Here is a 127,700-nt window from a genome sequence, read left to right as displayed (position 1 = left end):
AGTTTTCCAGCTCCTACTAATACAGTAAACTCTCCATTTAATGGACTAATGGGGGGAAGGGCTGTCCCTTCTTCCTGATAGTTCATTAAACATGAGGGTTTACTCCCCCAGCCCCACCCCAACTTCCCCCAAAAAACAACCTCCTGAAAACAGCCCCCTCCAAAAAAACACCCAAAACCACTCCCCCACAAAAAAACCCTCTAAAAAATAAAGAAAAAAGAAAAAACAACCAACCCCCTGCCATTCACCAGCTCCAGTTGAAGAGCCACTCAAGTCTGCTAACTGGGGGCACCTGGTCACAGGTGGCCATGGGGGTCTGCCCATGGGTGTCTGGCCCTGCACAGCAGGACTCACCTGGCCGCAGGGTGCCTGGCCCCATGTTGCTGGAGCTGCCTGGCCTTGGGGTGCCTGGTCCTGTGCAGCAGGAGTGCTGCAGCTTTGGTTAGATTTCTGGCTCCCACTAGTAGCAGAGTGCTGGGAGCCAGGTGCAGCACATAGCTTTGTGGGTTACACAGGGGACCTTTGTGGAGGCTAATAAATACAAATTAAAGACATGGAACTTCCACACTGGCCTTTACTTGACATTTTAAACTTGAGATTGACACTATACTTGTCCGTTAATATCAACATTTTGTTATCGATATTAGGGCAGACTATACTGAGCTAATGACATTTACAGTGAAGACAGTATTTTAATGTTGAGCTATCTCCTTTAAAATTGATTTTATCTTGTAATATAGACACAGCCTTAGTATCTGGTCTGTTTTACTTAAATTGTCACATCATCCACAGCAGCAAGAGCTGTTGCAAGCAGTACCATTGTCTGATAACTTGTCACCAACAGCCTATCCTGCCAGGGTTTAGCATAGCTGAATCTTCCCCCTACAAAACAATGGCACATTGTACCAAAGTCTGGTCTAAGAAGTTGTAGAAAATAATTAGAAATGATGCTAGAGAAGGTGGGCAAATGTGTCAGCACTATAATTACATTAATGTGCTGTCAGAGGCAATAGAGCATGTCAGCTATGCCATGCATACATGGACTCCAACTGCTGGTTCTGCTGTTTTGAATGTAGGGCTCCTGATGGCCATGTTCTTGCAATTTGTGTGGTCACTTGTTCCTGTTTAGTACAGTTTTTACTCATGAAAGTTTATGCCGCATATCTGACAGGAGTGAACAGATGAACCCCTGCTATGATTTAACATAGCTGAATTTTATGTCCAAATAAATCTTTTAGGCTAGGGCTACACTGTAGCCATAACTTGAAATAACTCACGCAATTTGCATTGCACAGACTGCATAATTTATTTCACATTAACTTATTTTGAAATTTGGTGCCATTCGCGTGACACTGAAGTTCAAAATAAGCAGCTATTTCAAAGTTTCTGCTATCCCTTGTATAATGAGGGGTACTGAAACTGGAATACGGTGCTCAAAATAGTGCTGCTATTTTAAGTGCAGTGTTCATCCATGGAGTTGCTATTGTGGGATACATATGTATCCCAAAATAGCAAGTATAGTGTAGCCATAGCCTTAGTCTTTAAAGTGCCACAGGATTCCTCATTGCTTTTGCAAATGCATACTAACACGGCTAACTCTCTGAGTCTAGTCTTCAAAGTAACAACCTTAATGGTGACTTGTGGTATGATAGGATTCTTAGGGGATGCATCTGCATTTCCAGTTTTGTATGGCTTTGATTTTGTACAGTTTATCCTTTGGAACTGTAACTATTTTCAGCCATGCTAAATTTTCATGCATGCCTGTTCACTCCTGTCAGATATGTGTCTTCACTGATATTGGTTATAATGTAATTGTATATTGTTTAAAATGTAATTGATTTGGATAACCCAAAGAAAATGTAGCAGTTCCTTAATAGGGAAGGATGTTGAGTCTTTCCAGTCTTTTTCAAAAGTTCCTCTACATCTGGTATTACTACTAGTGTGTTCTGTTCCACTTTTGGAAGTGACATTGAACAGTGGGTGAAATTGGCTATGGTTTTCTCATCAGCAATTTAGGTTTAGATTTTGAACTGGGGTAAATCATTGACATCATTGGAGGAATGCTAATTTACACTACCAGTGATTCTGGCCCTTGATAGTTACAGGATATGTCATTGTCTGGGTCAAGGGTGAGTCTTTTTCTCTTTTGGTTTCTTTAGCTACTGCTGTCTCTGTTGAGCAACCAACCCTCATGAAATTCTTGTTCCCTTCCCACCCCTCTTCCCCAGAATAATGGGGTAGAATAGAAAATTCAGAAGTCTTAAGTCTAGGTTAGTATATCAGGCTGCATGGTGCATATAAATATTGTCAACCTAGCTTTGGCTGAGTCATATGTATTTTCATTGCACAACTGTATAGAGCTACTGAGCACTGTGATGTAAGTCACTTGTACCATCTTGGGGTAGAGACAAAACAATCAGATGAGTTGGAGGGCAGTGAAGTTCCAGCTGTATTTATGTGAGAAGTTCTTGAATGAAAGCAATGCATTTTACTATATGCTTGTAAAAAACCATGTACATTCACAGTACTATGTATGTGATAATTGAAATAATATAATTGGTATCACCACTCATGGTATAGTATACCTGGGGATAGAGAATGCTAAGTACAGGGGTAGAAGATGGAGAACATTGGTAGCTTTCCATCATATTTCCTCCTTCTCAATCTTGGAGACAGATGTAAGCCATACTGACTTCCACACAAGTTACAGCAGCCCTAGGGTGGCTCTAACTGATGCTAATGAACCATGAGTCTCAAGAAGCCACTCCCCCTTCCATCCTGGCATGCTCTTTCTTGTCGTTGCAATACTTCCGATACTAGTTAGAGAGGCAGGAGCAGAGTGACTGATGTAGGGCTGGTACTTGAAGATTCTCTTACTAGGAAAACTCTCTGCTGATGCTTTAAGGCAGTTTTAAGTCTTCCAATGGTGCAACATGGATTTACTTGTGTGTCTACATTTGTGCCCTCTTAAAAAAATCTCAACTATAATGTATGCTCAAAGCCAACTAGGATATTTAGTCTCAACACACAACTTCTATTAATTTCAGTAGGTGTTGAACAGCTAAATTACCTAGTTGGTTTGGAAATCTCAAATTTCAGAACTAAATTTTGGAAGAGAACTTACAAGTTAACTTGCAAGGCTGTTGGAAGGAAATTGCAGGAACATAGTACCTGAAATGGTAATACAGTGGCCAAATTGTGCAACTCCACTGATGTCACAACAGCTCTATAACTAAAAGCAGATTTTGGCTTGATGCTACTTAAAATCAATACTTTTAAGCTATATGCACACACTCTTATTGGCTGAACAGCTTATAAAGAGAAGTTCTGTATTCTAAGTGCTCTCCTGCTGTTGAGTTTTCTAATAATATCCAGGGATTAAGATAAATGACCTGCAGTGAGACTGATATTTTTTCTATTTTAAATTAGATATCATTCTGTCCCTCAAAAACCAGTAGGTTTATATGTGACTGTTGCAGTACATTCTGTATTTTAGGTAATGTGAAATGATTCTCGTATGTGTAATGAAGCAAAGAATGAATTGTAGTTGGACTTGGACCACTGTCAATAGTTATGGTTGTCCAACACGTCCCAGTATAAGAATCTGTTTTAGTTGCTTAGAACTTGCCAAATCTCAGTTAAAATGGTTAATTTGTTTTTAGAGAACAAGGTTAAGATCATCTCTGGCACAAAGTCTGCACCTGGCAATGCATGGAAGTGCTAGAACTTCTCAAAGTAAAGGTGGCTGGGTTGGGTTCCCAGCTATACCACACATTCACTGTGGTGACTTTGAGAAAGTCATTTAATCTGTCTGTGCCTTATCCCCTTCTATAAAATCACAGTAATCTGTCTCCCAGGAATATTGAAAGGATGAAACAATGTATGTTTGTGAGATACTGAAGGTGCACATAAATGAATCATAAAAGCTATGATTCTGCATCTTCTCTTTCCAACGGAGTAAAAATGCTTTTAGACATCGTAAATATATTGTTCCATCACTTCCTCATCTCCAGGATTGAAGGACTTGTTGAGAAACCTCAAAGGGAGAGAGCTGCAAGGCTGCATATTCCTGATCTAGTTGCTTCGACACGTTGTTTAGCAGCACCATCCCAACAAAGGCCTATTCTGGGTCAGAAATAATCTCCTAGATTATTTTGAAGCCTCAGATCCTTATTCTGTGTCCTGAAATATCTATTTTTGTCTATTAAAATTTACAAACATGTTCCCTCATTTAATTGCTATCCCCAAATACTTATTCAGGAAAAAAAATTATATCATTCTTTTAATTGTAGTCAAACTATATTAACGCCAGAAGACAACTAAATAATAAACAATGCCATAAATCATAGTATACTGTACAAATAGCTACATCACTGGCCAGATTCATCCTTGGTATGTTTCCACTGAGTTCAGTGGAATGACGTTAGGGTTGAACTTGGTCTCACATGTCTGTAATAATAGTATATTATGTATAGTATATATATGAAATTATATTATGAAATTGTCTGTGTGATTTAATGCTATCGGTGATAAGTTCAAAAATGAGCCTAACATCATGGAAGTAAACTGCATAGGAAGTACTGGACTTGTTTAAAAGATATGATAAGCCTTTATTATACACTATCTTGCACTGCCTGAATCATCTATAAATTCTCAGTGTAATGCATGGGGTTCATCAGAGATGGCTTATCCTATGCAGATGATAAATAGCAAAGCTGGGGAGTACCGTACTTTGAACTTTATCCTGGCATAGACAGCAGGTCTCTCATGTCTTTCAATTAGCAGCAACCTTGACATTTTAATGTTTTACTAGTTACCTGCTATTATCAAAAGCAGAGAGTATTACAAAGTATAGTTTATCAAGTCCCCAAACTCACCCTGTCTAGCCACATGCCTACCTGCTCTGTGGGTCTTTGACAACCTTTGCTGTCCAGTCTTTCAGAAGACTCAACAGGTAAGCATTGACATTTCTGCAGTGATTGTCCATACAGCAATGGTATATGCTATAGTGTTATATTTCAAGTAGCATGTTTAAAGCAATAGTTTATTAGATAGGCTTTAATTTGCATCTACCTCTAATCTGACTAGATTATCTATAATTTGGCACATTAAAAACATTCGCCTCTTGTACACAAAAGCTGTTCCCAAAGTGACGGCAATGTTGACATTATCTTTCTTTTGAAAGAGCTATTAAAAAAACAGAATGTTGTCACAAAGGTGAAGATATGTTTCTATGAAATGAACACACAAAGACTCAAAATGTGAGATGTCATTCCCTATACCTTAGATGAATAGGTTTGATTCAACCTCAAAAATACCAGTTTGGCTTTTTTGTTTTCTAAACATATGGTTAATTTTAATATGATAGCTTGTGCTATTAATCCCCAAACTTCACCAGCAAGAGAGGTGGGTCCTACCTGAAAGCTGGTAAGCAAAACAACAGGTGTGTTCACACTTGGTGGTACCAGGTAAAGATCATACTGCATCTGACTCCAAAGTTTGTAGGTAAGTCTTATCTTACTAGGTTTAAGGTCTCATCTGAGCTATAGCAAGTGTAGGTGAGTTTTATGAAGGCTGAATCACATGCTGCCTCATTCAATGCATTTCTGTCCTGACTTCAAGACCACCTTTTACTACAGTTCTATGCCTCTGCTGAAAACATAGAATCTCTGCGGTTAGACTGCTATGTAATTTTGTGATATGGAAAATTACCCCTGGCCACCAGAATGAGGTCATCAAACTCGTTTCACTTGTAGCCCAAGCCAGTTTCATACCAGGTTATTATGGTAAAAAAACAAGTGCATTTAATGTACTTTGTTACCTAGCCCCCAATCAGTTGTCTTGTTGGAAAAGGGATGTGGATGGACAGTTCATTATCTACTGTTCTATTGTGCTATATTGGAGACCTGTTTTTAACTTCCAGTCCTAACCATAGTCATTTAAATGGCAAAACTCCCATTGATTTCAACAGGATCAGGATTCCACTTTGTCTTTAATTCGCTGTCCAGTTGGGGTACATCTACATGGCAAGCAGAATCCACCTAGGGTAAGTCACAGTGTGGTCTACACACACAGGCTGGTGCTACAGCTCTAAAACAGTGTAGATATTTGTACTCAGGCTGGCATTCAGGCTCTGAAGCTCATGCCCTCTCTCCTTATGCTTCAAAACCCAAGCTTCAGCCATAGCTTAAATGTCTACACAGCTATTTCTAATGCTATAGTCATTGAGCTTAGGTCCATAGACTGCACTCTGATACTTTGAGTTTTGCTTGTTGTGTAGATGAATCCTTAAAGCTTTGGAGTCGAGGGATGAGTGCACTTTTTATATCAGGCCTCACTTTTTGTCCCTGCAATTAGCAGTGTGCCCAGCCCTCTGGGACGGCCTTGGAAGTGAGTGGTGGTCTCCCGGAAGTGACACACTGTGCTCCCTCAGCAACCAGGGCAGCAGAGGCCCTGGAGCCAAGAGCAGACAGTGGATAAATCAGCTTTCTGGATGCCACTTTTTCTTTTGAAAAGTTTGACTTTTAATTTTAGTTAATTCAAAAAGAGAGCAGAACAAAAAATTAGACATTTTTTTTTGACTCACGGGATCATTTCTCTGACCATGGCACTAAATAGAAAGAAGTAATTGTGCTAGTTTTATAATGTACACTGCTTCTTACTAGAAGGGATTCCCAGCAGCAACGAAACTTTAAACAAAGTATGTTTCTCTCTCTTTATATCAGAGTCTCAGAAGCTTTGAAGCAAGCCCAGCCCAGGGTGCCTCAAGGAATTAAGTCTGAAGACAATTTAAAGCCTTTTGTAAGGTGTGGGGCAGGCTGTGTGCATTGGGAAACTTGGTACAAGTTTCCCTGAACACTCCATCACTGCTCACTTCCCTGCAGGAGGGTCATTACTCAAGCTGCTCTCCTGCAGCAAGCGTCACCCCCCTCCCCCCACGGTACTGCCTGGGGGGGGTGGGTAACCAGGAGATACCTCTTGGCAGAACTCAGCATAACAGGAGCAGAGTGGCTGTGTAGGAGGGGAAAGGGTGAAGAGGCAGCCCAATCACACTGCACCCTTTTACAAAACATCATGTGCCCCCCTCCCACACACACACTTTGTGCACCACTGCCTTGGAGTGCTGCTCAGACCTTGGAGCAGTAGGACTGTCTCATGTCACTTAAAAGACAAGTGACTCAATCCTCAGTTGTTCTTGTTTGGTGCACCCGGGAAATAGGACTACTCATATAAATGAAATTAGATACATTATTATTGCAGAATTGGGGTTTTAGTCTGTAAAATCACTCATGTCAGATTCAATAGAATCCCTGATACTTAGTTTTCTTCTAAAAAAAAAGCCACACACGCACTTCAGAAAGGTGTCTGTCTACAGGTTCAGTTCCTGGCAGATCCAAGTGCAGAAGTCAATTCAAATGCTAGAGGAGACTTAAGTGTCATATATATGACACACTTAATTCTAGAGAGGTGGTCATCTCAGTTTGTATCACTGCAGTACCTCCTGCAGCCAGTTCCTGGAGCAGAATTTACAAGAAGGTCTTTGTCCTGTAGCACAGCTTTGTCAGCTTTCTAACATCTAGTGCATAGCTGTGTAGTGAGTATGATAACAAGAGATGAAGTGTTTTAAGTAATCTATATAACATCAAAGGATGCAGTATGCCAGGTCTTGATCCCGTTCCTATTGATGTCACTCCTCTACTTGGGTGTGCCACTGACAAACCATCTAGGCAGCGAGCTCTTACATATTACTACTGACATGCCTCAAGTGCCTTGTGAGACCTGAGGCGTAAGCTCAAAGGCCATTGACTTTCCACTGACTTCACTGAGGTAAGATCAGGCCCTTTAACAGTTAAAACTTTTATAGTTTTTATAGATACCTCATACCTAAATCAGCATTATCAAAACAAAAAGCAGTCAAGTAGCACTTTAAAGACTAGCAAAATAATTTATTAGGTGAGCTTTTGTGGGACAGACCCACTTCTTCAAACCAGAACAGACTTAATATTTAAGGCACAGAGAAGCAGCCGAGCTGGCTTTTATATACAAATTCGGGATGTGAACTTTGAGTCACTACGGGGCTCGTCTGCATACTTCGCTTAATCTAATTCTTGACCTTCCTCCTCCACCCCTCTAGTCTCTGATTTGCTCACCTTGATTTTTTTTCTGATTTGTCCTCCTTGCTTACTGTTTTTGGTTCTCTGTGCCTTAAATATTGAGTCTGTTCTGGTCTGCCTATGGTCAGAAGAAGTGGGTCTGTCCAACAAAAGCTCACCTAATAAATTATTTTGCTAGTCTTTAAAGTGCTACTTGACTACTTTTTGTTTTGATAGTGTATAGACTAGCACGGCTCCCTCTCTGTTTCTAAATCAGCACTGCATTTCTCCAGTGGTCAGCTGGTGTAGGGATTTCCACCAGCATAAATTTGCAGTAGCATAATGCTAAGTCACAGCCTCTATATTTAATAATGGCTATTTTCTTGCTTTTATAAAATAACATTGAAGCAGAGCTGATTAGAAACATACCTATGGAAATATAAATGATTGTTAGAATTCTGTTTGAGCTAGTACTTTAAACTGCCTTATTGTGTACTTTAAAATGTCATTACTCCATGCAGCTGACAGGGTAAAACAGGATCCTGCGGGGTGGGGCGGAATTTTGGAGGTTAACTTTCAGACCAGCACAACCACCAGGTTAGCAAATAGATATTTACAGTACAGAAAGGGGTGTGTTTACCTCACACGTTTAAGAACTTGTCTCCATTTACAGGGCTACAGCTGCATACTGCACTGCTTAGTAAAGGTGCTACTTATGCTTGAAAAGAGAGCTTTCCCCCAGCATGGATATCCCGCCCTCCCCAAGAGGCGGAAGCTTTGTCAATGGTAGTAGCCCTCTGTTAGCCGGTGGCGCCTGGCTACACCCTCCCATCAGCACACCTGTCTAATCCAGAGCTAGAGCACTGAGGCGTGTGGATTTTGCATTAAGTGAGATTGACACTACAACCAGAGCCCGGTATAAGTGCATCGTTCAGACGTAGGCAAACCCCCCGCTCCTGGGCTAGGCAAGCAGTTCTACCGCCGATGCAGACGGTACTAGGTCGCTGGGAGAGTTTCTCCTTCCTACGGCTTCTCTGGAGGTGCCCACGGGCACAGTCCTGGCCGCACTGGACCTGCGCGGCTGCACTGCTGCAGCTTTCCGCGTAGCTCTGCCCGCCGGTGTGGGCCGGAGAGTGGCAGCGGGGGCTCAGCCCAGGTGCACGGACGTAATTTTGCGGCGTGGCACTTGCTGTCAGGAGTGGGGGGGGTGCTCGGGACCCCTGACCGCGGCCCGTGGAGCGGACGGGGTAGCCTGGTTGTTCGGCTGAATGCCGCAGCCGAGCCCGCCCACGCTACTTCCCAACTGTTCGGTTCAGCGCGTGGCCCCGAGGCGAGGGGGCGGGGCTTGTTGGGTGCCGCGTGGACTAATCAGCGTGTGACTTGGGATGTCCCTCTCCGTTTCCCGTCGCCCCTCCCTCTGCCAGATGCTCCCGGAGGATTTCCCCCTCCCCCGGAAAAAGAGTCGGGGAAGAGCCCTGGAGCCGGCTCGTTGTTACGTGTGCGCGTCACGTGCCGGATCCCCGCGGGGCCGGGGTGGGGGGGACGAATGACGCACGCGGAAGCGCTGCGATCGCTGAGCCGCTAGCGAACGGCAGCGAGGCTGTGACTCGCGCCGGACCCGGCTGAGGGAGGCGGCGCTGCCCGCGCGCATGTGGCTCGGAGATGGAGCTGTGAGTGGGGGGGCGCGAGGGGGGCGGATTCCTGGGCTCCAAGCTGTGCCCGGGGCGGGGCGCTCCCCGTCGCCTTCCCCCCCCCCCCAACCTGGCCCTTACCCTAGGTGCTGGGTCCCGGCGCCGCTCGGCAGCGCTCCCGGACCTGCGCCGAGCCCCCCACGCTTCCCGGGCGCGTAGGGGGTGGGAAGGGCCCTCGGGCTGGACCGTCGGGGCGCAGGGGCGCTGTTGCTCGCGCTCCCGCTTGGCCATAGTGCCGGCGGTCCCCTCTGAAGTGATCGTCCAGGGAAAGCCCCGCCCCCGGCTCCTGGGGGAAAGTAGCGGGCAAAGGGGGTGACCAGGCGGCTGCCCCGGTGCCACAGGGCAGCTGCTCGGAGCTGGGGGGCGCTTGTCGGTGGGGGGAGGGTGCGAAGCAGTTTTAGCTCCTCTTGGCCTGCTTGCCTGGCAGCTAGAGAGGACGTGAGCAGTGGGAGGAGGAGCAAAGCTGATGCTTTGGCCGGTTCAGTTGTAGCGGGCGCTTTAGCATTGTGTTTTAAGTGCCCTGTGACCCCTTATAGACTGACAGATATTTTGGGCATAAGCTCTGGGAGCAAAGACCCGCTTAGTCAGATGCGTGAGTGGCAGTTCCAGAGGAGGGTCTAAATCTATAGGCTTGTGAAAAGGAGGGAGTTCCAGTCAAGCGGAGGGCCAGAGTTAATGTGGAGCTGTGAACATCAAGAGAGGAGCAATCAGGTCAATTCAGTCAGGAAGGATGTGGCCCATTATCAGTAGCCAATGTGGAAGTGTGAACATCAAGAGAGGAGAAACTATATTTCTAATTAGCCAACCACTTTCAGTCTCTGTTCAATCCTTGGTTGATGGTGTCAAATTTGTGAATGAATTACAGCTCTGAAATTTCCCTTTGAAGTCTCTCTCCTTTTCATGAGTGTATATATTTAGACCCTCCTCTGGAACCCCCATCATGCATCTGATGAAGAGGGTCTTTGCCCACAAAAGCTTATGCTCCAAAATATCTGTTAGTCTGTGAAGTGCCACGGGACTCCTTGTTGTTTATGAAGGTACGGACTAACTTGGCTACCCTCTGATACTAGTTTTAAGTGTGTGTCAAAGGTGGCCAGAACCTTGGGTGGGTGTCTTTGTCTGTGAAGCTGTTTTTACATAGAAATTAAAGGTGTGGGAGTCATAGGAGTGTTTAGAGTCTTTCTTTTGCTGAAGGATTTTACCTAACCTTCAGTTAACTAATAACTTGACCCTGTAGGTCAATTTCTTAATCTTTTTGATACCACCAGTACTGGCTTGCTGCCCTCCTATACTGTGTCAGGAAGCACTCAGGGACTGGCTTTGGAAGGCAGTTTTTTGTTTGAAGGGCCTGTTAGGCTGTTTGAAAATGCATTAGATGTTCAGTTACAAGTTGAACCTCTGGCACTGCCTGGTCTGACAACATCCATGGTCCAGCATGATTTTAGTTAGCCAGATGATCACTTATCATGGGTGTGGCCAACTTTCCTGTAGTCTCATGAAATTTGTTTACAGCCACCAGTCCCAGCTCTCAGTGATCTGTGCTGTTATTTAGCTGTAATTTAGCCCTAAATATCTTCTAAGAGCCCAATAAGCAGTGTGAGTGTTAATAATGCTACTAGATAATACTGACCACCTATGGTTTTCAAATTCTCTCGTTTGGCACCGGTCAGGTCCCAAAAGTGCCGGATGAGAGAGGTTCAAACTGTACGGTGTATTTAGCTGTTGAATTCTCCAGGGAAGTTCTAACTTTTGTGTTTACCTGCATGCTGTTTTCTGCATGCAGAATTTATTTAGGAAGTATGGGATAGAATGTTTGCTACTCTAGGCAAACTTGGAATGTCACAATTATAAATTGCTAAATGTTTTACTGCCTGTAATACATACCTGGCAATAGTCAGTCATCCAGAGACAGGTCTTTATTTTAACTGTCATTTAACATAAACATAATTTTTAGAGTTTCTTTCTTTTGTTGAAGGATTTTACATTATGGCTGCATCTACACAACAGCAATCTGTCAACAGAAGTTACAGTAGAAAGAGATCTTCTGGCCAAACTTCTGTCAGCAGATCACATCCATGCACAAAAGTGTATTGAAAGAGCAATCTACTCTGTCAACAAAGAGTGGCCAGACTGCCTGGCTGCTCTCTTGACAGAATAGCTAACTGGAAGCTCTGCAAACAGGGCTGCCTGGTGAACCAGAAGGTCCTTTGTCAACAGAAGGTCCTCTGGAGTGGGATGTGCTGGGTTTTGTCGACAATCTGTTTACAAAGCACATTTTGTGTGTGGACGCTCTGTGGGTTTTTCTGCCAAAAGCCCGGTTTTGTTGGGAAAATCCCTCTTGAGCTTTTGGTGGAAAATCCCTCTCTTGTAGATGTAGCTGAAGTGTTTCAGGCCACGTTTGTGCTATAAACTTACATCAGAATAACTGTATTGTTTGGGGGGTGACATATCCATACCTCTGAGTGAGGCAGATGTAATGACTGAATCTTCTCCCACATTATGTCTCTTGGTCACTTAATAACGAGTAAGGTGTCTTCATGTCACCCTCCTATTTATGAGTCAATTGATAGCTGATCAGCCCAATTCTGAAGCCACGCTTTTTCTCACAGAAGGGGCAGGTGTTCCACCCTCACATAGGCAGCACTATCTTGACTGGAGAGCTTCTCCTCTTGGCATAGCTGTTGCCTCTTGTAGCTCCCCAGTTGGCCCAGGAGTGTCCCCACTAAAGTGGTGCATCTGTAGCATTTTAAATGTAGATGTGCCCCCATTGGGACTCTTAAATCTTTTGAAAATCAGAGCAAACTTGTGAGTGACCAAACTACTTAACCTCTTTCATTTTACAGAAAAGTGGGAGAATACGTGTCCGCCATCTCAAAAATTTTGTTTTTTGTATTGAAGTCATGTGAATGCAGAATTCTGTTGCTGTCATTTACAGAATCACAGATGTTCACAACTTTGCCTCAGGTGACTTTAGCCATGACTAACTCTTCAGACCTTAACAGATAAAATAAACGTAAGGAAGTTTTTAAAAATCACTAGAATATTAAATAGATATGGGTAGCAGTCGTTTATGGTTGTATAACAGCAGTGGTATAAAACACATTGGTAGCAATTGCAAATTTTTTGCATAGTCGTACCTCCCTTCGGTAGCTATTCAACGCAGTAGACTGGAGGTACAATAGTAAACACACAAACTTCAAATGTCTTGGTAGACAGAGGAGCAAGTGTCTTTTGAAAAAGGAAAAACCATGTAGAAAGAAGGTAGAAGTGAATGAGGTGCTACAAACGTAACTAAAACACTTCACCACAGTACAAACAAGGTGTCAGCAACCTTTCCCAGGCAGAGTGCCAAATTTTGACCTTTTAACCTCTGTATGTGGTCCGAGTGCTGGTGATACTTTTAAAAGTCTGGTGGGGGCCCTGCATTTCAGCTACTGCTCCATCTCATGGTGGGGACTCCATAGCAGGGGCTCTGTGCCCTGGCAGGGGCCTCAGGTTCAGCCCCAGGCCCTGGTGGGGGCCAGGCCCCATGGGCCTCGGCCCCGTGCTGAGGCAGGACAGGGACGCTGGAACAGGGCCTCCGCGGCAAGGGCCCCATGCTCCAGGCCCAGCTCTGGCTTCAGCCCTGTGCTGTGGGAGGCTCCTGTCCCAGTCCTGTGCTTCCACCCCCACTCCTATGCTGCATGGGAGAGGAGGAGTGGAGCCAGAGCTCCCCCTGCTTGCCGCTCTAAATTGGTTTGGGTGCCAAAAGTGGCACACGTGCTGTGGTTGCCATCCCCGGTATAAACCAAAGTGGTCCTAGTCAGGCCTGCTTCAGCAGTGATCCTAAAATGGAAATGAACAGTTGAGGACGATAGAAAGCATGTAACTGCATACGGAATAGTTTGTCTCACACCAAGATACTAAAGTCAATGGAGGCAGATGACCTGGGTCCTAGGTAGCTCTTTGAAACTAACTTATTGTGCTACGTTGGCACAATTTCCCCGTCTGTAAAATAGAATATTTTCAGCATATACCTATGAACTTTGAACGAAAAACGCTGTGTGCAGTACTTGACTTTATGGTAAAGTTATGAAGACCAAGCTGTGCATGGAAGAGGATAAGTTGAGCAGAATCATATTCAGAATAGCATTGCTGATTTCTCATTGTGGATTAGAGACACTTGACTTGCAGCTTCCACTATTGCAGCCATTGTCTGTAAAGTGAAGCTAAGATGAGACAACGAACAGTTCGTAGCATGAGACAGGATTTCACTCATGATCTTGAAAGGAGGTGAAGTTCCTTATAAGAAGGTGAGAGAAATATTGCAATTCAAATAGTCACTTAACTTGCAGAACGAAGCTGGGCAGTCAAAAGCAGTGTTTCTTAAATTATGTTGCATATAACATTGATGTTCCATGAAGAACTCACATGTGTGCTGTGAGCAAGTGGAAAATACACTGATGGCTCTGTATTTTGTTGTTAAAACCAGATACAAAGTGACTTCTTCATTGCTATGGTACCTGATTAGATGACTTTATTTTGTTTTTTGCTGTATATGTTGATCTTTGGGTTTTGCATTTGGTCTGACAGCACTTCTTTTAAGAAAATTTTCATTGGTGTTCTGCATAAAAAATATTATTGGCCACATATACAGTAGAGTGACCTTCTGGAAGGTAGTCTTTAGAAGTATCGCATCCACACATAAAAGGCAGATAGAAAGAGCATGTGCATACAGCCGCGGCTGCTCTTTTGAAAGATTGGGGCTGGAAACACTGGACAGGGTGGTATGGCTGGCAAGTCCTTCCAGGAGCTCTGGCCAGTGCCTACCCCCAGCAGCCCTGGCCCATGTGACCTTACGCAGGCCACCCAGACCCCACTGAGGAGCCATTTGACAGCCACCCAAGGGCAGCACTTTGCAACCACAAATATAAGCACAACTATATATCGGGGGACCTGGGATGAGGTGGAGGCACCTGAACTTGGATGGGGAGACATGGGACAGGGAGTGGTGGCCCTCACCCCTACAAGGGGCCTCTGGCCTGTGTATACCCCTGCTGCAGTTCTTTCATCTTGGAACACACCTGCTCCAAGGTGTGGCTGGGGTGTCTGTGGGCTGACAGGCTAGTGGCCAGCCAGCCATGGGCAGCAGTGTTCTGCCTCCTCCCCACCGCCACCCACAGGATGCCATCATCCTTCCATAGAGTGAGGAGGTCCCACAGCTCCGCCTTGCTCTATGAGGGCGCCCTCTACCTGGCAGCCAGGACGGACTCTTGGGGCCCATCTGAGGGCCCTGTGGGGGATCCCTGTGGGTTGCGTGATAGCTGGCCCTTAGTCATGATGCATTCAGTCTCTTCGGGGGGAGGTGTGAGGGTGTGCAGTACGGGGCTGGTGTGCTCCCTGACAGCCCACTCTCAGCTTCCTGCTATGGGGTTTCTAGGGCTCCCTGTGCCTTTATGGGAGCCAGATGCAGGGAGCCTAGATCTCCGCTAGTGCTGGCCAGGGTTTGTCTGGCTCCCAGCTGCCTGGCGCCATGGAGGACCGTCCACATACTCCTTTTTTAAAAAAAAAAAAAAAAAGTCTTCTGAAAGAGGGCGCTCTTCCTTTTCCGGGAGAGAAAGATGTCTTCCATAAGAAGTGCCACGTTCTTTACAAGGGAATTTGAAAGAACATATTTTGTGTCTAGATGCTCCGTGTGTTCTTTTGGAAAAGGGCCTGCTTTTGTGAAAGAACTTGCTAGTGTAGGCATAGCCATTGTTTGGTGGTTTGTGGTCTCAAAACACTGGTCTGTAGCATCTGTAGGTTATGCTAATACTGATTACCTTAGTACAGAGTTTCTGGAAGTCCCAAGTCTTTTCACGAGAGGGTTAATTCAAAACCTTGTTTCTTATTTTTGTGCTCTTCACTGTATGTTAGTGTGTGCATTTGTCTTTAACTTTTCTAGTGGAAACCATCACAAAAATTAATGAGCCATTTAAACAAATGCTTGCAGATCAAAGTAACTTGCATAGTCAAGGATTCACCTTTGTCTTTCTTCAAGGGCTTCCATATTCTCTGGAAAGCCTTTTTAAATTGCATGTTGAAGTGGATAGCTTTTATGAGAAGGCTGTTGTCTTAAATTTATGTGTTTAATGCCTTTCATCCCAAAGTCTCTTACAGACTTAGCAATAAATATAGGGATCACTTTGTCTTCGTTCAGCCACCTCTACATAAGATCGTGTCAATTTAAACTGTGAAGAGAGAGGACACAGTGGTTCAGGGGGAAAGTGAAGAACATTGTACCCAGTTGAAGTTCTACAAATTATTGTAGAATGTACCTATCTTATTTTAAGTTTGGCTGAGGAGTTATTATTTCTACTGTTTTGAAAAGTGCCAAAGAATGCTACTTATTAGCAAGTAGCTGAGGATGTCTGCGTTTTACCCCTTAATGGAAAAATGGTACCACTAAAGCCAGAACCTGCTAGTACTATGCTGAGCTGTAAGTTCAACCTTAATTTAAATTGTACAACGTAGATTTGTGAATTGTCAGTTCCATTTCCTGTCAGCATTTAGCTATTGTTCATTGAGTTACTGTTCGGCTACTAGCATAGCCAGACTGTACTTGACGTCCAGCAAGTCCACAGCAAATGCTTTCAGAGCTAGTTGATAGTGTTTATTATTAGCAAATACATATTTAAAGGTGCTGCATCACCAAAGGCTTTCCTTGTCCAAAAGTACTGTAGCCATTGTTCATCATGCAAGGCTCGCATGACTGTGTGATCCCACCATTGAGTGCTTGATTTCCCAAGCCCAAAAGTAGCATTCCGCTGTAGTTATCACCTCCTAATGCCACAAAAAATCTCATGTCATGTGCAGTGTGTGGCAAGATCAAAGTCTGACTCCTCATTATCACTTAAGGAGTAATTCTACTGCCATTCGTTACAAGGTAGTGAGACTTACCAGCATTTCAGGATCCTTTTCCACAGACCAAGTCGGCAGAGCACACAGCACAAAAGCTGCCGAAAGATGGCACCAAATGTGGATGGAAGCACAGGGGGTGCTGGGATGCAAACCGATGGCACTACATGGCATTGGAATAGAACCCAGGATGCCCTGAGACCTCATCCCCACCCTGCCTTCCCACAAGCCTCAGCAGCAGAACAGGAAGTGGTGCTCTGCAGGATAGCTGTCCAGAGTGTATTGCTCCACATACCCCTGCAAGTGTCACAGGTGTGGTCGCAGTACTGCACTGGCAGCTGACAGTGAACACACAACAGTTGCTCTCTGTGAATAGTGCTGTAACTGACAACACGTTACATCTACCAGTGTAGACAAACCCTTACAGTGTAGCAACTGTAGAGTTAGTGCACACTAGGTGCCTTGCTGGTGTGGACAGCTCCAGAGTTACAAGATTGGGAGCTGATGTATTGTGCTGTAATTTGCCAGTGTAGACAAGGTCTAAATGAGAAACCTAAATAATTCTAAATTAAAGTGGCATTATCAAGTTAAAAACCACCCTTGTCTAAGAAAGTTGTGCCTCCTGTTGCAAGTGAGGATTTATGTGTTTGAAAGGTCAGGTAAATATTTTGTGTGCATTTGACAACTTTCTGTGGATGGTTAGTTTCACTCTTTACCATATATAGACAGTTGATTAGTCAGTTTTTCCCATCTGCAGACCTTTTGCACAGCAACAAAAGAGACAGAAACACTTAATGTGTCTTGAACTGTCAGGGGAGGGTGCTATTACATGAGTCCCGTAAAGCCAGTTTACTCAGACTTGCAGTGTGGATAGTGAGTCACGTATATCCCTCCTTACATCTACATTTTTGTTGTAAATCTGACTAATGCTGGGCTTTCCCCATGAGTGAACAGATACATTTCAGCTGTTTAAAATATCCCACTTCAGAAAGATACATTTTAATTAAATTTCTGCATTCTGATTGGAATTGCCAGAATTAAGACATCTTTTCTAGGAAGTTCTTTGTGGACTGGTGGCCGTCCACAGAACAGAGTTTGAGAGCCTCTGCCTTAATATGTTTTTATAGTGTATTTCACTTCTTAAAGTACCTTAATATTCCTAAAGTCTTGTAAGCGAAAATCTCTGGTTCATGTTTCCTTGGCATGAGCACTTAAATAACATTTTTATTCAAATATCGTCTTAGCATATTGGATCAAATTGTAGAAGTGATTGCTGGTGCACATACACTATACATGAAACAGAGCATTGTTAAGCAGGATGCAGCTCTATCTGGGCCTGACCCAAAATCCACATTTGAATTGCAGACTGAAGCCATCGTACCAATGGGTTGAATGCCCCAAACTTTAGGAAAGATCATATTTGGATTCAGAGTCTGAACCTGCACATCTAGTAGCATCCAGGACTGGGGTTTGTCTCGTCCTGTTATATAAATAAAGTTCCAGGACTATATTTATGCAGAGAGGTGAAAAGGTGACTGTATACATATATCTCAGGTGATACTGATCATCAGCATCAGATAGAAATATGGTATCCTCACAGTTTCATGTGTATCAGATCACTTAGATCCTAGAACAGCAGAAAATAACTTTTGGCATGAAAGGAATGGTAACTGCTGTTTAAAGTACTGGGACAAGAAGAACTTCACATTCTGTAGTGTGTACCATTTTCAACTTATAACAAGCAAAAATTAGGAATTTGACCCCATCAATCATGAGCTTTCTAAAAGATAGAGCAAAATCCCACAGTATAGTTTTTTTTTATTTTTATTTTAATTTTTTTATAATTCCCTGATCACCAATGTTGCCTGAAAGCTGAGCACTTGGGCAGCCACTCAGGAAAGATTCACCCACCTGATTAACAGAGCACCCATAGGCAGCAGCATGTTTCTACTGGTGTTGCGCAACCACACATGACTTGGCGCATGAAAATATGGGAGGAAACACTGCTGACCACCCCAGTGTGTGAGACAATGTTGCCTAATATTCCAAATTTTGGTGTGAAATGATTTTTGGCCTCTGCTTCAGGAGCTCTAAGTACCACATCTGCCTGTCCCCTCTTCTTCCAGGAATTAATTCTTATCCCAGCCACCACCACCAGTTCAGCCCCACTTCGTCTGTGCTCTTCCTAGGATACGTCACCGTGCTCTTCCAAGCCTGGGGAAGCTGTAGCAGGATTCCCTTTTACCCCTTCCCAGGCTGGCTCTGGCAGGGAATGGAGCATGGCCCTATCCTTTCTCTGTTACTAGCAGGAGAGGTTTCCCTTTCAAAAACAAAGGAGAGAAGAGACCGCCTACTTCTGGCGTGACTGAACTTTTCTTGATTGGGCTGGAGCTTCTTGCTTCATTGCAAGATGGTCCCAAAAACACTCTGAAACAGCCCCCCCCCGCCTTAAAAAAAAAAAAAAAGACACCTGTTGAGATTTGGGCAATGTTGAGTGTGCCTGGCTGGAAGGAAACTTATACTTACTGTGTTAAACTGCATCAGTGATGCATTCTTCTTGGTATCCTGCATTGCCACAGATTATCATCATCAAAGGCTGTCTGAAGCAGTCTCTTTTTACAAGTGCCGTGACTGAGTGCTAATTTTGTGCTTTTCTGTTTCTTCCTGCAGGTTAGCACCAATGCGTTTGTATACACTGTCCAAGCGACACTTTGTCCTGGTCTTTGTTGTATTCTTCATTTGTTTTGGTTTGACGGTCTTTATAGGAGTTGCGGGTAAGATTCTCTCTTTTTTTTTAAGCTTTGGTTGTTTCCATACTTCAACTTGTGTGAATAACTTTTTCTCCACAGGTTAGCTTCCGTGTTAGTCAGGCTACTATCTTGAGATCCATGGAGATGTACATAGGTGCAAGTCTGCATCTGGTTTGTTTGCAGTTTTTTTCTTATATCTATTAACTAGATTTCTTTGCTTAGCCAAGGTTCTGTACTGGGGTAGATTTTAATTATCTAAAAGGAAGGCCAATGTGTCTAAGAAACCTGGGTCTGCTGATTATGTAGGGCTAATACAATACCAGTATAAATTTGGCATAGAAAAGCATCTTATTGGCTACGTCTACACTAGCCCCAAACTTCAAAATGGCCATTTCGAAGTTTACTAATGAAGCGCTGAAATACATATTCAGCACCTCATCAGCATGCGGGCGGCTGCGGCACTTTGAAATTGGCGCGGCTCGTTCAGATGGGACTCCTTTTCGAAAGGACCCTGCCTACTTCAAAGTCCCCTTATTCCTAAGAGCAGATAGGAATTAGGGGACTTCGAAGTAGGCGGGGTCCTTTCGAAAAGGAGCCCCATCTGAATGAGCTGTGTGGTGGTGAGCTGAGTCAATTTTGAAGTGCCGCAGCTGCCCGCATGCTAATGAGGCGCTGAATATGTATTTCAGCACTTCATTAGTAAACTTCGAAATGGCCATTTCGAAGTTTGAGGCTAGTGTAGACACGGCCATTGAGTGTTATAGTCTGGTGATTAAGGCGCAGGACTAGATGTTAGAAATGTGGCCGCTATTTGTGGCTGTGGTGGTACTCAAAATGTCTCTGTGAAGTATGGTATTGTGTGGGGTTCTACCTCCTGTCCCAATGATTCCATCTTAAATGCATTTAGTTTACAAGTAAAAGGTAAAGCTTATTAGTGTCTGTAACTGTCAGCTCTGCAACTGCAAATTCATCTTGAGATCAAACTACATGTTTTATACTTGTGACACTTCAACAGCACAATTTACCAGTCATTTCTGCTAATGAAGCCCTGTTTTGTCTCTGATTGTGGCCTTAGTTATATCTGTACAATCTTACTACCTTCAGTTAGATTTCCCACAATTGTGCAGTGGAAATGGCTGACTGTGCAGAGGCCAGAAAATAATCCAGATTATTTTTCCACAGGTGCGTGGCTTTGTAATATTATGGGGGGTTCTGGGCACAACTGAGGGAACTAGTCCTGGGCAAATTGCTTAAAACTGGGCCACTTACCGCCCAGGCTGTGATTTCATTCTCAACGAGGCAAATCAAGCCAGCCACAGAAAATACCTCTGCCAGCCCTACTTATCAGCCAGAAGCTATACAAGCAAACCCACGCATCTCCAGATGCTCCTAATGCCCAAACCAGCAATCCTCCTACTCAGTGAGAGGCTGTGAAAGCCTATTTTATCAACTCTACACAGATTCTTCCAGACCCCAAAGAATCTGGTCACATTCCCAGCTCAATACATACTGAGGTCTTACCCAAACATCACACCGTGCCAATCCTTAAAAATCTAAATTCTAAGGCTATATCTATAGTAGAGAGTTTTGTAGACAAAACTGGGTGTTTTTAGATAAAACTCATGGAGTGTCCACACGCAAAATGAATTATGTCAACAAAAACTGTGTAGATGCTCAGGGGGAGGCCTTTTGTCAACAGAGAGGATCAAAAGATCAATCCAATTTTATGTGTAGATGTGATCTTTCAGAAAATCTCTTCCGACAGTAGCTTCGATAGACAGATGCTTCTAGCGACGATATAGTCTTAAGGTTTATCAAGAAAGAAGGAAAGAATAGGGTGAGAGAGAAAATTTGTTAAAGTGGTACACTACATACAGCAATTAAAGCTATTGATGCAGGTCAGCGTTGTTACATGCTGATTTCTTGAAAGTCTCTGAAAATACAGCCTGTAAAGGATGGGTTCCAGTCCACCTAGGTTTAGTTTGTGAGCACAGAGAACCAGGATTGTCACTGCCAGGGCTATCTTATAGCTTGCCATGTGAAGGGAAAAATTACTTGCTTCTTCCCTAGGCAGTTGTGGGGGGGTCACCTGTCCAGGCAGGCTGTTGTGGCACATTGCCATTGGTCTCTGTGTTAGCCTATTAGTCTTTAAATGAAACACATGAGATCTTTTAGAGGGGAAAAGGCAGTATGCCCCATTCATTGAGAATATAACAGTAGCATGTGCTTTTCAATCTCACACACATACACACACCATTCACACAGTCCTGCCAAGCAATGTTATGGTTACCAATCCAGAGCCTGGATCAATCTAGTGGCCAGATTGATCACAGAGGGGAAGCAGGGCCTTGTCGGTCACGATCCGATGCTCTCCTGGAGTTGGTGGCAAGACGAACCCAAAGCCCCCTGGCAAAGCACCCTGCTTTTATAATCCTTTTCTCTGTTGAAGTTTGCTGGGTCAGTCTGTGACTGGTGTGTTATCTTTTCAATACCAGTCGTTCTCAAAACATCTCCAAAATGCTCATCCTGTAATCAGTTGTCCTTAGGGGTGCCTGCTCCATGCTTTAGAGTCATCAATCTGCCAATCCAATCACTTCTTGACTTGGGGTACACACTGATGGTCCTCCTCCGACACCGTGAAGTCTGTCTTCACCTATGCTTTGCCCCTCCTTTCTTGGCCATCTGGCTCTGGGGATAACGTTTGCACCTTTATCTCAATACAGACAAACCACTTTCTCATGTAAACAATTCTTACAAGGGCTCTCAGAGAAAAGCAGAGTAAAAGACATTGTAAATCAAACAGTTAAGGCTTCAGTCTTCAACATAACCCTGTAATCATATTCACGTAGACATAATACCAAAGCTCTGTCTCTTTACTTACTAAACTCTAAAACAAACTGATATTCAATTAAAGAACTTAATCAATAAAATCAATGAACTGTTGTTACATGTGTTAATGTACTACCTTATGTTGCTACATTGTTAAGCCTAAAATTCAAAGTTTAAAGAGAATAAAAGAGAACAAAACTTTCAACTCCAACAAGCCAGCACATTCCAGACCATTTCCATAAAATGTGGAATCAGTGTCTGGGTATCTGGTCTCTTTCTTTAGCCCATGCCACATGACTGGGGAGGTGATCACACTTCCCATTGTGCATCTCAGCACCAAAACATTTATAGTTCAGGTATAAAGTCAGTATCTATAACTTTACATACAAACATGGCACAGATATACAGATCCAGGGTGTTACCAGCTTTCCATTACCAGCTTACCATTACCTCAGTTGGCTCACCTGGCACAAGATTTGGTGCAACCTAATACAATAATCACAGAAATGGTTTCATATTTCATTTAAAAATCCAGTAATGTCACAGGCTTCTGCCGAGCTTTCTGCATTAGTTTGCAGTAGTGAGGGAATATACATGAGCAGCTCTTTTGAATGAGAAGGTGCTGTGTTTACCCAGCACCAAAGTTAATCCTTTCTGTGCCTCAGTCTTTCCATCTGAAAGGTGGTGGGGCTTCCTCCTGAGGGTGCTGAGGATGAATTGTAATGCCTTGGCTGGAAGGTACCATAAAAATCTGAAATATTTTTGGTAATACTGTAAAGTGGGCACACAACTTTTCATTAGTTGTAATTGGCTACGTCTACACGTGCCCCAAACTTCGAAATGGCCACGCAAATGGCCATTTCGAAGCTTACTAATGAAGCGCTGAAATGCATATTCAGCGCTTCATTAGCATGCGGGCGGCCGCGGCACTTCGAAATTGACGCGCCTCGCCGCCGCGCGGCTCGTCCAGACGGGGCTCCTTTTCGAAAGGACCCCGCCTACTTCGAAGTCCCCTTATTCCCATGAAGTTGTGTGCCCATGAATAAGGGGACTTCGAAGTAGGCGGGGTCCTTTCGAAAAGGAGCCCCGTCTGGACGAGCCGCGCGGCGGCGAGGCGCGTCAATTTCGAAGTGCCGCGGCCGCCCGCATGCTAATGAAGCGCTGAATATGCATTTCAGCGCTTCATTAGTAAGCTTCGAAATGGCCATTTGCGTGGCCATTTCGAAGTTTGGGGCACGTGTAGACATGGCCATTGAGTGTACAATTTAAATGTGGCATGAGGCTTAAGTTACTCTGTGTGGGTCATGTTATTTCCAGAAAAAAAATCTGTCAGGGATGGTGATAGGTCCTGCTGTGAGGGAAGGGGAGTGGATTTGATGACCTCTCAAGGTCCCTTCCATTTCTTTGAGGTATGTATATCTCCATGTTTCAAGGATCTTGGAGGGTGAGGTTGCTAGTATAGTGCACGTCCTGGTGGTCTTGAGAGTAGGGTCAGGTGTATCTATGTTGTATTTTGGTAACATACTAGACAAGAATTCTAAGTTTGTTCTAACCATTCTACAACTGAAGAGCACAGAATCACTTTTCTATTAAATTGGGCTGAACTTTGCCACACTGAAAAGCTGCTTTAAAAATTAACAAAAATAACAATGGTGTAAAATAGCAAAAATCAGCCACAAAATAGAACTGTCTTGGTGCTGTTAGTTTTGTACAGTAAACTTTCATTTCTTCTTCAAGTGGTCCCCGTGGGTGCTCCACAGGAGGTGTCGGGCTCGCCCTGGCGCCACAGATTGGAGATTTCCAAGCCGTTTCTTGTCGGATCGCACATGCACCGAAGCGCGCCGTTCCTTCGCATGCTTTCAGTTATGTGCGCAATCCGGTCCACGCCAGTTCCTCTCAGCCACCAGCAACTGCAGATGTACTTCACTTTGGCTCCAACGCCTAAGAAAGATAAAACGTTATTCATTACTATTGCTAGTTCCCGTTTGTTTAAAACCATGCTCTTAGAAACTGTTCTTAAAAATTGTTCCTGTATATAGTTTACCAAAAAAAAAAAAAAGAGGAGAAGGAGGAGAGAGAGAAGAGCAGCCACTTCTGCGGCCTGTTTATCTCTGCAATAGACTGTGGTTGAATCTTATCTGTTGTTTAGTAGCTGTTAAGTACCCTCCTTAAAGTTACACCGTTGTTAAGTGCTTTTAACAAGAAGATGTCTCTGGTGGGATTCAAAAAATGTGAGTCGTGCCGTGAAGCTATGCCTGCCTCCGAAGGCCATAGCAAATGTATTTGTTGTCTGGGTGAGACCCATGTCCTGCAGAAATGTCCTCACTGCTCTAAGCTGAGGGCTAGAGCAAGGAAGGACAGGGAAATGAGATTCAAAATGATTTTATTTGACAAGGCTCTTCAGCCTGAGCCGTCTGAGAGATCCCAGGTGGAAGAGCCCTCAGGGCTACACAAGCAGAAGGCAACCTCTTTGACCTCCTCGGCTCATAAGTGGAAGAAAATGTCCCTTACTCAATCCTTGCCGGTACTGCTTACGAGCAGGACGAGTGAGGCACAGAACTGGGAAGTGCTTGCTAAGGGGAGTGCAAAAACCGGAGAACACAATACAGTGCCTGGGGCTCAAACTCTTAAAGAGGCAGCACTGGAGATCCCGCAGGTGCCAAAACGACAGGCACCGGAATCCATGGCACTGAGATTCCTGGCACCGAGAGCATCAGACCCGGGCACACCAGCATGGGGCCTGACAGTGCCAGAGACTGCCGTGTGTGCAGAACCGCAGGCAGAGGCACTGGGCACAGCACCTCTGGCACTGATACCCGCACCAAGATCTCAGGCACCGGACATAATACCTGCATCAGCACTGACTAAACAATTTTACAAACCAGGAAAGGCGAGGTCTGAGGCTTGGCACCGAAGTCCATCGCCGGATCTTCTCATTGTGCCTCTCTCTCCCAGTTCTCCTCCTGAAATGTGCGTGCTGTAATGGCTGTTAACACCACCTTCACCCTTTCTGAGACCACCATCTCCACTTCTACGGCCACCTTCTCCCTGCCTTAGGCTTCCTTCACCTGTTGCCTCACATGAGCTGCATAGATATTCCTACAGAGTCTCTCCACCTATGTCCACATCATCCCAGAGATCACACTTCTCTCATCATTACAGATACAGACAACACTCACGTTCTAGATCCTCATCACCAGGTCCATGTCCTTGCTATTACAGTTGTCCATATCATTGCGAAGACTATTGGCACTGTGGCTACTGAAGGTCTAGGGATAGATCCCCGCACCAATGTTCTTCATACAGACAGTTTTCAACCCCTCCTACAAAGCGGGGGGGCATGTTTCCCCACCAAGAGTGGGTCCAGAGTCGATTATCGACCTTCTCCTGGAATCTTTAGGGGAACGGGCACAGGAAGTGTCCGAGGAACAGATAGAGGTATATGAGACTGATGCCTCTTCGTCCTCTCCAGACAAGGCGGTAGTCCCAGGACATATATCTCCCCCAGACGATCATGAACAATTTCAGAAACTCTTCTAAAGGATGGCACAGTCCCAGGACATACAGGTGGTGGAGGTACAGGAGAAGCAGCATAAGCTCCTCAAGAATCTGAGACCTTCCACGTCATCAAAGATATTCATCCCCCTCTAGATGAGGCCATCATGGAGGCTGCCACAAACATCTGGCAGACCCCAGCTTCTATCCCGCCTACTAATAAATGAGGGGACAAAAAATACTTTGTCCCATCAAGGAGAATGGAGTTTTTTATTTAACCACCCACAGCCAAACTCCCTTGTGGTGGAGTCCTCTTGACAGAGATTGAAGACTCCGCAGTACAAATCCACGGGGTCTGACAAGGATGCAAAGAAACTGGACTTATTTGGGAGGAAGGTATATTCATCCTCCACTCTACTGTTACACATGGCCAACTATGCTGCACATCTACCCAACCATAATTTCGACAACTATAGAAGACTTACTTCACTCATGGACTTTCTTGCGGATGACAAGAAGCCTGTTCTGAAGGCAGTAGTTCAAGAAGGGTACGCAGCTTTGCGTACAGGTATCCAAATTGCATTAGATGTGGTGGACACAGCAGCACGCTCTACGGCCACCGCAGTGGTGATGCGGCGAGTGTCGTGGCTTCAGACATCCAGCATCCCTAAAGATCTGCAAATGAAAGTCGAAGACCTTCCCTTTGATAGGGCGAAGCTGTTTGCCAAATCCACAGACTCGGTCCTCCACTCCAGCCAGGACTCGAGAACTACGCTCAGAACGCTGGGCATGTACAACCCTCCTTACAGGAGGAAGAGATTCTACTCATACCAACGATGTTATACCTATCAATCTCAGCACCCGCAATAGCAGCAACGCTGTGATCAAGGACGCCACCAATAACAACGACGACAAAGGCCACCTAGGCGACATTCCCAGCAAGGCTATACCTCTGCATCACAGGCAGCCAGGCAGCAAGTTTGCTTTGTCAAGGACTGCAACATCACAACCATCATTCAGTGCCAGCAGCAACATATGTTCCACCATCGCCTCAGACCATTCTACCATCAGTGGAAAAGTGTCACTGTGGACAAATGGGTACTGGAAATTATTGCTGTGGGGTATGCCATCCCATTCTGCTCCATGCCTCCACCAAAACCCTCTACCCAGTCCCTTCTCGGGGACCCCTCTCACAAGATGCTGTTGAAATGAGGTGGACCACCTCATATCTGTAAGAGCGGTAGAGAGCGTCCCGGACGAGTTTCAGAGGAATGGATTTCATCCGATATTTCCTCACAGAGAAGAAACAGGAGGCTGGAGACCAATCCTAGACTTACAGGCTCTCAATCGTTATCTCCACAAGCAGAGTTTCAAGATGACCACAGCTGCTTCTATAGTCACAGCACTGGACGATGGAGATTGGTTCGCAGCTCGCAACTTGCAAGACGCGTATTTTCACATAACCTGCACACAGGTGCTTCCTCTGCTTTACCATGGGTATGGAACATTTCCAGTACAGAGTCCTGGCCTTTGGCCTGTCTTCAGCACCCAGGATTTTTACAGACACTCTCTGTAGGGTTTGCTTACCTGCATTGGCAAGACGTGTTCATCTTCCCATATCTGGATGATTGTCTCTTGAAGGGTGCCTCATGGGCAGATGTATTACGCATGGTAGACATTACTATGAAGACATTCCTCTCACTGAGCCTAGTCATCAACTTCCAAAAATTTACGATGGAGCCCATGCAGGACATAGAATTCATAGGAGCACACCTAGACTCTGTCACGGCGAGGGTGTATCTGCCCACCGCATGTTTTCATGCCATCCGATCTCTGATACAGGTGCTGATGTACAGCCCCACAATACGAGTATTAACTTGCTTGCAGGTCCTGGGACACGTGGCTGCCACCACATTTGTGGTGCAGAATGCCAGATTGCATCTTTGCTGCCTCCAGCACTGGTTGGCGACTGTGTATGTGCCAATGATATATGCCACTCACTAAAAGGTGTCGCCCCCCAGAAGAGGTGCGAAAATCTCTGACATGGTGGATGGACCCCAAGAATTTGCTGTCAGGGGTGCCCTTTCACCAACCGCAAATCACGGTTTTCCTCACGTCAAATGCTTCCCACATAGGCTGAGGGGCACACATGGGAAGCAGATCAGCGCAAGGGTGATGGTCCCTTACAGAGATGGCAACGCATATAAACATACTGGAGCTGCGAGTGGTATTCAATGCATGCAATCACTTCCGCCAATACCTGTGACACAAGGTAGTTGGGGTCAATACCGACAAAATTTCCACAATGTATTATATCAACTGTCAGGGCAGGGCCAGATCCCACGCATTATGTGCAGAGGCAGTCCGCCTGTGGAATTGGTGCATTGCAAACAACATAACCTTAAAAGCCTCATACTTACCAGGTGTCAGCAATGCAAGGGCAGATCAGTTGAGCAGGCACTTCGCTCTTACACAAGAATGGGAGATCCGCTCCGATCTGCTCTGCAGTATATTCAACACATGGGGGTTCCCTCAGATCAACTTATTTGCCACCTACATCAACAAGAAATGCCCTCAATACTGCTCCAGAGCGGGCATCGGCCTGGGCTCATTAAGGGATGCCTTCCTGCTTTCATGGAAGGGCCCCTTGCCATATGCATTCACCCCTACGGTACTTATCCACAAGGTCTTGCAGAAGGCAGGGAGGGAGAAGGCATGCTTGATACTTATAGCCCCAGCATGGGACCGCCAGCACTGGTTTCCTCTGCTGCAACGCATGTCGTGCTGCCCACCACTCTCCCTCCTGATCATACCGGACCTCATCACACAGAACTGGGGGATCGTGAGACATCCTCAGCCTCAAACCCTTCGCCTCAAGGCATGGCTAATCCCTGGCTCAGTGCCCAAGAGGGAGCATGTTCAGAAGGAGTGAAAGAGGTCTTGGAATGCAGTTGCCAGGCCTCTACCAGGAAAGCTTACGTATACAAGTGGAAGCACTTTATGTCCTGTTGTTTGTTCAAACAGTTGACCCTCCTGCAGGTCCTGGTCTCCACAATTTTGGATTATCTATTCGACCTAAAACAAGAGGGACTCTCTCTTTCATCACTAAAGGTCCACCTTGCAGCTATATCAGCATTCCGCCACACAGTGGATGGGTCAACTGTCTTTGCACATCCCATTACAGCACGGTTCCTGAAGAGCCTTGTGAACTTATATCCCCCGCAGAAACCATTATCACCGTCATGGAACTTTAGATCTGGTCCTTGACATGCTGTCTAGACCACCCTTCGAACCTTCAGCCACCATCTCCCACTGTCTACTTACCATGAAAACGGTCTTTCTTCTCGTGATCCCATCAGCTCGCGGGGTGAGTGAGCTGGCGGTGATAATGGCGGTTCCGCCTATACAACTTTCTCCAAAGAAGTGGTGGTTCTACATCTACACGCAGCGTTCCTTCCAAAGATCTCTTCAGAGTTCCATATCAACAAGCCAATAATTCTACCATCCTTCTACCCGAGACTGCACACCTGGAGTAGGGAAGTACGGCTGCATTCACTCGATGTGAGAAGGGCGCTGGCCTTCTGTGTAGACAGAACTAAACCCTTCCGAAAGACAGACAGACTCTTGGTGTCTCTTGCACCCAGATCAAAAGGGGAAGGACTATCATCACAAAGAATTTCAAATAACATTGTATCCTGCATAAAGATGTGCTATGCACTACATAAGACCCCTCTGCTAGTTCGGCCCAGGGCTCACTCCACCAGCGATGGTGGCCTCGACAGCTTTCTTAAAAGGAGTCTCTCTAAAGGACATCTGCAGAGTGGCGACATGGTCATCCTATGACACCTTCGCCAGACGCTACGCTATTCACCGGGTGTTGGAAGAGGAGACACGCCTATTGACAGCAGTCCTTTCAAGGGCAAGCTGCACATAATTTGGTACCCACCTCCATTTTTCTGGGGCCACTGCTGGGTAGTCACCTACTGTGGAGCACCCACGGGGACCACTCGAAGAAGAAAGAAGTTATTCACTTGTGTAGTAACAATGGTTCTTCGAGATGAGTCCCCTTGAGTGTTCCACTACCCACCCGTTCGTCCCTGCTTCGGAGTTCTGCTTTATGTTTTTCAGGAGCACCCGGGGCAGTTGGTCAAGGAACTGGCCTGGACCGGATTGCGCACGTGACCGAAAGCGACCGAAAGCACGTGAAGGACTGGCGCACTTCGGCGCATGCATGAGCCGACCAGATACAGCTTGGAAATCTCTGATCTGCGGCGCGGAGACGAGCCCAACACCTACTGTGGAGCACCCACGGGGACACATCTTGAAGAACCATCGTTACTACACAAGTGAGTAACTTCTCTATCTGGCATTCTATCACCTGAAACCCTCAAATAACTAGCAATTTAACCATAAGTAAATATTAGTTATGTTTTCCATAAGTACAGTGTAGTGAAAGTAAATACAAATAAATACAGCAAATACACTGTAAGTTTACAGCAAATACTGCTGTTGTTTGCACATAAAGTACTCTGAGTACATTTTTGTTTGTTCCTTAGTATCTAACCTTGTTTTTTGTAGTGTTATGCATTGTTAGTTATACCTCTCTATTATCCAGATTATTTGAATATTTGGCAACCTCCTAGTCCAAGGTTGCTGGATCTGGAAGAGTTTACTTTATCTTAAAATGTCAGGACCAAACTAACTGCTGTCATCTTCATATGCAAGAGTGATATTGCTGGCAAGTGCCACAGGGCACCCGAGGGCAATACGTTGTCCATAACATGATTTTATGTAATATGATTTTATGTAAATACAGTTTTCAGCTTACCTCTCTTATGAATTATTTAGCAAAAAAAGGGGAATAGATTCCTGGAGCTGTTTGACTCAGCTAAATAATTGGGCCATATTTTTCAGTTATACACATTTATCTCTAATTGCTTGATTGGGATGTAGGGTCATGTGACAGTCGGCTTTGACTAATAAGCAAAGTGACGCTCCCATAAAGGTAAAAAATTGAGCTGTTCACTCCTAATGAATGACTGTTCTGAGTATGGTGTTTTGTTTCGTGGCGTTGTGTTGCATGCATCTATTAGCATGTAGTTTAGATGATGCAGATGCCCCTGTCCTTTGCAACGCTGCTGTTGTAAGGAATTTGTGGTTCTTTGTACCCTTCTAGAAGTGTGTTACGACCTTTGATTTCCTTCAGGAATTGGCTGTGCTATGAGATTCTTATCTCATGAGATTGCTTTGGCAGCCAGGTGTGTTGACAGGGCATAGACCCAACTCATTATTATACTGATTTTTTTCTTACAAAAAAACTTCCTCAACCTTGTGAGCAAAAACATTATTTGATTTACCTTTTTGTTTATGCTCACTTGCAGAGTTCATATTGTTCTTTTTAAAAGTGCTTTCTCTGTGTGGTTTGATTTTAAAAACCAAATGCCTAGCGGCACATTCCTAAGCAACCCTGCGAAGAACAGTGGGTATGATTGTAAGAGGCTTTTTTTGGTTTGGTTTGGTTTTTTCTTTTAAGCAAGAAGACATTTAAATTTTCATTTAAGGGAAACTGGACAGAATATTTGAGGGGGAAAAATTGTGAATTCTTAGTGAGCCCACAACTATTTTTCAAAGTGTACCAGGAGAATATTCCGCTTTATGATAAGATCCATAGTTCGCATGCTGGTTATAACAACTATTGAAGTTTTATCTGTGCTTGCAGGGTGCTTTAACCTCCTGACGCCGGGAGCCTGTCTACACTGGCAAGTTACTGCCCTAAAACTTGCTGTGCTCAGGATGGGGGTGATGGTGATTTTTTTTTTCCACACTCCAAGCAAGAAAGCATCAATGCAGTCACTTGCCCGTGAAGACAAACCCTTAGACCTTGTCTATATTACAAAGTTTTGTCAGCAAAGGTTATGCCATTTTAATTAAAATCACTGTTGCATGTTTACACTACGCTCCTTGTGCCAGCAGACTGCATGCACACTAGTAGCTCTTCGATAAAAAGAGCAGTGCAGCATTGTAGCTATCCCACTGTGCACTTGGCAGCAGGGTGCTTTGGGAAAAGATTGTGATACCTCATGGGTCATGTACAGTGTCACCTGGTGCAGCTTTCCCAATGGCATACTAGTAGATTGCCGGCCACTTTTCAACGGAAGGTAGGGGCAGAGAGGGAGAAGAGAGTGGTGTATCTGGGGTGAGGGTGACGACAGGCTGACCGACCCATCCTGGGGGACTGGGACTCTCCCTGAGCATCAGTCCCCAGCTCTTGCCCCCATTTCTCTCCCCTAGTCTGCATAGCAGCAGTCTGTCTGTCTGGCTTACGAGGGGGCTGAGCTTGTTTTCTCTTATTTTTCTGTGCTCACCTAAGTACTCCTTAATTTTTAATTTTCATTTTTTATATGAGGCTGTGTGTCATAGTTTGTGCATTATCTTTTAGTTCCATGAGTAGAATAATCATTCATCCTGCTGTTTTAATAATTCAGTTTGTGTCACTTGTTAAAACAACATCCATATTTCCAGTAGAACCAGAGTGAAAGGATAAATATTTTGTTTGTTCATAAGGATCAGTTAAACGTAACCTGGATGTACCAACATATGTAATTCCCTCGAATGGCCAAAGATGGTCAAAATCCAGCACTCTTCCCCCAAAACACTTTTAGGCTACATCTAAACTATGAGATAAATACAATTTTATTAAAATTGCTTCCATAACGCTGGATTTTATAAATTTGAATTTGAGTTTCCTGTCCTGCCCACAAAGTCTCAACAAAGTTGAGTTAGTGCTGCCTTTCTAAATCACCAACCATCGACTATGGCAGTAGAGCATTGTGGGAACCTATCCCACAGTTCCCTCAGCCCCATAGCTTTCTGGGTTTTTTCACTGGTGCAGTATAGCAGGGGGAAATGCCCCGCAAGTGGTTGTGGGTATATGATATCTTCCCACCTTACATTGCCCTCATTCCCCTCCCATGGAAAGCAAATGGCTTTTTTTTTCCCCAGAAAGAGACTTCCCCCTGGTGATAGCCAGCCTCTGAAATTTTAAATTCATGGGCTTCCTGTTATCTTACTTCTTGCGCACCTGGAGAGCATTGGAGATATGACTAGCCAGAACAGACAACTGGGGGGCATTGTGGGATACATGGGGTTCTCATCTGGTGGCCAATAAAACTGATTTAAATGGAGGCTGTTTCCACACTACCATTAATCCAAACACTTACATTTGAACTCTCGGTTAATCCCACTGGGGACTTCAGAGTAAGAATGTTGGCCCATGGTGCCCCTTAAATTTGAAAGAATGGTATTGTGTTAACAGTCACAATTTAAAATTGAGCTAAGTGCCTTAGATTCGAATTTATGCTGTAGTGCAGATAAAGCCTTACTTTGATCATAGGGTATGCAAACTGGCAATGAGTGCTCAAATGCTATAGGGCAAATTAAATAGATCTCTTCTGTAATAATGTCAGCTCAGTTCTACCTCTAGACAAAAGTAGCAACCACAGCACCAGTCTTTATTAGGCAGGAACACATGATTTATTAATTACAAGCATACTGAGTTTAACTTATTAGCTTGGGGTGGGCTGTGAATCTGACTTCTCATCCTGTTCTGCTACTTAATAGTTGAATGGTCTCGCATGAATATCAAGGGACTTGACAGTCAGTTTGCACATGGTGTAATATTGGCCTGCTTCATTCAAGTGTTGTGTAACTATTATTGGCAAGGTTCTTTGAATTCTGGAGATTAAAAGTAATTTACGAGCCTGAAGTATCATATTATGATGTCACTATTTATGGATTAACTTAATGGATTTATTGTCTTCTCTTCTCCTTTTGACTATCACATAGGTCCTAGTGTAATTGAATCCATTTCTGTACCAGTCAAATTGAATAACAGCATAAAGGTAAGACCTATATTATGTTCTTACATGTCAGGCACTGACGGCTTGCTACACATTTTATTAATTTACACATTAACTTAAGAAGTTGTGTTTTAAATAGAAAATTATATTTTGGTGTATTTACAAGGCATTGTGCTTTCCAGCTTGCAAGAGAATTAAAAATGTACTGGTTAAGAGGGCTTGGAGGGATGGGGGAAGGAATGAAAGAGAATTAAAAAAGCCCTTAATGAAGACTAACACCCCCACATCCATTTTCAATTCTGTCACCTGGAAGTAATGTTTTTTTCTTGACAGTTGTTCACTGGCAAGTGACAGATAGAAAACAAACAGCAGAGATTTGGATTTTTCTAAAAGCAACCATCATATCTTCCCTTTCAGGGGTCTGCACATATTCCCCACCCCCTGCGCACACACAGAACTTAGCTCTTTTTCCCTGTGCAGACTAGAGGGCAGTACTTGAATTGCTTAGAAAAAATAATGTTGTGGTTTTCTATTTTTCTAAATGTTGTACCTTGGGTATCTGTTTTTAATTTGCTACCCAAGTTTATTTGTTTTCGAGAACAGAGACCGTTCTTACACATTTATTGTACCCAAGCGAACATAAGGATGGCAAGGAAAAGCCAAGTCTTTTACCTCTACTCCTTATAATCTATGAACCTAGACCGGAGGGGACAATTACGATCATCTAGTCTGATCACCTATAAAACACACAGGCAATAAGTTGGTGAATTAATTCCTGTTTGGAAGACATCCATTCAGAATTTGGCTTACTTCTGCCTGCCTCTCATACCTGTCCATTTCTCCCTTCATAGTTCTAAAATGACCATAAAAGTTTTAGAACATCCCAGGGGAAATGGCTGCCTTTTTGATACACGAAGTTGAGTAAGCTTGACATATAGCAACTTGATAATCAAAAGTCTTACTCTTGAAGTGTAGAGCTAGAAATAAACCACAGTTGGTACTAGATTAAAAAAATATAAAACCATATTTCCATTCTGTAATTGCATTCTCTTTAACTGTTGGTACTTTAATTTTCTTTACATTCTTCTTTTGTTCATTCAAAGCTATGCTGTATTCTGGTCAAAATTAAATGTGTTCAAGAATAGTGTTCACACCACCAGCACTGTACTCAAATCTGATCATTTAATGGACTAAACTCCTCCCCCTTTCTCTCTCTCGGAAGTATAGAAAAGTAACAGAAGTCTTTTTGTTGCATGTACAAATGACTAGTGCAGTAGGACAAATGTGAATTCACCTAAAATGTGTGTTGCTTTTTTTCCAGATGAAGCCATTTAGATTACGTTCAAACCCCTTGTCTACTTATAATCAGCAGCTGTGGCTGACATGTGTAGTTCAGCCTGATGGTAAGCATCTTGTTCAGTTTATTATTTCAGAAAACTGACATTATGCTGCAATTTTATTTCAATAGGTACAATAAGTCGTTTATGGTTACGGTAGTTGACCTGTATTTCACTTAGTCTCATGTAGTTTTACCTGGATCCAAATGCATGGGGAAAAAAACCCTACCTATCTCAATAAATGTGAATATGCAGAACTTCATTTGTGTTAACCAAGAATCTAAGAGAATGACAGCAGGTGTCAGAGGGATAGCTGTGTTAATCTGTATCCACAAAAACAACAAGAAGTCCTGTGGCACCTTTATAGACTAACAGATATATCGGAGCATAAGCTTTCGTTGGCAAAGACCCACTGCATTTGACGAAGTGGGTCTTTGCCCACAAAAGCTTATGCTCCGATATATATGTTAGTGTGTAAAACTACTGCAGGGAAATGTCAAAGTTGTTTGTTTTTTATACCTTATGCCAAAGCAGTAATGTGTGTGGCTGCATGTCTCTTTAGCTTCCTTTTATTGGTATTAGACTAGTCAATGTTGCAAGATAGTGACTATATAGCAATGCTCAAATTGTCAGATCACATTATTGAGTGTTTCTTACTGTTCTGAATACAGCACTGATCTCAGTGGGAGTTCTTATCCAAGTCAGTAATGTACCTGAATCTGCTCTAGTAAGCTAGTAACTCTGTGTGAGATTTTAGTTCTGCATTTCTTTTGGTCAGCAGCTTAATATTTTCCTCTTTAGTTACAGAATCCAGCTTCAAAATAAATGTTACTATGACAGTTAAAATACGTGGTGTAGAAGAAAATGGAAGCTCATCATTCATTAATAATCAAGTTCACAATCGGACAAGAACACTAAACTGTGCACAAGTAAGTATTTTTTGGAAACAACACTGATTGTAAAGGTTTTTTTTATAAAACTACTTGTGCATTGTAGACGTGGACTAGTATCTGATTAGAGAGCCATATGGGAAAGAGTTTGCCTCCATTACGGCTGCAGTTGAGCTAGTAATACTGTGTTTGAATAGGGATTTTGCTAGCAAACTTGTAACATGGCTTCCTACAGCTGTGTGGCATGACTTCTTTTGAGCAGCGCAGTAACCAAACAATAATAAAGAATGCTGCTCAGATTGTCAGTAGGAAGAATGTAATTGAATTACAGACAAAACAATTCTCATCCACACTGGGCAAATGGTAAACCTGCATCAGTCACACAAGAATTTAAATGCAGTTGCTGCTGTCATTTTTGTAGTGTTAATGGGGACAGATCCTAAATGAAAGAATCTGAATGGGGTAGTATAGTCACTGTTTTGAGTCTGCAGCGAAGTATTATTTGTGTGTTAATTCAAGATTTTAAAGTTCTCACATCACTTATCTTCAGCATCTAAGACTTGAGTTAATTTAAGTTGAAAAGCCATCAGACAGTGGTCTGATTACAAATATTTGCAACAATTGTTAAGAGATGCTTTTTCTCCGCTTGGTCACTTTTTCTCACTCCTTGGGCATTCTGAATGTTTTGAATGTCTTAAGTCAGTCTAGATGCTGCTTCTCGTTTTCTGGCTTCTGTTCCCCTCTACAAGAGGTAAAAAAGGAAATAGGTAAAATGTTCGAAAGTGCCTGAGTGATTTAAGCATCCAAGTCCAATTCACATTCAGTGGGTTGTAAGCACTTAAATAAGTAGAAGCCTATGAAAATTTCATTCATTATCACAACAGCATTGTTCATCTTTTGGTTTCTCTTAGTTCTGTTGACTCACTCACACAGCAAGAGAAGCTAGATGACAGGGCATCTTTCATAGATTCGGTGGCCAGAAGGGACCACTGTGATCACCTAACATAACACAGGTGATGGAACGTCCCCAAAATAATTCCTGTTTGAACTAGAGCATATCTTTTAGAATAATATCAATCTTGATTTAAAAATTGCCAGTGATGAAGACTCTAGCAAAATCACTGGTAAACATTGTTCCAGAGATCTAATACCCTCCGTCTTTCCTCCAGTCTCTGTTAGACATAGGAGTCATGCAGGCATTTTTTAACATTCTACCTAACCTTTTTGTTGTTTTCTTTTTTTACATCTTGTAACAGGGGACACTAGCCTCTTCCTAAAAACCTGTAAAGTGTCTGTACTTTTACAGGTGTTGAAAGTTAGATTGACTTTGGGTCTTACAGTAACACTGAAATCTGGATGTCCAGTGGGAAGAGTAGGAAATGTCACTTGGCCAGGGTCTGGAAAATAGTTTCTTTCTGCCTAGACTTCCAGTCCTTAGTTGTAAAAGGAATTGAAGTACCAAAGTGTACCTTTTCCCCCTGCATTCTTCCAGTCCCAGCACTGTCCTAGGAGATAGCTGTTGAAGTGTCATCACTGTTGGAGTTTAAAACCCGAGCAGGGTACAAAGGTGTATTTGTACTGTAATCTTGGTTGAAATGGAGACTGCTTACACATGGGTAAACTTAAGAACATAAGCCATGTCCCTTTGTTACTAGGTATAGATAGGGTCCTACCAAATACATGGCCATGAAAAATGTCATGGAACATGAAATCTGATCTCTCCACCACCACCAGCACACCGTGAAATATGATCTGTGTGCTTTCACCCCACACCATATAGAGTCCACAGGGAATCCAGTCTTTCAAAGTGGGGGTTCTGAACAATAAAACGAGTTACAGGGGAACTGCAAGGTTATTTTAGAAGGGTTACAGTATTGCTATCCTTTCTTCTATACTACCTTCAGAGCTGGGCAGACAGAGAAGGGCAGCAGTTGGCTGGTTGCCCAGCTCTGAAGGCAGCACTCTGCCAGCAGCAGTGCAGAAAAAAAGATGACAATACCATACCATGCCACCCCTATTCCTGTGCTGCTGGTGACAGCAGAGCAGACGTAAGGATAGCACTGTTGCACTCCCCTCCCCCAATCTTGTGCCCCCCAGCTCCTTTTTGGGTGAAGATCCTTACAGTTACCACACTCTGAAATTTGAGATTCAAATAGGTAAAATCATGACATTTTTGTTTTATAAATTTCTCTGACTGTGAAACTGACCAAAGTGGACTGTGAATTCGGTAGGGCCTTAAGTGTTGATTGAAATAAACAAACAGAAATCAGGCAGTTACTTGAAAATTACTTCAATATGGTGAATTAACGTTCTAGACCTTTTAGCGGGCTGGGGGTGGGGGAGGGAAATAATGGATTGAGCATAGAAAGCCTAGGGCTGCCGAACTGTTGGAGCATTTAGTTGGTTATGTGTTTACAATTTTTGGTTTCCTAGGCACAAAATTCAACCTGTATCAGGAGATCTTAAACTTACAAACTTTTTTTGAGAACTATAGTTTGTATTTTGACTGGCAGGCAGTTGACACCCATTGAGCTTTTACATTGTCTGGGTGCCTTAAATATGTTCCTTTGTAATCTCACTCAAATTTCCTAATTTGTTTTTCCATTATAACTTTACTGTGTCAATCCTTTGTTTGTAAGTGAATTGTACTGAAGTGTAAGCCCTTAATTACAAATTACAGTATAAAGCTGTTTAGAGATATTCTAACTTTACTGAATGTATTCGTAGAAATGTGCCGAAATCATTGTGGTTCACCTTGGCTACCTGAACTACACTCAGTATGAAGTCACCGTTGATTTTGAGGGTCTGAACAAGCTGCTGTTCCCCATCAAGAATGTGACTTTCACAGTAAGTGAACAGTATCATCTTAGGCCCCAACCCCCCCCCCCCCCCCCAAAAAAAAAATCTTTGGTTTTAATGATTGTTGCAGAAGGCTACTTTAACAACTGTAAAAAAAAAAACAAAAAAAACCCTATGCCATTTTCCTTTTGAAGGTGAAATACCTTCATAGAAAAGTGTGGAAGCTATGGCCCTGTTCTTATTGAGCTCATCAACATACTTTATTTTATGTTGTCAAGATTCTAGCACAATTTCCCTAACTCGTGTGAAGAAAGACTGTTTTCTGCCACAACTGTTAAAAAAAAATTATGCTTACTCAGAGGAGTACTCTGTACTGTACTCAAGATGAAAGTCCTTGTCAACAGCGTGGTCAGGAAAGCCTGTTCAGAAAGCTATTCTGTGTTTCCTACAAAGCAGACCATTGAGAAGAATTTGAATGCACATGCAAAATCCTTCTCTTGTTCTTACAGCTCTGAACTCAAGAACTGCTAAGAAATAACTGTAAAATGGATAAGTTTGCTGGCTATTAACACACAGATATGCAATTTTTGGATTGCCTTTCTGTCAGTCCCGTGTTTGGGGGCTGACAGAACTGCAGGGCCCCTGGGCCAGGGATGCGTGGAGGGGATCTGGCTTTGTGCTTCTGGAAAGGGTATGGTGTCAGGTGAAAGGGCAGGGCCAGGTAAGCCAGCCCTCAGCACCACCCACCATATATGCCCCCTCCCCACAACACCAGATAGCCCTCAGAGCTGCCCAGAATGAAGCAGTTAGACACAGAAATTTTGTTTCCTGTAGTTAGTTGCACATGTTTAGAACTTACTTTTCCGGAGGCAAAAACAAGATGAAGGATAAATAATCACAAATCTCCTCTTAATTAGGCAAGACTTGAAAGCCAGTGGATTCAGCTGTAGAGACTTTTAGGCAACGTTGTGTGTGCAAGTACTAGTAATTTTTTCATGTCATGCAGATTGTATCAGGTTCCTCTTAAAATGCTAATTTTATCTTTTATCATCTTACAGTGGAAAACCTACCGCCCATCTTTTTCACAAGTGGAAATCTGGTTCCGATTTGTCTTTGTAGTTCTTACTTTCATGGTCACTGTGAGTACAATCCCTAAACTTTTTTTAGAGGTCTGGGGATAGGTGGGTAGGGCGGCTAATGCGTCTATGACATAGTCCTGTGTTTGGCATCATAGGACTCAACATCAGCAAAGTTTCCTACTGTGGAAGTGCAAAACCATTTTTAAAAAGACTTTTAACTCAGTTTATGCTTTATAATTTCTGCCAACAATGTAAGAGTTTAGTTCAATTTGAATTTTAAAGTTCAGTCATTTCTTTGAGTAATTTTTTTTTTATTGGGTGGGGGAAGCATTGCAAATAAGAAAAATGATGATTTTGTACAACTCAAAATGGCTGAAAAAAATTCACTGAGACTTTCAAGAAAAAATTTTACCTGGGTTCAGAGACCAGGTAATGAAATACAGTAGACCCTTGACTTATGCGAGGGTTCTGTTCCCATGCAACCTCGCGTACCCTGAATTTCACGTAAGTCAGTTCGGCTTTTTCCCCAGTGGAACGCCCATGGCTGCCGCTTCCCTGGAGCTCCAGTGCCCGGAGCGCCTACGGCCACTGCTTCGATGGAGCTCTGGGGCTGGGAGTGCCCGCATCCACCACTCCCTCAGGACTCTGGGCAGGGAGGGAGGGGGTGCCAGCTGCCCAGAGCTTGGTACAGCCAGGAGGTGCTGCCCCTCCCCCACCATATCTCTCTCTTCCATATTTGGGAAGGGGAGATATGGTCACCCTAGCCATGGGAGGGGGCAGTAGAGTTAAGCCTGGGGTGGGTTAGGGCTACAGGGGAGATTGGGAGTGGAGGTGAGCTGGGGCCGTGTGGGGGTGGGGGTGGAGGGGCGTTTGAGCCAGAGCCACACGCAGGGTGGTGAGCCGGAGCTGGGCATGGGGGTGGGGGGGTGAGCTGGAGCCATGTGTGGGTGGAGAGCAGGGTAGTGGGGGTTGAACCAGGGCCACGTGGGACCTGCGGGGGTGGGGTTGAGCCAGGGTGGAGCGGGGAGCGAGATTTTGAGTTGCATTTACCTCGTAATCATGCATTTCGAGGGTTTATTGTATTTCTTAAAAATTGGAGTGCAAAACTTCTGACTTGATGGATGAAAACACTGGGTTAGAATGAAAGTCGTAATGTAATGTTAAATGCATTGGGTGCTGTTATGTGCACACACACAACTTTTGTTAAATAACAATGACTGTGGTACAGTAAAAGCTGTGTATCTGGAACTCCGATAACCTTTACATTCTCTTAACCAGCACTTGGGGCACCTATCCTGGCACCAACCCCCTCACACCTACCTGGCCAGGACCAGCTGCTGTGGACCCACTTCCCCTGCTGGGGCCATATTCCCAGCTGGGGCTGGATGCCGCGGTGTGGCCCTCCTGGCTGGGGCTGGCTTCTCCAAGTTTGGGCTGGCTACCGTGGGGCCGGCTACCCAGTGTGGGTCGGCTGAGCAGGGCAGCTTGCCTAGTTGTGGCTGGCTGCTGTGGGGCCAGCGGCCGTGGTGTGCCCTCAACCCCGGCCAAGGGTGGCACCCCCCAAGTCCTCAGGAGTAGTGCTCCCTCCCTGCAATCCCCATTGGTCCCACTCAACTCGCTGGCAAATTTGATTATCCAGCAATCCTTGTTCCCCAGGAGTGCCAGATAATCAAGCTTTTACTGTACATGCCCTGTCCTGTCAATGAAGTTTGTTGGCTATCTTAGGCAGATATTGTCATATTGAGATGGTATATACAGTAATTGGCAATATCACACACTTGATGCTGATTGGTGCAGTAGCGGCTGGTTTCCATGTCAGGCTGTTCCACAGGTTAAGTGACTTGCTCAAGGTCACACAACATATGAGACGCAGAACTATATCCTTGGAAACCTGATTCTCAGTGATACAATGTACTCAGCAGGACATGCTTCCTTTCAGTAATGTTATCAGTGTGTTACACTCTGTAAGGTCTGGTAAGGCTAAGAAGGACAAGATAGAGGGAGGCTGATGTATGTAATATAGTTATTGACAGTTCCCTATATATATATATTTTATATATATATTTTTTTTGCAGTGTCTCTTTGCACATTCTCTCCGGAAATTCTCCATGAGGGACTGGGGAATCGAACAGAAATGGATGTCCATTCTTCTTCCCCTCTTGCTGCTTTACAATGGTAAGTGCGTGTGTGTGTGCATATAATGTCGTTTTTGTAAGGTTCTCCTTACAATCAGCTTGGCCCTTTAAAATATATGACTGCTTAGAAGAATTCATCCACATAGTCAATTAATTTGTTTAAAAATACGCAAGTATATCCTTTCTTGCAGTAAGTCAGATGCCATGATAATCAGATGCATTTAACTTCTTTTAAGTTCTTCAAATAAATGTCATTCCCCTTTAAAATTCTGAGTCGGATAAATGTTGTCTTACCTGTTTTAAAGGTGGTAGTGTTGTTCAGCCTGTGTATTTATCTGAGCATCTCCCTGGAGGCACTGAGATACAGTGGCTGCTCAATTAAGCAAGGTGGCTGCTTTTAGTCTTTAGCTTGAAAACCAAGACAAATTCTAGAGAGAGCCAGTAGACAGCAAAATAGCATTTTTCTCCATAATGAAGTGCACTGACCCTTTTATGAGAGGGAGTAAGACTCTGTTATAAGGAATTTGAACTAAGGTCCAAATTTGAACCAAGCCCTGGTGGCGGAAGAGAAGGACCAGTCCCAGGGAATTAGGGGTTGGTTGGGAGGGAAAACAGGACACAATTCCTTTAATTGCCTGGGATCAGGAGCCTTTTATTGTAGGGTGGGACAGGACTCCCCTCACTTCCAGGCAATTAGGAGGAGCTCTCTGAGCTGGAGGCCAGTATATAGACTGTCTTCTCCATCAGAACAGGGGAGACATTCACAGGAGGAGGAAACCAGAGTTGGTAAGCTAAAATCTAGATCTTTGGGAAGTAACCTGATGAAAAGTGGGGTATGGATAGTGGAGGAACCAGAGAGAAGTGTGAACCTTTTGGATTGCAGTGATGGACTTCATTGACAGGACTGTTTGTGGGCATTAAATCAGTCCCAGCTGGGGCCTGGGGGAATCTGCAAGGGTGCATCTACACTTTCATTCCTCTTTTGAAAGAGGCATGCAAATGAGGGAAATTGAAAATGCGAATGAGGTGCAGATTTACATATCTGTCACCTCATTTGCATATTTCTCTTTCAAAAGACGAAAAGCAGTGTATAAGTGGAGATACACATCTCCTAGAACTGGAAGGGACCTCAGGAGGTCATCTAGTCCAGGCCCCTGCCCTCTTGGCAGGACCAAGCACCACCCCAACTACTATTTTCCCCAGTCCCTAAAAAGCCTCCACAAGGATTGAACTCACAACGCTGGGTTTAGCAGACCAATGCTCAAACCATTGAGTTATCCCTTCTCCCAAGGCGATACTCTGGCGTCTTCATTCACAAGCTGTGGCCTGTCAATTACATGTTGTTTGCAGCATGACTGCTTTTACTAGAGCTACACTAATTCCAGAGAAGTCAGGTTCAGTTATCTGTATCCAAGTTAACGCTGTAGTGCAGACAAGCTCTTAACGCTTGTTCCTGGCAACCAAAATAGGGCTTACACCACTAAAAATTTCACGCACAGAATCTTATGGAGTCTAAGTAGGTACAATTCACAGAAAAGCTGGGATACAGCACAGCAAGAACAAAACAAGAAGGTATAAAGAAGATGGAAGTTAAATTATACCCCTCTAGTTCCTCTGTGCTGTTACAGCAGTTTATACTGTTTCCCATTGTTGGCCCAAAACTGTGTTCCATGTGGCCGGAGTCTGTTTTGCACATGAGCAATGATCACGTTAGCCAGACTGATACATTAGCTAGCTCTCCAGCTTCATGAAATTCAGGGCCTGTATTCCCACAGAATCCCCACAAAGGTGAAGGGCAGTCTCTTGTAGCAAAGCTCCCATGGAAATCCACTGCCAGGGAGTCGGAGCCAGTACAGAGTACTGAGCAGGGTCTCTGTACAGACAGCTCTGGCCTCCTGCAGATCCCAGATTTAAGGCTTGCTCAATGGCCTAACTCCACAGGGAACTGAGGGAAAACCTCTCTCCACAGCTGAACAAGAAGGAGAATTACGTGGAAGTTTTCTGCCCCAAAAATCTGAGTTTTCCTGTGGATGGAACAATGTGGCCCGGGGAGACTTAAAGCATCTTACAATACCCTCAGGATCTGATCATATATGGAGAAAATAATTTATCCCTGGGTGAAACAACCAAAAACACCACTCTAAAATTCCCAAATGACATTTCAGCCCTTAAACATACAGAATAAACACGAATACAGTCTTCTCCTGCCTTACGAGGGTAATTCGTTCCTGAAAAATCTCCTCTTACGGCGAATTCTTGTAAGTCGAAAATGTAATTACCATTAATTTCACTGGGAAAAAATTTTATGCGCTCCTGAGCCCCAAAATTTACACCCATTTATGCTTACCTGGCAGAGGGCACAGCTGCGCAGAGCAGGTGGCAGCGGCCCCCTAGCTGCCCAGGGAGTGAGTGGCAGGGGCGGGGCCAGGATGGACTGTGCACCCAGCAGCCACATCTCCCAGGAGCGCCTGGGAGCAGCTGCCAGCTGCTGCAGTGCCAAGGTGGACACCAGACCAGCCCCAGGTAAAGGCTGGGCTGGGGACTCCGGGAAACTGCCACCAGGTGGCAAGCGGCGCCCGAGGCACAGCTGTGCAGGGTGGAGGGAGATGAACCCCTAGCTGCCTGAGGAGGAAGTGGCAGGGGTGGGGCCAGGATGGGCTGACTTTCTCCAGCCTCAGGGTGTCTGCGTCCTGCTGAGGCACTTGTAAACTCCAGTAAATGCCTCAAGGCGAAGTAGTGGTCCTTAATCAAGCTGCTCGTAAACATGAATTCTCGTAGCTCGAATGGGCATATCTCGGGGCATGACTGTACAGAGAACAGTAGCGCGCTCTCTGTCTGTCACACACACACACACTCTCTCTCTCTCTCTCTCTCTCACGGCAAACCTGGAGAAAAATGAAAGTCCTTTATTACACAAAATAAGCCCTTCTTCCCTTTTTAATGGGAGGAAGGATTCTTTCAAAGATGGGTTTACTTTCAAAAGAGCAGTGTCTACACTGCTTTTCTTATTTCAAAAGAAGCTTTTTTGAAAGAGGAATATGCAAATGTGATGTCAGATGTAAATCTGCATCTTATTTCCATTTTCAATTTCCCTCATTTGCATTCCTTTTTTGAAAGAGGAATGCAAGTTTAGATGCATCCTAAGTGTTCCTGAGGGTGAAAAACAGGAGTTTTGCTGCAAAGGGACCTCAGGCCATGAGGAACCACTTGAAACATCAGCAGCCCGGTTACATGCTCCTAGTAACTCTAACATAGAACTATATTCAGAACCAACTTTAGGCAGCCAGCAAGAAACAGTTGTGTCGTAGGTGCCTTCCAAGTGACACTCTACTGGAAATCTTGCAGCAAATCTTAAAGTGATTGCTTAGCACAGGGAGGAGCATCAGTTGGAAATGCTTTGTTTTGTATTTGTTATTAACTTTTAGATTTAACTATCCACTGCGCCACTTAATGGTTAAGGTTTTGAAAAATCTTCATATTAGTTCTCTAAAGCCCATTTGGGGTTCCCCCCCTCTTTTATTAACAATGGGTAGCATTGTCTCCTGCTTAATATTTTTCTTCCCTTCTGTTACAGATCCATTTTTCCCCCTCTCATTTTTGGTGAACAGTTGGTTTCCTGGAATGCTTGATGACCTCTTTCAGTCAGTGTTTCTGTGTGCATTGCTGCTGTTCTGGCTCTGTGTCTACCATGGGATACGAGTGCAGGTAAGCAGAGGACAATTACTTAGTACTTGCCGCACAGAGAGAAGCATTAATTCAGCTTTGTGTACTGTAGTTTAAATTTTTCTCCTTGATATAATACCCTTTTTTTCCAAAATGTTGACAAAATGAAATCATACCTAATGTGCAAGTGTTCACAAAGCTCGTTTTGTAAACCATGTAATGTGACTTTTTATTCTGTCTTCATGCTAAACTCATTCTTCCATAATATTTCCAATCAGCTGTTTTTGTGTATTCTTAGTTCATCATTTAGTGGATTGACAGGCTGACAATATAGTTGTGAAAGCCTGATGTAGGGTTGTATTATGACTTGACTACGTCATTAGCCATTTGGGTGCTTTGTCCCTCATGCTAGGGAGGAGACAGGTCTCAGTTGCAGAGCACAATTTCTCGGCTTTTTGGACATCAAGATCAGTTTGCAGCCTTCCTTAAACTCTGATCTCGGGGACCAGCACAGAGAGTGCTGTCGTGTGACTTGGAAGCTAAAATGATTAACAGTGAAATAGTGAGCTGTTCTGATGCTGCCTCGTTGGGGGTGGCTCACATCCCTGAGCTGTTATCCTAAACTACAGGTCATACCTCTGAAAACTGGCACTCTCTGGTCCGGCAGTATTCTTGGTCCTGCTGGACCAGGGATACTCCTGGACCAGAGTGCCCAGGAGTGGAAGGGCAGGCTGTCAGCCACAAGGAGGTGGGAACATCTCTGAAAGCTGGAGCCTTGGTTGCAGGGTGGGAGTGGAACTTCATAGGGGCTGAGGGCTGGGTTCCCCCTGCAGCCCTAGGGTGCCTGGTGCCAGGGCTGGAGCCCTGCAGCAGCAATGTGGGGTCGGGATCAAGGTCAGTGCCCCATGGCAGTGCAGGCTGGGACAGCAGGGAGCTGGAGTGCTAGCTGGAGCCACACAGCAGGCCTGGGCCACCCAGGATACAGCAGGTAGGTGGTGGGGGAGTCAGAACAGATGCTTGGGGGGGCCTCGTGGCAGGGGTCCTCCCCTGGTTCAGCAAATTCATTTGGGACCAGTTAGGTCCCAAGTGTGCCAAACCAGGGAGGTGCAACCTGTAGTTGCAGAGCAGCACGGAAGTAGTTTCCACTTGGGTCATATCTGGGAGGCTGTTTTACAACAATACATTTTATAGTTAAAAATTTTAAGAAGTCAAATTCTGGAGCACAGTTTTATGGAAAGAAGTGGATTCTGCAGCTGCAGTGTCAATGTAGTGCATCAGATCATGGGATTAAAAGTAATAGAATACAATTTAAATATTTGTGGATGTTTTCTATATTTTCAATTATATAGGTTTCGATTACAGCACAGCATAAAAAGTCTACAGCATTCAATTTACATTTTTATTGCAGATATTTGCACCCTGAAAAACAAAAGTAGTAGTATTTTTCAGTTCACCTCAGACAAGTATTGTAGCACAGTCTCTTTATCAAGGAAGTTGAACTTATGAATATAGAATTATATATAAAATTAACTGCATTCAAATACAAAACAATTTAAAACTTTAGTGACTACAAGTCTACTTGGTCCTATTTCTTTTTCAGCCAATCACTCAGACAGATAATTTTGTTTACATTTGCAGGAGATAATGCTGCCCACTTCTTGTTCACAACGTCACCTGAAAGTGAGATCAGACATTTGCATGGCAACTGTTGTAGCATGCATTGCAAGATATTTGCACGCTACATATACAAAAGATTCATATGCCTCTTCTTGCTTCAACCTCTGTTCCAAAGGACATGCATTCAGACAGCTGATAGGTTCTGCTCATTAACAATTCAAAGCAGTGCAGGCCAATGAATCAAAACAAAAAGCAGTCAAGTAGCACTTTAAAGACTAGCAAAATGGTTTATTAGGTAAAAACCTAATAAACCATTTTGCTAGTCTTTAAAGTGCTACTTGACTGCTTTTTGTTTTGATAGTGTATAGACTAGCACGGCTTCCTCTTTGTGACAGGCCAATGAAAGTTTGTTTGCATCACCCGAGTCCGATGCCACCAGCCAAAAGTTGATTTTTCTCTTTGGGTGGTTCAGATCCTATGGTTTCCACATTGGAATGTTGGTCTTCTACAATTTGTGAAAGCATGCTCCATATCTTGTCCCTCTCAATTTTGGAAGGCACTTCAGAGTCTTTAAACCTTGAATTGAGTGCTGCAGCTATCTTTATCATTGGTATTTTCTTTGCATTTTGTGAAAGTGTTCTTCAAATGAACAACATGTGTTGAATCATCATCTAAGGCCAGGTCCACACTAGGAGGTAAAATTGATTTTTAGATATGTATATCCAGCTTGAAGAATTGCATAGTTAGGGTTGACTTATCTAAAATAGTTTTCCTGCCATCCACCCAGTGTGTTCTCCCATCATCCTTCATTGGTCCTCGTGACTGTCAGGAGTACCGGGGTCAACAGTGGAACTATGACAGCTTTATTAAGAGCATCCGCAGGGGGAGTGCTAAATCGAACCCCAGAATACTGATCGCCAGCTTGTTGATCTTTCCATAAGTGTAGGCATATCTGAGTCTGCTATAAAATGATATATATGGCAGAATGTGGGCAAAACAGAGCCAGAGACACACAGTTCTATTCCAAGCAGTTCAGGTACAAATTTAATTACCATTTTTAATGAGCATCATCAACATGGAAGTATGTTTTCTGGAATGGTGACTGAAGCTTTAAGGGACATATGGATGATTAGCATATCTCACAAGTATTGCATATCTTGCAATGCCAACCCTACCGAAGTTATAAATGTCTTTTCTCACTCTATGGTGATATTGTAAATAAGACATGGGCAACGTTATCTCCTATAAATGTAAACAATATTCTTTCTCTTAGCAATTTGCCGAACAAGAAGCAGGAGTGACTGAACTTGTAAGTGGTGAAGTTTTGCATCATTTTGGTTTTGAGTGTAGTTAAAAAAAAAAATCTGGGCTATCAGGTCGACAGCATAGATTTCTATGAGGTGAATTGAAAAAAATATTTTTTGTTTTATCATTTTTTCAGTGAAAATATTCGTGGTAAAAAAGAAAGTGAGCAGCATATACTTTGTATTGTCTTGTAAATCAACATATTTGACAAATGTGGAAAAGCATTACAAAATAAATAAATTTTGATTGATACGATTTAATGTGATTAAAACTGACTGTGATTAATGTTCTGAGTTAATCACACGAATTAACTGTGATTGTTCTACAGCCCTATTTGTAACATTTTTTATACACTCTGTAGTGAGCTTTGGATTTCACAAAATAAATTGCCGATGCTGCTTTTCTAAAAAAGCACTTTGGAAGAATGGCTGTTCTTGTTTTAATATGTTGAGAACCGGGTGAATTCAGATGTTCTTAATCTTACTTCTGTTGCTCCAACAGGGAGAAAGGAAATGTTTAACTTTCTATCTTCCCAAATTCTGTATCGTTGGGCTTCTGTGGTTGGCCTGTGTTACTTTAGGAATATGGCAAACGTAAGTTATTTCCCCGTTGTGCTAAGTTTTAGTGAGGAAAAGTGGCTCAGAAAAGCAGAATGGCTTTATAGTTAGTGATGTCTGTCTTTTAGTATTTTAATTGTGATCCAGAAATGAATAAATTGAACTACACCAGTTCTGTAAGATCTTGCTATTTTGTAAATTGAGACTACGTCTCTAATGGCTGCCCTACTAACATGCAACTACATAAATTCCACAGCCAATACATAAATGGTTCCATACAATGTATTCTCCAGTATTTTGTCCTAATTTAGAACAATATTCCCTGTAGTAGAGTTTCCCCTTCCATTGGAGGGGCAAGGGAGAGACCTCGCTGTTGGAATATGTTCCTTTGTTCAATTTTATTCCATTGTGCCAAGTGATATATCCTCTTGGACCATCCTAACAATCCTCTTATATCTCAGCATTTACATTGTACATATTCATATGCTGTCCTACTCACCTCAAGCTGCTGTGCAGCCAAGTAATACATGTGTGTAATTTTTCCTCTTGTATTAGTCCCTCTGACCTTTTGAATAATCTTTGTTATTTTTTTCTGAATTCCTTCCAGTCTGGTAAGCTAACATAAAGATAGAATCATTCCCCTCCCAGACAACTTCCCCACCGTTTTGATGAGGTGACTCTCTAAGTCACATTACGCACAATTGTGACCTTCTTACATTTTGGGTTTTTTATGGAGGGAAGTAAATAGTGGAATAGGTAAGATTGAAAGCTGTGTAGCTGGAGGAAAATGCTATTGAAATCAGACACTTCACTTCTGCCTGACAAGGGGAGCATACTTCATAATGAGAGAGAGGTCTGAATCTGCATTTTTTTTTTTTTGATTTTATTGCTGCAGTCATACTCAATGAGGATAAAATAAATCTGGAATAACCAAGTTTTATAGGAAATTATTAGGTGTTAATATACCAAAAAATAAACATAATATGAATAAAGAGTAACTTAAACTCAGAATCTCCACATACATAAGTAGAATCAATAGTTCTGACCCTCATCTAGTGTAAATCCCTGTCTCTCAAATAAAAATCAGTGGAACTATTAGTTTATCTGAGCTGAGGATCATATCCAGTATCCTTAATCTCTGCGTAACATTAAGAAGTCTAGAACTCCTGCAGTGTTTTATGCCAATACATATTTGTAGTTAATTTGACATCCTTAGGACTGTGATTACTTCATGAACTTTGATCTTTTCTAGTGTTAATGAACTACATGATCCAACATACCAGTACAGAGTTGACACGGGTAATTTTCAGGTAATTTTTTTGTATCAAACTTTGTTGCCACTTCCATATGGATTTTTTTATGTCTATTCAGGTAGGACTGGGGAAGAGGTGTGTGAAAATATCTGTCGAGTACGTAGTATTACATTATATTATATATTGCTCTTCAAGCTGAAATGTAACTATTTTTTGTGGTACAACTTTAAAGAACACCATGTGCTGAATGGAAGATCTGAAGATTAAAAAAAAAAGATATTTTCACTATTTTAAGGGAAATTAACTTTTTTGTTTGGCTAATGCAAATATCTTAAAAGTAGACCTGAGTTTTTATGAAAAGATGCTCCCTCCATTGCTTGTTTTGTACAGGAGATATGGAATGGTTCCTTTTCATGAAGGGGTGTATGTCTGAAGATCCAGTGCATCATTAAGAAAGGAAGAGCATGAATGCTGAGCTGTCACCCCAGTGATGAGCTTGGGAACAACTACTCAGTTGCAACCACCCAGGATATCTTGGGTCTCATCAGAAATAAATTCATTTACCTATGAGACAAAAACCTGCTCCTTGCTAGGCATCTTAGGTCTCTGCACCCTCTATTCTTAGAGTATTTGGCCTTCTCAGTAAATTTCTGCTTTCCCTCCTGTATAAGAAATAAGTTTTGTACAACTTCCTATAGTTTCTCAGAACTGTGTTGCCATTTTTAGAACACGTCTTAGATTTAAAAGAAGTGGTCTTTGCTAGTGAAACACTCCTCTGCCCTGCACATCTCAAAATTGACACAGCCACCACAGGCACTGCTGCTACAGACCAGGGAGTATTATGGTTCCTTCTTCCCGCCTAACTGTTCTGAACAAGTAGATCATGATTTTAGAGATGGTGGTTTCTGGGGTGGAGTTGAAGGAAGATAGATTAGGGTAACTTTTTTTTTTTTCAAAGTAAAACTGTATTACATTTTTTCTATTATAGGGAATGAAAGTCTTCTTTCTTATGGTGGCAACAGTATATATCTTGTACCTTTTGTTCCTGATAGTGAGGGCATGTTCGGAACTTCGCAACATGCCTTACGTTGGTAAGCAGTATTTTTTTCTTGCTTCCTTCAAATAGATTCCCCTCCCCCGGGGATGGCTAGCTGTTTGGGGCAGAGGGGTGTAAGCTCTCAAAACACTGACGATTGTTCTTAATCCTTTCAGATCTTAGGTTAAAATTCTTGACTGCATTGACGTTTGTAGTGCTTGTCATTAGGTAAGACTTTTTTTAACGTGCATATTCTATGCATTCCAATATTTATGGCATTGTAAAACCTCATTTAAAAATTCCACCTAATCCAAGCTACACTTTAAAATCTTGCATGCTACTGGCACTTACCAAATAATAAATTACCACTTGATTATATAATTGATAGCTATTAGTGATTTTATTTTTCAAAACAATTCTCACTGATATCCCAGCTGAGCAGTGCTGTGAATATGTAAAGTGCATGGCCCTCTGTTTATAAAAATAATCTTTTTAAAAAATTCACTGTTGCTGGCCAGGCAGACTGAGATGTACCTCGTAATTTGTTAGCGCTCAGGGAGCTTGTGAGATGCCACAAAGCTCTCTTACTTTATGGTCCCTTTCTTTTGAAAGTTTTCCATTAAATTCTGCCCTTAGCCCAGGAAAGCCAAGGGAGCACCAACATTGCCTGTTTTTAAGGGATGTAGAGAATTTAGTTAGTTATCCAAAATAAAGACATCTCACTCCAACCTATTCAATGCCTTGAATCAGTGAGCAGAGAATGAGATTGGTGAATTGTCAGTGATGCTCTTAAGTAAGTAGACTGATTAGTGATTAGACCTGCTCTGTGTGTCTGCATTAAAAATGCAGTTGTGCTGTTCATCCGAGAGTGCTGAGCATTCTGTAAAAGCGCTAACTTCTGCTGTGATTGTGGAGTCCCACACCTGATGATGTCCATAACATCAAAATGGTTTTTCTTCCGGAGAAAGTTTAGATTGCCTTTTATGCTGCCCTTTATAGGGCAGTGCTAAAACATCGCAAAAGAGGAATATGTGTAAGATCCATAAACCTACAGGATAGTTCCATTTCATCAATGTTGAAAAGAAGGGCATAAATTTAAGTGGCATTTATAGATTATTTTTTATCAAATAGAAAATTGTTTCAGTCAAGAACAGACTAAGCAAATATAGTTTTATAAGCATCAACAGTTAAGGAGACTGAACCTGTTTTGGGACAGATTTGGTGTTAGACAATGGAAAGAGAAGGTATTCACTCTGATTAAATCTGAGATAGCCAGGGAGTAAATATAGCTCTCTCATATCTATACTGCTGCTTGTGGATGTACTTATTTTCATAATGGAGGTGCAGCCCTCAGGAGGTGAGAAGACTTGCCATGTATCAGTCTCTGAGGGTTCATCATATCCAGCTGGAACATTTCTTGTTGGGACTTGTAATAACCATGAGGCACACGTCCCAATTAAAGATGGGGACAGCTGAAATCTACTTCACTGTTGTGTAATTAGGTAAAATCTTTTTGGTCTTAGCAAGCTGCCAATGCAGCCCACATTGTAATTGCCCCTGTAACTAATTCTAAAGCAGAACTGTGGTCTCTAGCAAGCCAATCCGTGTTATAGACAATCTGTCCTCTGATGCTCGAGCACATCTTGTTCTGTAACCTCCTTTTATGAGGTATTTAGAGTGAACTCTCCACTACTGCCACAATCACACTGATCGGTCTGTAGTTATGGACATATATCTACCAGAGAGATGTCCACCCCACAGTGTTGTTTGCAAAGCAGCATTCACCTTCTGTGGAGTTATATGTGCTTGCTGACTTAACGTGAAATTCAGAGGACGGGGTGAGTTGCCAATGCTACTTTTTAAACAAGGTTCTAATACACACTGCCCAGTGTCAGATCACTGCTGACTTGTGAATTGTGCTTTGTCAGAAACTGAGAAAAAAATTAAGCTAATTTTCCCCTTTCAACTGAATGACTGAATTTTAATTTAAAAAAAAGTTCTCTGAATTAGGAATTGGAAATCAAGTGCCTCTTAAAATAGGCAGCTGTATAGATTTGTCACATTAGTCTAAAAATAGTTGCCTTTTTTTCTAGTAACTTTGTTCTTCCACACCCCCATCAAATGTTGTTACTGTTCAGTACATATAGTCACAGTGTCTGTCTTGTCTCCCACAGCATTGTCATACTATATCTACGCTTTGGATCACAAGTTCTACAGGACAACTTTGTAGCTGAGCTGTCAACTCATTATCAGAATTATATCCTTCTACTGTGGCTTCCAATTATTTAGGCATGTTGTTAACTTGCTTCAAGTGAATGTACACAGATGATGGCTCAGGAGTAGTGCCTTTCACTGCTCCATCAGCAGTTCATGTCTAACCCAGCTGGTAGCAACTGCAGGTGGTTATTTTCTGATGGTTATTCATGATTAGCTGCCAATTGAATGTGCTGGTTTCAATCGAGTTCTCTGAACAGCTGTCCAAATTACAGAATCGACAGCCATAATTGGCACTCTTGAATGTTCATGAAGATAGGACGAGTTTCTTTCTCATATATGTGTAGTAGGTTATCCATTTAGAGCAGGGCTGAGCCATGTTAGAAGGCTACTGTGGGATAGTTTATGTGGATGCTCCATATTTTGTAGCTAGCAGATGTCTGCAAATTGGCATAGGTACTGCATTCACTTAAACAAAAGCATGATGGGCTGCATAATTTGAGGAGGCAGGAAGTAGTTCTCCAAACTGCTATCTAGCACTTTCCAATTCAGAGATGGAGACTGTTACTGCAGTATCATGGTACGACTGGACAGAGTTAAGGCATACCTTGCTATGGTTCAGTCTTTTCTACACTGGCAGTTTTCAGGAAATCTTCCTTTTGTGGTACAATTCTTCTGATGCCATGACAGCTGGAATACTAGTGTGGACCTTGTCACAAGCATCTTTACAACTGTTTTGTTTAGACCCATTCAGTACAAGTCTAACTAAAAGAGAGAGGGGATGGGGGAAGCGGAATCAAAATCTGTTTACTCTGGACTTCCAGTGGTAAATGGTTTCAGACCTGCCAGTTTAGAATCAGTATTTGCACAATACAAATTGGATAGTCTACCAGCTGGCTCCATTGCCTTCATTGTAAAATATGGGTTTTTAGCTTATCCCCACTTTACAGATGGGAAAGCCAATTTGCCACATGTCAAAAGCTGGCATCTGTGTCGGAGCCAAGATTAGAACTTCCTGGATCCTCAACTCAAACCACTAGAGTACAGTGCTTTAGAGTCTGAAACTGGTCATGTGACTGGAAATGCCCTATATCAGCTAGACAGTGACTGCTGAGCTTGTCTATAACTAGTGGAAACCAAAACAGCTTTAATGGATGCCTTAAAAACAAAGGCAACATCCCCAATGTGTCTCATGTTCTATTTCATTGCTGCCACTCGGCCCTCCCGCCCATTTAACTTAATTCATGATAATGCCAAACTAATCATCAGTGTCCCAAAATTTTTAACAGTACCCAGTTAACACTCTTCATAATTTGAAAGTGCTGAGGAAAAAAAGTCATCAGGATGTTGCATGGAGAATCCTGCCTCGTGTTTGGTTTTATTTCAAAGTTAATGTGGACTGAGCTGAATTTTGTGTGATGTCCTTGACTATTATTACCAGCTGAATTCTTATCATTCTACGGTTTACTGAACTTCTATCTCTACACTTTAGCTTTTGTGTATTCCCCATCAAAGAACGCACTGTATGGTAAGTGACCTATTGTAAAATTATTAGATGGCTGCTGAGACCTACCATGCTAATAAAGCGCATCAGATTTTCACAGGTTGGTGGTTTCATTAGCACTTGATTATGTTCTTTGTGTCAGAGCAGCTTACGGTGGCTTCAGACATCCAGTGATGATGGAAGCACGTGCTGATCCAGGGATCGGCAACCTGCTGCTCTTTAAGGAGTCACTTGCTGCTCTGAATGCTGCTGACTCCTCTCGCGGCTCCCTGCCCTGCCGTGGCTGAAATAATAGAACTAAATTTAATTGGTTTAATGGCCATGAGAGCGGCGGGCAGGATCCGGACGTTAAACTAATTAAATTTAGTTCCGTTATTTCAGCGTGGCAGGGCAGAGAGCTGCCTGTGCTGCAGGTGTGGGAAGTGAGCAGGAGAGCTAGGGAGAGGGGCAGCCAAGTCTGCCCTTGCTGAAGTTGCACAGCCCCACTGAGAAGGAGGCGTGGGGGAGGAGCAGCGGCAGCACGCGTAGCTGCAGCATCTTGTTGGCTTGAGGAGAGTTAATCCTGGGAACGGAGCGGGGAGGGTTTGCAGGCTGAGGCGGGTAAAGACTAGAGATGTGGGGGTGGGTTTGGGACCCAGAGGGGTTAAGCCTGGGAGTCCGAGAGCGGTGATTTGGGTCTGAGAAAGGTTAAATCTGGGGATGAGGGTGGTGGCTTGGAGCTGAGAGGGGTTAAACCTGGGCATGGGTGGCAGATTTGGGGGCTGAGGTAGGTAGAGCCTGGAAATGGAGGTAATTCAGCTGTCTGCCTGGTATGGTTTGCCATTATGTATGAAGGACTGTCTCGTATTCACATGCATTGTGGCTCTTGCAGTATTGATTTTGTAACTGAATTTGGAAAAAAATGGCTCTTCTCGCTATTTCAGTTGAAGGCCCTTGTGCTGATGTAATCCATGAAAATGTTACATTTCTTGCATGTGCCTCTTAATATTATGTAGCTTTAGGATACTTAGTAATAAAAATGGCTGCTTATTTTACTGTACGTTTCTGCTTTAACCATGGAATGTAAGTATGCTGGGCAACTAGCTTGTCCTATGTGTCTGGAGAGGGCCTTCCATACTGGGGCAGAGAAGTTTCTCACTAAACTGATTTTGGAACTCAGATGAATGGAGATGTTTCAGGAATCCCGTATCTCCATTATAGGAGAAGCAGTTAGCTGGCTGGGTGGGAAATATTTATATCTCTACCTGGGTTAGAAGAGTTAAAAAGCATGCAGACAGTATGGTATCTTGTGGCACTCCATTAGGGGCAGATTTCACTCTGTATCTTTACTGGTTTCAGTGGAGCTGTCAGTTTACACCAGGGATATATTTAGCCCTGAGACTTGACAGGGCCTATTCTGGGAAACCTGGGGAGGTGGTATTGTAGATAGCCAATGGAAAGAGAGTCCCTTCCGTTCTATCGTGTGAAAGTGAAAAATGTCTATCCTAAGTTATAACCCCATAGGTAGGTATTAATTAGCAAACAGTTATTAGATTTAATTACTTTAGTCATAAATAAGGGAAAGGGGCTGAAACATCATCTAAAATCAGCCTGTATTTTTCAACCAGATTCTTTATTGACCTGGTATCGGAGGGGTAGCTGTGTTAGTCTCACGAAAGCTCATGCTCAAAACTTTTCTGTTAGTCTGTAAGGTGCCACAGGACCCTTCGTTGCTGTTTATTGACCTAGTGTGTTCTAAAATTTTAGGTATAACTAACGTGGACAAGTGAAATTGTACCTCAGGAGAAATGATGACACTAATACAGTGTAGAGAATGCCCACTTTCTGAGTTGTTGTGAATGCTGACGTACTGTGAGAGATGGAGTTGAAGAGTTTAAATCAAATCATATCCCTTCCTTGCCAGGATAACTCGGATCCAGCCTAGAGTTTTACACCTTCCTTGGAAACTACAAAGTTGCACATTTCAGTTCTGGATAAAAGTCTAATCTAAAAGTTCAAAGTCAGGAATAAAATTTTTGGCTAAATGAAACTACATATATGTTTTCCAGAATCACAGCTGAAAGACAATCCAGCCTTTTCAATGCTGAATGATTCAGATGATGATGTGATCTATGGGTAAGTAACGCTATTGTGAAAAGTCTGTTGATGATTCAGAGGGTGTACAGTTGCTATATTTAATATTAAAAGTTTCAGGGCTTGGTTGGTTGCTTTTAGTGAAAATCCAAACATGCTGATAACAGTCAACTGTAGTATGAGTTGTTTATTTTGGGTCACTTTAATCCAAAATATGACTAATGAGGTTTCCTAGCATCATGGCTTCTTCATTTCCTGCATAAGAAGGGTTTGTTGTGACACTGAGACTAAAAAGTATATGGCCCCCTTAAAGGTAGGTGTGAGGACAATGGCAAACTGCAGTGAGAGTGTGTAAGTGGGTGTGGGATTTGGGAAGAGAATACAATGGCAAGAAGAAATAAGTGGAGAATGAGTGCTGGAGTCAGGTCAGCAGGATGCAGGTTGACGGAGGAAATAGGTTGAGAGCTAGGCCATACTTAAAATGGCCACTGCTGTAGGGCACACAATGGCTGCCCTAATTGAATGAGTATCCTAATCAAATCCACTGCAATAGCCTGAGTTCAGATTCTGAACTCAACATTGGTAATAATACTGACATAGCATCGAGAGGCCCAGTCAGGTAGAGCCCCATTGTGATTGGTGCTGGACGAACACATTAAAAACAGTTTTTGTTCTTGAAGGCTTACAGAATTTTAAAAATGAATGAATGAATGAATAGATAAATAAACCTGACACAATGGGTAGGTGAGAGAGAATGAGGATGTGATAACATGTTTGCATAGATTAGTAATGTGACATTTGTAATGGTGGGCTTTTTTTGTCGTTTCCTTTTGCGTGTGTTTAGTTTTGATCAGTAGCAGCAGTTACAGCTTGTTTCCTGATTCCCCATTGTCAGTATTTCCACAGATGCTAAACTAAAGACAAGTCTACAGTTACATTGGCATGTAAAGTTACACACTGCACACCCAGCTAGCATAGGTATAAATAACACTGTAGAAGGTGAGGTGTGGCTTAGGCAAGTAGAATGCATGAATCCTGAGAGGGTGCGTACCCTATACAACACTTTACATGTCCAAGCACATCCATGCTTCTGTATTCAGCTGCCCCCCACTGCCTCCCTGCACTACACACTGCAGTGACAAGTGTGGACAAAGCTTATCTTTCACTGGCATGTACCTTTGTAGGTCATGCCTAGACGCTACACACTGTCGCAAGGGTGGACAAAGCATAGAAGTGAACCTTGAGGAAGAATTTGGGGAATAGAATTATGTATTGCTCACGTCTCTTAACTGAAACTAGAGGGCTGGTTGGAGCTCCGCTTGCAAGCAGAAGTTGGGCTGGAAGAAAGTTCTAGACAGAAACTTGTAGTAATGCACATCCAAAGTATATGGACTGGCCAAGAGAGGAGCTCCATTGGGGGCTGGGCTGGGACCCATGCTGGTCAGGGGAGGGTGGGGGTGGCCCTGGCCCTCTGCTGGCTTCGGGAGGGGCTCCGTTGGGGACTGGGCTGGGCCCCATGTTGGCTGGGGGAGGGGTTGGGGCTGGCACAGTGTGGGGCAGGGGAGGCTCCATCAGGAAGCTGGGCCAGGCCCAACCCTGGCCAGGGAAGGGACTGGGGCTGGTATAGTGTGGGGAGGCTTTTGTTGGGGGGCTGGGCCAGACCCCAGGCTGGGTGGGGAGGGGCTGGCATCCTGGGAGTGGGGGGGGTCTCTGTCAGAGGGCTGGGCCTGGCCCCGTGTTAGCTGGGGGAGGGGCTCAGGCCTGCACAGTGTGTGGGGTGGAACATGGTAGAACCTTGCCTGGATAGACGGACAGACACACAGCAAAATTAATATATATATGATGTATGCTTTGGATTAGTGAATCCTCGCAAATGATGACACTTGTTTCAGTTTTGAATTGACAGACCAAATTATTGTAGAACTGGCTTAGTACCTTTTCCTGTGTACATAAAACTACGTAGTTGATCATTGTATTCAGGGTATTTACAAAGTTCTATTTGTTAACAGGAGTGACTATGAAGAAATGCCACTTCAAAACGGTCAAACCATTAGAGCCAAGTACAAGGAAGAATCAGACAGTGATTGAGTTCATGTGGAGAAGACTTGCTTATGAGAATGCAAGTGCTCTTGAGAGTTTTACTAGATGACCACTTTCTTGTGAGTCTGCTTTCAACTGAACACTATCTGCCAAGGAAAGACTTCCTGTTTATTTCTGTTTACAGAGTTAAAACAAAACTGAAGGAAAAATGGAAATGCTTGAAAAAGTTGTAGTGGAGACTTCTAAGAAACCAAATTCTCACTTTACACTAGGTTTAGCAAATCTCCTATGCATGATTTCTGTGGAGAACACATTGCTAAAACGGAGGCTTTCAGAGTCTGGTTCCAGCTAAGAACATCACTGAGTGTGTGCTGATTTAAAATCGCTTCTATGCTGTAGGTTTTTAAGAGGATTATCTACAGCACGTTACTTTCACTCTGGATGCATCTTGCATTAGATATCGTGTATAGCATCCATTGGTAATGAAGTGCCTCTCTTCTTTCTTCCCTTCCTCACCATACCCACTTGAATTGAGGGTACAAAATGGCAAGTGTTTCCTTTGATTTCTCAGCAACGACAAGCTTTATTGCCCCTACTTCAAGGAGAGAGCGTTCAAAGGTCCGTGGTCAGCGCTGTAGTTGACTCATATATCTTGAGTTCATAAACCTGAAGTTTGCCAAATGTCTTCTGAATGGGAGACAGGTAGAAATATTCAAGTTCTGTTGAAGCCAAAATTTATAAACAGAATAATACATTATGATCAGTAGTGCAAAGTAATTTGCAAGGGTTTGTCTTAGAATTATCAAAACAAAGTAAGACAATTTAAAATGTCTAGATTAAAATATTTAAACTACTGCAAACCTTGGTGGGAAACCCATTACTGCCATTCAGTTTGCCTTTGTGTGTTGGGGAGGAGGGAGAAGACGTTACGTTTCCTACAAAAGGTACAATGTACAATTTAATACGTTATTTTAATTTCTTTAGATCCTTTTTCCCCAAATTAGGATTTTTCATGCTGTCTTCTTGTAGCTGTTAAAAATAAGTTAATAGAAGAACAATTACTTTTGGTGATATATTGAACAAACAGACAGAAGTGTGTTCTTTAGCATGTTTTGTAAATAGCTCAATGACCTCATCTTTAGAAACACCTAAATTGCTTTAATTTAAAATGCCTGCTACTTACTAGTACCTTTTTGATTGTCCCTTAGGCTGTGATTCAGCAGTGCTAGAGAACTTCAAAATATTTACTGGAATATTGTTCATCATATTTAAATGTGTGTATTTCAGTTTTCCTTCAACCACAGTATAGCTTTGTTTTTAAAGGGAGGCTGTCAATTTTTATTAACTTTTTTAAGTTTGGTATTTTCAGGTATGCCGCTATGACCGCGGTTGCATGGGAACCAGCTGTTGTCACTGACTTAGGGCAAACTGCAAAGAATGGGGTAGCCGCTCCCCAAAGTTGGCAGCACAAAACCACCTGTGTTGTATCTTAGTGGTTACCCAGAAGCCAACAACACAGTTCCCTTAAAGAAACCCAGACATCCAAATCAAGTAAGTTCTGCCAGTCCCAAAGGATCAGACACATTATTTCCTAGGTCAATGAATACTTCAGATCTTATACACTTTTAACGAGTTCTTATTAACTAAAACTTATTGAAAAGCCAAAAGAATATTGGTTAAAAGAGCAATATACATACAGGTGTGAGTATAGTTCTACAGTCAGATTCATAGTAGAGAGGGTAAGCTTTGTTGTTGCAAAGAGTTTTCAGAATTTAGTCCATTGATTATAATCCAGTGATCAACATTATGTTTGGGATGTATCACCTTAGGACTGGGATCTCAATTCTTATGGGTTGGGCTTCCCCTGCATAAAACCCCTAACCTGGCTCTGAGATGACAGAACCCAGTGGTTGTCTTATACTGTTTCCTGGCAGCCTCTTCACCGAATAGTACTGGGCAAACAATAGGCTTTTGATTTAACTTTGTTTCGCAAACATTATGGTAATTAACATAAGGTAACTTATCCAGCAAATAGTTTATCACATACTTCAAAGCGACTTACAATGAAATTATTTTGCCCAAGATTCATTTAAATATTCCCTTTTGATCTAATCAACAGCTATAGTAATGGATAAGAACCATCTCTTTACATGAACAACAAGAAATCCTGTGGTACCTTACAGATTAACAGATATTTTGGAGTATAAGCTTTCATGGGCAAAGACCCACTTCGTCAGATGCATGGGCGGGGGGTTCCAGAGGAGGGTTTAAATATATGGGCTTGCATGGATAGTCTCTAACAAGATCTGTTAAAAAAAAAAAAAACAAAAAAAAACATACACACACACTAGAACTTTGAAATGCAAACCTATCCAACGTTGAATGGCCCTAATTTCCAATTGTTTCATGTGTCTACAAAGCTGACTCTGGTGAGTTAGCCTGCAGGATGCTTAACCCGTTGGAGTACAGACTAACACAGCTACCTCTCTGTTACTAACCCATTCTGGTTATGTATGATGCTTAGCATAACATTTGTGGCAGTTATGTCACCGTGGTAACAACAATGGTTTTTATGGTCATATGGTAGTCAAATTACATCAGAGCCATCTATCCCTGCATCTTTTTGTGGGTTTTTCTATGGTTTCACAGTTACCGTTTTCTTAATGTTTCTCTTTCCTGTTGCTGTATGAAATACCCACACAAACAAAGGGGAAACACAGAATATAAAGAACAAACAGTTGTTTTGATCTATATGGAAAGACCTGGTTATGCTAGTTTATTGAACTGGTTTAAGCATAACAGTTCAGTGTGCTCCCACTGACCTTGTCGAATTGCATTGGGAACCATTGCAGATTTACTTTGCGTTGACAGTAGAGTGGCCCTAAACTGCTTGATCGGGAGTAACCTCTTGGGTCCTGTTTCACAGTTCAGGAGTCCTTTCTGTGAGACTTGACTAATGTCCTATGGGAGGGCTAGTTTAACTACTAAAGATTGTCTGCATCCTCTGCTATTTAAAATGGTTCTGCCCAAATTAGCATTTAGGAAGCAACTAGAATACAGAAAATTTTTAGCATACGTGTTTAAGCAATTTTGTGGCTATGAAATTTAACAAACATACTAAGAAGTCAGAATGTTACCTAGCACAGTAAATGCCTCTCCTGTAGACCAAAACCAAAAGAAGGCCAAAGAATTTTCATGTGCACAAAGACAAGAAAATGGAACAAACAATTTTTTCTCCTTACTGTGGTAGGTGTTACTTTTAACAATATGTGAAAAAATTCAGACAGCCGCAAATTGTCTTGTAAACTGCAGTGGTAGTTGCACCTTTAACAACTCATTTTAGCTAACATAGACTCTTTTAAATATAAAATTGTTTTATATTTTTAATCCCCCCCAAAAAACAAAAAAAAAACCCACACAGGCTAGCTTCTCTCTTTCTTAAACAAGAAAGAATAAGTCATTGTCATTCCCTATACACCCAAAAAAATCCATTGACTTTTATGGGAACTCGGGATAAGAGAGAGACAAGGATCGGACCTTTATTTTTGTGGATTTTTACTTTTGTGCATTCAAATTTAATAGTTTTATTCTAGTTATAAAAGTCATATTTCGATTTGGTAAAATATTTCTCCATATAGGATGTGTTTATTAATGTTGCTTACTGTAATTGAGGTTGCTTGTGACACAGTATATAAAGTCTGGCTTTATGAAATATGTTTTGGGATTCCATTAACTAAAAACTTTAAAAAAAAATATATATATATAAGAAGTCATGGCATTTAGAATTTGAGAAATTTTCCTGGGTTGGTTTTAGTCCCTTTATTATTTTTTTATTGTATTATTCTTTAGAAAAACAAAAATAGGACTAGGATAGGGAAGTGTGCACTTTGGTTTTTAAAGTTACCTATCTTAGAAATATCAGTATCTGAATCTTTTGTAAAAATCTTGCATTGAACTGCCTTTCCTTAGCTGTGTCTACGCTGCCCCTCCCTTTCAGAAGGGGCATGCAAATGTGGCCGATCAAAAATGCAAATGAGGTGATATTTAAATACATTGTTCTTCATTTGCATACTTCTGCGGGATCTCTCTTCCAAAAGAGCCAGTTTTGAAAAGCAGAACAGCCTCGTAGATAGAATTCATTTGAAATGAAACCCTGTTTAAAGCTTACACAGATGTTTTGGCTTTAAAAAACAGCTCTCTCGGAAGCAAGGTCCCATGGGAGTATGCAAATAAGGCAAATATTTAAATCTGCACCTCATTTGCATTTTGATCAGCTACATTTGCATGCCCCCTCCAAAAGGGAGGGGCAGTGTAGACGTAGCTCTTATGTATAGAACCCTGCACAGATGTTAAAAAAAAGAAAAAAAGGTGGTACCATATGTGCTATGCAAAAACAACCCATTGGTATCTGCATCCATGGATATGAAGAGGATATCCACAGATTTGCAAGACTCTAAATATAAAATGTGGATCTGCATACATACACAAATATTCTCAGATTGTAGATGTTTGTGGGTATAAAGCAGTATCTGCAGATTTGCAGGGCTCTATGTATGCATACTTTATTTTGTACTCAAAAAATGTTATCAAGTAACTTAGCAAGTCTGGCTAAAACACTGCAGTGTCTCCCAAAGTGTGGTATGTGTACCACTCGTGGTACGCAAAAGGATTTGAAGGGGTACACAGCAGAAAATAAATTACTAAAAATCAGGAGATAAGCACTGGGAGGATGGGTACGTGGATGTGTTAAGTTTTGGAAATGCTTCCCTGCGACATTAAATTCACTGCCTACCTAGTAAAGAGGCAGAAGTAGTAAAAGTGGCTGGGCAAGTTTTACATATTTCATGCCTTGGAGTGATTCTTGAAAACTGCACAAAGATACAATGTGGAACCAAAGGTTACTCTGAGGAAGTCTCTTGTGGCAATAAGATGGTTTGTAAATATTTTGTGGGGCGCTGTATTCTTTTATCTCTGCACAGTGTTGCTATTATGACACACAGATTAAATGAAAGGTGTGTCTTATGTAAGAAATTCACTTGGCTAGCTGCATATTTTTCCCATATGGCTAGCAAAGGGGTCAATAAGGGAAGTATTTTGTAAAGCAGATTTTTTTTCTTTCCAACAAATCACAGTTAAATCAGAGTGCACTTGTACTGGGCTCTTAAAATCCATTAAACGTTTTGGGAGCAAGGGCATTTCAAAATTGCGTGGGTACTTCCAAGTGCCCACAGCTGCACGGCTTGCCAGCACTTTGAAATTCCTGTGGTGAGAATTAAGCCAATGAGGTGCTGCATATGCAGCACGGCCCCTCATTGCTGTTCTCTGCTTGGGCTTGTTTACATGCCCCTTTCAAAGGAGGGGGCTAGTGTAGACAAGCCCTGAGGGATATTTACTTGCAAAAATCCACCTTGTGAACTATGTGGAAGCCACTTACCACTGGACCCAGGTGATTGTTATGATTAGCTCCTGAACTTTCATGCACATTTTTGTGGTGGTATTGGCTGTAAAGCATGATCAGTGTTCAAGGCTTGCTGGAAAGCAAATATCCTGTACCCTAAGGCAAAGAAGGGGCAGCATAACCCAGAGGAATACATGAGAAATCTTTCTCAGCTTAGGTTAAAAATAAAAACGTAATTTAACAGGGAGCATAAACTGCCTTGAGGAGAATGTTTTAAATAATTCTCAACTTGATAGCTTTCTTTAAGCCTAAGGGCAATTATGATGAGAATTACTTGCCTGCCTGTTGCTCTTTTGCCATGTTCTGTGTAGCCCAGTAACTGCCATGTATGGCACAAAACCCCGATGCTGTAATAAAAATGAACTCTTTAAAAAGCTTGTAAATATGTGTAAAATTAAGCAAAATAATGGAAAAAGTGTATACCAAAGTGGTATTGAACATGTAAGAAATATTCTGCTAATGAGAAGTTGTAAATATGGTGCTGCTTTGATAAGGTGTGCATGGGATGTAGTAGTAAGTCTGTGTTTTGGGGAAACTTGTTAATCATCCATTTACAGTGGAAATCTTTCTGGTATAGAATATGAAACCTAATGATTGATTGCTTCCACAAAAACTGGGTGCTGAGATACATGGATGACTTCACATACATCAAATTTGTTGTCCTGTTAAATATGTTAATAAATAGTTTTCATACTGTATCTACACATGCATTTGGGTTTTGCTTTCCTTCCATTAGTTGAAGGTAATCTAGCACACTTTTTTTTACTGCATTTCAAGTGCAAAAAAGACAGTTGTGCAATGTTTAGAAGGACCCAGCTGACAACTGACACCATCCTAGCAGCAGAAGAGTTTAAATTCTTGTATTCCTAATATCTCAAATTCATGTAAAGGAGAAGACATACTTTTTGACTACCTGGGATTGGAGATGAAATATAGTAGGAATATTACTGAAGAGTCAAGCTAACCATGTTACAGTGGGTGCCCATCAAGGTGTTTCAAGGGATGTGTACAATTTGGAAGCATCTCTCTGATGCCTTGATTAAGTTTTTAACCATTCGGATTGTAAAGAAAACTTGATGAATTGTTACAGATTCCTTTGCGTCTACAGAGATATAATGAATTGGGGCCTGGCCAGCCTTTGTTTTTGTTACTGTCAACACTAAACATGTATTTAAATGGGTTTTTTTTTTAAGAGATATCCACATACTGCAAAAGATTAGTCCAAATACCATCCCATCAAATGCCTTCTGGTCCCCAACAGTTACAAAAAATACACAGGCCAGGTCTACATGATGGGACAGGGGGAGAGAGGAAAATCTTGATAAGTCACAGAGCTGGAGTGGTGTATCCTTAATTGTTTTTTTTTCCCTGCTATCCTCCCAGCAGAAGGGCTCTAGGGAAACACTCCTGTTGACTTTCCTTACTCATTGTGACTGCAAGGAATACCAGGGTCATTGGTGGAGCCCTGATTGTTTAACTTAGCATGGCCCTACTAGGTGTGTGAAATTGACAGGCATTCCATTGATCTCTCCATAAGTTTTGATGTACCTTTATGCAGATGCTGGGCTAGACTACATTTAGACTACATGCTCTGAGTAAGTATTTTGCAGCTTCCACTTCCAAAGGACACTGCCCAAACAGAAAACTCAGCTCAATCCTCCTTCATTTCACACTGCACTGTTAGTTTAGGACCGATCTTGTAAACACACAATTTATGTAAATAACTGTGCAGAAGCAGTTTATTATGAGGTTGAAACTGGCAGAGGCTTGCCATGTCACATTTCTGGTGGTTTAGTGAAGTTTTTCATAATATGTAGAGCTTTATTAGAAGCAAACATCTAGTCACAATGTGTCACTGCATAATGCAAAATTTATGTAATACTCACCAGTAATGCTTGGACACAAAGTATAACTGGAGCACATTTCAACCACTTAGGCTAGATTAACATTTAGTGTGTATATAAAACACTCAAATATATTTTAGTGCCCCACTTTTCCCCTGGGAGATAGGTTTCACCAGACAAGCCCACGTCCTACAAAAACTAAGAAGAAAGCAGCATTCCACTTTATTTTTTCTGATTTCTGAAGGACTTAAACCACTCTACTGTAAATATAAGTTTGAAAGAACCAGATGCACTAATTCCAGTTGTGAATTTGTGTCATCTGAAAATCCTTATCCAAAACCCCATTCCCTCATGTAACCCAATGCTTGACTAAATCAGTGTTAACTAAGTTTCAGCTATCTGCTAGGTCATTTGACTAAGACAGGATGGTATCAAAGATATTACATGGCTCAGATCATCATCTTGACCCACATTGAGATAGTGCAGAAGAGGGTCACAAAATTACTGAATTGCCATACTGAAGAAACGCATTCTTGGAACAATGTTTAATGTCAGCAGAATAAGATGAGTGAATCTTTTCTCATGCCTTTGCTCATTTACTCTTTACTATAGTAGCATTAAGAGTATGGTCTCAAATCTTTTTACAATTCTGTACACACATCAATAGAGGAAAATAGTCTTTGTTGGCAATGTATGATATGCACTTTAAAACAAGGAGTTCTCCTCCCCACCCTCCTGTTGTATTCAATAGACAAGTCACAAAGTTATGAACTTCAATAATTTAATACTAACCAAAAGTACAAAGTGTGAAAAATTTTATTTAAATTAGCTTGAGAGTAAAGCTAAAGAAACCTTTACATTGCAGCAGGTTTCAGGTTTTTTTATTTTAATTAGCACCTTGAAGTCCTTGAAATGTTAAGACAGCCTGGCAACACTGGTGCAATAGAGAGTGAAGGTATAATCCTTGTAACAGAATGGGACTAGTTTTGTTACAGTTCTACATTTGAAGTAACAAAGGTACATTAAAAACACTTGTGTTCATCTTAAACAGATTATCAAACGGAAGCGCTGAAGAACAGAATAAGTAGAAGGCTAAGTAGTTCCAAGACCATTATATTGCAAGTCCAAAGGCACTGACAATACAGTACATAGTCTTGTTCTCCCATCTCACAGTGCAGTTTCCTACAACAGAAGAGAAAGTAGGGGAAAAAAAGTTTGTCATTTCATATCCCCAGGGATGCAACATCACAATCTGACATCTAGATTAAAAATTGGAAGGGTGAAGTTGTCACACTATTCAAGCTTTGCCTTTTTTTTTTTCTTCCAACAAAGAAAACTGCGAATTTCACATGTATCAAAATCAACTTCGGAAATGTTAAGACCTCTCCCCCACCCTCTAAGACAACTTAATTGTACCATGCTGCTCCAAAGCAGTAATTTAAAATTGGACCTTATCTGAGTTAAGACAGAACCTTTAAAAATGAGTTCTATCATGAGGATACTTATGTAAAGTTGATGTTTTTAAGAAAATTGTCACTTTACCATCACTGGTGTTGTCCCAGAAACAAGAACTTGCTGTGTGAAGTCCTGCACCATTTTTTTGCATAATCACACAGGTCACTGTTAATACACAAAGAAGCTTCCATTAGAGAACCATATTGTGAACACAACTTACACTGGTGCTTAGTTTTAGCATTAAACTAGCATTTGTGCTATCAGTCTATGACTTCAAATTCATTATATGCAATTAAACACAAATGAAATTTACTGTGACAAGTTTAGCAAAAAGATGCAGACCTCATTTCAAGTAGACAACTGTACTAAAAATCAATGTAAGAAAAATCTAAAAGTGCTAACAGACACTTCAAAGGTGTCCCAAATTAGTCAGCTCTGCTCATAATCTACATAAAGCCCAAAAACAGGTCTTCAAGACAAAGCTTTTCCCTTAGTTGTCCTGTTTGTACAGTCCTTAGCACAATGGGGTATGATCCAGGACTGGGATGCCTAAGTATGGTGGTAATACAAATAAACTAGTCTATAATTGGTAGTAGGAAGGGTGTTACTGTTATTAAGGGAGTGAAATGGGACAAGATATGGAGATTCTTTCCCCAGCTCTGCCATGTACTTCCTATGGGCTGCTGGGTAACATAAGTTCTCTTGATGGTGTATGCCTGTGTGGCTGCACATGAATCAATGAGGTGCCATGCACCTAACAGAGCTGCACAGCATAGCTTCCATTAATCAGGTGCCTCCTCCTGAGTCCAGACCCTATAGACAGGGCATGGAGAAGGTGAGTTTAAAAGGGTTCCATGGCCAAATAGAAGTGGGAAACACTGTTCTAATCTGTGATCTCCTATCCTCAGTGCCAGGATTAGAGTGGCCATAACACCTTCAGATAAAAGATTTCCATGAAGTTTCAGTTGTTTGGGGAGAGGTACTGAAAATATTAAGGCCAGATCTTAGCTATCTGATACAGTTCTTGGCTCTTAGGACTTGTCTCCACTATGGGATGGATTCACACTGTGGGGATTTATGCAGATGGACTGACAAACAGTGAATTTATCAAGTCTAGTAAAGGCCTGCTAAGCTGACAACTGACCGAGTTATCAGAAGAGTTTTTTCTGTCAACCCCCTGCAGAGTGAACCCTGTAGCAAGTAGATCTAAACTATATGAACTCAAATTGCATTACTAACATTAAGTTACGTTACTAACAACTCAGATTGCATAGTTTAAAATCAATCTTTGCAGTGTAGGCCTGCCCTTTGTACTCTCACTGTCTCAAACAGCAACTAGCAAGCACTTGGTGTGAGGAGAGTGCTCTGTTGAAGAAATATTTTATTAGCAAGTTCCTTAAAGCAATGGTCTAGCTGCAAAATCTGAGGCCAGGTGTTAATATATGCTCTATTAACTTAAAACCCCCCACTTTTAAAATCTGAATGAGCCTACTCTGAGTTGGTGAAACAAGTTATAAATGTGAAACTGGGAGGGTTCTGTATTGCTTTCACAGACACACTCCTTTAAAATACCCGAAAAACATCAACCACTTGAGTCACTTTTGCTTGCTGTGTCACTTTACTATTCTGTGTGTGAAATATTACTGAAATTAGGAGTTCACGTCCCACAGAAACTGTATAAAACTGAGTGAATTCCTTTCACACTCCTTTCCAGTATCAGAAAAATATTGCATTAATATTGGCAAGAAGCGCATGTCTAATCCTAATTGACTCATTTGTTCAGCATCTTAAAGTTGAACTATACGCAGAAATAATGGACGTGTAGATTTGTGAACTGCAGAAGTCAATAGCATGCTAATGTTTTGGCAGATATTTTAATAGAGTAGCTTTCCATAAAAATTTAGCGATCTATGGTGCACATGGATGTAAAAAATTAGCACTGCTGGGAAAGTCACAATCTCTGAGTCTGCCTCCCCCAACCTTCTTGTGTAAGGGGACCAGTATTCCTACTTCTTAGGGTCAAGGGCAACAAAACCAACAGCATGCAGTGTACCTGTGCCCTACAGCAAACCCTGGATTGAACAGACGAATGGGAGGGAGGAAGGGAGTGACCATTAAACCTGAAAGTCCATTAAATACGAGGGTTTACCACCCACTCACTCCCACCAGGCTCCCCCAGCCCCTTCCACCCCCGTTCAAAAAAATGCCAGAGACTCACCAGAACAGCCACTGTTGGAGAAGGCCCCGAATGCCCCAAAGCCCACTGCCACACATGGCTGGAGCCCACTGCCGCCTGGGGCTGGAACTGCCTGAGCCCCTGCAGCTGGAGCCTCCAGAGCTGCCCTGCTCCCGCATGGGGCTGGAGCCCACTGCCATGCCGGGATGGAGTGGTGGGCCTGCTGCGCCTCTCACTAGTGGTGGAGCACATACACAAATGCTATCTGCCTGTGTACGTGCCCCAGCCCCAGCGAGAGGAGGACCTGGCGGCTCCAGTAGTGGCAGTCCAGACCACGGTGGAGGGTTCAACAGCAGCAGCTCAGGTACATTGCCTTAAATTTTTGGGAGGTGGGATTTAGGATTTTACATGCCCTAATTAAGTTGACCTGGGGAACAACGGGGGGCAGGGGCTGGCCCATGTCCATTGTTCCCACAGTCTGCTAAAATCGAGGTCCGTAAAAATCAAGGGTTTACTGTACTGTTTAAATTTGCCATGGACTGACACTAGATATGCAGCAAGTAAGTAAAGCTCATTTTATACCATTACTGTATCTTCATAGTTTAAAATATACCATGTAGTTCCTAGTTGGAGACTCAACATGTTTGTATGAAAAGCTTTGCCTTTAATCTCACTAAGAGAATGTTTATATTTTGTGTCTTCTGGTATAGTCAATAAAACCAATATAGCAGCAAACTTACCAATGTACTTGAATGGCTTCCCCAGCTTTGTCAGTTGACTTAAAGTTTGTTCTACCACACTTGTAGTCCACTGATTCACTTTGCTGTGTTGATAAGCATTGCCACCTATTGCACTTTCTATGGCCTACATGGGACATACAAATATATCCGTTACCATTACTCATCTTTAATTCCATATAATACTTCATGCTTTTAAACACACTAGACATTGTTTATGAAGAACCCTAAGTTTCAATACCATTCAAGACGTTACAGTGTACAGCAGTGATATGCATTAGAATACAGTTACCTTTAAGAACAAACAATATCAGCTGTCTTACATAAGCCTTTTATTTTGATTCCTGTTTTTCTCATAAACCCCTCCTGCAGAAACCCAAAGACACATTACGAACAACAAAGATGTCTTTCATGTGCAACAGAACTGAAAATATTTTTATTTACAAACAGATATGTTTGGTACTGCTGTATGATTCTGTGCACAAACCTGTCTGGAAGTAAAATTGAAACTTTCTGCTTGACCCTCTAAGTCATCCTGGTAATGTATTTTTTTTTTTTTTAAATTCTTTTACTTTGTGTAGTCAACTAAGACAGTCAAGATGAGCTGAAGGTTATTTAAGAAAGTGAGTATGAAAACATTCCACTGATTATGGGTACTGATTTTCATACTTGTGTCCAATGTTACATATTTTCAAAGTGAGAAGCATTCTTTTTATGGCTGAATAAGTGTGTAATTTTAGTCATGCACTTTTATCGCAGAAGCATTAGTTTGCTTCCTTAAAAAATATGAGACTGAAGAATTCACTTATACTGTACGTTTGGTCTATACACTCTTAAAGGGACCTCCCACATTCATAAGACATGTTAAATGAGCATAAATCATTGATAGTAACTCCATTTAACCAAGATAACAACAAAATTTAACATACACAGTAACCAAACAGTCTCCTCAATTTGTCATAATCCCTTCAACTTGCGATTTCACGGAACTTCAGTAAAAGGGATACTGGTTGCTACAACACACACTTCTGAAGATTTGTAAACAAGATGCAAGTTGCTAAGGAACTTGCAACTACAGGACATTTATCTCAAACACACTTTAAGGTGTCTGAATCAAACAGGTAGCTCATACGTTATCTTTGAGGAAAAATATCCTGACAGGAGACATTTATAAATGAAATTTATGTTCCTGTAAGGGACCGTGCAAATGTCTTCATGCTAAGTTTTAAATAGAGCTTAGGCTCTCCTACATAGATTTCACCAATCACAATTTCCATCATTTAGGACTTGGTAGGAAGAAAGGCAGGTCCACATTAGAAGAACACTCTCTAAATACCAAATATATTTTAAGTTAACAAGTATCGTTGTGAAACAGATTTTTCAAACAAACATACTAATTTAATAGTCGTGTATCAGTCTTAATAGAAAACAATGATAAACCACAGTTTCTCATTCTAGTTATTGTGTTGGTTGGAAGATTTTTTTGGGGGGTACACTGTTGAGAGAACACACCACAACACAGTCATACGACATATGCAAGGTTACATTTTCACATGACAATGTAAAGACATTTGTTAACTTCTTACCTCTTTAATGATGTTACTCACTTCATCAACAACAAAAGAAGTCTACAGAAAAAAAATTAGAGAGGGTCCTTTATTTAAAATTCTACTTCTAAATATTCGAGAGCCAGTTTTTAGTTGAGAGTACAAGTTTCAGTAGCGGAAATTTAGTTAGTAAAGAGTATATTATTAGGATAACTTTAGACTGATAGTGCATCAAACATAACTGAAAAGATACCTAATCTTTCTTGTGTGCATTTAATTAGGGTTCTCACTGGATTTAGAAGTGTGGAAGAAGCCTAAAATACTTGGGGGCAGAGGTAGAAGAGGGGGAATGGCAACAATGTAATTTTAATTAAAAAATAAAGAACATAGCTTTCTGGTTGATGGATTCTGCTAACATGGTGTCAAATGTGTACCTTTGCACACGTGTAAAGTTATTTTGGCTGTAAAATACATAATTTTAAACTTGACGTTTAGCATTTGGAAAAAAATTGCCAGAATAGTTAAACAAACATGACCATTATGGCACAGTAACGTTCTCTAATATGCGTCTTATAAAACTGTATATTTCTCACATTTGAATTGATAATAGGCAAGACAACTGATACTCACCTGTGTACTAATCTTCCATTTGTTCATTTTTACATACTAGAACTAGTACTGGTAATTATAGATAGCCCATAGCCAAGAAGAGAAAAACTGAGGAATATCTTTTACTGGACCAACTTTTGTTGGTGAAAAAGATAAGCTCTTGAGTTAAAGCCCTTCTTCAGGTCTGGGAAAGTTACTCTGTCACAGCTAAATACAAGATGGAACAGATTGTTTAGCATAACTAAGTAACACATTCTAAGGGAAAAAAAATAAGCAGTCCTGTAGCACCTTAAAGACAAAAAAAATTTAAATCTCAATGCCTAATAACCAAAGTGTTACTTTTAAGATGCTACAGGACTGCTTGTGTTTTGTGACACTACAAACTAACACTGCTACATCTCAGACATTCCAAGGGCAATTCAAAATGAAATGGCAAATTAACACCTGACCAGCCAGGGCACAAAAGTGGGTGAGTGGGTTACACTAAATACCACAGCTACATACAAGATGTAACAAACTGTTTAGACGAGTAGTTAACACATTTGTCAGAGAATAAAAAAAAGCAGATTAGTGGGTTACACCTTGCTGCAACAAGCCAAAACACCTTTCAAGGTCCAGGGATCTTGTACATGCCTATCACAATGGTGGTGTACCTCATTCAAGGCACTAAATGCACTCCCCCCCCCCCAAAAAAAAAAAGGGTGAAACCACATAATCACAATCTGTGACCCACTAACCCCCCTTTTTGTCCAAGAATACAGAGTTATTAATACACCACTGCACCTTGAATGGTCTCTTATAATGTGTGTTAACTTCTTACATTAAACCTGTTGCACTTTGTATTTAGCTGTGACCCTATACACCTTTTCCACCACAGAAGAACAGCTCTGTGCAGTTTGAAAGCTTGTCTCTTTCACAAACAGACCTTGGTCCAAAAAGAGATTACCTCACCCACCCTGTCCTTCATCTTACTAGCACTTAAAAGCAGTACACACAAAGACTAAAGTCCTCAAAATCCATTTAAATTACTTTTACCTGTATAAGCAATAAGGAGTCCTGCAGCATCTTGGAGAGTCTGTTAGCCTTTAAAGTGCTACAGGACTGCTTGTTTTTGTGAAGCTACAGACTAATATGACTACCCCTCTGAGACGCGTATAGGAACTTTCTCAATGGTATTCCCTCCACTGAGCACTAAATTTGCTTGAAAATGTCTTATCAGGGTATGGAAGGTTAGGGGAAAAACAGCAAAATAAATGCTTCTAATCTAGCTTCTCATTGGCAAGGGAAGAGATGGCAGCCCAGGTTATCAAGCTTAGCTCCTGGAAGTCTGATGCTTTCGAAGTTTAGAGACTAAGAAAATGATGTATTAGGTGATGCGCTTTCGTGGGACAGACCCAGTGGAAGAAGGGTCTGTCACCTAATAAATCACTGTTAGTCCTTAAAGTGCTACATGACTGCTGTTTTGTTAGAATACAGACTAACTTGGCTTCCTCTTTGTTACTTGAGGATTGGTGCACTATTTACACAATAATTGCTTCAATGCACACAGCTAATTTAACAAGCCTGATTTTAACATAATCAGTATGTGTGTACTTAAGTGGTTTGAAATTCAAGCAGGGGAAAAAAAAAATCAGTAAAAACAAGAGCTTTTGTAAATGCCAGGAATTATTTTGGTAAAAGTTGAATACATAAGACTTTGTGCCTATGTGCCTATCAAACATGAAGAAAACAAATCTTTGTTTGCAAAACTGAAGCACAGTTAAGAGGTTTATCTGATTTAATTCAGCATGCTCTCTTTTGTACTTAAGCTTCTGTTTGTGGCATTTCTGTGCATGTAATTTTAATGCAGCAGTGCCTATGTGTATGTTTCACACAATGACAATTTTATTGTTCAGTAGTCATGTCAGGAAAAGCATCTAATAAGATATTTCTCTATCATAAACTACGAAAATAGTTTTGAAAGAGAAAGCTTCAGGATAAAATAAAATAAAAAGCGTGTGAAATAAGACTGAAAGGTTAACTGGGTAACCAAGACACAAACACAATCCTAGGGCGTGGAAATATGGCTTAGCGAGGTATTTCAATGACCGTTACTAATGCATAATAAAACTTTAATTCTGTCTTAAGCTGTAACTTAATCAAGCTTGCTTCGCTTGCTGTGTGAGGCTATCAGCGTCCCACCGCGGATATGCAGTTCTGGGGGACGTTATGCCTTGGAGATGATTTTACTCAGTCAAAGGGTACTGTGGTGCTGCCAGGCATGGGCGGCGGCACGTTGCCGCCCCATGGAGCGCACAAAGCCTGGACCCCTCCCCCCGGCACAAGATTCACGAGCACCGAGGAGAGCGCGCCAGGGGCTGGGCTTGACTAGCCGAGCCGAGCCGAGCCGGACCGGGCCGCCCCGCCCCCCAGCACGAGCCACGCTGGAGCCGGGGGAGCCCGGTCTGACCCAGCCTCGTAGCGGCCGTCGGGGATCCCAGAGCCCCTCTCAGCTGGGCCCACCAACGTGCAGCGCCAGTGCTTGTGACGGAGGTCTCCTAGCGCGCCCCACACGCATGTGCGTCGCAAGGAGCAACCCCAACGCAGCGGCCAGGGGATGTTGGCCGCCCCGCGCTGCCCCGCCCTGCCCTGCCCTCACCTCACCTCCTCTCCCGACTGGAACTCGTCCATCTTTCCTCCGGCTCGGACCGCAGCCCTTAGCGCCCCGGCCCCTAGACCTCTCCGCCAACAGCTGGCTGCTGGCGCCGCGCAAGGCGCTCCGCTACCTTACACCCTTGCAAGGGGCGGCACGGAACCTATACTGCGCGTGCGCACACAATCCCGTTACGTCTCCAGCGGCTCACTGTGCGCCTGCGCTTCCGGATGTCTCCGTTGGTCCGAGCTACGCTTGCGTAGCCTACCCCGCTCTGTTCGCCGCCTTCGTAGCAAGCGGCGCGGTGCAGTCTGGGGTCTTTACTTCCCCTTCCCACACGCCCTCGCGTTCCCCCCCACACTCACCGTAGTCTAGTCTCGTGAGAGCTACCCATCAGCGCGTGGCGGACGCACCCCATGCCTCCCACGTGACCTAGTGGTAGTTGTCGGTTTCCACGGTAACCTGGATCCTCTTAGGAAGTGCGCGCAGCTGGGCCGGGCCTGCTAAGGCGTGGCCCGGGTCTGACCACCCCCTCCTGGGCCCCGGTTGGGCCGTGAGAGGGATGGTGTGTGATCAGCTCGACACTCCACGTGGCCCAGCCGCTAGAGTTGCCATCTCCTGGCCGGATGCCATTTGCAACAATGGTGTCCGGTCCGGGAGAGTTATTAACCTTGTAGTCTGCAGCGGTGGCCATAAGGCGCGGCCTGGCCTGAGGTGGAAGACGCGTCCACGCTGAGTGCCGCCAGCGGCGAGGCACCCCACGGGGTCAGCTCTTTGGAAATGTGGTTACCCTGTCTAGCGTGCTTGCAAACTGGAGCTCTTAACCCGGGTCTGTGGCTGGTACCCTGAGCCGGGGCAAGGCATAGTAGCAGGGGTTGTACCTTTGCCGTACTGAAAAGTTTGTTGAAAAGCGGGCACCTGTGGTCAGGTTGGCCTTATTGAAATGGTTCCAAGCTGCTCATGCGGGAAGAGCTGGCTCCATTGTGATTTTATCTGTTGGTCTCTGATTTACAGCCTTGTAATGTTGCTCTTTGTATCTAGCTGCCTGGTCCCAGATGCTGGCTCCATGGCTCCCATTGGCTTGGAACTGCAACGAGTGGCAGTTATGGAGCCAGTGCTTTCTGATAGTTCACCATGCACCTGAGGGATGCAGGGACCTGCAGTTGCTTACTGGGACCTGCAGTCAGCACTCTTGGGCTGCGTCTACACGTGCACGCTACTTCGAAGTAGCGGCAGTAACTTCGAAATAGCGCCCGTCACGTCTACACGTGTTGGGCGCTATTTCGAAGTTGAAATCGACGTTAGGCGGCGAGACGTCGAAGTCGCTAACCCCATGAGGGGATGGGAATAGCGCCCTACTTCGACGTTCAACATCGAAGTAGGGACGTGTAGACGATCCGCGTCCCGCAACATCGAAATAGCGGGGTCCTCCATGGCGGCCATCAGCTGGGGGGTTGAGAGATACTCTCTCTCCAGCCCTTGCGGGGCTCTGTGGTCACCGTGGGCAGCAGCCCTTAGCCCAGGGCTTCTGGCTGCTGCTGCTGCAGCTGGGGGTCCGTGCTGCATATACAGGGTCTGCAACTAGTTGTTGGCTCTGTGTATCTTGCACTGTTTAATGAAAGTGTGTCTGGGAGGGGCCCTTTAAGGGAGCGACTTGCTGTTGAGTCCGCCCCGTGACCCTGTCTGCAGCTGTGCCTGGCTCCCTTATTTCGATGTGTGCTACTTTGGCGTGTAGACGTTCCCTCGCTGTGCCTATTTCGATGTTGGGCTGAGCAACGTCGAAGTTGAACATCGACGTTGCCAGCCCTGGAGGACGTGTAGACGTTATTCATCGAAATAGCCTATTTCGATGTCGCAACATCGAAATAAGCTATTTCGAAGTTGGGTGCACGTGTAGACGTAGCCCTCGTGCCCCAACTCCATGCCTATGCCCCAACCCTCTGTCCTAGGCCAGAGCCCTCTCTTGCACCCCAAGCTCGTCATTCCAGAGACCACACCACCAGCTGGAGCCCTGTTCCCTCCCATACCCCAACTTCCTGCCTCAGCCCAGTGAAAGTGAGTTGAGGTGGGGGGGCCCAAAACAACCCTTGGAGGACATGGAGTGAGAAGGGAGTCAACAAAGGGGTGGAGCAAGAGACAAGGCAGGAATGTTCAGTTTTTCGTGATTAGAACATTGGCAACCCTTACTTGGTGCCTACATAACGTTTCACTTATGTGTGTTTGTGAGTTTATGTGTTGATAAAATATATCTGAGGCCTTAGGTGTAAGATGCTGAGGTGCAAGTATCACTAATAGATCCAGAGATGCGAACTGTTGTGATTTCATCTCCAGTGTTGCACTATTTGGTGGTTTTGTAAAATAAAGAGCTTTTGAGGCCACAATTATATGAACATCTCAGCTTTCATTAAAAAAATAGGGTGCCTGGTCCTCAAGGCTGTGGAAGAAAGCTTGAAAACAAGATCCAAGTGGGGAAACTCAGAAACCAGAAGACAAAACCAATCCAAAATTTGTTATTTTTAATTTCATGATTCTTCAGCCAAGTTCACTATTAGGTGGGAGCCAACTCATTATTTTCAAATGCTTGAAGTGAGTTAGCAGGACTGTGGAGCCAAAATTTCAGCCCCTACCCAGTCTTTACTCCAATAAAAATGTTGCCCTGAGTAAAGAAGAGGCCCAAAACCTGCAATTACTTCCTCATGAGTTTCTCTTTATGCACAAGAGTCGTCCATTTTATGTGCACGACTGCTTATGCACTTAAAAATAAGTACATGTTGTTTGGAGCTGTGGGATTAGTAGAGCTAAGCACTTGAAGAGTGTCACAAACTGTTTTATTTTAATATGTGGATGGCAACACTTCATTAACTTTGTACTGACAGGTTCCACTACTGAAAACATCTAAGGCATTTTAAAAAATCCTGTTGCCCTGTTGTATGTACTGTGTTTAATCCAGCAATAATTGCTCCTTTAGACAAGAGTTAAACTTGACTTGGAAGAAGAGGCATTATACCACATCCCAGAATCTGAAGAAGTTTGAATGCAGATGTTTATTCAGGCCTAGCTCTGTAACAGGTTGTTGTAGAATCCAGTCATCCATGAAATTTGGATTTGCATTTGGTTCCAGGCTCATGCTAGTTAGTTAAGTTTGTTTCTACTTTTCATAGGTATTCAATCAAGAAAGTTCCTGGTGTCTGTCTGTCAGTCATGCTTTGTGAGCTGCAGCTGACTGGAAAAGAAACCTATCTTATTTCCAGTAAAGAGCCTGCTTAATTTACCAGAGGTTTTTCAGTCACCCTAAAGGTTGAGGTTTTCAATTTTTGTACACCTATTACTTCAGAAAGCGAAATCAGTTGGACGTCTAAGAATGCCTAGCCACTGCACTTCCTGTGGGTAGCGTGGGGGCCGTACGTACGTTTTGATGACCTCAGCGTTGCATTTTCTCACGATGAACCCCCTATTTAATGTTTGAAAGAAGCTAGCAACTTCTATTTGATCACTAGTCTCTGCTTTGCTCCCATGAACAGTAGTGTTTGGAGCCTGTGGCAGCAGTAGCAACCATCCCCTAAGCCAGGTCCCTGTTGCCTGCTACTGGGGTCACCACAGATGCTTTATTTTAAATTTGGCCCCTGCCACTCAGAAAAGGGTGGGGAGAAATCAAGTTTTTTTACAGTAAGGAAGAAGTGAATTCCTCAATCTCCAATGAATAGATGACTTCCATAGCTCTTCTTTCTGTGACAGCTGGAAAGGTAAGGCATATTTTCAATCTGTTTTATCTAACACAACAGGAAGGAAAGGAGTTTTGTTTAATAATATTTCTTAGTTTTTAAAGGCTTTGAGAAGAGACTTGAACTGGAAATGGTGTGTTGTGAAGTAATGTTTTTACTGGAAGACCTTGGGTGGGATGATATTAATACTAACAGGGAAAATGCAAGCCATGTATTTCATTTTACAACACAAAAAACATGGTTACACATTCTCTATCCACATGAAAATGAGTGTCACAGTCCAGTAGTGCAAAAATTTCATAATTCTGATTGTAAAGTAAGTTCTAAATAGTTCAATTGGTATTTGCATGGGAGATAACTGCCATAAATTCCATTAGCATTTGTGATTAGCACATTTTTCTGGGATATAGTGTTACTCTGAATCTCTATTATGCATCTACCACATCTTTCTTTTGAAATGATGGATCTATAGCCAACTTACCTTAAATCAGGACCTGACTTTCAAAGATTATTTTGTATATATTTGATTCAGTGTCAGTGGAAAAACAGAAAATAATTGTGGCTATAGGAATTGGAAATATTATTCATAGGTCTCTCAGTGAAATATCCAGATAATTTCAAATAAAACAAATGTTTGTATACAATCTTACGATTATTCCTTATCACCAGAATATTTAGGAGTTTATTATAAATAATGGTAAAGTTGGTAAAAGCAATATTTTTCTTTTAGTCTGAGGATTTTAATTGAGAAAGATCTCAATATTTACTCCCTGCTGACCCTAGCAAACATGTCTGTTTTATTAAAATTCAAACATGTTCTAGTTTGAGAGGATCTCCTAGGTAGCCCCACCCATAGACAGGATTATGATATACACTTAGCCAGTGACAAAATGACAAGTTATGTGTGGAAGAGCAGTGGGTATCTGTATTTCTTGCTCTGTTGCTAGGTTTGTGATCAGTGGGTGGTTAGTTGTTAGATTAATGGCTACAGACAGCTTAACCAAGTACATAGGGGACCTGAGTTCCAAAAAAGTATTCTGTGATAGTGGATGAGGTGTTGCTCTTATTGCAGAGTATTAATAATAACCCTTTTGAGATTGGTAGTGAATAGCTAGTGCAATATCATGGTTAAGTTTTACTTCCTCCCACTGCTAATCACTTCTGTGAAATTTACTAGTCTCCAAATGATGTGTCAAGAATTTTGCCTCCAGATTTATTCAGGCCATTGTACCACTCTTAGTCTCTCTAATCAATTCTAGAGAAATAGGAGGCACTGCTCACAGATTCTTTGGAGGCTTGATGCTGGTGGGGTATTGCATGCCTCTTAAGTTGGAGTTGGGGCCTCTCAGCACCTCTCAAAATTAACCTGGGAGGAACGGACTGTAAAAGAGCCTTAAAGAAATGACTGTGATGAAAAATCAACTTGAGCAGTAGTTGTGCATGTCTTTAAAAATGGCCTGTATTGTGAGAATGCATAATTGCTGTGGTTTGTCAGGCTTTACATGTGTTTTGGTAACTTCCTGTGAAAATACAATAACTAAGGAAATGAAATGGTTGTTCATATCTTTACCTTCTCTGTTTCCACCAGAAGTTCATGTATATATATTTCTCTGTAATAGTTTTCTGTGTGAAAATTGTCAGTTTTTTATCAATTAATTGGTATTTGTATGAAGTATAATGTCAGGTTTTTGTTATCACAGGATTTTATCAAAAGTGGGTAAAATGAAGAGCATATAAGCCTCTATTTTCTGCATATAAACATCAGCATCTCTTCTTGCCTTCTTTTTGCAAAATTTGGTGGATAAAGTTGAGGTAGCTTGACACTTGGGATGTGAAACTCACATATAAAACAATAAAATAGCTGTAGATATCTGCAAATAAATTGGCAACATATTTGGTATTTAAAAAAACATACACACAGTAAGTCAGATCTTCAACGGATGTAAATCAGTGTAATTTCATTGGCTTCAATAGAGCTACACCCATCTAAAGTCATGAAAGAGCTGTCCCTGTGTATTTAATACTTGTAGAAGAATGTTTGTATAATATGATAATTTAAAGATCTTTCCTCATAAGGGATAGTATTGTAAATGTAGGAGTTTGGAGATGTGCCCTGAAGATGAGGGTTGAGAACATTGCCTACCAGGTGTGCATGCGTGCTGTAGTTCACCAGAGATGCTTTCCTGTTTGTTTTGCTAAAGTTTTATTTATTTTTCATTCATTTGGTTTGCTGTTTAATGAACACCAAGATACTTACATGGTTTCAACAGTGTTTGAAAGAGAAGGAAGCACCAATTTGAAAATAATTCCTTTGTTTGCAATTGAAAGCCAAGGCATGGAGAGGAATGAGAGAAGCACATGGAGCACCAGATACTGAGACTTTTGCACGTATTTGATAAGCACAATAACAGCTTGACTAGCTTAAGAAGGGTCAAAAAGCCAAAAATGGATGTATCATAGTCTCCTTCTAGGCTGCAGCTGTCAGACAGTGTTGCAGGGAAATGGAAAAAAAAATCAAAGGTTTGAATTGTATTTAGCACCAATGAGGTAGAAGAGAAAAGGGATAAAGTAAAATCATCAATCTTTGTTATGTTGCTGGGGTGGAAGCATTGGGTATTTATAGCTACTTTGAAGAAGATGAAAGCATGAAGTTAAGTGAAATACTGACTTAACTTGAGGAACATTACATGCCAAAAAGGAATAAAACATTTGAGACCATTTTTTTACATGCATGCAAAAAACTGATGGAATAATACCACAAAATTAAAGAAACTCAGTAAAACCTGTGAGTTTGGTGAGGTGACAGAGTTTCTGGTCTGAAGATTGTCTTTAATGCTACAAATGAGTCCATATGTTAAGGGACAAGTCCTGTGGCATCTTGTAGACTAACGAATATTTTGGAGCATAAGCTTTCGTGGGCAAAGACCTGCTTCATCAGATGCATGAGTGGGGGGGTGTTCAGAGGAGGATTTAAAGAGTGGGTCTCAGTAAAGGAGAGGGCCAGAGCTGACAAGATCTCTTCAGTCAGGGTGGATGTGGCCCATTATCAGCAGTTAATGTGAAGCTGTGAACATCAAGAGAGGAGAAATCAAGTCAGTTCAATCAGGGGGGATATGGCCCATTGTCAGTTGCTAATGTGAAGGTGTGAACATCAAGAGTAGAGAAACTGCTTTTGTAATGGGCCAGCTGCTCCCAGTCTCTGTTTAATCCTTGGTTGATGGAGTCAAATTTGCAAATGAATTGCAGCTCTGAAATTTCTCTTTGTATTTTATTTTTGAAATTTTTTTGTTGTTGGACTGCTACTGTTAAATCTGTCACTGAGTGTCCAGGGAGATTGAAGTGTTTTCCTACAGGTTTTTGTATGTTACTGTTCCTGATGTCTGATTTACGTCCATTTATTCTTTTACGCAGAGACTCTCCAGTTTGGCCAATGTAGATTGCAGTGGGGCATTGCTGGCATGTGATGGCATATATTATATTAGCAGATGTGCAAGTGAAAGAGCCGCTGATGGTGTGGTTGACTTTTAAGTCCTGTGATGATATTGCTGGTGTAGATATGTGAGCAGAGTTGGCAGTGAGGTTTATTGCAGGGATTGATTCCAGGTTTAGGGTTACTGTGTTGTGATCTATAGTTGCTGGTGAGAATTTAAGGTTGGCAGGCTGTGTCCCAAGGACAGGCCTGCCTCCCAAGGTCTGTGAGAGTGAAGGATCATTGTCCAGGTTGGGTTGTAGGTCACTGATGATGCGCTGGAGAGGCTTTAGCTGGGGGCTGTATATGATGACCAGTGATGTTCTCTTGTTTTCCTTGTTGGGCCTGTCTTGTAGCAGGTGGCTTCTGGGTACATGTCTGGCCCTGTCAGTCTGTTTCTTCACTTCCTTAGGTGGGTATTGTAGTTTCAGGAGAGTTTGGTAAAGGTCATTTAGATGTTTGTCTCTGTCTGAGGGATTGGAGCAAATGTGGTTGTACCTTAGTGCCTGGCTGTATACAAGGGATTGTGTAGTATGCCCTGGATGGAAGCTGGAGGCATGTAGGTAAGCATAGCCGTCCGTGGGTTTTTGGTATAGGGTGGTATTTATGTGACCATTACTAATTTGCATAGTGGCATCCAGAAAGTGGATCTCTTGTGTGGGCTGGTCCAGGCTGAGGTTGATGGTGGGATGGAAACTGTTGAAATCACAGTGGATCTCTTCAAGAGCCTCTTCCCCATGGGTCCAGATGATGAAGATGATGTCATCAATATAGCGCAAGTAGAGAAGGGGCGCTAGGGGGTGAGAGCTGAGAAAGAGTTGTTCCAGGTCGGCCATAAAAATGTTGGCATACTGTGAGGCCATGCAGGTGCCCATAGCAGTGCCACTGATTTGAAGGTATAAATTGTCCTCAAAATGAAATAGTTGTGCTTGAGGACAAAGTCACAAAGCTCTGCCACCATTTGTGCCTTGGTCTCATCAGGGATAATGTTCATAACAGCTTGAAGTCCATTTTCATGTGGGATAATGGTGTGTAAAGGGACTCTACATCCGTGTTGGCCAGGATGGTGTTTCAGGAAGGTCACCAATGAATTGTAGTTTCCTAAGGAAGTCATGGGTATCCCGAAGAAAAGTGGGAGCTCTGGTAGCATAGGGACTGAGTAGAGAGTGCACATGTCCAAACAACCCTGTAGTGAGAGCATCAGTGCCTCAGATGATGGTGCGTCCGGGGTTCCCAGGTTTATGGATCTTGGGTAGTAGGTAGAATAAACCTGGTTGAGGTTCTTGGGGTGTGTCTGTGTAGATTTGTTCATGTGTTTTTTATAAGGAGGGTCTTGTGAAGATGCTGTAGTTTCTTCGTGTACTCCTCAATGGGATCCTGAGAGAGTGGCTTGTAGAATGTGATATCGGAGAGTTGCCTGGCAACCTCCTTTTGGTGGTCAGTCCTATTCATGATGACAATGGCACCTCCTTTGTAAGCCTCTTGGATGACAATGTCAGAGTTGTTTCTGAGGCTGTTGATGGCGTGTTCTGCACCACTGAGGTTATGGGGTAAGCAGTGCCGCTTTTCCACAGTTTCTGCCTGTGCTCGTCAGCAGAAGCATTCTATGTATAGGTCCAGCTTGTCATTTTGGCCATCAGGGGAGTCCATGAAGAATTCTTTTTCTTGTACTGTAGTTGGGAGGGTACCTGTGGGTCAGTGCACTGTTCAGTGTTGTGTTAGAAGTATTCCTTGAGTCGGAGATGGTGAAAATAGGCTTCCGTCCCCACAGAACTGTATCAAGTTTGTGGGAGTGGTAGGGCAAAAAGAGAGTCCCTGAGAAAGGGCAGATTCTTCTGCCATGCTGAGTGTGTAGTTGGATAGATTGACAACATTGATGGGTGAGTTAAGAGTACCGCTATTGTGGCCCCATGTGGAAAATAGGAGTTTAGATGGTTTACAGTCCTTTTTCTTTTGTAGAGAAATGAAATGTGCACTGTAAATCTCCTGTCTTGTTTTAGTAAAGTCCAGCCATGTGGAGGTTTGTGTGGAAGGTTGGTTTTTTTATGAGAGTCTCCAGATTTGAGAGCTCTTTTTTGATGGTTTACTGCTTGCTGTACAGGATGCTGATCAGGTGGTTCCTTGGTTTCTTAAACAGTGTGTGGCACAATCTCTCACCATAATCTGAGCAGTATGTTGATTTCAGTGGGTTTTTCACCTTCAGTCCTTTTGGTATAATGCCTGTCTGTTTGCATTTGGAGAGGAAGATGATGTCTGTCTGTCTATCTGTGCAAGTTTTTTCATGAGGTTGATGGATTTGCACTCAATACAGCTAAATGCAGTGTCTTTCATGGTGACAAGTATTGGAGAAGTAGCCAAGTGGCAGGGAGTGCTGGTCAGTTTCTGGGATCCCATCATGGGCTCGTCAGTTTCCTGGGACCCACAAGCAGAGGTGGGGAGAGCTGGGAACCAAGCGACAGCCTAGTTCCTGTCTCCCTGCTGCTGGCAGGAGCCAGGAAGCTGACCAGCCTTGGTGGGGTGGTCATTCTCCCAGCTCCTGCAAGCCCAGGGCAGATGGGAACTAGGCTGCCACCTGGTTTCCTGCTCCCTGCCACTCTGGGAGCCAGGTGTTGCTTCTCTCTGGCTTCCCCCTGTGGCAGTAGCTGTCTGTCTGCCTGGCTTCCCTCAGCTGGGGGAGCGTGGCAGGCAGACAGCCGTAGAGTGGCTTTGAGTTGTGCTTAACTCTTGTTAATGTGAGTTGAGCGCAACTTGAAGTCGCGCATTTCGAGGGTTTACTGTAAAACATTGCCAGGAGGAAGACTGGGTGAAGATGCCATGTGGAAGGTGTGAATTGCAGCATGGCTCCAACCCATGTGTTGCCCTCAGGAAGTTGTTATAAATGTGGAAATAATCATTTTGCAAAATGCCGCTGATCCCAAGTGCAGAGAAGACAAATGCATGTGCTTCCATAGAGGTCTTATTAGAAGGTTGGTACTTGTTTACCTGGTAATCAAAGGACTGTTTAATAGTCATAAATCATTGTTCTTTGTATCCAGAAATTTGGACACTATACAATACTAGTAATATGTCAGTGATAGCCTGCATAAAGGGAATCTGCTCCAAACATGGTATTCTAGATGATATCTTTAGCAATAATTAGCCCTACTTTTTCAGTGCAGATTTTAGGCAATTTGCCAGAGATTGGGATTTTATCACAAAATGTTATGTCTATATGATCCCTAATCAAATGGGTTTGATGGAAGGTTTATACAAACAGTAAATAATCTTATGAAAATGACAGTGTGGGTGATTTGTATAGAGAACTATTGGTTTACTGAAATACACTTCTGGAGAATGGCTTTTCTCTGGTTAACTGTTAATGGGAAGAAGGATCACACCTAATTTACTAGTTATTGATGATCTGCTGAAACCTTGTAGCAGTGCAACCATGGGAGCAGAAATATTATTTTGACAAAAGGGTCTGTGATCTCCAATCTCTTAACCCAGGTGATAGAATGGGCTTAAAGAATTGCGCTTCTAATATTTGGGGCCAAAGGAGTGCCATTGGAGAAGAGCTGCAGCCATGATTTTGTGTAGTCCAGACAGACACTGGGAACGCATTTTGACACAGCTGAACTGTTCTATGAGTAATCATGGAAAGTTCCAACACACTGACAACTGATGTGGATTATAGCATTTCCTATCTGACTGATCCTTTTTCATTGATGCAGAAAGGAGAAACTGTCAAGGAGCAAGAGGGCAACTCAGCCTCTAATGAAAGGCTGATTCTGAGAAGATTAGATGAAGAAATTAATGATCCTGGATGCATGGCTATCTCTGGTATAGGGGAGGGCATGGGGCCTAAGGCAACCTTGCCCCCTCCTCGCACAGTGCTCTAGGAATGGGGTCTAGGGCCTCTCCCTCACTGCAGGCCTTGACCCTGCTCTGCTCTATTCTTTCTCACAAACCTGACCACTGCTTTGCCCTGCCCCTATTCTGTTCCCTTGCCTGAAGTTATGGGCCCCATTCATAGGGGCGTTGAAGTGGCCACTCAGGGGTGGGGGCACAAAGCTCAGAGTCTGGGGTGGTTGCTCTGAGCCATTCTATGGACAGAACAGCACTGCCTGGAAGACTCATAGAGACTTGCTAACCTGCTGGGGGAAGTGGGTATTTGAGGAAAGTGAATGGTAAAGACTCACTCCATAGTGATATGCTAGTTAAATCTCCTCTATAGGTAGTTGACACACTGGGGTTCATGGAACTGTACTAGTTGGGTTTAGAATGTAATGCATATATTGTTAGCTGTTATAAATGATAATTAGCTTTTCTTTAAGGGGAAGATATTGTGAGAAGTTTATAGAAGATTAATTGGAGACATTTCCACATAAGCAGTGATATTATTAATATAGAGATTTGGTCGTATTTCTAGAGGCAGAGGTTGGGAACACCCACATGGCTGCGTTCAGAAAAGGTCTCCAGTTTGTTTTATTTGGCCATGTCTACATGAGAAGCCTTTGTTGACTAAGTTACTGTCGGAAGGGATTTCCCGGCAAAACTTCTGTCAACAGATCGCATATATGCATAAAAGCAGATTGAAGGATCAATCTGGTCTGTTGACAGAGAGCAGAGAGACTGCCTCACCCTTCTCAACAGAACGGCTGACTGGAAGGTCTGCAAACAGGGCTGCCCGGTGAACCAGAAGCACTGTCTGTCGACAGAAGGGCTGCGGAGTGTCTATACAGCTATTTTATCGAGAGAACACGGCCGAGAGAGGTGTTATAACTGCTCAGGGAGAGGTGTAAGACTGCCAATGGACGTGCAGGGTTTTGTCAACAAATTGTCGACAGAGTGCATTTTGTGTGTAGACACTCCATGGTATTTTCCAGCATAAAACTGCTTTTGCTGGGAAAAGTGGCTCGTATAGACATGGCCTGTAAGTTTTGTTCCTGTGCTGTTTATTTGGTTAATTTAATGATGCCCGTGATCATTGTAGTGCCCAGAAAAAACACTCAAGACTTCATCTCAAAAATTTTTATTTCATTGTCCTTTTATGATAGTAGTGTGTCAAAACTAGTATGCTTTTAAACTCTCCTGAATAACTCAGAGCAACCCAGATATAGACTTTATAACCTAACAAAATGTGTACACGTTTAACCTGTCTTGTCTGGCAACCTTGAGACCTGACCAGTGCCAGACAAGAGAATGTGCCAGATGATGGCAGGTCAATATATTCTGGCACATAACCAATACTGTTACTGCTTACTGTGCTGTTAGAATACATTTAGGATAAATGTACAGCTAAATAACAGCACAGAACATTGAGAAGCAGAACTGGTGGCTGCAAACAAATTTTATGGGACATGTGAAATTTGGCTCCACCCCCATTAAGTGGTTATTCTGCTAACTAAAATCATGCTGGAGTATGGAGTTTGTCAGACGAGAGTGTGCCTGATTAGAGAGGTTCAACCTGTATGATTTTGTAAGATATTCAAGAATTCTGAATATGATACAATAATGTTTCCTTTTTTGGGTGCTCCAGTAACATAAATTATTAAAAATAACACATTTTCTTTTCAATTATTTGAAAACTGCACATAAAGAGACAGTTTCATCCACTGAAATAAGTGAAATCATATTGATTTCAGTGAAAGCTTTCTACAGGTACCACAGCATTTGTCCCATAGTTACAAAGCAGTTGTTGCATGAGTTTATTTAAACTTTGTTGTCAGGTTTCTTGAAATACACAGAACTGTGAATCATCTTGTTGCCCCCACTACCTCCAGCAAAAGGAAGTCTTACTTGTGGTATCTGGGTGTTAGCCTTCTGACGCTGGCAACCCTTCAGGACTGAAGCGTTCTCTTCTGGGCTATGCAAGCCTTATTTTACCAGGTTAGCACCAGGTACACCCAAGTTCCTTTTGAAATGTTCCCTTGCAGTATTCAGTCCCTGGCACTGGCTACATGTAATTTCTGATCTTTTTCACCCAAAGGTGCAGTATGGCCCAGTTTACCAGTTGTACTGTCAATCTCTGCTTCTGTAAACTGCACAGCACTTGACAGCATTTATAAGACAGAGGAAGGTTATTAAAGTAAGAAAAGCGACTTGAGTAGAGATGAGGGAGTGATAGAAAAAGTGGATACAATACAAAACAACTATAAATTGTGAACTTGGATCTTCACTTAGCTATAATTACTTTTCTTAGCTAAAAAAGTAGAATTTACCCCCAAAGTTTAGTCAGTTGCAGAGCTGTCTGGTTTCCCAAGAACCAGCATCCAAATGCTCATGAGTACCTTTCTCCCTCAGGGTATTTCCATGGTGAATGAATATAGAGTGCTTTTTTCCCCCTACACTGTGATATCTCTGTACAGCACTACAGGGATGAATCTGGAGAAGATGCTTTGTTGATTGCAGACAGCTCTCCAGTCCCCATAAAACACTACCTTAGAGAGTAGCAGAAGCTATGTTGACTGGAGAAATTCTTCTACTGACATAGCACTGTGAACGTGAGCACTTACATCTGCATAATTTTTGTCCCTGGGGTCGGGGTCGGGGTTGTAATCCATCTGACATAGGCTGTAGTAGAAACTAACTTCTCCTATAGTGAAATAGTCTTTTGTGTTTAGTCATACTCAGAGTTGTCTCATTTTAACGTTCCTTTTCACCTCCAAGTTGATTCCAGTCATTTGCAGTTGTCTTAGATGATTTTCTGTTGACTGTTCTGAGGTGTGGCAAGTGGAGCCAATAGAACAGGGCTGGGGAACTGGCTTGCAGCTTGCCTTTATCTGACCCCCAAGGTTCAGGGCTTCTTTCCCAGCATTGGGCCCATACAGGTGGGGGGTTGTAGAGCCCCAGTCCTCACAGGTCAGAGTCAGGCAAGCCAGGGCAAGATCCACCCACCGCCCTTATTCCCCCACCCACACTTGGGGAATGGCAGCACTGTGCTGCCTAGAGAGGCTTCCCCTGCTGCTCTGCTTGCCTGGAATTCTGGCCAAGCAGAGTGCCTGGGAGTGTCAGGAGGGAGCATTTTTCCATGGTGCCATTCCCCCAGCTGAGTGAGAGGGTGGCAGCAGCTGTGTGCAGAGAAGAGAGCCCCCCCTTCACCCAGACTCCCCAGCTCACTCCTGCACCATCCTCATGCCCCAAGAAAAGTTTGTAAACAGGGGACCCTTTGCAAAACAGCCTCTGCATCACATTTGTGTATTTCTCTTTCTGCATTTTCTTGCTTGTGTGTTTGGACAAAAGTAACTCGAGTTTGAACTGAGAAAGTATTTGTGCACAATGCTGGAAATAAAGCCATATCCTTTTGACTTTTTGTGTATGTGTCCGTTAAACAAAGATAGTAGGGAGGATGTGTGTGAAACCTTTTATCTAGCCTCCACAGTAGAAAGCTCTATGTGATTCAGATGACAGGTCCATTAGCTATTAAAACCTATAAATAATTGAAGCAAACAACTCTGTGGTATTATTCCCCCTCTTTTTATTAGAAATTTTAATACTCTGTCACTTCCGTAAGCTGGGATGTAAAGTTACAAATCAGCTGAGACCATACTGGTTATGACAGGTGCTCTGTAAGTCTTGAGGCCGCAAGACCACATTCTGAATTTTCTAGGCACTACTTTTATTGGGAAAAAAAAATTTTTTTTGCATTATCAAGATAACACAAAAATTGCTCTTTTCCAAGCTATTAACTCACAAAACTATGCATTAATGAAAGCTGTTATGATGGTAATGCTGACTAAAGAATGTTCTGTCTTTCTTGATATCTCCAGGCATGTATGAACTGGTGTGTTAAAGGTATATTTGTATACAATAGTTTGTTTTTCATAGAATAATGGCCAGATGCTAGCAGAGAGCTGTTGAAGAAATAAGAAAAAATAATACTTTGTTTTTCTGTAGATCCTGAACAAGATAATATATTTATTATCTATATTCCAGGTCTCTTCCTGCCAAGAAAGATCTAACGTGAGATGTTAAATAAGACAAGCTGTTTTCTTCCACTTCATGCTCTTTTGCGTGTGAAGGCCCCTTCAGCTTGCTGATTACAAATAAAACCTCACTTTGGGCTATTGGCAGTTTTGGATCCACTCTCAGCAAAAGACGAACTTTCATATGGAAGAGAGCAGACGGTTGTGATCCTGCTAAATGACCGTGTTCAGCAGGGGGCAGAGGCACTCTGGAAATAATGACTTGCATAGAGATGAACTCTCATATATATATTTTTTTTCTTCAAGAGTGTGACTCAATAGGAATGTATCACCAATGAAATAAGAGGACACGCACTTGAAAGAACTCACAGACCTCCCAAGTGCTATATTATACTCTAGACAACAGTAATATCTGTCAGCTTGGGTAGAGTAGAGCTGTGTAACCCAGTAGTCTCCAAAGAAAGTGAAGTCTGGGGAAAATGACCTGTGAACTGAATCTGAACTTGCTTAAGGAATTGGAACGAGAGACAATTTTACAGGTCCTGTATCGTGATCAGACAGTGAGAAAAGTGGATGAGGAAAGGATAAGGTATTTTGCCTTTTTTGTACTATCCCACCATTTCTCTTTGCTTTCCTCTAACCTTATTATGTCTCTTGTCTGCTGTTAACTAGTATCAGTTTTCCCAAAAGGAAAACAGAGGTATATAGTGTGTCATGGCTTTAATATGCTAGTGATAGAGTATAGATTACAACTGAACCAATACTATTCATTTAATCTGTTCTAGGATTCCCACAAAAGTTTTGGGAACCTCTTCCCCATGCTGAGTGAAGCAGTGTCCCATCCCATGTAAATTTTTGCCAAATGCATTGCATTACAAGTCTGTAATTTTCTGTCATCCCCAGAGGATTTCATTTTCTGGATGATTTCATATTTAATTCTCTCTCAGTACCTTCCCGGAGATAATTGGTTGTAAAGGGTGAAAATAAATCTTTGGTTTATTTTGTTTCTCATATCTATTAGGTCTCTGACAAGTTTTTTTTTTTTAAATTTGCCTCCTACGTTGTCAAGCAATAACCCACTCCATATAAAACATATATAATGTGGGTTGCTGTTATTAACACATGCAAATTTAAAAATCGCTGTGTTTGAACACTCGAATGTAAGACCTTCACATTTGTTTCCTGCAAGAATTTGTATGTCTGTGGAAATGCGTTGTCAGCAAAGCTTAAAAAAATTCATTTTGAAATTTCGAGCAAATACAGTAACTCTTTTGTATTTACACAGCTCAGTTTTGTAGTTAGAATATTCCGGTGCAGAAGGGTTATGATGTAACTAACACAAAAGTAGTGCAGGCCCAGGGGTAGGATTCTTGATGTTACTGGCACTTGTAAAAGAAACACTGTTTGTCAGATTAGTAAAAGCATCAATTTGCAATTTTTTTGTTTTTCAAATGGTTATTTTTTTTGCTAGTTTTAAGACTATAAAGAATTCTGTTAAATTCAGCTTTAGTTGATTCGGGTATATAATAGGTGTTCGGCAATTCTCATTTATGAGTCAAATTTGCAAAGGAAAGCAAACCCATTTTCTATTTACATGTGCACAGCTTTGAACACAATCACTTGCATGCATAATTTTGGCTCCCTATTATGTGTGCATAATTTGCATGTGCAGAGTATCAGTTTTACTAGGTTAGAACTTTGTTTATTCATGTAAGTAGGGTTTCATATGCACCTGCTAATTTAAAAAAAATACTGTGTGCAAATGCTTTCAGGCAAGGTAAAACTAGGGACTACAATTTAAAGATTTGACCAATAAAGTGTTATCACTATTGAGCACAAACATTATCAACTTGTGATTGTACATATTTTTATTTGCTTTGTGAGAACAGGAAATTGAAAATGCAACTGCAGCATCTTCGGTGGAAAGGGGCAAAAAGTGTAAGCTATGAATACCAGGAAAGATCCTGTGCTCGCTGTCAGAAATCCTTAGGACTGGTGATGAATAGAGGTGCAGTCTGCAATGGATGCAGTCATCGAGTGTGCTCTGAGTGCCGTGTCTGCCTGAAGCCCTGCCTGTGGAAATGCACCATCTGTTATGCTCATGGGTAAGAAATTTGACTAGTTTTGCTAAGCCATTTCTGTTTGGTTTTGTAAGTAATAAAGAAGCAAAGAAGATGCCTAAACTGACATAAATAAGATAGCATTGGCACAAAAGGAAAGTCTGGGATGAAACCCTTACTTCATTGAAGTCAAAGGGAATTTTGCAAGTGGCTTCAATGGAACTGTAATTTCACCTGTAGTAGTAGTAGTAGGTATCCTTCAGTCTGCATAGACTATGGATCGCGCCCTTTATAGTTTCAATTGAGGACTTCATTTACAGCGCCTGTTGTGACTATGAAGACCCACACGAGAGTGACAGTCCTTGCTGCAGCTCTTGTAGATGTGGTGGATGTCTGGCAAGTCCTTAATGTGCTTTCTGTGTGCTCGGTTCTCCTCTGCTAGCTGTCTGATCCTCATCTCGCCCTTCTGAAGGCCCTTGTGTAACCCCTGCCTCCATCTGCTGTGGTCGTCTGCTAGTTCTTCCCAGTTGTTCAGCTCTCTGTCTACCTCTCTGAGGTGTTTAGTAAATGGACAGGTCACAGAGACTCAAACATGCATCAGTATTTCTTTGGAGTGTTATGGTGTTAGAGCTCATAAGGCAGGTAGGATTTGTGAAGAAAACCCATATAGCTGAATTATGTGATACTGTGATTCCCACAAATAGCTCTTTTCCATTTGAGTCAGTACTAAACCAGTGCATCCCTGCAGTGTACTGAGGATCTCTTGCCACTCATCTTTTGGATGAGATGTATAACTGAGTTTTTGACTGCTTTCTTGTCATTTTTTTCCCCAAGCTCTTATGTTAAGGGTAGCAGGATCTCCACTGTATTTAATAATATCAGGAAACCATGGTATATGGAGATTAAAAAGCCTATAACAAATATTAATGACATTCTGAAGACGAACACACATAGTCAGAGGCAGCCCCAAGCTTACCTAATTTAAATTTGTTGTCTTTCAATTTCATTGCCTATCGCTTTGTTCTTGTGTTACTAAAGGTTGATCCTCTCTTGTGCGGCACCCTTGGGACCTCACTGGTGCTGAATGAGGGAATTTGCTGAACCACAAGAGGCAATATTGTCTAGCAACATTACCAATACTTCTACTGCTCAGTGGGCTCTTAGAAGACATCTGGGGTCAATTAGAGCTCAGAACAGCACAGAACCCTGCCAGCCAGGACTGGTCACTGTAAATAAATTTTATGGGACCATGGGAAACTTGGCCACACCCATGAGACGTGGACATCCAGCAAACTAAAATCATGCCAAATCATGGATGTTGGTGGATGAGAGAGTGCCATAAGAGAGAGGTTCAATCTGTAGAAAGTGTAAACAAGCATATCTGATATACCATCTCCGTACTATTATATAGTTTAAGTATACTTTTCTTCATTATTCATTATGTCTAAATTGAATAATCCACATCAGGGGTATTCTGATACATATATTGTCTTTGATTAGAAACATTCTGGTAGTTCTGAAGTCAGAGCAGCAGCTCTGATGGTGCAATTCATCCCTGTGGATAGGGGAGTACTTTGAATGAAATTCTTCACTTGGAAGAAGGCCTTTATAAAGGCTATGTACATTTAAATTCTTTATTTCAGACCTCAAAGTTAGGTTTAAATAAGAACTCAGGTGATACATAGGTCATGTGCTAGCTCTTTGAACAGTGTTGCCTGTCTGTGATGGCCAGTTTAAAGTCAGTTTGTGTATCCTAGATAACAGTGCAGACTTTAAGAATGCACAATGAATGTCTTTTAATGTAAACTGTGATTTTTAAACAGTGTATTTTGAAATGCATTTATCAAAATAGTAAAAAGTAGGCAGAATAGTAGCCTAATAATTATAGGTGGATTTTGTTTGTTTGTTTTTTTTGGTGGGGGTGTGGAGGGTTGGGAGCAGCTTTTGAATTAAATGAGCACCAGAAAAGAAAAGGAATAATACCAACATTACCATTTTTAGCTCCGAAAGGGTTTTCTTTTTAGTGAAGAGGAGATGGATTCATAACTATTTTTGTGTGTAGGAAACCATAAGTTAAAACAAAGGGGCCATATTTTTTTCTAATTAAGAATGTTGTTCTAAGGCTTAGTTGTCTGATTTTTAACATGGAAAAGCTCTCTTTTTATCGTAAAGCAATTAAAAATAGGGGTTTATGATAAGTGTAATCTCAGCCATGCAAGATCATATTGTATCTTACTTCGTACACTTATCCTGATACTTTTGCACCCATGCCGCAAGACTCCCATGTGCTGCTTGTCCAATGAAAATTATTTTTCAGTGTATTGCAGATGTTAAAAAATGATGCATCTTCAGTGAGTGAATTTTTTTTTGAGGAGGCCAGCATAAGGCCTTATCTGCAGTAAGCCTCATTTGAGCTCATTGCTCAGGGCCCAATCCAAAGTCCATTCAAAGCATTGGGAGTTTTTTCATTAACTTTAATGGGTTTTGCTGCAGGAGTGTAAAGCTTAACAGACAGGACTATGTGTGGCTCTCTGCGATGGGTATAGTTCCACTGAGTGCCTGCTATTTTATGGGAAGAAGAAAGATTTTCAGAAGTACTGAGCACTCCTACCTACTGTTTGAAGTCAAGAAAAGCAGGTGGACCTCTGAAAATGGAGGTCTCAGTGACTTCTTGCAGAATCTAGTCCGAGAGAAGCTCTGTGTGTCTTTGTGATGACAAATAGAGTGACTGCTTCTATATGTTCAATTTTAACACATACTGGTGTACATTTGATATGCAGTATAATTTCACTATCGTCCTTTTGATTTTTTTTTAACTCCTGATACTGTTATCTAGCTTTCAGTTGCTCTTAAATTTTTCCCCAGCAAAGCATGGACATCAGCAATATCACTGACAGTCTTCCTTTTTCACCCCACTCTTTAGATGCTAGTATTAGATTTTAGATTATCTGTGAAAATAAACTTTGTATATCAAATGGAGGGTAAGCAATGACAAAAATGCTTTCATAGAACAATGTTTTGACATTTCAAAAGTAAAATGAAAATGTATTTCCTGTGTGCTGTCTGGATGATAGTAGATATTGCTGTGAGTCACACATAAATGAACAGAAATCAGCCATCATTCTGTTCATGGTCTTGCTCTGATAAGTTTTTATAAATGTGATTAGAAGCATTTTTTTGGCTTCTGATGTGCCTTTTCACTGTCAAATATCTCTAAAGAATTTCCATTGTATCCTTGGATATAATTTATCACAGGACTACGTACATGTCCCCATTTGCTAGATGGATACTGAGTAAATTAATCTCTTAGGTGCTCCAATCCCACCTGTCAAAGAACATAAATGATTGTCTGTGCATTTAATGTGATATATGGTAAGTAGAAAGAGGACTAGGCTCCAATGTTCCATTTGGGATCTTAACCTCTGAAAGGCTGAAAATTTTCAGAATAGGGATTTTTGGGTTGATCCCATTATTAACCTTGCAATGTAGTCAAGCTAAGTAAATCTGGATTGAATTAATTCATAAAATAACTTTTAGATTCTCTGTAGGTCCTCTGGTACGAAGGAAGCTGTGAACAAGGATTAAGTTATTATAATGCTATCTGTCTTTTTAAGTACATGTTGAACTTTTGGAGGTTTGAAGAATTATTTCTGTATCTTGCAAACATTTTCATTCCACCCAGCTGATAAGATAAAAAGTATGTCTTATTGCTGAGGTTATTGTACTGCTGGAGAAACCAGCAAAATGGCTGTGAAGGCCAGTTGCCTTGTGCGGGACACCATCAACTGTAAAGATTTGAAGGTGGTAGCATAATTAATGCCAAAAAGTATGATTTTATTGAAAATGTCTTTCAAGAAACTTGATATTGTTTTTTATTTTGATGAGATTACTGGTATGATTGATAAAGGTAACTATTGACACAGTATGGATTTAGATTTCTGTAAGGTGTTTGGTTTAGTTCTGCACAACATTCTGATTTTACAAAATTAGCACTATAAAAATCAATATGTCACATATTAAATAGATTAAAAACAGATAAATCTCAAAAAATAATTGTAAAAGGGGAATCATCTTCTGAAGCAGGTGTTTCCGGTGGGCCCCCACAGAGATCTCTTGCTGATATAATGCTTATCAGTGATCTAAAAGGAAAATATTTAATCCTTTTGGTAGTGAATTTTGCAGGTGATGTGATAATAGATAAAGTGGTAAATGGGTAGGTAAATTACACTGAGCAGTTTGGATTGCTTTGTAAGTTGTGTTTATTTGAACAACATACAAAGTATATAGGTCAGTTACAGGATGGGGACTCTATTTTTGGAAGCAGTGACTGCAAATGACCTTCGGAGTCATAATGAAAACTGACTGAATATAAGCTTCCAGTGTGTTACTATGGCTTAATCTGGCAAAGCAATTCTTGGAAGCATAACTAGAGGAAAATCAAATAGGAAGTTGGTATAACATGTACATCTACAGCACGTGAGAGAATATTACTGGAAAATAGTCTGTTCACATCTCATCTCCACACTCCAAAAGGGTGTTGAAAATTTGGAAATACTTCAGAAAAGAGCTAGAAGAATTATTTGAGGTCTAGAAAATTTGCCTTAGAGTGAAAGGCTTCAGTTCAGTTTACTTATCTAATTCAAGATGGTATCCAGGGTCTATATATAGCTACATGGGGAGAAGCTCTGATAACAGAAGGCTTTTTATTAGGTCAAAGATTGGAGGTCTTCACCCTCTCTTAATACAGATACATTTATTTAGGTACTTAAAAATGGAACCTAAGACCTAACTGCAACAAAACTCCCTGAATCCTAAGCATTATCATATTTTTAAAAGGAGTTGAGACCGAGAGTGGCAGTTCAACTGCTGCATTTCATGGCCTTTGTGGATTTCAGTCAGGATGATATACAGGATTTTGATTTTGTTTAGTTTATAGGCTTTTGACTTTTTCTTGCTCTGAGGATTGATCCTTTATGTACATATCATATTCATTAAGTATCACCCATTTCATCTCAGGATGCTAATAAATACAGGTATGGTACATGGCAGTTTGCAGCAGTGGCACTGGTCTTCTCCAAAGAGGACGGGGTTGGCCCGTGGCACCATGTGCTATCCGTATCAGTAAGGAGAGAGGATGTCCTATCTTCTTCTAGGGTAATGGCATTGCAGCCTGTGCAGCACGAGTATACGTATTCTGAATTACATTTGGGAGCATGCACTGCCTCCCTCAAACTAGTCTAGCAGTAAACAGCAAGTGAGGCCTAATTCTTTTTTCTGAAGTCACAGAATAAGTCAGGTGCACAGCTGAGAGTAGAATCCAGGACATTTGACTTTCAACCATGTTGCTCTAAATATTAAATAAGCCTTACACCAGAACAGAACAGTTCTTACCAGGAGAACAAAACTGATCCTTTTCCTTGAAGCTCAGTTTATCAGTCATTCAGTAATGAGCTCCTATTAGTTATACTATATGGTTAAGAAGGGTCACTCTGTTGCCTTTGACTTCTAAATAGGTTTTTGTCTTATGTGCACATTTGTCTGCTCATGAAAATTCATGTTGAAAACCAGTGTACAAAAAGTTTAAATGTCTGTTTTTTATTTTTCAGAGACGTGAAAGTGAAGACTGGGGAATGGTTCTTTGAGGAACGAGCCAAGAAATTCCCAGCTGAAGGTAGTTATTAGCACAGGCAACAAGTTGCTTTGTGGTATATAGTCCTGATCTAAGGAATATACAATGCAAAATCTTAGCACACTGTTTTGTTTCAATTTCAGACCATTTAGAAGGCATAGGTCAGAAATAAAGATCAACTCTTGTGTTGTGTGTTCATAACATGGCAGAATGCCTGTCTTTTTGCCTGAAAGATAAACCAGGAGAGTGCCTTTACAAGTGCTAAGTACTTTGGCTGGATAATATGAAAATATGATTACCTTATCAATTCGAATGAATGTGAATGAAACTGTGAGCACCAAAGAAGTTGCACCTTCAGACAAATAAGAAATACAATGACCCTATATACCACATTAAAAAATACAGTGGCCTTACAGATATATGTACACTGCAGAAGTGGGCCACAGGGAGATGTCTTGCATTCCTTGAAGTTAATGGCAAAATTCGCTTTGATTTCAGTGTTGCAGGCTCAAAGCTTACAAAGAGGACAAGATGCAATAAACAATAAAAAGGGAAATTTTACAAATATTGTATGAAAGACTGTTCAGCACATACTAATCTGTGGAAACACATCCCATATGGAGCCCAATTATGTCATCCCCTTGTGCAAGGCCTTCCTATGCCATTGATGACACAGAGTAGCTAGATGGTGTGGGGAGGAGGCAGGTCCATCCCCATTCTGAGTACTGGAACCCAAAGCAGGTCAGGCTAAAGAGGAGCATGCTGCATAAACTCAAGTGGCTGCTACAGTGTGTGCTCCAGCTCTGCATTCGGGAAAGGATTGTGTTTTATGAGGCACAGTACCAGGCCTGCCAACACAGGGAAGTAGAGGGCAGGGGGAATTGCCCTTGGGCCTGGTGTGGCAAAGGGGCCCAGAACACCAGCTGCCACCACCACTGCGGCTTTGGCAATGGCGGTGACTAGAGCTCTGGGCCCCTTCAAAGTGCCACAGCAGCCCTGCTCTGCATGGCTCTGACTGGGGTGCCCCTGCTCTGCACTCCCAGCAGTGCTAAGGCCTGATTGCCCTGTGCCCCTCCCCTTTTGCTCTTGGCCTCACCTCTTCTGAGGTCACAGAGGTGGGCCCCCCTCCCACCTTGCCTCAGGGCCTGCAGTGGCTGTCGGCCCCAATGCACAGTACCATCCTGAGCTCTCGGGGTGGTTTAGCTTCTCACTTCCCATAAATCAGACCTGCACCTAAATGACAAACCTTGACCAGAGTACCCTATTTTATGACTTGAGATATAGGAAGGGATAATATGCAGGGAAAATCACTGAGCAGTGATCTTTAAAATGCCATCAGAGGGAGCTTTGTTTATTTGGGGAAAACACAAGCAATGAAAGAGAAAAAGGATGTCTGTATTAAGTATGCAAGCAGTCTTTGAAACAAGGTTTGTTGAAAGCTGTTATCAAAAGAGATTGAGAAGCTGATTAATGATACACTTCCTTGCTAAAAATCAGATAAAAGCAGTTATTTATAGACTTCATTGAATCCTCATCTGCGCACGCTTTCCACTGTAATACTGGTGGTTGATACACTTTTTTAAGGGCTGTGGAGTTCCAAGAGTTGTTATATGAGCTCCTTGCGCTCTCTTTCCTCAGAGATGGCTGAGATTGAAGATGCAAGTTTAAACAATCTCTTAATACGGAAAACAAAAAAGCAGTTCTGTAGCACCTTAAATACTAATAATATTATTAGGTGGTGAGCGTTCATGGGACAGACCCACTTCATCACATCTGAGGAATAAGAAGTGTATCTGTCCCACGAAAGCTCGTCACCTAATAAATAATAATGTTAGTCTTTAAGGTGCTTCAGGACTGCTTTTTTGTCTCGTTTTGTGAAGATACAGACTCACACAGCTACCTCTCTAAGACTAAATGCAGAAAAGTAATTTTCTCTTATTCTCAAACATTGAGCTGGGATCTCCAGGGTGCTGAATGTTCTCAATTCCCAGCAAAGTAAACTGTGGTTGATGACATCACCTATCGGGATCAGGTTTGTGTGGATGACTAAAACACTGCATTGTACTTAATGAAGCATCCTCCAAGAGTGTAGGGACAGAGCCCTCTTTTGGCTTGACTGAGTAATGCATGATTCATAATGTAACAAGGTTAATATATTAGCATGTTTTTATTCTTTCCGTATTATAGGCGTTAAAGATGAAATGCTATGCCAGCGTGCCACTTCTGTTTTTAATATTTTAGCAATTTAAACAACCTACTTGCATAAAAGCAATTACCTGCTTTTACTAGACAGTAAATTACAGAAGAACTTCAGAATTATGAAAATCTCAGGAATGGAGCTTGTTTGTAGCTCTGAACAAAATATTATAGATGATCTTTCAGAATTTTCAGCTGAAAATTGATTTAGTACATCTTTGAAACTTTGCTATTCAGAAGAAAAAAGCTACTTCTAACGATGTTAATTAAATGAAACAAGCACAGAAAAAGTCTTTACCTAGTCAAGTCTTCTTTTAACTTTTTCCCTTTTGTCCTTGTGGTCAACTGAGTGTCAAACTCGGGACCCTTGTAAGTTCTATAACATTAAGAAAACGTTGTTATGACTAAAGCCCAACTGTTAAAAGGTGTTCCTTTCTCTGTTATAATTAATGATGTCTTCTGCAATAGACCAAACCCATTTTTCTCTAAGCAATATTACTAGTGCCATTCTGATATTGCTAACAGTGACTTAGCCATAAGCCAGTTACTATTTTCTTATTACATTCATGAGACATTTTGTCTACCTTTTTTTTTTTTTATTACTCATTTATGGTTGATAAAACACTTATGAGTGTTGCTCTTAATGCCTTGTGATTGGTCATCTGAGTCACGTGGCATTGTTTCTGCTCCCTGATTTAATGACCCAGTCTTTAGAGACATCTTTTTTGTTTGTGAATCATTGGTGAGATTCATAATTGTTCAAATGCCTTGCATGAAACATGTTTTAAAAAAGTTTTTAAAATCACATTTAAAGTTCTTCCATGGCTGTGCCAGTTCTCCATGTTCATTTGCACTATTTTTCACAGTCCTTATATTTTGTAGATCAAATTTACTTCTGTGCAATGAGTCAGCAAAAGGCCTGTGTGCTACTTATGTCCCACTAAGGTGTTAGGCAGTTGGAGACACTTTGCACCTTAGAGAGGAAGAGGCCTAGGATTTGGAAATCTTGGTTCATTTCCCTGCTCTGTCATAGTCTTGCTGTGTGACCTGTGGCAAGCCACTTGGACTCCAGCCAGATCTGCACTATAGACCTATGTCAGTATAACAGTATTGCTCAGGGGTGCAACATAACTATTTCCTTTCAGAGGTGGATTAACTGCACTGATACGAGATCTCTCTCCTACTGGTAAAGGATCATTGTCACTTAAGCACTGAAACTGCATTAAGTGTGGACATGTCCTCAGTTTTTCATCTTTAAAATTAGGATAATAATTCTTCCCTACTGTGCAAGGTTGCAAGGATCAATACATTAAAATATTTTGAAATATTTAGATAGTATGATGATGGGGATGATATAGATAGTTTAGATAGGCCCTGTAGTTGGGGATCAGGTAAGATTACTTTTCTGTATTTATGAGAGTTTGTTCACATGTAATCTGGAGGTACAGGGGTCGGTCTGGTTCTGTTCAGTCTCTTTGTAATCCATTTAGATGATGGTATGAACATATATTTATAAAATTTGTGGATGATGCCAAGCTGGGAGGGGTTACAAGTGCCTGGGGGGGCAGAAGGATAGGATTTATATTCACAATTGTGCAGACAAACTAGTGAAATCATCTGAAATAAGTAGGCTGAAATTCAGTAAGTACAAATGCAAAGTACTCCACTTAGGAAGAAACAACCAATTGCACATGTACAAAATGAGAAATGACTGTCCAGGAAGGAGTACCATAGAAAAGGATCTGGGGTTTTTAATGGATTGCCAGGTAAATGAGTCAGCAGTGCCACTGTTGCACAAAAAAAAAAGAAAAAGCAAACATCCCTTTTGGATATGCAGAAGTGGTGTAAGCAGGACGTAAGAAGTAGTTCTTCCATGATACTTTGTGCTGATCAGGTCTCAGCTGGAGTATTGTATCCTCTTCTGGGTGCCACATGTCAGGGAAGATGAGGACAAATTGGAGGAAGTCAAGAGAAGGGCAACAAAAATGATTGAAGGTCTTGAAAACATGGCCTTATGAGAAAAGCATGAAAAGGTTGTGTTTGTTTAGTCTGGAGAAGAGAAGATTGAGGGGACATGGTAATAGTTTTCAAGTACATAAAAAGTTCCTAGGAGGAGGAAGAAATATTTTTCTTGTTAACCTCTGAGGATCGCTCTAGATGCAGTGAATTTAAATTACATCAAGAGAGGTTTAGGCTGGACATTAGGGGAAAACCTCCTGGCAGGGTGGTTAAGCACTGGCACAAACTGCATACGGAGCTTATGGAATCTATACTGGAGGTTTTAAAGAACAGGACAGACAATCTCTTGTCAGGAATTGTTATTGCAAAACCCTTCCTCAAGTGGAGGGGACATGACTGGATGACCTCTTGAGGTCCCTTGCAGTACTGCACTTCTAAGATTTTTTTTGATCAACATCTTCAGTCTTGCTGAACTATTTGGCTTAGGTGAGATTTAAGTGAGGCTTAGGTAGCCTGTTGCAAAGGGATTAACATTTTGATTCCGAAAAGTGTTCTCTAAGTGCCAATTACTGTTCTTGCTACAAAATTACCTTTCCTTTTTTTTCCTCAATTCATAGATAGACATGAAACAGCTGGTGCAAAGCTCTTGAAATTTTATCAGAAACTGAGGTAAGACTTTTAGGACAAATTGTCCTAGGGCACTGAGACTGTACAAGGAACGTATTTGATAATGTAAACAGCTTGCTACTTAAGTTTCCTTATTACCAAGACAGCAAATCTCCAGATGTGAAAAAAAGTTTGGAATGCTATTAGTCATAGTATAGAAAGATTACCATTGTTTTGGCTTCATTCATACTATAGAAAGTCTGGTGTACAGCAGAAAGAATCCTACTTTTAGCTAGACATTTTCCTTGCTCTAATTAAGGAAAGGATATAGTATTTTGCTCTAATCTTCTTTTCTAGTGCTTTTCCTATTTACAGGCTCTGTTTAAATGGTCAGGGTTGAGAATCATTGCCAGGATAGACAGTAATGATATAAACATGCAGTAAACTAACTGGAAATTTTGCTTATTGACCTTTTTAAAACTAATACAAGACAGGAAGGTCCCTGTTTGTCAAGATGTATCATTATGTATCACATTTTAAGTATGTGAATAGTCACATTGATTTCAAGTATCTTGTGGAAGTGGTAGCTAAGCACTATCATGCTGAAATTAGTACCGGCAGTATAAGATGAATATATTGGTTCAGCTTAAATGTATGCAGCCTATATTGTGTTAAAGGAATCTTGTCCTATTTAAAATGACTCCATAAGAAATCATTGAGCAAACTGAAGCTTTCTCTTAAAACAAAAGTGCTTCACTGGAGAACCTATGGATGGCTAAATATGGTGAAGATGACCATATAAGTACCTGAATTGATATATGTAGTCGGGACAAAACAAATGCACGGGGGAAGTACAATGTGTGCTGTGGGATTTTGACTGTGTTAGAAGTAAAGGATCAATGGGGCAGATTTAGTTTACTAAACAATTTGGGCTTATTCAGTTTACAGAAGAGAAGACAGGGTTGATTTAATAGCAGCCTTCAACTTCCTGAAGGGGAGCTCTAAAGAGGAGTGTGAGAAACTGTTCTCAGTGATGTCAGATGGCAGAACAAGGAATAATGGTCTGAAATTAAAGAGGGAGAAGTGTAGGTTGGATATTAGGAAAAACTACTTCACCAGGAGGGTGGTGAAACATTGCAATGCATTGCTTAGAGAGGTGGTGGATTCTCTATCGCTCGAGGTTTTTAAGTCCCAGCTTGACAAGGTCCTGGCTGGGATGACTTAGTGGGGTTGATCCTGCTTGAAGCAGGGGGCTGGACTAGATGACCTCCTGAGGTCCCTTCCAGCCCTATGATTCTGTGATTCTCTGATACTGCATGAAGGGGCTTGGGTAGAATAAAAGGTCTGTAAAATCCCTAGTTCCAGCCAGGAATGAACACCACTCACCCCCTCCAGCACAGGAACTTTGGAACATAGCCATAAGACTGATTTCTGAGGCTCCTCTTTCAAACTGTGGCATATATGGCAAGATACATGTGTGCTGGGATTGGGGGGTATGCTCTAGGAGAGGGACAATATAATCACCAGAGGGCAGGCCAAGGAGGCATCAGTGATTTAGATAGGCCCTCATGTCTGTCTAAATTATATTGGCTGGAACAACTCAGGGTCAGGAGGGTGTAAAAACAATTTCAGCCCTGCTCCAGAGGCTGTAAGTTCTTTGCTGAGTCTGTTTTTAAAAAAAAAAAAAATTTGTAGCACAGACTCTTATCCCAGATCTTTAGATTGCAGGAGAGAAGTGGCTCCTCTGAAGAAAGAGGAAAAAAAATAGAGGTTGGGAAACGTGTCGATGTTAGTGTCTTGTGAAAAATTGTTAATTGATTCCTTTCTCCTAACTTCCTAGTAAAATTTCTGTGGTTCCTCCTACTCCCCCTCCTTTCACTGAAACCACCAGGGGAAGCACCACAATGGTAATGTATACATGTGCAGCTATCTAAGAGCTCTGTCAGTGGAAGCAGCCAACCTCAGAAGTATAGCAAATTGCAACAGCTCATAATATTATTTAGGAATGTGTTGCAATTTAAATGATTTTTTTTTTAAATTTCCTTTGTCTCATTCCTTTTTGTGAGTAACCGGCCCCATGAGGCAGGATTGAGTGGCTCTTAAGGAAATATGAGATTAGTCTCCAGCTTTTTAGTGCATGTTATGTAGCCATTTATAGTGAAAATGTTGTCTGTTTGTATAAATGAGCAAAGAGCAGAATGATTTTGAAGGTTGCAATTTCATCACAATTTCTAGAAGTTGGGTTATTAGGACCAGATCCAAAATGCAGTGAAATCAATTTGAAGACTACCATTGAGTTCAGTGGACTCCATATTAGCCCCCAGTGCCCTAATTCAGTCGCCATTCCCTGCTTAGGAAAGCACTTAAGCATAGGGTGACCATCCATCCCATATTAGGGAAGCCAAAATGGCCTCCCTTCTTATTTTGTAAAAGGGACTAATTATCCCATATTTGGGCCCTCTCCCCGCTGACCTTTTCCACCAGAAGCTGCTGTCAGGAGTCACTTCCCCAATCCGCAGGGAAGTGGGGGGAGTGTGGGCGGCTGCCGCGTCTCTGCTGCTTCCCAAGGAGTGCTTGGGGTTGCTGCTTCTCCAGGACTCAGGAAGCGCCCCCCCCCCCCCCATATCTCCCTGTCTCATATTTCAGATGGGGAGATACGGTCACCCTAATTAAGCACATGTTTAATTTTATACACTTAAATCCCACTTTTTTTATGAAAATTTTTGACTATCTCTACTTCCAATCCTTGTGAGGATCGTCTGCATCCAGACCACGACAAGCATTTCTGTAGCCCAAAAATGAATAACTATTTCATACCTTAATTTCAATGCAAATGGCATTGTACAAATTAATCATCTATGCCAGGGGTGCACAAAATGGGGGCGGGCCTCATTATAGGGTGTTAAATTTTGTAAGAAGGGGTGAAGCATAATAAACAGCTGGGTCTCCGGCTCATCCATCTCATTTAAAATGTTGAAATATATTACTGTTTTTATGTACATGTATTCACATTTATATACCGATTTAATACTTTTTTACATTCTACAGACTCATTTTCTTACATGTGCCATATATATATATTTTTTTTCATTTAAACATAACCAAAACTTCTGTCGGTTTGAATTATATTAAACTGACAGGCTGCAGGACGGGGACGGGGGCACTGCTAATTGCAGGGACGAAAAGTGGGGCCTGATGTAAAAAGTTTGCTCAGCATTGAGCTATATTATTTGCTTAAATTTATGAAGGCAAAATGTAAATTGCCTACAAGGTTTTCCGCTGGTAGAAGCAAAAGAATTCAGTGGAAAGGACCACTCCCTTCCACAGCCAGATACTTTGGTGCTAATATTTATATGTGGTGAAAATTGATGTGCTTATAAATGCAACAGAAATGATTGCTCTGTGCAATCTTATAGTCATGTTATTTTTGCCATTTCTAAGGCACAGACATGGGAGGCTTTGAAAACACAGCTCTTTATTTTAATCTCCTAATTTTTTTTCTCTCAATTGCAGGAAACAAGCCAATCTAGACGTTTTAATAAGTCTGTGGAAAACTTATTTCTGTCTGTTGCCACAAATATGAAAAGTAAGTGTCTGTCAGTACTGTGCCGTTTAAATGTGAGCCACACAGTGGTTACAACTAGTCACTCCTGCAAGGTCCAAGCCAACAAATAGTTACAAGGCAATGTGACATTTTCCATCATCATTCCCTCTAAGTTTTTAACAGACTGAGCAGCTAATGATCCCAGCTGAGCACGCTTTCTTTTTTTGCCAAGTAGCAAAAAGACTAAATAATAAGCTTAAGAAAAGAACAGTTCAGTTATATAGCAATAAAACCTGAAAATACTGGCTGCAAGCTCATCTACTGTGATGTGGCATATGCCAGCTTTCTATTGTGTTAACTGTTCCCCCTCCCCACAGGAACTTGTTGCAGATTGCCCTTCTTTGATCACTCTGAGGGAGGATTGAGTATTGTCTTTCTCTTTCCTTCCAGTTTTTTTAAAGAACTTCTCCCTTCTCCAACTCCCTCATTGTAGCTTCCTGTCAGTGTGTTTTTAAAAGTTATCCTCCCCAGTCAGTTCATCTTCAATCCTGATGCTCATTGTACTCATTTTCCTCTTTCACTTATTGCTATTTTCTGCTCTTAAGTAACTTCAGAGGTAAAGTGAGGCTTTGTATATGGAATAACCTGCATCTACTGGAGGGCACAATTTGCTTCTGTGTGCATAACAAGTGGGAGCAGTAACCAGAAGAAAGCAAGACTGGACCCTTATGAAGATGAAAATAGAGACCCCACTACCTCCATATATTTTTACTAACCTGCTGCAGAAACTGGGGGCAGTTGTAATTTTGGCTGCAAGCAGTCACATGTAGGTTTAATCTTTTATCCCCTCATGGCTATTATCCTCATCCCAAGGGTTCTAAAATGAGAGTAGACCTGAGTTACTTGGCACAAGTTTCTTGCCTCCTCTCTGTCTTTTCCTCTTACTCATGCTGCTCTACCGAGACGCCTTTCTCTCAAGCCAATCCCCTCTCCTGGTTTTCACCAAACATCATCCAGTTTGCCTGTGTGACCAAAGAACACTGGAAAGCGTCACAACCTGGGCATATACAGACACTACGATTGTTAGTGTAGATTGAATCTGGATTATACCACACCAAAAGCACAAGCTGCTTTCATTTGAACTAGGCAAGAACTTCTTTAATTATAAGAAAACATGACAGGTCATTGTGACTGTTGTCCTTCCCCTCTAATAAAGGGAAACCTTTCTGTCTGTACCCCAAGATGAAGAAGCAAAGAGGTATTGCACTAAAGCTCTAAGTGCACTGGCAGGTTTATTTTGCTAATTGCATACAGTCGTTAAGGATGGTTGCAGTACTTTGATACATTAACTATACTGTAATCCGAATTGCTTGGGGAAAGGAACTGTTATGCACTGAAGCCCTGATTCATCCAGGACTTTAAGTACAGGCATAAGTCTGAGCAAGCGAGCAATCCTGTAGACCCATTGGGGGTATTCACATCTTTGAAATCATACATCTGGTAAAGAACCCTGCTGGTCTGGGGCCTGTAAATAAAATATTCAACTTTCTTCCACATTTTTCATCCATTTTAGTTGACTGCCTATTTTCCTTTTTTTCCCCATTGTAGCACTCACATAAATAATCATAATTGCCTTGCATTTACATAGTGCATTTTATCCAAAATGAACACAAAGCACTTTACAAATAGAGTTCTAAATTGTATGTAGAGATCTTCCTCTTACTTGCTTCTGAAATGCATCCAGCTTACCTCTGTGTGATAAAATTCTGTTTGGTGGCACACAGCAAAACTAAACAGCAGCTGATGCCAAAGAGCAGAGAATATCTTTTGCAGTTGAGCCTGCACGGGGAATTTAGGTAGGCAGAATGCAATTAAACAAAATGGGACAGGTATTTGCTTTCCCATCTGTTCTTTTCTTAGGCAATGAATAGTAGAGCTGCAATTTAAAAGGTCTGAAAGACATAGGATTAGCTTCATAACTCTCCAGATTTGCTGACAATGTATATCATAAATGTGCTCCTCTCCTCTTGTATTTGTTTTAGAAATCTCAAAATCTCAGAATGATATGAGGGCTGACAGAAGTCTCCTAACTGCAGATTATGGGCAGGACATGGAATGGAGGAAGGAAAGGAGGAGTCAGTCTGACACTGCCATCAACATTGCCAACAGGGTATGAAAATTATTATACTTAGTCATTCTACTTTTAGAGGATGTTTTGTGAGTGGGATTCAGTTAGAGGACTGATGGTTGTCATGGTACAGTATGGGCTTTGGCAGAGCAGTGGAAGCTAGCTTGGATTACTTTAAGAGGGCCACTGGAATTCTTCTCTTTAACTATTTCCATAATTCTTATTTCCATCTGAAATTCTGCAGTCTTAGTCTCAGCTCAAAAGTAAGAGCTAGTTTGAGTAGTTTGCATGGAGCCATCTTGCTCCATCAGAGAACACCAGAAGTGCATGTGGCTCGGAAGTTCTCTAGAAGCTGCTTGGTGCACTCCACCAATGAATAGGCTGCACAGATTGCTCCCCAGTCCATCTGCTGGCCTTCCGTCAACCCCTAATAATAAAGAGGGGACTGGGCAATGGCCCTTCCATGCCATTCTTATGACTTTCTGGGCAATTTTCTGAAGAGAGAAGGCATTGGCAATTGTGTGAACTGTTTGGCAGTAAACCGGGGAAGTTTTCCTGCAGCTCTTTCTTTTATCCCTTCCAGAGCATCTCCACAAGGGCCGATGGCTACCCATCAGTATTTTTGGAATGTTCTAGGGGCAGTGTCCCTGAGTTCTTGAACTTCGCTGTGTAGCTTGTTAATCTTCATCAAACGCCTCATCTGTTTTTCCCACAATGCTTTCCCATTTCCTTGTTATTTTTGTAAACATGGTTACCATCTTTCTTCCCCATCACACTGTTTGTGTTCTCTCTGCCTGAACTCTTTAAAGTGATCTTCAACTGCAATCCTGCACTGAAGAGTATGTGATCCCTGTGTAAACTCAGACATGAGTCCTTGCTTTGGTGACCTAAAGCAGTAAAAATTTCTGTATTTTAGTTTGCTCCAGTGTCTTTCCAGGTATGGAAGTTGAGCTGGCTGATGAAGACTGAAGCAAAACAGGCACTCAACACCTCAGCCTTCTTGTTGTCATCCGTTATTAGCTCTCCTTCCCTACGAAGCAGGGGTTGTACACTTTCCTTCATCTTTCTCTTGCTGATAATCTATTTAAAGAACTTCTTGCCTTTTTAATTTTAGGTCCACCTTTGTTTAATTTGTTTTGTGCATCGGCCTTTCTGAGTGTGTGTGTGTGTGTGCATGTCCATGCACTATTCTAACAGTAGCACTGATATTAGTATTGCCCTATGCATCATCCTTATGATTATTTTACTGTATTTAGGAAGGTTGAGAGATATAATGGCTTGGATTGTGTGCAACCTGTTGCTTAGAATGAGGTTTGTTTGCAACTTACTTTCACTGTTTCGTTTTCATCAATGGTCATTTTGTAGTTCTTTCTAGTAATAGTACAGCAAGTCCCTCTCATTATTAAGTATACATTGTCCCCTCCCTTTGTGCAAGTAATTCTCAATAATTTTGTTGGCTCGTTCAGGCAAGAATATTCTTGCTAGTCTTTGGTAGTAAGCCTTTCCAGAGTGTTTCATCAAATATTTATTCCAAAGTGAGCTTTTCCTTCTTTCCTCCTGCTGTTTTTCCCATTTTGCCCTTGATGAAATATATTTCACTGACTTTATTTTCTTAGAAGAGGAAAGGCAGGTGAATGGGAGATCCTGAGGAATCCTATCTCATCTCTTCATTTTGCCCACACAGTCAGAATTTTCAAGAGGGTAATGGAGTTTAAAAAAATGTGCTGCTTGGAACTCCCTCACTCTGAATGTAGCAAAGGTACACTTAAACATTGAGTGTTCAGTCTTACTTTAGCTGTGACTCCAGAGGAAAACTTGTCAGTCCTCCAAGTTACATTCATTCTGGTCTTTCTTTAATAGGTGGAAATGGGCATATGCCTCGTAAGCTGCAACATACAATTTGTAATTTCCTAGAGGAAGCATTCTTTTGGTAAACTGTCAGGATTTTGGAGGGGGTGGTGGAGTTGTCCTGATGAAGCCTTTTATTAAGATACCATTACGGTATTTACCTTTAATTGTAGTTACCCATGTTATCAGTCGTCATATGGTAGATAATGCCATGTCCACCATACAAGGTTATTAGTATACTGTGAGCAGGGTGGAACAGCAATGGATCAACCAGTTTGTGAACAGGTTAAAATGTAGTTATAGATCTGTTCCGTGGTCAGTCTCCCAAAGACGGCACACTCAGATATGGATTGTAGTTATTGACTTTACGTTTATGTGGAAGAAAACATTGGAGAGGAGGGCAGGAAATACTGGGCATGGACTTAACAAAACAAATGGAAGTTCAGTGCTACATTTCTTACAGATAAAAAATGCACCAGGTCTTCAGCGACTCATCAATGGGGCATGGGATGATAATGAAATCTATACCCAAAGGAACTGTGAGCAGGGAGAAGACATTCTAGTCAGCCCCATGAGTGATACTGTATTCTGTGGTGGCAAAAAACATGTAAGTGTCAACATGAGGTGAAACAGTATAGAATAGTGGTATAAAATGGACTGAAGTGTAGGAGTGAAACGCTTGTTCAGGATAGGGGGTGCTGTGGATTATGCTAGGAAAGAAGAAGAAAATTCTACTTTAATTCAGATCAGGGAAAGATATCTGCTACAGGCCTGGTCCTGTGATAAGTTTACTGCAGCATAAGCACAGCTGAATGAATGGCAGTCAGGTGAAACCTTGGATTAATTGAAGTTCAGTTTGTGTCCTGTGAGGTGTGTAAACTCAGCTGCCTCATCCTCTTCACCAAGGAGGAAGTTTATAGAAAATGACAAAAACATTAAAGTGCAAAGGAGTTCATAGTCATTAGGATTTTTTTTTGCAAAGATGTAACGAGCTGTGCAAAGCAGTGCCAGTTCAGGCCAGAAGCCTGGTTTAGCACCCCTCTTATCCCTGCTGCGCTACTGACTGGGAGCCACCAGAGGTAAGCCCAAGCCTAAATCCTGTGCTCCAACATCTTAACCCCAGACTTGAGTGCGTGCCCCCCCTCCCCCCACCAGAGCCCACTCCTGAATCTCAAAATACCTCATCCCTGGCCTCATCCTGTAGCCTGCATCCCCAGGTGGCGCCTGTACACCCCTTCTTCCTGAAGTCCTCTGCCACATCCCCACCAGCCCAGAGCGGGTTTGTATCTGGCCCCACCCCAGAGTCTGCACCCCCAGATGGCATCTTTCCACCACCCCACACCCTCAATGCCTCATCCCCAGCCTCTGACCCCAGAGCCTGCACGCTTGTCAAAAGATACAGTTATGTTGGGTTGTGGGTATCAACAGTTTTCTTTACCTGGGTAGCAAAGAAAAAAATTTGAAAACTACTGACATAGGGGGTTTACCTAACTTTTGTATTTCTTAACACAAACTAGATAAACATAACGCTAATAATGGTTTATAATTACATATTCCTTCATACATACGTAGCTATTACCTGTTGGAGAAATACCCCAGTAATAATAGAACAACCCTAGACCAGGGAGAAAGCCTTCAGAATGGAGGCATGGGTATGGGGGGCTCTCTTGATAGAAACCCTTGTCTCCATGAGCCATACCTCTATCTCTGAAATACAGGGCTAGTTTGTGCCTTTAAAGCACAGCTCTGTGTTGGGGGTGGTTTGGAGATGTACTTGCCCTACTACTCAGAGGTGGGTTATGTGTCCTAGCATCTTTCTCACCTTCTATCTGCGCCAAGCCTGCTACAACCTAGTCTGCAGTGGGTTGGAGAGCACTTGCGGGATGCATTTTGGGACTCTACTGGTCATACTATGGACAGCCCAACCTAAAGAGTGAAATATCTCCTCTTGTCAGAGGTTGTGGGGAGCAGCTTTATCCTGCTTCATCTTCATGGTGGAACTGTGTGATGCTGACCAGTGCATCATCAGAATCCAGCCTCTAATTGTGTCACTCTGGCTCCTGCCAGTGGCTTGAGTACAGGAGGTCATAGTTAATTTATTATGAGGGAAGACCAAATGGATGGGGCATTACCTTGTTAAATGTTTACAGTGCCTGCTTTCAGCCAAAGATCTGACCCCTGCTAAAGCCATTGTAGAACCTGCAGAAAACAGGGAATACACAATGCAACCCCCAACCTGCGGAGCACTGCGTGGAGTAAGCACCCAGCTCCTCGGAATAAATAGGAGGTTCAAGGAATGAACTGATAGGGCAGTTTTGCCAAACTGTCATCAAAATCTATCACATGAGGCATGAAATCTGCTTGCCTTCCGTTCTTATAATAAGACAATGAAAAATGAACTAGTTTTTAACTTAGCAGTCAAACTATGACCTTGGAGTGAGGGGCTGAGCAGAATTTAACAAAGCTGCCATTCTGGCGTACATCTTGTGAGATCAGCTAGAGATCCGTTCAGAATGTAGCCCAAGTTCCTCTCAGGCCATCACTTTCTACTCTTGGGCCAAATAAGCAATGTGTGTTGCTTGGAACTGATAAGGTAGAGCAGGTGACTTTGACTTCAGTCAAAGACGTTGTGAATTTTGAAATCATTGTGTAGCAAGCTGCACAAATTAACAACTGCAGTGCGGAGAGGTGCAATCTATTCTAAACATTAGCCTGTGTAATTAGCTGCTAAGGCATGCAAAACAAAAGCTCGATACGTGGAGAGCTAGGATGCCCTCTTCTGTTGTGTGGCTGCACTGAAGCACAGAAGGGAGTAAAGACACCTTCTGCACTGCAACTTCATGGCTTCTGTAAGGGCTGGCCACAGATGCTGTCTGGGTACTTGGAGGAACACAGAGGTTGCACCCCAGACTCTCTCCTGCCCAAGGAGAGTAAAGAGTGGGCAAGGAATGGAGCCAGGGGTCCACCTCCCCCGTTGCACTGGTACTCAGTGCTGCTTGGCTGTGCCAGGAAAGTATGATGCGCCCTTTAGATATGCAACTGGGGAGCCTTGGGAATGTTTAATGAGTGAGCTTTTCTTTCCAACACTTACTTCCTGGGGTTCTTTCTAAGGCTGTGCCCTTCAGCACTGCCCCTTAATATACACACAGTCTAACTGTACATTTTTAGATGTTTGGAACTCTTGCCATTGACATCAGTGGGTGCCAATCAGTCCAGTGTTGATATTCTTCCTATCACGTGGGGTATTTTTGGTTGTTTTTTTAAAAAACCCTCTTTTTGGTCTCATACTAACTTTTTTGGGAGTCCTCTTCCAGCTAGCGAGATAGTCTCATACCGTAGTGCCCATGGGACAGTTATACTCAGTTCAGTATCGAAGACTGAGGAATACACTTCCCTTTCCTCATGGAGTTTACTGTATTTAGGTAATTAATTCTGTATAGAGAAATGAAGAATCAGTAGAATTTCAACAGTAATTGTGATTTAAGACCTAGTCTGGGGAGTGAAGAAATAATTTTGCGCATGTTTTGTTTTGGTTCAGAGTCGTGACTCTAGCAGTCAATTTGCCTTAAAGATATTAAGCTTTGAAGGCAAAAAACTATTTTATACCATTGGATATGAGCTCATATATTTTTAATCCTAATCTTTTCATAGGGTAGTTTATACAGTATTAACAGCACTTGTACCGAGGCTGGAAATTTTGACATGGCTAATGTCACAGGAGAAATAGAGTTTGCCATGAGATATGTATTTGAAGCCCACACATTAGAAATCTGTGTCAAGGCCTGCAAGAACCTGGCTTATGGAGAAGAGAAGAAGAAAAAGTGTAACCCGTAAGTGTTTTGATGTCAAGAGAAAAAGCTAAAAACAAGATGTTTAATTTTTCAAGATATATGTGTGTCCAACTTGCCATTGTGTGCTAGACTTGTATCAACTTGTATGTAGACACAGATAACAGGGAGATATATACATATGTCGTAGAGATGGAAGGGACCTCGAGAAGTCATTGAGTCCAGTCCCATGCACTTGCAACAGGACCTGTTACCATCCCAGAAAGTATTTTTTTCTTTTTTAAATTTAGCATGCCCCAGACCTTTGAAAGGCCCTCTCAAGGATTGAGCTCACAACCCTAGGTTTCCAAAGCCAATGAAGCTCTATCCACTGAGCATTCCTCCTCAATCCAGCTGTGAGAATATTAGGTCTTAAGTTGTGCTTGCAAAAAATTCCTACGCACCCATTGGCTAGTGGTTCCAGCATGAGACAGAAATCCGTGTTACTTTCGTAACTGACACTACAGGATGCTGGGAAGATATTTAATACATCTGTACTTGTCATTTTTCTGTATAAAATGACACTCCAAATTTCTGCTTTTGTAAAATGTTACAGGAGCTAATGATTGCAAAAATATACTATAAATATATTACTACGTGTGCAAAGAGTTCCTATTTCTGTGTATGAAAGGTGCTTGTGGGGTTTTTGTTTGAAATGTAAGTGCTAATGTTGGAACATGTAACCCAGAATGTCTTTTCTGGTTATTGTTTTGTTTGTGAATGATTGTCTCTGTCTTTTGGTGGCAGAAGTCATTCATAGAAGTTCGTCAGGCAGAACGTCCAGCTGCGTGCTTAGTTTTTGACCCTGCGGTAGTACACTGTTTGAGTGCATTTGGGTCAGCTGGGTGCTAGAATTCTAGAGCTATGCTTAGATTCTACCAGGAAAAGATTGTCATTGAGTCTCTTTCAGAGGAAGATCCTAAAATTGAACTCTAATAAAAGGATCCTTGTTACAATGCCAGCTAATTTCATGGCACAGTTAGGGAATATTTAATAAGTGACTGAATACTCTTTGATTTTCTTGATGACATAACCAGCATGCAAATCACAAGAACCCCGAAAGGGTGGTGTGGGAAGTTCCATGTAGTAGTGAACAGTCTGTATTTGGTGTATAGAGTGCTGTCTCTCAGCCAGTAGGAAGAAGTACAAGCATTGTTTGTAATTAGAACACTTGCCACAAAAAATGGCTGGGTAGGTGTTGTTTCCAACGTTTGTGCTAGCAACCTGTCAAAACTATTCAGTTTGTTAGCTGGTGTGAACTATGGCTGGTAGGTTTGCATGACTCCCTATTGTTCAAAAAAGCTTTTAAAACAAACACACACACAACACAAAGGGGCTTAACAAGCAGTGCAAGGACTACATTGCTGCTGAAAACTACAGCTGATGTTTGGTTTCACAGGACTTTAACCTGGAGATTAATTAACAGTATATAACTGTTATAAGTGAAATATAAAACACTACATTTTAAAAGAATATTTGTCTTCTTTACCATAGGCCCTAGGATCAGATAATAGGCATCCATAATGCTTTTTATCACCTTTAGTTCCAGATTCATATTGCATGGTATAGACCATTGTCTGTCCTTAGAATTCTCGTTGAGAGAATATTGCTTAACATGTGACAAGTATCAGAGAGAGAGCCGTGTTAGTCTGTATCTTCAAAAACAACAAGTCGTCCTGTGGCACCTTATAGCCTAACAGATATTTTGGAGCATAAGCTTTCATGGGCAAAAAGTGGGTCTTTGCCCATGAAAGCTGATGGCTCCAAAATATCTTTTAGTCTATAAGGTGCCACAGGACTTCTTGTTGTTCTTAACAGGTGTTATGCATATGACTAGTGCCCTACCAAATTCACAGTCCTCTTTCTGTCAATTTCACTGATATGGGATTTTAAAAATGGTCAATTTCCAAGTTCCATATTCAGTCAACCCTCCATTTTGTGGACCCTGATTCAGCGGATATCAGGAACAGTGGCTTTCTGGCAGCCTTCTCCCTCCTTTCCCTAAAGAAAGTACTCTACAGTACTGTAAATGCCAGTGAATCAGTAGAACTGCTACTGCCACCAGGTCCTCCAGAGTGGCTGAGTCCACTGCTGGGGCCACGTCCACGACTGGACGACTGGGGCCACGATGGCAACCGCTGGAACCATGGCAGTGGCTGGAAGAGCGGCCAGGGGGTGGGGGAGCTGCCATGCTCTGCTTTCGGAGCCTGGGGGAGCTGGTAAGATCAGTGCAGCATCATACAGTAAACCCTCAAGTTAATGGATGTTCAGCATTAACAGCATTAACGCCATTAGTCCATTGAATCGAGGGTTTACTGCATTTACATCTGAACAGGATGTTTATCACCCTGGGGATTCTGACCCAAAAGAGGGTTGTGATGAGAGTTGCAAGATTGTTTGGGGGTGTCATGATATTGCCCCCCCCTTACTACTTCACTGCTTCTGGAGGAGGCACTGCCTTCAGAGCTGGGCAGCTGGAGGGCAGCAGGCAGTGCAGACATGAGGGTTGCGTGTTATAGGAGGAGGTCATTATTTGTGGAGGCTGGGACAGATGTGGCCTTACAGGTGGGTGACTGTCAAAAGTCCCTTGGTCAGGTGAATGCTGTCATCCTCCCACTCCATGGGCAGCCCAACGTCCTTTTAGCAGAGACTGGGGTTGAGAGGCCACGGAAACTGGCTTGCCCTCTGACTTGGAGATGATCAAGATTGGATCAGCAGAGCAGCTGGAGAGCATATGGGGAACATTGCACTGCATTTGTCCATTCTGCTGATAGAGGGGATGTCAGTCTTCAGACAGTCTGAATTTGGCACCATTAACCAGCATTGAATATACCCTGGAAAAATTAAGAATGTGTCAGCAATTAGCGTGTGTGGAACATGCTGCTTTATTTCCTTCCCTTTCTTCTCAGTTTGAGCTGTCCTAAATTTTGCTCTCTCCCCCATCCCTTTCTCTAACTGCAAGGTATGCCAAGACTTATTTGCTTCCTGATAAATCTTCTCGGAGTAAACGGAAGACAACAGTTAAAAAGAATACAGTGGATCCGGCATTCCATGAAACCTTAAAGGTGTGACTCATAAACCTTTGTGACTTGGAAAGATCTCTCACTTGCATAGCAAAATCTCCACTTCTAGCACAGTCTTACCAGCTCTCTGTGAGCAGAACTCCCACTGACTTTTAGAAAACCTGGTAAAGGCTTTTAGGATTGGACCATGTCCTGCAATTCGTTAACTAATGGTGGCTGCCATTCAGAATAAAAGCAGCCCCTTGTGCATTTCTGGACAGCTCTGTTAATTTGCAAGCTGGCAGAAAAGGAACATCTGGGTTTGACCATAGAAAAGGTGAAGTTGACTGAACTCTGTTGCAGTTTCTGGCTCAACAGATTGGAAGTGTGGTAAAAGAAATTCTCCTATCTTTTAATAGTTACATAGACTAATTGTATATGTTACAAAAGAGAATTGGTACTATGTATTGTTATCTAGTGACAGAAATATAATTGTGTTAGACTGTACGCTATCAAAACAAAAAAGCAGTCATGTAAGGCTATGATCTGAAGAAGTGGGTCTGTCCCAGAAAGCTCATCACCTAATACATTATTTTGTTAATCTTTAAAGTGCTATGTGACTGCTGGTTTGTATTGTCATCTGTTTGAACTGACAGCTCTTTAGTGAATATTAGAGGGAGTATCTCTTTGCAATATGCTACATGAATCATAGCTATACCATTAATGCCTGTTGTGCTCAAAGGAGTGATAGAGCCTGTGTATTTTAGTTTCCTCCTTTTTCTTCCCGACGCCAGTGGATGTCTCATTCATCAGTGTTTAGACGTGTTCATTTATATGTGTGAATGGACAGTCCAGTAATTCTTGCTGTAAGGAACATGCCATTGTGTTTTGGCACAATCATTATGGCTCTCAAAGTGTATCAGCACTTCCACTATCTCAGACACCATCGAGTCTGTAAGTCCAAACAGCTCAGGTAATTTCCAGATAGAGGCCTCTGTAGTGCTCTTGCTTCTTCAGGATGTGTGCAGTCATACAAGAGATGTGGTTCCTACATCTTAAAAGGAAGCTTTAGAACAGGCTTAGGCTGTATGCTTAGATTTGATAACATAAAAAGAGGGGATTTACAAAATGTCTAAATCTCATTTATAATGGGGCCTCTTTGCTTTAAAGTATCAGTAAATTACAGTTATCCTGCTTTATATGGGCACAACATTGCAAGAGGATGCTGAGTAAATGATGAATAGGCCCCACTGTGAAAACTATTTCTGTGCTTCTTACCAAAATTCAGTGTAAAAGGAATTTTTTCACTTTAAATTTGTACCATGCTGCTGAGCCAGCACAACCACCTTATGCTAATGCTGGAGATCTGCCCTCTCCAGTATTTCTTTCACAGCTGAGTGAGGCACTAAAAGTAAGCAAAGAAGGAAAAGGGTGAAAAACTGCTTAAACTCATAATTCAGGTTATTAATCTAAGGTATTGCTGCACAGGTAATGACATAGGTGTTTTATCATTTGTCATGTGAGTGTGGGAGGGTCTGTTACACTGGGTAAAGACAAGCATAGTGTGGACAGGCAATATTTAGATTTCTCATTCTCATCTCAGATAAAGCTGCTCAGTCTAGGTCTCCATGCCTTCAGCAAGTCCCATACATGGGCTTCCTTTGGAGCTGAGACTGGCAACCGTGTTGTGGTTGGGTCTTGTTTGCGCATATGTGCTCTCATTAATCCTGTACTGCTGTTTTGTCACTTTTCTAGTATGAGATTGACTACGCCCAGCTGGAAACACGGCAGCTTCAACTATCTGTGTGGCACTCTGGAGCACTCAAGAGAAGGGTGTTTCTTGGAGAAGTGGTTATTCCATTGGTGTCCTGGAATTTTGAAGACAATTCATCACAGTCTTTCAACTGGTACCCGCTTAAAGTAAAGGTGAGTCCTAGACTTGAGGTTATGATTATTTTTAATTTTCCAAAAGGTTTGTGTTTAAAAAAAAGCATACAGTAACAGCAGTAGCAGGGCTCAACTGTATTTGATCATGGAGAGGAATGATAAACTTTTTGTGTATCGGGCCTTTCCTGCCATACGAGCATATAGGTGGGAAAGGTCCAGATACAGATGAACAGTGAGAATGAGTTGAAGGGAAGTTGGTAGAGGATGATTGTAGTGATACAGACTTTTGTGTGTCCCTCTTTCAGCCTGAAGACAACCTAGTTCAGTACAATGGAGAACTCCTGTTGTGTGCAAAACTGATTTTACCGTCTCAGTCTAAAAAATGCCAGAATGAAGAGCAGATGAGAGCAGGTACAAGCATTTCACCCATTTGTGTGTGAGTGTTTGTGTGTGAGTATCTGAATATAAAACGCTGCCAGCATGGGATTTTATTCCTGCTTGACTAAATAGTTCCCACATATTGTGGTATATATTGTGTTATTAGATAAATGGTTAGAACTTTTAAAGTAAAATGAAAACTTGGTAAAATTATTTAAATTCCAGACTTTTCAGTATCACATTTTCTCCTTTTCACACCAAAAAAGCAGATACAAATACAGAGCATATTGAAGTGGCTCTGTCATACTATATACTAAGACGCTCTTGAAGCTTGTGCTCTAGCCCTCAGCCTAGGTACCTCACTCCTGAGCTCCAGCAGGCCAGTTATTCCACTCCAGGACCCCTCTGGAGTTAGACACTGTCAGTTTTGACTCTGGGCATCCTCCTTCACACTGTTTTAGTTCCCTCAGTGGTAGTTCAACTATTTATTCTAATTGGGATTTGGGTTTCTGGAAAGGGTGCACTCAGGCTGTGTCTACACAGGCCCCCTTCTTTTGGAGGGAGCATTTTAATGAGGCGCTGACATGAATATGCAGAGCCTCATTAGCATAAGGGGCAGCTGTGTGCGATTCGAAAGTGCCATTTTGGGAACTCATCCACCTGTATAGCCGGGGCCTTTAGAAAGTACGGCCGAGTTTGAATGCCCCTTCTTTCTATTTAATTTTAAGGAAGAAGGGGCTTTTGAAGTCAGGGGGGTCCTTTTGAAAGTTCCCCGTCTACACTAGCGGTGTGCCTTCCGAAAACAGCACTTCTGAATCGTGCATGGCTGCTGTTATGCTAATGAGGCGCTGCATATTCATCAGTACCTCATTTGCATCTTCCAAACTGCCTCATTAACATGCCCTTTCTGAAAGGGAGGAGTAATGGGGCCAGAGCCTCACTGATGAAGGGAAGAAAAACTGGAGAGGGTTGATGACTGGGTTATCTTCACAATCATTTACTTACCAGGTAGTAGTAAGCACAGCTGTTAGCCTCCTACTGCATATCTTCTAGACACAGGCAGGCAGGAAATAGTGGAAAGATTAAATCAGTTGTCAGTTTTATTTCTTTCTGTTCTCTGAATCTTCATCTCCGCTCCCTGCACTTGTCACCATTCCCTTCTTGGTTTAGCCCTCTCCTCCCTCATGCTCCCCGTTCCCTTTCTACACTCACCTATGTTGGTCTGTCTTATACACTCACTCATGGTACTGTCGGTTGTGCCAACTGACCCTCTTGCTGATGCTGCCTCAGAGTAATACTATGGGGAGTGGTTTGCTCTCATCTGACCTCTGTAGGTACAGTTGGGGACTTGGTCTTTGAACAGGCCCTTCCTTGTCAAGTGTCCACATCATCAAGCCACTGATTTTCCTCCTTCCCTCCATTTTTGAAGAACATCACACCCAGTAGGTGTCTTCAAACCTTTCCTGTTATCTGAAGTATCTTTGCAGTTCAGTAAGCACGCTGCACTCTCTCACTTCAGGACAGCTGTGCTCAGTAACTTTCCTTCCTTAATGAGCCATCATGCATTTACCCATACCGATCACTATCTCCCCTATCCTTTTTGATTTGTCAATTTTTTTCTTTTTGGTTCTCTGTACTTACATATGATCAGTAACTGTTAGCAATCTTTCTGTTGTAGAGAGAGAAAACCAAGCATCTGCTGATGGCCAGCTTCACCTTGTGGTGCTTGGAGCCAAGAATTTGCCTGTGCTGAGATGCGGTGGCACTTTGAACTCATTTGTTAAAGGGTACGTTTGAGATCTCACTCTTCAGATTTAGAATCTTTTAAAACCTTTGCCTACTTCTGCATGGAGCTAAACATTTACACCAGTGAGTAGATTTTTTGGGCAAGAGTCATTACACATGAGTGCGGAGCCAGATTGTGCAGTGTTTTCTCATAATGTTGAGGACTTAGGCAGCTGCTCCTAAGACTGCAGCACTCAACAGCCTAAGGAAAGGTCCACAATCTGATCCTTAGGTACTGTTCAGACTTAGGGTTTGAGGAGTCGCCACCCATTATAGTGGTTTAATCTCTGCTTTGAATACTGAGATTTCCCAGTTGCATAAGTGTTTAAATGTCAAGTTCTGAAGCAGTAGAAGGAAAACACCTGGGCTGTGAGTATAAACAGCAAGGGAGGAAAGTCGCTCCTGTCCTCTTAATTCATGCTGTGAGCGGTGCTGTTGCAAAGTAAATTACAGCATTGTACGCATTGGGAGGGGTAACCTAATACTTATGCATTCTAGGCTTGTCAGAAGAGTTCTTTCATGATTAGGGTTGTGTCAGAATGTTTGAAACTGATGTAGTGACAAGTACACGTTTGGCAGAGATCGCCTCTTTGAGGAGGTGAAAGTTGTCACTTGGTTCTGTATGTGAAACCCTTGTTATGTTTAGGTGTGATATCACAAAAACACATACCCCATGCAGTCAGCTTTGCTGCCATTTTGTATCCCCATCCCTGCATTCTCACCCTGCAGGCTAAGATGGAGCTAATCACATTTCCTGCTCTATCACTTCAGGGACAAAGGAAGGACTTTTTCTCCCATGTGCAGCATTGCAGAGGTAGCACTGTATTACCTTCTTCCAATCAGGCATTGTACTCTGCTGGAGCCAGGCTAGTGGATAGTATGTCTTGTGTCTGATAAAAGCACCCTGCCAGAGATGGAGCACTCTCTAGTTTTGTCTGAGAGACAAATGCTGCTTTTAGGCACACATTGCAGGATGGGTTGGGGAGCAGCTGCTGTGGTGAAGCAAGTGCTGCTACAGTGCTACCTGACAACTGGATCAGCAAAAGGAGCTTGCTCTTACTGCATGGTGAGTGATGGGAATAGACCCAGGGGGAAGAGGAGCAAACCCTAGATCTAAAATGTCAGCATACTCCTATTTCACTGTTATGTTCACTTTAACAGGCAGGGTATCTGCATGAAAAGTGCCCTGCCTTATATTAGACTAAATGTTTTCCCCCTTGGACAGAGATACACCTTGAGACAAGGTGGGTAAGAATTTGTTAGGCCTCTGACCTCACTGGACATGTTTTTATTCCTTTTTGGAAGATGTCTCACTCTCCCAGACCAACAGGAGATAAGACAGAAGTCTCCTGTCCTGAAGAAAGAAGCCTGTCCTCAGTGGAAGCACCTGTTTGTCTTTGATGGAGTGACCCCCTCTCTGCTATGGCATTCTTGCCTGGACTTGGCTGTCTGGGACCAGGCAGCCTTTGGCTCAAACGACCAGTTCTTGGGTGGAGCTCGGCTAAGCACCCGTAAGTTTTTTTTTGTTTTTTTTTTCCTTGCAAAAAAAATCGTAAAGCTTCAGTGCTCATTTAAGCTTAATTCTTTACTGCACACAAGCAGTTGTAGGCCCCACTCAGGACTGGTGCTGTGCAAAACCCTACAAACAGACTTTGCCTTGAAGCATGGTTCTTAGGCCTGGATCCTGTAAATGCTCATGCATGTGCTCCACAATATGCCTGTGAAGAGAACTGAAGTCAGTGAGACTCCATATGGGCACAGGGGTCTACTAAGAGGAAGTTTTAGAACAAGGCCCCAGAACCCAGACAACACCCTTAGGAAAGGCAGGGGCACCCAATTGCATGCACAAGTGTGATTTTAAAATAATTCTGAGTAGATAACAGATGCCAGCTCTCTTCATCAGCCTTTTGTTCTATTCAGCCTTAGACTATTTTTGTCCAGACTAATCACAAAACTAGCTGTGAAGGACATGTTTGTGGAAAGAAGGGGGAAAGTGGCCCCAAAGCTGTAAACACTTATTTAACCCTTCATGTGAGTTCCATTCAGTAGGACAGGGTGAAGTTGAGCACGTGTGCGTTTGCCCAGACAGAACCGCTCTAGTCAATGAGTCAACCACACAAAAGTAACTGCTGCATAATTTAGTCTTGAGGAATTTTTTTTTCTACCAACTGCTGCCCCAGGTAGCCTGTGAGCTCATTTAACAGGTATCCATTGTCAAGTGGTTGTCTACCATCTGATCATCCCAACCAGTTGTTTCTTGTCCAAAACTGACTCATGGAGGTTGTTATTTCTAGTTTGGCAACTACAGTCACCCTGTCTAGCACCAAGCCCTACTTGGAGTTGCTCTCTAAAGAGCTTTGGAGCATGCCAGGGTTTCCTATAGCCATCCTGTCTTTGACAGGATGGCTGACCAGGTCAAATGCTACCCTTCTACAGTTGTGTAAAGTAGTGCTTACTAAAGCCCACCCAATTAAGAATTTCATAGCAGTGAATGGTACTGCTTTTCACAGCTTTGCACAGTGCTCTCCCCTTTCCCATCCACAGCAATTTAGAAATTCTGCAACAGTTTACATTTTAGAATGGAGAGGTTTATTGCCTTAACTCCAATGCTTAATAAATACTCTCCACCTATCACCCTAGGGCTGATGGTGGCATTTATTTTTCTGTCCCCATTTTTTAAGCTCTTTCTTGGAAATTGTGGATGGTGCAGTGGAATTGGTGGGTCATGAATCCAGGAAGGCAAGGGCCATGCTTCAGTTGTGTAAACTAAAGCAGCTGAGCTGGCTGCCTCTGCTCTGCCTCTGTTACTCACAAACTTTGAGTGAGATCAAGGACATGTCTGAGGTAGCTAAGAATAGGCTATATTACCTACCTACCCCAACTAGATAAACATGGACTTGCTTTGCTCTAGTTAATATTTTAAAAATTGCAGATGACTTGTAGTGGTGCAGGCAGCAGGCTTGGGCTAGCTGTGTGAATGTACACCCCAGGGTGGGGCAGGTTTGGACTCAGGTGGCTAGCCCAAAAACTCATGCACATGTCTGTGTGTGTATTGCTAGTTGTAGTGTGCTGGCTTGAACAGAACAATCACCCTGCTGTCTGCCCTGTACTTAAGTGTTTGACCAGCTGCCAGGCCTGCTGTGCAAACTGGAAGACAGTTATCTGCTCACGTCAGAGCTGCTGTACTTTCATGGTGTCAACGCACACACCACTAAATGCAGGCTCATAGTCTTGCAGAGTACCAAGGCCTACTCTCAGAGCACCCCATGGAGACATTGTACTAAAGGGGCTCATCCTTTGAAGTAGATTGACTAAAGACTGCAGCCTCTTCTGAGAAATAGGCCAGTGCCATATAATTCTCTAGCCCTGGAATTTGTTTCTAAAGAGGGAGAGTCTAACAATCTTGAGCTCATATGTTTAACCAATGCCCTGTTGCCTAGTAGAGGTACACCCCATCTCTCCCAGCTATTAACAGCCCTGTTCGATTGGGGTGCACTGAAATAAGTGACAGTACATCCACACTTCATTTCACTGCTGATCCTTTTAGCAGCAGCATTAGGAATAAGTACTCTGCCTAAATCTACCAACCTGGGTACCCCAAGATCAGACACACCAGGCTGTCATTCTCTACCAGGGGTAGGTATATAGTCTGCCAGAAGGTACATTCACATCTAGATACTTTGCTAGTTTTTCACATGACCTATTTCTACTGCGTGCATAGCATACACAAAGATGAATACAGAACATTGAGCAGTTGCTTGCTTTCTCATTTTTACCATGAATCAGTTGAAATAGAAAAAAGCAAGAGATGGTAACATGATTTATAAGTGAAAGGAAACTTTGGCTACAGCAGTCAGGACATGTTGACAGACACTTCCTTAGCCGACTGACAAATTCCAGTTTCTGGGACACAGCAAACATTAAGTACTGTGCTGACTTAATTTTCAATATTTACCTCAACTCACCTGTCTAAATGGAGCTGTCACAGCATCTCCATTCAGCAGCCCTGGAGCACCACAGCAAGTCACGATCCTCACTGCATAATTTAAAATCAATGCATGTCAGTATAAAACTCCCTCTTCAGGCAACATAGTAACAGGAAATGTTGCACACTACATTTTAGTAAGTGCAGAAAGTGAAGGTTATATTATACTTATGAACATTGGGCCTTACCCTGTTGTTTCAACTTTCCCACAGAACAACCGTCTGGCACCTTGGATTCAGACGCCCAATCAAAACTTCTGTGGCAGAAAATACTCAACAACCCAAACGCATGGATAGATCTCACACTTAAGCTGCATTCAAATACAGATGCTTTTAAATGCTAATGGCAGCCATGTGACAAGTACACCCTTTCCATCTGCTCACAGCTGGAAGAAAGTATTGCCCAACTGTTAAGCAGTTTGGCCTGCTCTGCGATCACTCTTGCCTTCAGGAAAGAAATGAGTCCTTCCACAAGAGGTTTCTGCAAGTAAACTCCATAGTGATAAACTGAACTGTGTAACTAGAGTCCCTTATGAAACTAACAAACAATCCAGGAGCATTTAATTTAAAAACACCTATGGGTGATTTCATTGTGAGCAGCTCTGGTAAGATATTTATCAGCAGCAGCCAGCTTCAAGCTGGTGTTTTGGGGATTAAATTATGCATTATAATTACTACAAAAAGGGGAACTATAAGGTTATCTCCCTACCAATATTAGTCACTAATATCTTGGGACTGCAAGACTTTGTCACAGGGTACAGGGAAGGGAAAGGACAATGGAAAATACACGTTAAGGGTGTCTGACTCAGGACCAGATGCTCTGCAGCGGACACCCCTAGTTTTTTCCCCTATACCTGTTTCAATAAAGATGGGATCATTAACAACTCCCCCTTCTTATTAGTTATTGCTGCACTTACCTTTTCACATGAAGAAGTAGGGGAGGAGCCAGCTCTCCAAAGCTGCATCTACACGTGCACGCTACTTCGAAGTAGCGGCACCAACTTCGAAATAGCGCCTGTCGCGTCTACACACGTCGGGCGCTATGTCGAAGTTAACTTCGACGTTAGGCGGCGAGACATCGAAGTCGCTAACCTCATGAGGAGATAGGAATAGCACCCTACTTTGACGTTCAATGTCGAAGTAGGGACCTTGTAGACAATCCGCGTCCTGCAATGTCGAAATTGCTGGGTCCTCCATGGCGGCCATCAGCTGGGGGGTTGAGAGATGCTCTCTCTCCAGCCCCTGCGGGGCTCTATGGTCACCATGGGCAGCAGCCCTTAGCCCAGGGCTTCTGGCTGCTTCTGCGGCAGCTGGGGATCTATGCTGCAGGCACAGGGTCTGCAACCAGTTGTCAGCTCTGTGTATCTTGTGTTGTTTAGTGCAACTGTGTCTGGGAGGGGCCCTTTAAGGGAGCCGCTGGCTGTTGAGTCCGCCCTGTGACCCTGTCTGCAGCTGTGCCTGGCATCCCTATTTCGATGTGTGCTACTTTGACCTGTAGACATTCCCTCGCTGCGCCTATTTCGATGTTGGGCTGAGCAACGTCGAAGTTGAACATAGACGTTGCCGGCCCTGGAGGACATGTAGACGTTATTAATCGAAATAGACTATTTCGATGTTGGCTGCACGTGTAGACGTAGCCCAAGTGATCTGTGGAATACTGACAACTTGGAGCAGATGTTGGTCCATGAACTATATAGGGTGGAGGTTTGTAAGTGGCATGTGGGGCAGGGGAAGTGTTTGCTGCTACTTGCTTCCTTGTCACTGCACTTACAGAGCTCCAGCAGCTGGGCATTACTCAGATGTAAAGCCAGTTAGAGAGAGGCTGCAGAAATGTCAGTTCTATCACAGAACCAAGCTCTGGTGATGCTGAAGTGTTGCCCTAGGAGTGGGTAAATGTAGCCATTGTTTAGTGATGTAGCAGTTTTCTTGTTCTCAGCAAATGGGGTACCTCTCCCCAGGCCTGCCTCACTACCTACCCCAGAGTGCAGAGGCTCACTTTTTGGCCAAAGCCTTGCCTGCACTCAGTTACTAAATTTGCATCACTTCAGATGAAGACATGTAAGTCAGAGGCATAAATAGGCAAGACTATTGTGGCTAAATCCATTTTTACTGCTCTATCAGTTAGCCTCAGTGTGTCTGACTTCAGAAGGGAAGTCCACAATAGAACAAGTAGCAGCATGGGGTAAAATCTTCCCCATGTAGGTGCAGTCTTGGGGGGG

At 42.3% G+C, this 127,700-nt stretch overlaps 3 protein-coding genes across 4 annotated transcripts; 2 read left to right on the top strand and 1 right to left on the bottom strand.

Annotated features, from left to right (window-relative positions):
- The first annotated feature begins 9,634 nt into the window (after positions 1–9,634).
- On the top strand, positions 9,635–65,245 carry TMEM181 (transmembrane protein 181). Of its 2 annotated transcripts, XM_074990301.1 has the most exons (17): positions 9,635–9,763; positions 19,331–19,434; positions 33,580–33,635; positions 34,915–34,996; positions 35,732–35,859; positions 38,548–38,667; positions 39,678–39,758; positions 41,774–41,873; positions 45,408–45,538; positions 48,920–49,011; positions 50,228–50,285; positions 51,217–51,319; positions 51,441–51,492; positions 53,439–53,521; positions 54,917–55,006; positions 57,031–57,097; positions 59,065–65,245. In XM_074990301.1, the coding sequence occupies exons 1-17, from the start codon at positions 9,756–9,758 to the stop codon at positions 59,141–59,143; spliced, it is 1,434 nt and encodes a 477-aa protein (XP_074846402.1). In that variant the 5' UTR covers positions 9,635–9,755; the 3' UTR covers positions 59,144–65,245. The 2 variants fall into 2 exon arrangements, with proteins under 2 accessions (XP_074846402.1, XP_074846403.1); XM_074990302.1 differs by lacking the exons at positions 9,635–9,763; positions 19,331–19,434 and adding an exon at positions 29,999–30,080.
- A 1,916-nt stretch (positions 65,246–67,161) lies between these two features.
- On the bottom strand, positions 67,162–75,797 carry DYNLT1 (dynein light chain Tctex-type 1). The gene is made up of 5 exons (XM_074988697.1): positions 75,565–75,797; positions 72,352–72,393; positions 70,769–70,892; positions 67,940–68,017; positions 67,162–67,579 (listed from the first exon to the last, which is right to left on the bottom strand). Exons 1-5 carry the CDS (start codon positions 75,589–75,591, stop codon positions 67,509–67,511), a joined length of 342 nt encoding a protein of 113 aa, XP_074844798.1. The 5' UTR covers positions 75,592–75,797; the 3' UTR covers positions 67,162–67,508.
- Positions 75,798–78,820: 3,023 nt separating this feature from the next.
- SYTL3 (synaptotagmin like 3) lies at positions 78,821–126,294 on the top strand. Its single transcript, XM_074988696.1, has 16 exons — positions 78,821–79,296; positions 90,659–91,237; positions 92,538–92,753; positions 98,315–98,379; positions 103,110–103,161; positions 104,939–105,005; positions 106,612–106,684; positions 108,685–108,812; positions 111,082–111,225; positions 114,270–114,448; positions 117,408–117,510; positions 119,203–119,373; positions 119,640–119,745; positions 121,391–121,499; positions 122,803–123,008; positions 125,695–126,294. The coding sequence occupies exons 2-16, from the start codon at positions 91,128–91,130 to the stop codon at positions 125,823–125,825; spliced, it is 1,860 nt and encodes a 619-aa protein (XP_074844797.1). The 5' UTR covers positions 78,821–79,296; positions 90,659–91,127; the 3' UTR covers positions 125,826–126,294.
- Positions 126,295–127,700: the final 1,406 nt, after the last annotated feature.

This window comes from Carettochelys insculpta, chromosome 3 (assembly GCF_033958435.1).
Source record: "Carettochelys insculpta isolate YL-2023 chromosome 3, ASM3395843v1, whole genome shotgun sequence".
Taxonomy (NCBI): domain Eukaryota; kingdom Metazoa; phylum Chordata; order Testudines; family Carettochelyidae; genus Carettochelys; species Carettochelys insculpta.
The sequence above is the reverse complement of the archived record's forward strand: the minus strand, read 5'-3'. Positions and strand labels throughout refer to the sequence as shown.

Excerpts from the sequence above, each read along its gene's own strand:
- TMEM181 (XM_074990301.1), top strand. Across the intron at positions 51,320-51,440 it reads TCGCAACATGCCTTACGTTG|ATCTTAGGTTAAAATTCTTG; the intron begins GTAAGCAGTATT and ends TAATCCTTTCAG. Across the intron at positions 55,007-57,030 it reads ATCAAAGAACGCACTGTATG|AATCACAGCTGAAAGACAAT; the intron begins GTAAGTGACCTA and ends TATGTTTTCCAG.
- DYNLT1 (XM_074988697.1), bottom strand. The coding sequence starts at position 75,591 with ATGGACGAGTTCCAGTCGGGAGAGGAG. Across the intron at positions 68,018-70,768 it reads GAAGCCATTCAAGTACATTG|TGACCTGTGTGATTATGCAA; the intron begins GTAAGTTTGCTG and ends GTGTATTAACAG. Across the intron at positions 67,580-67,939 it reads CTGGGACAACACCAGTGATG|GAAACTGCACTGTGAGATGG; the intron begins GTAAAGTGACAA and ends CTTCTGTTGTAG.
- SYTL3 (XM_074988696.1), top strand. The coding sequence starts at position 91,128 with ATGACCTGTGAACTGAATCTGAACTTGCTTAAGGAATTGGAACGAGAG. Across the intron at positions 98,380-103,109 it reads CAAGAAATTCCCAGCTGAAG|ATAGACATGAAACAGCTGGT; the intron begins GTAGTTATTAGC and ends CTCAATTCATAG. Across the intron at positions 121,500-122,802 it reads TTGAACTCATTTGTTAAAGG|ATGTCTCACTCTCCCAGACC; the intron begins GTACGTTTGAGA and ends CCTTTTTGGAAG.